Source organism: Pteropus medius, unplaced genomic scaffold (genome assembly GCF_902729225.1).
Source record: "Pteropus medius unplaced genomic scaffold, Ma_sr-lr_union100, whole genome shotgun sequence".
Classification (NCBI taxonomy): Eukaryota; Metazoa; Chordata; class Mammalia; order Chiroptera; family Pteropodidae; genus Pteropus; species Pteropus medius.
This window is the reverse complement of record NW_024352785.1, coordinates 6629820-6770285: the sequence shown is the minus strand read 5'-3', so window position 1 is coordinate 6770285 and position 140466 is coordinate 6629820. Positions and strand designations below refer to the sequence as shown.

The window sequence follows — 140466 nt, the reverse complement described above, 5'->3', positions numbered from 1 at the left end:
GTGCGCATGTGCGCACACGTGCACAAAGCCTCCTGCCCCACCTGGGTTCTGAAGGAGTGATGAGGTACAGGATATTTTTCTCTTAAGGCCAACAGAGTCTGAAAACTAGCTGTGGAAAGGCCTCGAGCATAGATCTGAACCTGGGATTCTTGATGAGATTTTGGCCTCTGGGGGAGCCTCGGTCCCTCTGGAGCAGCTACTGGTGTCCTTAGCCCAGAAATAGCTATTAAGGATACACATATGAGGAATGCTAATGTGGGCAGAACAGCATATCCCCTTGCTATGGACAAGGACTGCCTGGGTTTGTGTCCTGGCTCCATTGCTTCCTAGCAGTAAAGCATGGCAAGTTTATTAACTCCTCTTTCATAAAATGGAAATAATAGTATGCAGGCCAAAGAGTCGTTGTAATAGGAGTCTTTAATTTTGATGAATTGCTTAGAACATGACCTAAAACAATGTGGTCGAAAGAATGTTGACTTTCTGTTTCTTCAGCCTGATAACAATTCTGTAGCTGAGAATGGAGAGGAAGGAGGCTGCCTTAGGAAGGAGCCATGCTGGTCTATCAACTAAGAAGAGTATACATGTTCTCCACCATTTTGTTGGTTAGACTTCTGTTTATAGTACCCAGCTAGGTACCTGAGCCCTGAAGACAGTAAAAGCAGTTTCTTAAAGGATCCCGCTGCCAGATGGAGGAAAAGCAAGCAGAGCCTGTGGCTCCCAGTAAGAAGGCAGCTCCTGGGGATAAGATTGTCTAATGGAGACAGGCCACACATTTAAAATCATAACCGACAACAGAAAATAAGAAGAGCACTTAAAGATATTTAGTCACAGCATTAAAACATACTTTCTGGAAATAAAGTCATGGTTTTTAGTTTTTAAAAAATGCAATGCATTAGATGAAATGAAGAACAGAATGAACAGTGCTGAGAATTGAATTACTGTGACAGAAAAATCAAAGTGAGAACTTTTGTTTTAAAAATGAAGCAAAAATTAAAAGAGAAATACTGAGAGAAGAGAGAAGTGATTTGGAGAACACATGAGTCCAAATAAACAAATGATAGATGCTCTAAGAGAAAGAAAAAAGGGAAACAAGGCGATAACTAAATACTAGGGAAAAATTCCTTGGCTTCAAGAAAGATTTGATTCTGTAGGTTAAAAGTGTTTACTGAATTTGAGAAGGATTGACTTGTAAAAGACAACATCTATGCATTTTTGCTTAGATACCAAAGATAAAAAAAAAAAATTATACGATTCTAGACGGAAAGAATTAGTTATAAAGTAAAAAAGAACAGACTAACATCAGATTTCTTGTCTGTGATCTTAGAAACTAGATGACATTTAAATAACATCCAAAGGCTAGTAAGAAAAAAAAACTGTGAACAAATAAACAAGAAATCACAGAAGGTATTAGCATACACTTTATGTGAGGAGAATACTCAAAAAAGAACTTTAGCCAAATGAGTGATTCAGAACATAAATTTTAAAATACACAAAAATGGAGAAGAAAATGGCTGATGAGAAATGAATTTTTCAGGATATGGGAAAGTGACTCAAAATAATTAAGTGCTTTGAAATAAAATGGCATTCTCTAAAATATTACAGAATAATCGTTTAGAATTAAAACACAAAATAATTTCGCCAAACATTTGTTCTGATAATGAAGAGAAAGGGGGAGAAGTAAGGGAACTCTAATCATGCTTTAGGGAGAGGAGGGAATTAGAGCATTCGTCCAATCTATCTAAGGTTAGGAGAGAAGCTGGGGATTAAATGTGTGGTCAGGGTGACTGTCTCCATTTGGATTGCATTCAGCTACACAAAACAAGAAATCTGACTAAACAGGGGTTTGGGCTTCTCATATAACAGAAGTCGGGAGCAGGCAGTCCAGCACAACACACTGCCGGCAAGAGCTAAATGCCTGTATTTCCACTCAGTCCTCTTTCTTGTGGTTTTTGTCATGATCACAGGATAGCTGCTCCACCCCTGGACATGATATCTGCCTTTTAGGTAGGAAGAAGGGGAAAGGCAAAAATACATGGCAACGACTATATATATTACTGTTCTCCTTAAAGCTCACCCAATAAATTTCTGTTTATATATCCTTACTTAGTCAGAGAGTGGTCCCCTGGTCATTCGTGGCCAAAAGAAAGCATGAGAAATCAAGTTTGTAACACCTCTCTCCCTCAAAGAAATCTGCATTCTTACTAGCACAGAAGAAAGGGAGGATGTTACCCCATAGGTAACTAGCAGTATCCACCATGGGAAGTTAATATTTTACTTTTATATCACAAGAGAGAATTTGTGTTTGAAACAGGAAGGAAACCCCTAGTGCAAAAGAAACATAAAGTTGAACTTTAAATTAACATGAGAACAACAAGAGAATAAAGTGTAGTTTAAGCACTTCAAGGGAAAAAAGAAGTAAAGAAAGAAACAATGAAGTAAAATAGTAAACAATATAACAGGATGTATAGGGTTCTTATTTCAAATATGAAAAGGTCAAATTGTTCCAATTTTGTTTAAAAAACAAAACTTCAACCTTGAGGGCATTATGCTAAGTGGAATAAGTTAGAGAAAGGCGAATACCGTATGACCTTATGTGTGAAATCAAACAATGACAACTCTCTCCCCCGTGCCCAACGGAACTCACAGATACAGTGAACAAATTGATAGCTGCCAGAGGTGTGTGGGAGATGGGCAAAAAAGGGCGAAGTGGGTAGAAAGGTACCAATTTCCAGTTATAAAATAAATAAGTCCTAACAATGTAAGTAAGGTACATCATGTTGACTATAGTTACTAACACAGTATTGCATATTTGAAAGTTGCTAAGAGAGTAGATCTTAAAAGTTCTCATCACGAGAAAAAAAATGTAACTCTGTGTGGTGATGGGTATTAACTAGATTTATTTGGCAATCATTTCGCAATATATACAAATATCGAACCATTGTGTTGTACACCTGAAACTAATATATGTCAATTCTATCTCCATTAAAAACATAACAACAGACAACAAACAAAACAAAACTATATGTCATTTGTAAGAAATATATCCAAAGTGATTGATTTAAAGAATGACAGTAAAAAGATGAGAAATTATTATTAGGCAAATGTAAATAGAAAAGATCAGAGTAAAATACATATACTGAACAAGATACAATTTAAAAACACAATCACTATTCATCCAAAAGGGCCATTATATAATAAGAAAAGGCACAATTTTTGAAGATGATGTGATAGGCATGTTCTTGTATGCATCAAACAACACAGTAACTGAAAACACATAGTGATATAACTGTTATAACTATAAAGTTGAAAAAATTATAAAGGAAGATTTTAATATAACATTAAGAATTAGGACAATCTAGTAGTAAAGAAGCAGAGTTATTGGGGATAACTATAATTGCAGACAGACATTTATAACATAGGGAAATAATTTCTATGATAGAAGTGAATACAGGGTGTCCCTAACCCAATTTCTTTTCTAGTAGATCTCACACACACAAAGTAGGTTAAACAATGATGGTTTCTGCCTTTTAGGAGTTCATGATTAGAGCAGGTAATTGTATTCTTGGAATTTTAAGGTAAATTCTTTATGTTTCTAAAATTTTTCTGGTTTAAAAATGAAAGTTTAACAAGCACATCATCAAAATCGCCTGGATAAACAAATGGCACTTTACCAAATAGAATTTTTTTTTCGAAAAAGAAAATGTGATTTCTTTTTTAGATCATTGATACCATTCCTTAAATATTTTTAATGAAGTATATGTTTCAGAAAATACTCATCTAATTAATCATTATTTTCTCATTTATATATGAGTGTATAAGAGCAGGTGTTCACAGGTCCTTGCAAACAATCACTGTTCTAGGATGAGAGTACCGATAACTTACATTCACTGTTGTAACGATCTGTTTGACTAACAGAAGTTCCGAGGGGCTCCCAAGATCGTGACTTCATCACTTAGGTCACAAACTGCTCCTTTATCCTCTCAAAAAAGTTGACAACTTTTCTACACGTACTCCTAATGCTCCTTTCCTCATCCAATTTTAACTGCTTTAGTTTTTTTCTGAACTTACTCTTGATATGTTTGCTGTTACTGTTCCGAAGTGTATTCAGTTGTGATTCGAATATGTAGCTATTACTGGAGCATATTGAGACCTTGAATTTTACAAAACACACACCTGTGAATTACATAATCAAGTTTTTTTTTTTTAACAGTGACTTGGTAAAATGGCGACATAGAAAAATGCTTATGAAATACATACGTAAAATTGCTTACAAAAACCCTGTGAGTATAGCGATTAGGGACAAACTTTTAAAAATATGATGTTCTGTTACATAAGACTATAATTTCATCTCTGAATTTTAGATTTTGTATTCATTCCCTCCTGGCTGCCTCACTTCTTGCAGCTCAGTGAATGCTGAGCATTAAAAATCATTTAGTCATCTTTCAAATCATTGCTGAAAGTTTTCATTCTTCCAGCGCCCCTGGCAAGCTGATAATTAAGATCTACAACAGTGATTTCAGTGCAGGTTGTACCACATCTAGGGAGAATCTGTAAATCTGTGGGGCCATTTTGGGTTATCACAGTAATTGGAGAGTGTTAACTGCATTTAGTGAGCCAAGCGAGAGATGTTTTAAGGTTCTGCAGTGCAAGGAATAGTCACGCTCATTGAAGGGCAGTTTAATGTGAGCATGATTTTCCAAAACCCCGCCAGATGTTTATGTAATTGAAAGACCAATTTATAATTAGTTGAGTTTAAAGTATTTGACATATAAACACATTTAAAACCTTAAAATACAATCACAAAGCATCTTCTCACGGTTTTAATATTTTTCAAGAAAGCATTTAGAATGTTGACCATTTCATGGAGAATACTGTTTGAACTGACAATGCAATAATACATCACCATTGGTCTGCATTCTTATTCTTAGTTCACATGCAAATATGTAACAGAGGAGACAGAGACTCCTTCTAACAGACTTAGAGTCAAATATTTTAAATTAGCGAAGACGTATGACATGTAGGAATATTATTGAATTTATTAATATAAGTTTTTTAAATTTTCATATTAATTTCTCATGTAATTTATAATTCTAGCACAGGATAAATCTAGATTATAAATTACAAACTAAAATTATTTATTTGAGGGTTACCCATTACTCTTTGTTTTCTCCTGTCCTCAGAGTCTACCACACAGCCTCTCTAAAGCCCCTAGTATTTCTGCTTGTTCCAGCCCATCCTCTATCCCTGGCCTCCCAGTGTCAGAGACTATACATAATTGCCTGTTAATGTCTAATATGTGATCTCCACATCAGCTGAGGTCAGTTCACTTTTACGGTATACAAATAAGTCACATCTATTATTACTTATCCCAGTTCTAAGTTTTATGTTCCCAGTACCTCTGTGATTTTCTTGTGTTCTTGTCCTGAAAATGTCAAATCAACTTAAGTCTAAATGTATTCATGATAATAAAGTGAAAATGTTTGGCTTCTTCATTATGTTTTCTACTGTAGTCTTACTTAAATATTGAGTAAGGCTCAATATTCTTACTTAAGTAAGACTATTGTAGTCTTACTTAAATATTGAGTAAGACTCATAATAAAATATATATATAGTTTTATTAACTATTTTCCATTTTTAATATAGTTAGGACATTATTTTGATTTTTCAAAAGTATATACTTTTAGGTCTTAATATCTCTAAATTTAATTCAAGAACCGTAAATAGGGCATCCACACTGATAAAACTGAGGGCCAGAGATCTACGTGATGTCCCAAAGATTTAGTGGATATGGGTGTGGGTGTGATTATGATTGTGATTAATGGCTATGGTCATGGTTATGGACCACCTCGGAGTTATTTAAGTTGAACCAGAAGAGTACCTAAATAATAATCCATATCACTTGAGCAAAAAATTTTGTGAATTTACTTTTTATTTCAGTTTCTCTATCTTCTTTCTATAACCATCCTTGCCAACATGTTTTCTCCCTTGTACCTTCTAAAATGTTCCCAGTTTCCATTCTCATCCCCAGCCTTTTCTCAAGTGCTATCATCATGCCTGGAATGTGCTTCCCCCATAGTTTTCCAAGATTAATCAAACACCATACTAACAGATGGTCTTCCCTCATTATCTTCATTGAGAGCAAATATATTTGGACTCTGAAACTCCATAGCACTATTTTAAAGCACATATATTTCTCTTCGTCATACCTTTCTATTTTATATTAGGGCTATTTATTTAGGTGACTTAATTTGTCATAGGAGCTCATAGGCTCCTTGAGGGCAGGATGTTTGCTTTATTATTCTTCCATTACGTGCTTTGCTTGACCAAATGAATAATTAATCTGTAATCCACCAAGAACATAAATTCCTGGGACATTAAATAATTCTTATTTTCAATATTACAATTAGCTATTTAGTCTTAAATTTAATTGGGCTTGAACTTGACAAACACAATGTATATAATAAAATCTTCAATGTAAAAATATTTAAATAAAATTGAGAAGGGAAAATATTAGTGTTTCATGTACAAACATTTAGGTCTTCTGATAACATTTTTACTGAAACTTAACTATGGTTCAAATTTCTGATGAATGTTTCCAATAACAAAAAAGGCAATTGTCTTATTAATATTACTGTGAGACGATCACATGATTTAACAGAGAAAATGGATATTTCACGAAGAAAGGTGTTATTTGGATGAATGGGTAGGTGAAAACATCTAGTTTAGTTCTTTCTTTAGCAGAATGATTTAACAAATTGTACTCAAATGCAGAGGCATCTATTAGAGCAAGTTCTCTTTGCAGAATGTCAATAATTTTGTGTGCTTCTAATTCTTCTTTGTCTTGAACTTCTGAACCTCACAAAATTAAAATTACTTATTAGGAGACAAAGCAATTAAAATCAGACTCTTAGGTTATATTTCACAAGTTTATAGTGGACCAGCCTTGGGAGAGTAAAACCAGAGAGCCAGTGAATGGGGACCCTTCAGGGACAGCCACTTCAGTGAAAGCCTGGGGCCTTGCAAAACCCACTCTGAGGTAGACAAACACAGATTCTGTAAGATAAAGCATAATCAGTACTAACAAGAGAATTTTCCCAAAACTTTTAATACAGAACATGTATAAGTCACCAAAAAGAATGAAAAACAAACAGAAAGTTTCAGTAACTAGGTCTTTACATCTTAATAAAAACTTACACTAGAAAAAAGTCATTTCATGTTTTAATTTTTTGTTATGTATACATTATTTAAAATGTAAATTTCTATCCGAATCCCAGAAAATTAGGATTGCAATTCAATACATTTTTTTTTCTGTTTAGATATTTTACTGCTATCTCTATTAATAAACTTATAAAATCTACACACCTTTTTCCTGCCTTATAAAAATAATAACTGTATCAGTCACGGTTCCAGTTGTGAACACAGAAACCACACAGTAATTTTAACAGAGTAAATTTAATTTAGGAAATTGGTTGAAGAGTTATTAGATGATTGAAAGGTAAAATGAAATACAGATATAGGAATTACAGAAAGCAGCTCCTACCTCTAGGGCTGGAGAAACAAAGGGAAAACGTTGAGGTTATTAAAACTGATTCGCTCATGATAGTATCCTAGGAGCTTAAAAGTTGGGACTCAGAAGTCTCAGGAAGGGCCACTGAGGGGGCAGCTGCAGACAGGTTATCTCTGAGGAGGCAAATGAGATGGGTTCTGCAAATGTGAGAAATAAACTGCCGCTGCCAAGTTGAGAAACTATTGCTGTAGTGGCACTGACATGAGCAGGATGCAAAATGGGAAGGAGCAAGTCCCTTTTCTTGCCTCTCGTTTTGCCTTCTGTCTCTGTGCACCGTTTTGGCAGGGAGCCAGATGGCAAAAAAGAAATGCGGTTTGCAAAATTCCAGTCCCGGGATCATAAAGAAGAGCAGAAAAGGATGGGTTTGAAGCCAAGAGATAAAAGCTAATAAACAGAAAGAATTAGTAATTATACTTTCACATTTTAATGGACATGCATACTTCAAAAATTTAATCATTTAATGTTTTAATTCTTCATTATTTTTATAGTGTACCAAATGGAATCTCTTTCAAAAGATTAGAATTGCAATTAACTTTTTCATTCATATCATGTTAATAAATTTCAAAATGTGATGTTTTTTCCTTGCCTTGTAACAAATAATAAATTCCTTATACCATAATTTTATTCAAGTTGCCAATGACACCCTAAACTGTATCAAACTTTTAGTGAATAACACTGTTAAATTTCTTGATTAAATTACAGCCTTACAGTCAGTTTCTACATATCAATCAATCTCCAAGATTTTTCTAATATTATAAATAATATTAGTATTATTTATAAAAAAGATTATAAAAATCATAACATGCAATAACATAATTTTGGACCAGTTAGAAAACAGTCTTTATAAATGGAAATATTTGTTTTTTATTTCAAACTTCAGTTCTAAAATAGATATATATATGTTTTTTGTCAAGCTTTTACACTTTGCAATAAATAAAAATAATAGTATTTATGGAATACTTACTTTATACCAAACACTGCCATGCTCAATACAAAAATAATCCTTATTACAACAGTTTGAGGTAGATATTATATTATCATTTTATAATTAAAGGAACTGAGGCTAAAAGCATATGTAATTTCATTAAGACACATGGTTAATTAATGGTCAACGATAAGCTTTGTTATAGTGCCATTAACATCAATAATATTGTAATTGATTGAGCTACCTATATAGCCCACTGGTAAGAGTCAAACTTGATTTTTTTCTCTAGAATGTCAAAATGCTTCTTTTGAGGAAGAGTGTTATCTACCATCCTCATATTTTCTCTCCATAATTATAACTATGTCCTTAGCTGTGGTTTGTGATGTGTACTGCTGGAAAAGTAGATTATATATCACAAGTATAAGCCTAATCCATAAGTGATGGAATAATAGAATCTCAGAACAGGAAAGGACTTTAATAACTATTACCTAATTAACAAATCTGTTCTCATAACACACTAAAATTTATTGAGAACTGCTCTTCCTAGACACATGCTATATAGTTTACAGGCACTATCTCATTTAATCCTCACCACAATAGAATGAATAAGTCAATGTAGAAAGGTTGCTGCATATAAGATCTATGTACAAAATTAATTCATATTCCTACATATCAGCAATAAAAAAATAAAAATAAAACAGCACCATTTATAAATTATTAAAACTCATTAAATACTTCTAAATTTAACAGATAGTGTGTAAGATTTCTACATTCAAAATTACAAAAGCTTATTGAAAGTAATTAAAGAAGAGATACATTAAAATGAGTGATAAACTTTGTATACGAATTGGGAAACTCCATAATAAAAAAATGTCATTACTGATTCTCCTCAAATTAATGTATAGAATCTTTTTAATCCAAATGAAAAATTCAATTGGTTGTCTTCTTTTGTTTTTGTTTTTTGTTTTTGCAAAAAAGTTAGCAAGCTGACTTTAATATCCATGTAGAAATATGAAGAGCTAGAAATAGTTAAAGTAATTTTAAGGAAAAATGGAGCTGGAGAAATTATAAAAAGAGACATCAATATGTATTAAAATGTATATTACTTAAAACAATATGGTATTGGCACAAAGATAAGCAAATTGACCAGTAATAGTAATAGAAACATAATAGTAAAAGAGCATAATTAATTTATGAAAAAGATTACACTGCAGTCTTTTCAATAAATAACACTCTATTGGATATCCATATGAAAACTAATTGTAATAGGTGAGATAAAGAGCTTCTGAAACAGGAAAAGGCTAAAGGAATTCATCAGCATCAACACAGTATTGCAAGAAGTGTTGAAGAAACTTCTTTAAGAAGAAGAGAGGAAGAAAAAAAAAACATCAATATAAATAATAAAATGGCAATAACTATGTACCTTTCAAATATCACTTTAAATGTAAATAAATTAAATGTTCTAATCAAAAGACATAGGGTAGCTGAATGGATAAAAAATAACAAGAACCATACATAAGATGTCTACAAGAGGCACACTTCAGGTTGAAAGACACACACAGACTGAAAGTAAAGAGATAGAAAAAGATACTTCTTGCAAATGGAAATTTAGAAAAAGCTAGGGTAGCAATACTTACATCAGACAAAATAGACTTTAAAACAATGGCTGTAATAAGAGACAAAGGAAAACATTACATAGTGATGAGGGATCAATCCAGCAAGAGGATATAACCCTAGTAAACATTTATGCATTCAACATATGAGCACCGAAATATATTTTGAGTGACATAAAGGGAATGATCGACAGTAATACAGTCATAGCATGGAAACTTAACACTCTTTTGACACCAACGGACAGATCTTCCAAACAGATAATGAACAAGAAAACAGTGGCCTTAAATGACACACTATACCAGATGGATTTAGTTTTTGGAATGTTTTACCCCAAAGCAGCAGAGTTTACATTCTTCTCAAGTGCACAGGGAACATTTTCCAAGATAAATCACATGTTAGGCCATGAAACAAGCCTCAGTAAACTAAAGAAGATTAAAATTATATCAGACATCTTCTCCACCACAATGATATGAAACTAGAAATCAAGTACAAGAAAAAACTGAAAAATACACAAACACATGGAGGCAAAATAACATGCTACTAAACAATGAATGGATTAATGATGAGATCAAGGAAGAAATCACAAGGTACCTTGAGACAAATGTAAATGAAAACACAATGACTTAAAACCTGTGGGACACAGAGAAAGCAGCCTCAGAGGGAAATTCACAGCATTACAGGCCTACCTCAAGAAACAAGAAAAATCTCAAACCTAACTTTACACTTAAAGGAACTGGAAAGAAGCAACAAACAAAGCCCAAAGTGAGTTTAAAAAAAAAAAAAAAGGAAACGATAAAAATCAGAGAGGAAATAAATGAAATAGTGTCTGAAAAACAATACAAAAGACCAGTGAAACCAAGAGCTGGTTCTCTGAAAAAATAAACAAAATTGATAAAACTTTACCCAGATTCATCAAGAAAAGAAAGAGGGACCCAAATAAATAAAATCAGAAATGAAAGAGGAGAAGTCACAACTGACTTCACAGAAATACAAAAAATTATAAGAAAGTACTATAAGCAATTACATGCCAACAAATTGGACATTCTGGAAGAAATGGGTACATCCTAGAAACACATAATCTTCCAAGACTGAGTCAAGAAGAAACAGAAACTCTGAAAAGACTAATTACTACTAACAAAATAGAATCAGCTATCAAAAAACTTCCAACAATCAAAAGTCCTGGACCAGATAGCTTCACACATAAATTTTACCAAACATTCAAAGAATTAACACCTAGTCTTCTCAAACTATTCCAAAAAATTCCAGAGGATGGAAGGCTCCCAACCTCATTTTATAAGCCCACCATTACCCTGATTCTAAAACCAGACAAAAATATTATTAAACAAACAACAACAACAACAAAACAACAATAGGCTGAAGGTCCTAATAAACATAGATGCAAAAATTTTCAACATTTTAGCAAGCTAAATTCTGCAATATTGTAAAGTGATCATACACCATGATTGAGTGAGATTTATTCCTGGAATGCGAGGTTGGTTTAATATATTCAAATCAACTAACATGATACACCACATAAACAAAATGAGGATAAAAATTATATGATCATATCAATAGATGCAGAAAAAGCATTTTAGAAAATTCAGCATCAATTAACAATAAAAACTCTCAGTAAAGTGGAAATAGAGGGAACATATCTCAATATAATAAAGGCATATATTATAAACCCACAGCTAACATCACAATGAACAGGGAAAAGCTAAAACTGTTTTCTTTAAGATCAGGAAGAAAACAAGTATGTCCACTTTCACCACTTTTATTTAACATAGTATTGGAAGTCCTAGCTACAGCTATCAGACAAGGAAAAGAAAAAAAGACATCCAAATTCAAAAGAAAGTTGTAGAAATGTCATTATTTGCAGATGACATAATACTGTATATAGAGAACCCTAAGGATTCCAGCAAAAAACTTTTAGAACTGATAAATGAATTCAGTAAAGTAGCAGGCTACAAAATTAATATTCAGAAATAAGTTGCATTCTTATACACCAATAATAATTAGGAAGATAACTTTTTAAAAATCCCATTTACAATTGCATGAAAAAAACTAGGAATAAGTTTAACCAAGGGGGTAAAGACTTGTACTTGGAAAATTAGAAGTCATTGAAGAAAGACATTAAAGAAGATACAAATAAATGGAAACATTTATCATCTCATGGATAGGAACAATTAACATGCTTAAAATATTCATATTACCTAAATCAATCTACAGATTTAATGCAATCTAAGACCCCAAATAGCCATGGCAATCTTGAGAAAGAAGATTGTTGGAGGTATCATACTACCTGATATCAACTATACTACAAGGCTATAGTAATCAAAACAGTAAAGTATTGGCATAAAAACTGACACATAGATCAATGGAACAGAATAGAGAGCCTAGAAATAAACCCACACCTATGTGGTCACATAATCTATTACAAAGGAGGCAAGACTATACAATGTGGTAAAGACAGTCTATTCAATAAATGGCATCAAGAAAACTGAGCATTGAAACTAATAAAATAAAATTTAAAAAAACTAGACAGATATATGCAAAAGAAATTAAAATGGACCACCTTCTTATACCATATACAAGAATAAACTGAAAATGGAATAAAGATTGAAATGTAAGACCCAAAACTATATAATTCCTAGAATAAAACATAAACAGTAAATTTTTTGACATTGCTCTTAGTAATATTTTTTTCTGATGTATCTTCTTGGGCAAGAGAAACAAAAGAAAAATAACCAAATGGGATTACATCAAACTAAGAAGTTATTGCACAGCAAAGGAAACTATGAACAAAATGAAAAGACAGCTGACTGAATGGGAGAAGATATTTGCCAATGATACATCTGATAAAGGGTTAATATCCAAAATTCATAAAAAAACTGATACAGCTCAATGAGAAAAAGCAAAGAATCCAATTAAAAAATGGGCAGGGGACCTGAATAGATACTTCTACAAATAAGACATACAGATGGCCAATATAGATACATGAAAAGATGCTCAACATCGTTAACCGTCAGAGAAATGCAAATTAAAATCACAATGAAGTATCACCTCACACCTGTCAGAATGGTTATCATAGATAAATAAAAAGATAGCTGCTGGCAAAGATGTGGAGAAAAAGGATCGCTTGTTAACTATTGGTGGGATTTCAAATCGGTGCAGCCACTATGGAAAACAGTTTGGAGGTTCCTTGAAAAATTAAAAACAGAACTAATTTCATTTCTGGGTATTTATCTGAAGAAATCCAAAACCCTAATTCAAAAAGATACATGCACCCATATTTTCACTGCAGTGCTATTTACAATAGCCAAGATATGAAAGCAACCTAAGTGCCCATCGATAGATAACTAGATAAGGAAGGGTAGTACATAAATGGAATATTAATTTAAAGAAATGAAATTTTACCATTTGCAACAACATGAATGGATCTAGAGAATATTATGTTAAGTGAAATAAGTCAGACACAGAGGGACAAATACTATATGATCTCACTTATATGTGGAATCTAAAGAACAAAGTAAGTGAAAAAATAAAACAGAAACAGATTCATAGATACAGAGAACAAATGGATGGTTAAAAGATGGGAGGAGGTTTGGGGGTTTGGATGAAAAAGGTAAAGCAATTAAAAAGTACAAATTGGTAGTTAGAACATAGTCAACAGAATGTAAAGTACAGCAAGAGAATATAGTTAATAATATTGTAATAACAATGTATAGTGCCAGGTGGGTACTAGACTTATCAGGGAGATCACTCTATAAATTATACAAATGTCTAACCACTATGCTGTACACCTGAAACTAATACAAAATAATATTGAATGTCAACTATAATTGAAAAATAAATAAATAAAATAAATAAAATCATATATATATATAAATGATGATTGTGACAAACTGTTTTATATATATATATATATATAAAATGAGATTTATTTTTCTTGACATAAAATGACAGTAATTTTTTCTGTTGTCATGTTCTATTTTTCTTTTATGTCAGATTTAACCTTATTTCAAATCTCAGCAAGTTGCTTATATTGAGAATAAATGGTTTAAAATAGAAAACGAGAACTGAATAGAAAAACTTGCACCTCTTGTCAGATCCAAACAATTCTATTAGAGCACAACACAGCCTGATAGAACATTCTCTATCAATGCAGTCTTAAAAGAGTTTCTTCTCTCAGTTACGCCTGTATTTTTTTTTGCAATGTACAAATTAATTAAAATAACGATCTTGTGAGAACTTGTGATTGTTTACCATGGGTTAGAGCTCTGACTATACAAAAATGAATAAGTCATGGGTATTCTCTTAGTGGATATTCAAATTAGTCAAAAAGATAGTTGAGTAAAATAACAATTACAAAATATTATAGGAAAGCATCTAGTTGAAGAAGATGTGAGAATATGTGCATTTATCTTCACTCCCAAATGAAACGCTGCTAAAATGGCAGTAAAAATTTAAATTAAATTAAATTTAAAAATTTAAAGGTATAAACCTACATGGAAAAACAGAACAGAAGAAGAAATTATGGCCATAAAATTTATAAAGATGAAACACAGATGGATGAGTAATGAATAACTTCATAAACCCAAAATATCATAAACTTAAGATTACTCCAAAGTTCCCATGTTGTTCAACAGTGTCAGAACATTCTGTTCAATCTGTCAGGACTGCAATGTTGAAAAGCTGACGAGACATAGGCAATTTATATTCCTCATTAGAGACATTTCTTTTGACATTTAGCTTAACTTTTTTTCAAGTGAGAAATATTGATTCCATTAAAATATTTTCATGATTGTCTGTACCTTTTCAGAATGGGTAGGTACATATTTATGTGCAAAGACTAGCATAATAATTGGCAGCAATAGTCATTTCCATGACTTAATACCTAGGTTTGTAATATCTTTGCCTATTAACAGAATCAAGACATATATTTTATAAATTATATTTTAATTGAATACAGTTTAAAAAGATTCAACAGTTTATAAAGATGAACCCTAGAGATTCAACAACACCTCATCTGCCAATAGCACTCAGAAACAATAGGGAAATAGGTCAAAATAGAATTGTGAAAAATGAACCCGCCATGATTTGTGCAGAAACCAGACATGCTATCCATGGCTCATGTGAGTATGAAATTGTCTCCTTCATGAAATATTCATGATAGGCCCATGAGACTTCTGGCTAGTAAAATGATGTGCCTGGTTGGAATTTGCACATGACATGAATAAATGGACAGAAAATGGAACAGAGAAGAAAAAGTTCCTACATTTTAAGTTTGACTGTTTCTTGTCTGTTGTCTGTAGCTGTAAATAAGTAACCACAACACTGGTTTAAAGGAGCTGCAATCAATCAATCAATCAATCAATCAATCAATCAATCTCAGTTCTATTTCAGTACCCCCACTCTGAAAGATAGCCAATCCCCAAACTCCATGATAAATATCAGCCAATCCTTTAAATCTCTCGCTTCTGAAAATCAGGTAATCCCTATCTTTTATGTTTTCCCAAATTCTATGACTGTTTTCTTCAGAATGACTCTGATCTAAAAACATTTCTATCTTCCTTAACAAGTAACAAATTTAACTTAGTTTCAGATCTCTCCCTGCTTGAAGGAAAAGAATAGAAGCTCCAGAAATAAAGTTAAATTCACCCTTAGATTTAATCTCTTATAAAGAGTGTATATGAAAAAGCCAACGAAGTTAGTTTTTTTTTGTGATGTTTGGGCAACTGGTAGCCATACAGAAAAAGATAAAATGAGATATATACTACTAATTAAACATCAGAATAAATTCCAAATGAGTCAAATATAAAAATGTAAAATATAAAAATAAAAGTACATGGAAGAATTCCTTCATAACCTTGAAATCATAAAGGCTGTTCTATGACTAAACATTCAGAAACCATAAGAGAACAACTAAATTAAAAAGAAAGGACCTCCTGACTGGCAAATATATACCATAAGAAAAACTCAAAACAAATGACACACTGGGAATAAATATTTGCAACTCATATCACAAGAGGCAATCTCTCTGATTATAAATATTGCTTAAATTTAAATAAAAAATAAACTAATATAAAGAAAAATAGGTAAAAGACAACAATAGAGTTCATAAAAAATAAATACAAATGATTATTATACATATGAAATTGTAAGACTGACTAATACATAAAGAAATGTAAATTGAAACTAAATTAAAATATTTGTCCTTTATTATATTGTTAAAAATTCAAATTTGACAACATTCTGGTGTCAAAGCTATGGGCAAAGTCACTGTATTACTTAGGAGTAAGAAACTATGCAATCTATCCTGAAAGAAGTCTGATAATATTTGTCAAAATTACAAGTGCATTTACTCTTTGATCTAGTAGTCACACTTCTGGGAATTTATTCTGCAGCTAAACCAGTACCTATACCAAATAAAAGATGTATAAGGTTCTTTATCACAACATTGTTATAATAATGAAAGATAGGAAACAACCAACTATTCATCAGGAGGTAACTAGTTAAATAAACACAATACATTCATATAAAGAAATATTACTCAATAATATGTTAGTGTTCAGGTGAAAAGACCTCAAGGCTATAATATTAGATTTTTAAAAAAGCAAAAACTCAGAGCAGGGAGGGAAGGGTGAAAGTGAATGGAAGCTGAAAAAGGAAGCAATATTTTTCAGTATATATCTATTTGTATTGTTTTGATTTGAGGGCCAGATGAATATTCAAAAAGTATTTAATATTTAAAAAATATAGAAAACTACGAGCTCTTACCTAGAGCTATTACTATACCCCTTTCTATTGGTGCTCCAGACTATAATAAATGTAACAATACATTCTTTGGGCTGCCAAAAATATGCAAAATGCTTACATTTCAAAAGTTGGATCTAATGACATACATCTCAGAACACTGACCTAAGAGCCTCTAGAATACCAGAGCCTCACGCCTGAGAAAATTCTTAAAAAACTTGAAGGGTCTTGCTAAATAAACCTCACATGAGTGATAGTTTTCCTTTTCACATCAGTAAGACAATGTGGATGTATCTGTCTTCTTTTAGCAGCTGACGTACTTGGACTGATGCTCTATGTCAATAATGACACTGTGTTCCTAGATAAGTACTTGTAGCTATCCATACCGTGGCCTATGCTAACATTGTGACCTTTATAGATTCTAACGCCACTTTGACTCTGTGAAAACTTTCAGTTTTAGGAATGAAAATATGACACTCTCAAAGGAACCTATTTTATTTGCAGAACCTATGCTTACCCATAATTTCCACAAGACTGATTGAGACCTATGCTACATAAATGATCTTGCCCTTGCTAAGTGTTACCTTCCCTAAATGAAAGATCTGCCATATTTGTAATCGAAACACATTAATATGGGGGATGTAATGATGAATAGAACTAGGTTCCTAAAAAAGTTACATGGGCATTTCCGGAAAGAGTGTATACTCTTGATACCTAAGATTGCTGCACCTGTATAACTGAAAAATCAGAATTTATCTCTGGTTTATTGAGCAACATACAAAAAAACCACTTAAGCCACTATGAGAGCTGGTACCTATTTACATGGACTAGTAGCCATTCAGAGAATTAAGGAATACAAATTATATTTTACTAATTTGGGGACTAGTGATTTATTTATTTAGGGCGAAAATAAATATAAAATGTTTTATAAGTTATAACCTTAAGGAAGTACACCAGGAGCCTTTTCACATGAATTATAAGCAAGTAGTGCATACTTTGTGTGGTATTTAGGAGAATTCTGAGAAATGAAATATGAAGAATAGAAGTTAGAAATCTTGCACTAGAGAGCATTTCCAGAGTACCAGGCAGAGAAGGAGAATCCAAAGACATCTCTGCAGTTTTGCTGAATTGAAGAGATAGGGTTGGAAATTCAAAGGCGAAGGCAGCTAAAATGAAGGGAGGGGTGTAGAGAAAGGAGCTTCATGGAAAGAGACATCTCAGATCTACAGAGGAGTTCACTTGAGTCTTTGGCTGAATATGATCTATGCACGCATTTGAGGAAAATACCCAAGTCTGGAGAAAGAACCGTTGCAAGAGAGTAGGCAAAACAATTTTCATAGCTAAAAAAGGACTGGATTTAGTGCTTGTTCCCACTAGCCAGGTCATTAGGTAGAATCATCAGAATTTTATTGCTTTAAAGCAAGACTTGAAATAAGCCAATTCTTTCTAAGCAACTTAACTGTGTTCTAGATCAAAGCTCAAAAATTTTTAAAGAAATAACTTTTTAAAAATTCCATCAACCAACAATGTAAAATTGAAAATGTCTGGCCACCAATTTAAAATCATCGGGCATGAGAAGAGGGAGGAAAATAAGGCCCATAACAAGGAATAAGCTTTATCAAGAGAAACAGGCACGGAAATGTTAAAAGTTATAAAATTAGGAGAAAAGTACATTAAAACAGCTATTACATATAATGTATATTTAGAAGATATGTTAAAACGGAAACATGATGAGAAGTAGAAGATATTTTTTAAAAGTTCCAAACTGAACAACTAGAGGTGAAAAATGAAATACCTGAAATGAAAATTGCATTGGATAGAATTAATAAAAGATTAGACACTAAAGAATTAAAGAATAATTAAAATGCATCAATTTGTCGAAAGGCCATAATGGTCCTAAAAGTGTATGTACCTCATAACAGATATTCTAAATACAAGAAGCAAAAACAACTGAAAAAGGAACTAGACAAACTCACAACAGTATTAGAGATTTTAACACTCTCCTCTCATTAACTTAAAAAACAAGAAGAAAACATCAATAAGGATATAAATTATTTGAGAAAAATTATCAAGCAACATCAACTAATAGAAACAATACAACATCTAACATCAAGAGTGGAATAAAGATATTTCAGACTTCCAAAGTCTCACATGTAGATCTCCATACTCACCCTTCCTTAGGAAGCTTCTAAAGGAGATGTTTCACAAAGGGAATCCACAGAATGATGGTGAAACCAGAATGACAGCTGAGCTACTGGCTTACAGAGAAATCATTTCAGATTTTGGTGAGAGCATAGTGGGCTCCAGGAGAAGAGAATAATAAAGAAATTAAGTTCATAGAAATATCTATTATTTTGAATTATTGACAGAAATTTTTATTTAAGGTAAATTGTGTGCAGATGATTTAGTGATAGCTACATAGAAAACTAAGGAGATAAGAAAATAAGACATTTATTCTCTTCAAGGAACACAAAAAGCCATCCAAGAAAAGAAATGTAATCCCAACATATTTATATTGCTTAGCTGTGAGCCACATAGTACCATTGTGTTATATCCATATTAGAAGGATTGCGGAAGGTGTGTGCGTGTATGTGTGCGTGTAATGTGTGTGTGTGTGTGTGTGTGTGTATGTGTGTGTGTGTGTGTGTATTTATTTGGTGGGTTGTGGAGAGAGTAAAAAAAGCATTTAATTCTTATTTTCCTCAGAGAGAAGACTAAAAATTAAGAAACCACAGTATAAGCAATAAAAGCTCATCATTTGGAGATAGGGAGTTAGAACTAAAAGAAGTTGCCAACAGAGTTGAAAGTAGGTGAATTTGGACAGTGGGACATTATTTTTCATAATAAAACTTGTAAAACTGTTTAAGTCATATGCACGTATAACCTTGATGAAATTTTTAAAATTTCCAATAAGAAATAGTTTGTGAAAAGGTCCATGAAAAAGACAAACACAGTATTCTTTAGAAGCACAGTTGCTCAGTAAGGAGTTGCAGTAGAGCTCAAGGAAGTCTTCTCAGAGAAAATTATTCTTTACATCGTTATAAAGATAAATCAGAGTTAATCATGAGGTTAGGGGGCAGGAAGTCATGGGCAGAGGGCATGACCTGAACTAAAGCTAAGTGGCATTCATAAATATGCTTCATTGGGGGATCCCAAGTAGAGTTGGGATCAGTAGAGTTGGAGCCTGGAATGTGGGAGGAGAGGAGGCTGCTGAGAAATGGGGTTGGCTGGGTCTCACGGTGCTCATATCATGAAGGACCTTGTATGCTCAGAAAGGGATTGACAGAACAGATTAGCATTCTGAGGTAAGAATGATCTTTCAAGTGGGAGGTGTACAGGAAAATGAAAGTACTAGGGACAAACGGGTCATTTAGGAAGCTGATAAAATAAATTTGGCAAGAAGTGAAAACAGTAAAAAGGGAGAGTAAATGCATAACATATTTTAAAGAGGCAGAATTGATAAGACCTGAGGAGATGAGGAAGATGAAGAAGTCACAGATGAATTTTAGGTTTCTGGTTTGGCTGCTGTGAAAATTTACTGGAAAAGAAAATAAAAGAGAGGAGCACATTTTCATAGGTAGTGTTATGGAGTGAATGTTTGTGGCCCCCCAAAGTTCATATGTTGAAACCCTAGAACCCCAACGTAATGTTATTAGGAAGTAGGGCCTTGGGACGTAACTAGGGTTAGATGAGGTTGTGAGGGCAGAGCCCTCATAATGCGATTAGTGCTCCTATAAGAATTCGAAGACAACTTGCTTCTCTCTGCTCTTTGCCATGTGAGGACACAACAAAACATAGCCATCTACAAGCCAGAAAGTGGGCTCTCACCAGACACCGGATCTGTTGGCACCATGATCTTGGTCTTCTGACCCTCCACAGCTATGAAAAATAAATATTTGTTGTTTAAGCCTCCCAGTCTGTGGCAATTAGTTATAGCAGCCTGAACTAAGACAGGGAGTGATGAGTGTCGTTTTGTATTTCTGTTTGTAGGATGTTAAGTGTGTAAGTTCAGTTGCTCAATGGACAAAGGGTTCAAGAGGAAGGCTTGGACTGAGACATAGTTATTGGAGCCTGAGCCCAAGCAAGATCTTCTAAGGAGAGTACATAGAGTAATAAGAATTCCTAGCAGAGCATTAAGCGGGGAGAATTTATAGAAGAGACTAAAATGAATAGAGAAGAATTGACCAGAGAGGTCAGAGAAAAACCTAGAAAGAGCAGTGTTTCAGGAATCTGGAGAATATTTCAAGAAAAGGGAAGTAGCGGATTGTGGCAGATGGTATAAAAGAGAAGACAAGGAAAAAAAGTTTTGTTTTTTTTTTTTAATTTCACAATAACAGAATAAAGGATGACTGGCGAACACCACAGCTACCTTGCGGCAGTCGTGGTGGAATGTCTGTGTTACAGTGAATTGGAAGGAGGAAGTGGAGACAGTAAGAGCACTCTTCATCTGACTGAACGTAGGTCAGGGGTGAGCAGGTTATTCTGAATCTTTTGACAATTGATTTTGAACTACGATTAGTTATACAATCATTTTTCTCTTAATACTCAAAGATTAAGATTGGAATAAGGCTTAAGGTTGTCTAAAGTTAAGTGACAGTGCTGAGATTTATTTTTATTTTAATTTATTTATTTATTTTTGGTGACATTGGTTAACAAAATCCAATAAGTTTCAGCTGTACACTTTAATAGTAAGGCATATATATATTTACACTGTGTGTTTACCTCTCATGGTTAGATTTCTTTCTGTCACCACATATTTGATCCCCTTTACCCCTCCCGCCCATCACCCTCTGGCAACTACTAGTCTATTATCCATAACCATAGTCTCTGTTTATTTGTCCTGTTCATTAGTTGCTTTTAGGTTTATATCCCACATATAAGTGATATCATATGATTTTCAACTTTTTCTGTCTGGCTTATTTCACTTAGCATGATTATCTTGAGGTCCATCTATGGTGCAAATGGCAGTATTTCATCTCCTCTTATGGCTGAGTAATATTCCATTGCCTATATGTACCACAGCCTCTTCAGCCAATCATCTATTGTAGGACACTTCAGTTGCTTCCATGTCCTGGCCACTGTGAATAATGCTGCTATGAACATCAGTGTGCAAACATCTTTTCGGATATGGGTTTTCAAGTCTACTGGATAAATACCCAGTAGAAGGATTGCTGGATCATATGGTAGATTAATTCTTAGTTTTTTGAGGAATCTCCATGCTGTTTTCCATAGTTGCTGTACCAATTTACAGTCCCACCAGCAGTGTATAAGGGTTCCTTTTTCTCCACATCTTCTCCAACATTTGTTATTACTTGTTCTGTTGATTATAGCCATTCTAACAGATGGTATCTCATTGTGATTTTGATTTGCATTTTCCTAATAGCTAGTGATGAGCATCTTTTCATATATTTGTTGGCCATTTGTATGTCCTCTAGGGAGAAGAGTCTCTTCAAGTCCTCTGTCCATTTTTTGATTGGATCATTTGTTTTTCTGTTGTCGTTATTGAGTTGTATGAGTTCTTTGTGTATTTTGGACATTAGGCCCTTATTGGAAGTATTGCTTGCAAATATATTTTCCCATTCTGATGGCTGTCTCTTTACTTTTTTGACAGTTTCTTTTGTTGAGCAGAAGCTTTTTAGTTTGATGTAGTCCCATTCATTTATTTAGCTTTTACTTCCCTTGCCTTTGAGGTCAAATTAATAAAATCCTCTTTAAGTCCAAGGTCCTTGAGTTTAGTTCCTATGTTTCCTTCTATGCATTTTATTGTTTCAGGTCTTATATTCAGGTCCTTAATCCATTCTGAGTTAATTTTGGTGTGTGGGATTTAAATTAGGCCTTCTAAAGCCTGTGCTCTTAAACACTACATTTTCACAGACACTGTATGGTTACTGTGTTCATTTGCATATGGCCTATGTCTCCCCAAACCAGACATACAAGGAATCTCAACAAATGTCTTAAATCATTCAATTATGTAATGTTCAAGTTGAAGGGAAAATTCAACTTGATCATATGGTATGGATACTCGGTTGAACCATGGAGGTTAGGTGATTTGCCCAAAATCACAGAGCTGCTAAGCTTAAAGCTTAAGAGTATAAGCCCTATTTCTTGCCTTTTAGTCAGTTCAACATATTTCTCAGAAAACTAAACTCAAAACCACACTCTAATGTGTAGGAGACACAAGATTTTCTCATGTGAATAAGCCTGATAATTTCAATTTATCAGACCTATTACCTAACCCTGTTTTGATACAACATACATACAAAAGTTCAGAAATAAAATTACTTTGATCTGAGATAACCGGACTCTAAGTCTCAAAATCAGGCTTTCCTGTGAGTAATAACAAAGATACTAGAATACTGTGCCAATTTTCCCTTACTTGCTCAAAGCCGAAAAGGCAAGCTGAGGACGAAGTTGGGATTATATAATAAAAGAGGCCAATTCTTTCAGTTCTGGAGGATATGCATGGCAGCCTAGGCTAATGAGAAGATAAACTACATTTAGAACTGTGTAAAAATATAGCTCTCATCTTTTTGAGATTTTCCCTTCTTTCTCTCTGCATTTCCTTCCCTCTGCTTCTGCCTCTTTTCTTATCTCTTTTCTTTCTCCCTAATGTCCCTCCCTTGTCAATGCCTTTCCCCATTTCACCCTCCCTCCCATTTCTTCAACTTTTGATTTCTTTGATTTTTCTTGCTCTTCTCAATTCTTATTTAGAATAATTTTACTGTATCGTGTTTTAATGACATATTAAATGACGTCAGCAATATCATTAGCAATGACTCAATCAAGAATGCACAGAAAAACGATCTTCAGTCTTATCTTGAGGTTCTAGCACTGAGGTAGGAGGAAGGCTTGAAATCTCTGTTGGTATCAACTTATTTCTCTAGCTTATCCACTTGTATATAAATCTTTTTAAAAGTTCACATTAATATAAGATTTTTTTTTTTGCCCGTTGTGTTGGTTTTACAGAATCTATGCTTTGATTTTGCCAGTAAATTTTCTAGATGAACTTAATAAGATCTTTAACATGATGGAAACAAATTGCTGGGAGCCTGCTTCTATTTTCAGAAACCCTTTCCAACTGTCTTTAGATAGTGGAAAGAAACATTAGAAATAACTGAGAAGCCAATGGAGTTGTAAGGATAGTTAAGGATAAGAAATGATTTTTCAGTAAAGCCTCAAGACATGAAATGTTTAGGCAAAGAAAAGAACTGAAATGTGGACTGGAGAGAATAAAAAAAGCAATATAGTTTTAGGTACCATCCACGAAGGCTGCCACATTTTTGACTCTGCTCCAAGGCTTAGAAAACAAAACTAATGCTGTGGGGAGCATCAAAAGCTGTGACAGGTATGCAGCAAGAAGTCTCTTCAAGGTTATTCTGTGAACTGAAGCCCCACCCCCACTTCACTGATAGGACAGGGAGCAGGAATGGGAATGAATTCAGCTCCGTGGGGCAGAACCCCAGCTCTACGCTTCAGCATTATATCATAAAAATAATACTCTCATTTCCACATACGGGAAGCCGTGATTGGGTAAATTCCAGGCCAGAGATTCATAGCCTTCAGGTAAAAATGGCTAAAATTAAAGACTTTTTAAAATTCTCCCTAGTTTGGACCTCAACCATGTGCTACTGTTCATTAGTTCACTCAGTCATTCATTCATTCAAAACCAAAACTCATTAAGGGCCCCTACTGTCACAGCCAAGACTGCCTTCTTAAGTAAATAAGAATATACATAAACCTCCAAAATGATTCTATTTCTTTAAGTGAAAAATGAAGATCTCTGGATAACTTAGAAAGGACCGATGAAGGGAATGAGAAATAGAAAGGTCTATGTCCACTTAGGAAGTTTTTGGTAAAAGGTGGTAGAAGAGAGAGTTAGAAAAAGATAAGAACTTATATTTAGGTCTTTGTTCATTTTGAGTCAATTTTAATGTATGGTGACAGACAGCAGTCTAGTTTCATTCTTTTGCATGTAGCTTTCCAATTTTCCTAGCATCATTTATTAAAGAGAATTTCTTTTCTCCACTTCATATTCCTGGCTCCTTTGTCAAAAATTATTTGCTCATATACAGGTGGATTTATCTCTGGGCTCTCAATTCTGTACCAATGGTCTGTGTGTCTGTTCTTCTGCCAATATCATGCTATTTTGATTATTGTTGTTTTGTAGTATAATTTGAAGTCAGGCAGTGTGATACTTCTGGCCTTGTTCCTTTTTTCCCCTCAGAATTGCTTTGGTTATTTGGTGTCTTTTGTGATTCCAAACAAATTTGATGATTTTTTTGTTTTATTTCTTTTAAAAAATGACATTGGGATTTTGATGGGGATTGCATTAAATCCGTATATTGCTTTGGGTAATATGGCCATTTTAGCTATACTGGTTCTTCCAATCTATGAACACTGATTATCTTTCCATTTCTTTGTGTCTTCTTCAATTTCTTTTAATAATGTTTTATAGTTTTCAGTGCATAAGTCTTTCACAGGCTTTGTTAAGTTTATTCCTATAATGTATTTTATTCTTTTTGTTGCAATTGCAAAAATTGTTTTTCATTTCTTTTTCTGAAATTTCATTGTTAGTATATAGGAATGCAATAGATTTTGTACATCAATTTTGTATCTTGCAACTTTACTGTATTCGCTTGTTGCTTCTAATAGTTTTTTGATGGCGTCTTTGGAGTTTTCTGTATAGAGAATCATGTCATCTGCAAAAAGTGATGATTTGACTTCTTCATTCCCAATTTGGATGCCTTTTATTTCTTTCTCTTGACCGATTGCTCCAGCTAGGATTTCCAGTACCATGTTGAATAGGAGTGGTGAGGGAGGGCAACTGTGTCTTGGTCCTGATCTTCAAGGGAAAGTTTTCAGTTTTTCACCATTGAGTATATTAACTGAGTGTTTGTCACATATGGCCTTTATTATGTTGAGGTACTTTCCTTCTATACCCATTTTATTATTATTTTTTTAATCATAAATGGGTGCTGTATGTTGTCAAATGCTTTTTCTGCATCTATTGATGTTATAATATGATTTCATTATTTATTTTGTTTATCTGATATATCTCATTGATAGATCAAAATGGATCAAAGACCTAAATATTAGACCTGAAACAATTAATTGCATAGAAGAAAACATAGGTACTAAATTCATGGGCCTTGGATTTAGAGAGGATTTTATGAATTCAATCTCAAAAGCAAGGGAAATGAAAGCAAAAATAAGTGAATGGGACTACATCAAATTAAAAATCTTCTGCACAGCAAAAGAAACCATCAGCAAAACAAAGAAGCAACCAACTGAATGAGAGAAGACGTTTGCAAACAATGCCTCTGATAAGGAGCTAATCCAAAATATATAAAAACCTCATACAATTCAACAACCAAAAAAACAAATGATCCAATTAAAAAATGGGCAGAGGACATGAACAAATACTTCTCCAAAAGACACACACAGACGACAAACAGACATATGAAAAGATGCTCAACTTCACTAGATATTAGGGAAATGCAAATCAAAACCACAATGAAATACCACTTCACACCTGTTAGAATAGCTATTATCAACAAGACATGTAATAATAAGTGTTGGAGAGGTTGAGGGGAAAAGGAACCCTCATACACCGCTGTTGGGAATGTAAATTGGTACAGCCACTATAGAAAACAGTATGGAGGTTCCTCAAAAAATTAAGGATAGAATTACCATTTGATCCAGAAATCTCTCTTCTGGGTATCTACCCCCAAAATTTGAAAACATTTATCTGTAAGGATATATGCACCTCAATGTTCATTACAGCATTTTTCACAGTGGCCAGACATGGAAACGACCAAAGTGCCCTTCTATAGATGATGCAATAAATAAGCTGTGGTACATATATACAATGGAATATTACTCAGCCATAAAAGATGAAACACTGCCATTTGCGACATCGATGAATCTTGAGATTATCATGTTAAGTGAAATAAGTCAGACAGAAAAAGTTGAGAACCAGATGATTTCACTTATATGTGGGATATAAAACTAAAAGCAACAAACGAACAAAACAAACAAACAAAAACTCATAAACACAGACAATAGTTTAGTTGTTACCAGAGGAAAAGGGAGGAGAGAGGAGGTAAATAAAGGTAAAGGGGGCCAAATGTATGGTGACAGAAGGAGATTTAACTTTGGGTGGTGAACACACAATGCAATATATATATGACATATTATCTAATTGTACACTTGAAACCTATATACTTTTATCAACCAATGATACCCCAATAAATTTAATGAAAAAAAAGATAAGGAGTAGAGAGCACAAAAAATAAAAGAAAGAATCATAATGCCACAATAGATTTATGGTTTTGATGGAATAAAAAGCTATCTTTTATCCCTTTAAATCTGTGTCCTTATCCAAGGAAGAGTTTATCTTAACAGTTAAGCCCAGAGATAGATCAAGAAATACTAAATTTTGTAATATATTACAAAATATATTAATTATTCCCATGGGACTAGGTTAACTCACAGAACCATCAAGTAATCCAGAAAATAAATTTTAAATCATGTTCAAAATTTACATCATTAGATAATTTGCATTATTAGCAGCTTAATGTTTCTTCTTTACTTCCCATTATTAATCTGCTGAAAGTACATGCCCAGATTTTCTCGTGAGCTAACTCATTGCTCGTGCAGTTTTACAAAAACAGCAGTCTTGTATTACTGAAAACAAAACTTAGACTTTTTCTAAATCATAATGATTTCTGGGTTTGCCTGCATGAATATGGTAAGGGATTTTCTAACCAACCACAACCTACATCTCATGACCTACATTATACACATGCATATTTTTCTAGAGAAATTTAGGTTCCCCAAATTTTCTTAAAAAAAACTTTCCTTCTTAGATAATATTCTAAAACATATTCACCAGAACTTTAAAAAGGAAAGGACAAACCATAAATTTGCATTTTAAGAAAGATGTATGGCCACAGCTCTTAATCGTAAGCAAAAGAAATTCATTTTTTTTTAAATAAGAAAAGGGGGAATTATTGTAATGATGTTGCATTGATCTAAGAATCTCAAAAGGAGGTGTTGAAGGTGGCTCATAAGCTATGCAGATAGGAGGAATATTTCAAATAATCCAGCAGAAGTAATCTGCTTGGGACACCAGTGCCATTATTATTGTCACAAGCACCAAGTACTTCAGCTTGTACTGTCAACATAACCAGCACTGGATGCTGGACACCGATAGCACTGCTGCATGGCTGCCCTGGACACTCCATCCTACTGCAACCACCACTGCTGCCAGAGGGTCCTCCATATCTTACAATTTACAGGTTGGTTGGACGCACCTGATTGGTGGAGGTAGGTCACTTGTTCACACTCTCGATACAAGGAAGGCTGAGAAAGAAGCACCTGGCATCTTCAACCTCTATATTTAGAGATGGTCCTCCTCCTACCAAAATTCACAATGTGAGAAATTCCTCAAACATAGTAAGAGGGCTTAGAATGACAAGCAGGCTACAAGAATGATAAATGTCTACTCAAAAAGATATGTCTATTTCTATATTTGTGTCCAATTCTTCTTGATCTCCTTCAGGAGCCCTCTTCCAAAAGTTAGTGTGTCCTTCTGTGTGTTAGTTTCTGGTTTGCACACATTATCTTTAGATCTCTTTCCTTCTCATAGTTTAATGGCTCCTAAATATACATTTTTAGCTACCTTCACATGTTTACTGTGACAGATGTCATTCACTGTCCATCAAAATCTATAACTCTTTCTTCCTTATAGAATTTTAGCTTGGCACAGAGCTTCCCAGACATACAAAATTTCTTGCTTGAAGTTAGTCGTGACTACATTGCTAACTTTTCTTTAAAGGAATGCAAACAAATGTGATGTGTGCCACTTCCAGCTCTGAGACTTAAGACATCTAGATTTGTTTCCTCCATATTTCACTTTCTTTCCCCTCTGCAACAGCTGGAACTTGTGGCTATCTCACCTCAACCATGCGGTTGAAGACAAGGCTTACAGAAATTGAGAAGCATCCTAGGAACCTGGGTCATTAGGAAGAGCTACCCACCGATTTGAAATGTTGATCTTGGACTGATATATGAGAGAGAAATAGGTTTATCTTTTGCAAGCCATTTTGTAATGGAATTATTATTGGGTGTCTTCTTTTTTTTATAGCTTCTTAGCCTTAAGCTAACTTACACAAACACACACACAGTGTATGTGCACACACACACTCACAAGTTTACCAACTCTTTTAATGAAATCAACATATACTCAAGTAACAATGTTAGAAATCTTGGGGTTGGCCTAGACTCCTTCTCTTATTTCCCAGATTCAACAGATCATTAAATCCTGTTATTTGTACATCACTAATATATCTCTTTCTTTAAACCCAAAGCTACCACCTCAGTCTGGCTTCTCAACTCCTCTTTCATGATGTGAATCCGTTGCTATATTAGTCCACTTGGGCTGCCATAATAAAGCACCACAGACTGGGTGCCTTAAACAAAAAAAATTATTTTCTCACAGTTCTGGAGGCTAGAAGTACTACTCACTCTTTCTCATCAGTTATTTGCCTAAACCTCTGCAGCCAAAGACCACACAAGTTTCAGTAGAAACCATGATTTTAAATCAGATCAACCTCATTTCCTTGAGAGAGTTTTCTGAGTACTGCAGCCTATCCCCTGAGAAAACACTGATGGAAAAGATAATTACAGAGTTCTAAAGCATTAGACTTCCTGTCCTGGTTACAACATAGAGATTTGTGGGCTTACCATGAGACAGTCACTCTTGGAAATAGTCCTGTAGTTGGGGTAAAAAGCAAGAGGAAAATGAAATTCAGGTCCATTCCTTTGGGTTCTCAGTGTTTGCCCTTATTTTAAATTTGTTACATGTCCACATAAGGTAAGATTTTAGTGTGCTATTCTAAGATTCACTGCTTCCTTCCTTTTAGTATATAAGTTTAAACGCCCTGACATAGCACGCAGAAACAATAGAAAATTCTCATACCATGCTTCTGGTTGGGTGAAATCACCCTGTGTAAATACTAAGTAACACAGCTCCCAGGGAATCAAATGACTTCTCTGATCTTGAAGAGTTATTACCATTGATCATAGTGGAACTTTTCTTGGCAATTGTGGTGGTTATCAAATCATAATTACGAAAAACAATAGATTGCAATGTGCCATGTGGTCTAAATGATCCAACAGTCTCATTTTACCTAAATTGTTCTTTTTAATACATTGTTCCTCTGATCTTTTATATATACAAAAATAGCAACTTCATAGGCTCCAAGCTCATATAAATAAAAAAACAGACTTCCCCAAAGTCACCCAATTTAGTTGGACAGTGGCAGGGCTGTTATTAGAATCTAGTCTTCACTTGCCAATGTCTAAGGTGATTCCCTTTAAACTCTGCTTCATCCTACCACTCACCAACATTTTAATGAAGTTAGGTAGAGAGCAGAAAATTTGGAGCTCAGCATAAGTTCAGAATACAGTGTTCCAAGTCATCAAGCTCAGTGAGCCAGTGATTCTTTACCTATAGCATGGTAATGATAAATGCAGACTCAAAAGAAGGCTGTGTGTAAGCATCTGGTTTACAGCAGGTGCCAAATAAACACAAATTACATTTACAAAAAGCAAAAAGCTATGTTTCCTACTTTGCCAACAATGTAATAGCCAATTTTAATCAAATATTTTCAGAGCAATGGATAAGAAGCTTTGAAAATTCTAACCTGTCCTTTCTTACATCCTCCTTGCCAAATGAACACACACACACACACACACACACACACACACACACACACACACACACACACACACAACCAATACATATCTCCTCTCCTGGAAAAACTTCTGAAGCAACTCTGTGGTTACTCTTCTGACACAGCTATGACTATTCGTGCAGAGCCTGTGTGTAGTGGGGTGGGCTGCTTTATGTGTAGATTATTCTTTGGCATCCCAAGAAGAAATCCCCAAAATATATCGTTAACACCCTCTGCCCTACATCCTCTACCTCCCCATCCTGGGAGGCCCTTGTTGGGTTACTTTTGGGGATGTAAAGCATTGTATTTCAAAAAAGATCTCTTATTTGTTAAAACATCCTTTCCTAGGAGGGTGTTGCATTTGACCCTTTATTTAGTTTAGTTTATTGGGCAGCCAGTTATCATCTCACTCAGAAAGTTGATCCGATTCTACTGGAGTCTTGAAGGGAAAATGAGAGATCTATATACTCTCTATATAAATCTCTATATAATGATCTATAACGACTATAAGTGATTAGTGCCTCCAGTCATAGAGTTCAAATAATGAAGGAATTAAGTACATTGGAGATATCAAGGAAGACTTCATGGGAAAAAGTATGTGAACAGAAGTTTACAAAATAGCAACAGGCCACGCAAATATTCAAATAACGAAACAAGGTAAACTGCGATAAGACTGCAGATGTTTATGAGGGGATGCTTCTCAGAATTTCTGGTTCACAAACAACAGAAGACAACTCTGTTCACTTAAGCAAAAAGGGGATATATTAAAGGGATAACAAGTAGCTTATAGAATGAACAAGAAGCTGGAGAACCAAGTTTGGATTCAAGAGAGGAATCAGGTTAAGTGCAAGAGCAGCTCTTGCTGTGTAGACAGCATTTATTTCTTCTATCTGCGTATCTTTTGTAATCCCATAATTAACCGAGAGGATTTCGAAAGATTTCAAACAGAGGAGTGACATGATCCCCCTTACACTTGTGTCCCTTCCACACAAAGAATATTCTTTGAGAACAGCTAACAAAATTGGTGGCAGATTCCTTATTCAATGCCTCAAACTTGAGAGACTTCTCCTCAGGAATCTTCACATGTTAGAAGCTGTTGTCACCTACTGGCAAAAAGTGATATTGCATATTCGTGGCTCAGTCTTGCATCTGGAGGACACTCACTCTTCACACGGAGAACAAGTGCAGAGTAAGGATGCCTCCTCCCAGAAGGGGCTTGTGATTTACTTGAGGGAAAACGTGTCTTTTCTGACCCTAATACACAGATTCAGCCACCTTCTGATTTCTTTTAAGTAGAGCCTAGTACTAGCAAGTACAATCTGATGCTGGACCTGAATATGAAAGTTGGTGGTGGATCAAACTGTGCTTTAATACCGAAAATATATATATATATATATATATATATAATATATATATATATATTTTATATATATATTATATATTTCATATATATAATATATATATTTTTATGGAGAATAATACAGAAAAAACATTTATGGAGAAAACTTTAAAAATTTTCTGTGGATCAAACCAAAACATCAAAGAATTACAGATCCATAATATATTATACTAGAAGCTCCTCCTGGTTTTTTAATTTAGTCATGCTTTGGTGTTATGATCAGCCTAATTGGTGGGACACTATAACAAACACTGAGAGCTGCCTTCTCCATAGCCATTCACTCTTTCTTCTTCACTAACAGAATTCCAGTTTTGCTCCAAGTAAAATTATCCTAAGCTATGAAACTCGATGCCCAGCACTCTACCCCCTCAGTTAGGGGTCACCATACGACACAGTTCCCACCAGTGGGATATGAGGAACAATCTGCTAGAAATCTCCAGGGGAAAAAATTGATTACATATGACCCTTCTTCATCCTTCACGCCAGCAAGTTGAGCCAATATGAAGGAGGTATCTGTGACCGCCGAAACAGAAGCCACATGCTAAAGAAAGCAAGGCAGGGAACGAGCCTGAGAAAGTGGTGATATCATGTCGCTGCTACGCCAGTCTTGGACTCCCTTCTTCCTGAATTTTATATGAAAATTAAAAAACCTAGCTATGGACTGAATCGTGCCTCCCAAATTCATGTGTTTAAGTCCTAACCCCCAACGTGACTGTATTTGGAGATGGTGCCTTTAGGAAGTAATTAAGATTAAATGAAGTAATGAGGGTGGGACCCTAGTCAGATAAGATTAGTGACTTTATAAGAGGAAGAGACCTTTCCCTCTTGTGCATGAAATCAAATATTATCTCCTTCTGTCTCTGTCTCTGTCTTTCCTTCCCTCTCTGTCTCCTTACTCCCTCTATGAGAGCGCACAGGAAGAAGGCAGCCATCTGCAAGCCATTAAGAGAGCTCTCGCTAGAAAGTTAACCAATCAGCACCTGGATCTTGGACTTCTAGCCTCTAGAACTATGAAAAATAAATTTCTGTTGTTAAAGCCACCCAGTCTGTGATATTTTTGTTATGGAAGCCTGAACTGCCTAACACAAATCCTTGTCTGATTAAGCCAGTGCAATAAGATTTTTGTCACTTGCATACGCATTCTTCACTGATGTAAAATGCAGCACCTAGTGTTACATTGCATATTAAAGAACCAAAAATGTCAATTTTCCAGGTAAAAAAGGTTGAGAGATAGGCAACTAGGTCCCACCATTTCAAGCTGGAAATTCGATGATCTTTTTTATGTGGTAATTAAACATTTGATTTTATGAACAGACTTTGAGCTTAGTGCAACTATATAGAATTAGGGGGAAGTGATAAGAAAATTCAAAATGTGTGGGTTACTTATTGCTGATGTTTTCAAAGTCCTACCTGAGAGAGATGAACTCAGACAATTGCTGGTCAGTCTAGAACTAAGAGAGGAGGTCTTTGCCTGAGGCCTGCAATTTAAGTTGTCTGAGAAGCCTGTGATATGAGTCTTTCAGCTTTGAGAGAAAAGCATACCACTTTCCTAGCCCAAAAGGAAGTCTTTCCTACTAGAGCTGAAGCAGAAGCCTTATCAGGGGCTGGTACTGGGTTCCTGGTTCTTTCTTCATGTTCTCTGCTGGTAAAGAAAGATAAAAGGTGTTTTTTTTTCCCTTCAAATTTACTATTTCACATAGCCAATGTGAAACTAAGTTAAAATGATAGGAGGATGTATGGAATATGAAAATCTGTCACTAGGAACCAATATTTCTCAGCTTTAACATTATAAATCCATAAGATCTGTGGCTGTGGTGGTTCACATGCAGAATTGACTAGAAGAGACTGAGAACCTCCTAAATTTTAGAGAAAAATGTATGTCTAAAGAAATATTAAACATTGCACGATTGATTGACTTACAGAGGAATCAAAGTGCCCCTAAAATTATGCCCATCGGGAATGAGTTGTGGGAGCTGCGCAAAAAGAATGTCCTCTCTAAGCCTTCCTTGGATGTTGCCATGGAGAGTAATAAACAAGAGGATCTTCCCAAATTTGCCTAAGCAAGGAATTTAGTTCACTGCTGGAGTATGGAGTCCTCATTGTTCTTGCTCAGCATGAATCGATATGTGGTATGTGGACCAGTGCTTGGGTTTTTCATTCTCCCTTTTCCCAAAAAGGCTTATAACTTCTCTTTAAGATGACTCATCGGCAGACTATGAGGAGACACTCCAAGACCTGATGAAATGGACAGCACATCACACAGAAATCTTGGTCTTTGAATTGAATGAAATAACTGGTAAGAAACTGGTGTGGTTACTTGGAAAGCAGCTGAGAAGGAATTCTATTTATAGAAGGAAGTGTGTGCATGAAGGTTACAAAGCCAAGGGAGTAGAGGTGGTAGCAACTGGAATTTTTCTACCCAACAGCTTTTTATTTCTTACTAACAGAACTGCAAGTTTGTTCAAAACAGCAATGTGCCCAAGGATTTGGAATGCGGTGACTGATCAATTTCCCCTTTTCACATTAACTTCTAGAAGGCTTAGAGCCAAATGCGTGGCTCATCTTTAACAAGGAAGGCTCTGTGGTGGGCAGTGGTGCAATAGCCTCATTTCTAGCATCACTTTCTATCTCCATCGAATATTTTAATTTTTCTTTTTCACCGAATTTTCATAAATCTATTTTGCTGCACTTACTATCCCATTAAACCACCTTAAAACATTCCTAAAATAAACCATATAAAAGAAGCAGCCAAGAGGGTCAAAAGAAATAGTCAAAGACAAGAGGAGAGGAAAATGGAAGGAAGAGAGGGAGGGAGGGAGAGAAGGAAGGAGGGAGGGAGGAAGAGATGGGGTATAGAGGAAGAAAGGAACGAAGGAAAGAAAAGAAGGAAGAAGGAACAGAGGAACAAAGAGACTAAGGAAGAAGAGAAAGGGACATAAAACATATAACCAGCTGAAAGAAAAACTTGCAGGTCCAAACCTATGAAGGGATAATAAATGCTATTAATATCAATAACTCATTATAAAAAAATTAAAAATTAAGCAGGGGTGGCTCCATAATGTAGTGGTTAGCACGTCTGCTTTACACGCAGAAGGGGTTCGCACCCCAGGTGAAGTCAAGGACCATACCCCGCGTGTGCCAGGCCTGCAGCCCACCCCATCCCTCACCCCTCCAGCCCCGCCCCGCCCTCATTGCCAGACTAAAGTGCGCAGCCAGCTTGTCGGAGGGGCCCCTCAAGAGCCAGTTCTTAAGGTAAGGGGTGGAAGCGAGATGGCGGGGAGGAGGCGGGGCAGGGGCAGAATTAAAGGGGGGGAAAAAAATTAAGCAACGTGGTTTACAGAGAAAGACTAATAAAAGATGGGAGAAACTCTAAAGGGATACACACATAACAGTAGTTGCCTGAGGTATATGATTATAGTTCCAAGTTTTTGCAATACGCTTTCTCTCTCAATTCCTGGTGTTGTGTAAGAAATTACCTTAACCCCCTGGTTGCCTTTGAGTTGCTGTCAGGCCAGCTGTTTTAGGGGTGAGTGCCTGTGGCCATTAGCCATTAGTCTGATGAGCTGCTGTGGTTTCTGATGTGGCAAAGAACAGGTGGGGCCAGAATGTGTGTCACTGATGGGTGGCTGACAAGACCTCACAAATATTGTCACCTATAGTTATTTTACTGTGTCTACTTGCTCCTTCCATCACTTTGTATAGTCACACACATATTCTCTACCTCCTTTATTTGTCTAAAATATCTCATGTGTTACCAACTTACTTATCTCTGCTTAACAAAGATAATTTTGTTCCATTCATTTGTGTTTGATCTCACTCTTTATGGCAAAATTTAATATCCTTGTATAAAGAAGAAAACTCTTGTATCATATGTGGCATCTTTCAGTTTAGCAATACACCTTTCCACAGTGTCATGTAAGAAGGGGGAAATGCCTCTCTGTGCACTTAGCTTAATGCATCTCACTAAAATATGTATATAAAACAATTTTAACAAAAGCCTAGCACATAGAATATATATCAGTATCTATCAATACCTTAATTTGGCTTCTCAGACATCTTTTACTATGCAATAATTCTATTTTCAAAAGGGCAACGCTAAATTTCTTTAGATATTTTGTATTCTTATACCAATTTTACATACAATAGGCTGTAGTCCAACTTTCTCAACTGAATATTCTCTCAAAGGTATAAGACCTTGGACAAAATATAATATTATTGAACTTTTACAATTTAGTAGATTATTAAGAATTACTTAAAGACTTCCTTCACTGTTTTGAATTATAATACAACTTCTGATTATATTCCTGCTATCAATTCCTGATGCCATAAAAAGACAAGATAGTTCATCTTTAAATAGATACCAGGCTATTATTGCTCCCTCAGAATCTTTTTCCTAAAAATAATGTGAATCTCAGAGTTACTAGGAATAGGCAGTTGACAGAACAAATTCCATTACAAAATGGCATAAAGAAGTTTTGTGTCCTAGTTCCACTTATCTTTAGTAAAAATGACTAGATACATTTTTAGACGAACTGGCTCCGTGTTTTCCGGCCATGGCTAAGAGGTAGACAAATGTTCTGTTCTATGTTTATTGCATAGAAACTAGGTGTGGTTACAAGAAGAAATGGAAACTTTCAGGTCAACTGTTGTTGGAAGAGATAAATATTAATGATTAACTATAAACCATGGTTTATATAAGATACTCTTAGTATTCAATGGGCAATAAAAGTGGAGGTTAACACCCACATAAAAACATGCAGTAAATAACTCCATTAAGCAATCTGAAGGCACGTTGTGCAGCTTACTTAACTGAAAGGTAAAGATTTCTGTCCAAAATCAATCATTATACAGATGTTGTTTTCATCAATTCTAGTTGCTGTAAAAGAACACCGTAGACTTGGTGGCTTAACCACAGACTTTTATCTCACAGTTCTGGAGGCTGGGAAGTCCAAGATCAAGGTTCCAGCAGGTCCGGTATCTGGTAAAGGCCTTCTTCCTGTCTGGAAGATCACTGTCTTTTCCTTGTATCCTCGCGTGGCAGAAAGCAGAGAGAGAGGAAGCAAGCTCTCTGTGCCTCTTCTCATAATAGCACTGATCCCATCATGAGGGTTCTACTCTCACATCCCAGTTATCTCCCAAAGGCTCTACTTCCAAGGACTATTCCATTGTGTGTGTGTGTGGTGGGGGGAGATAGGATTTCAACATAAGAGTCTTGAGGGAACACAAACATTCAGTCCCCAACAGATGCTATAAATAATGATTAGTTTTAGAAATGCTGCTTGCAGTGGATAAGGTGCCAGTTAGTGATAACTGCCTTAAATTGGCTGTATTCCAGGCCAGGGTGTTTTCTTGTATTCTTTATTGAACAAGTGCTTGTCTTTCAGAATTCGTGGTGTTCTGGTAAAGAACAACTGTTAAGAAAAAGAATCCTGACTTGCAAATAGAGCAAAGATATTGCTTCTTGCCTTTCAAAAGCCATCCTAGAGCACCATCTAAGAAGCAACATTGTCTAACAAGTGTCGTCTGATGTAACAGAAAATGACATTGACTTGTTATCTCCTTTTGATGAAGTCCCCATTTCTGTAAAGTTATTTGCGTGCTTGGAGAAGATCAATAAGTTGCAAATTTGTTTTATCCAGTATAGATGTAAGTGATTTCTGTTGAGAAGAAAAGATATTTCAGAGTTCGAAGTTTATTGCTCCATAGAAACTTAACTAGTTTTATATGCAGCTGAAGAATTGATTTTAGCAGCCTCTCTTTTTACTTTCCTTTCGATCTATTGTATCCTCTTTGAACCAGTTTGATTTTCTTGATGTTTCTGAAATACATCTTTTGTGTGTGCTCAACATACATTTGTATGAGTTATAGTTTCAATATTTTTTACATTAGATTTTATCACACTCTTCTTCCCCACCCTAGTGCAAATTGTATTAGGAAATAGATAAAAACTTAGGGAAAATGATATACTTAAAGATAACATACTCAAAATATCTACTTTCTTTACTGGAAAATTTGACTGGAGTACATGGCATTAGAACTGGACCCAAATGGTCTTGCCAATATTTCACTCTTGAATTTAACTCATTTGCTCACCTGGTTCCTAGCAGAACTGGATAATTTCAGCACTCTCACCGTCTCCACTCTCCAGAGGCAGGCCTCTTTTACCAGGTGGCAGACTGTAGACAATAACACTCACGAAAGACAGAGAAAGGGAAAAGGAATTGAACTGAGCCTGCACAATTCCCTCTCCCAAATCCATCAATTGGATAAGTCATTGATCCTTCCCTAGGGAGGAGTTAATGAATAAGAGGAAAGAGGCCAGGAATGAAGATTAAATGTTAGTACATGCTGCCACCATGATCTGATTATCCAACCCCTGTAGAAATAGTATGACTTTACAGTCTGGAGAAAAGCACAAGCCAAGTTTTGCCATAATAAATGTAATGACTGCTACCTACATGCTTAGCATCTTAAGTACATACCTAGCAATAACACAGAATACTTTTATATTGGGCCCTTACAAGAGACCTCAGTCTGTTCATATAATGTCAAAAGAAGTAATTTTTATTCAACTTTAACAGCTAACACAGTTCAGAGTTGGTACTCAAGTATGTGTTAAATGAACCAATGACTGGATGGACACACAAATGAGGTGTAGAATGTGATTTCAGCATGTTAGGGAAAACTGAAGTTTTTCTATGAGCAAAGTGGAGGGTCAACTCGGACGGTACAGCATATCTCTTTACCACGGCAGCTAATGAAGTGGTTTCTCGAAAGAATGGTGGCTATATTAGATTAGGACCGAAAATAACATATACCGCCTTTGAATTTCATCCAAATCATCCCAGATCAATCAGAATAAATAGCATAAAAGTCCTTCAATAAAGAAGATGCCACGTGTTTCCTTGGAAAAAAATTCCACGTTCCTCAAATCTTATAGTTGAGAATTTGAGGAAGTCCATTTGAAATTCTCTCTGCTCCACAACAAACTCAATCCTATTTTTTCTTCAGAAAAGAAATGAACCTTTGTTAGAGAAACCTCCTCTTTGTAAAACATATGCTCTCCTCTCATGATTTTGCATGAAGTATACTCCAGTTAATATAAATCCTTTTTAAAAGGATTTTTAACAAAGGATTTTTTAATCCTTTTTAACAAACCTAAACTAGAAACAACCCAAATATCTATAAATGGAAAAAATAAATTGTAGTAGATTCAATGTAGTAGATTCATACAAAGGAATACTAAATAGCAACGAAAAGGAAAAACTACTGATATACACAAAAACATGAGTAAATCTCAAGGCATTATGTGGAGTGAAAGAATCTGGACACAAAACCACAAAATATGTACACTGTATTATTCTATGTACGTGAGGTCCAAGAACGGGCAACGTTAATCTATGGTTAGAGAAATCAAGAGTAGTTGTTTCTGGGATGCATGTGTCAAGAAGGACATTGACTGGAAAGGGTCAAGAGGTAACACTCTGGGGTGATGGAAATGTTCTATATCTTATTTTGTTTAACAGTTTCATAAACGTACACAATTGTCAAGTTTTATTGATGTGAGTGCTAAGTATCTATACATTTAAGTATATGTAAATTCAATTCCAAGAAGATATCTTAGAAAAGAAAGGGCTGTCACAGACATTGCCAACAGCCTTGCCAGCACTTTCCATGAATCAAAGAACCTTAAGTTTCAATTGCCTTTTTGAAAGCTGAGAAGATTGTAGATAAACAAACAATCAGTTTCTGGCTGACTGCAGTGTTTTCCCTCTGGAACTAGTGAAGTTTGCCAGAAGAATATGTGAGTCAGGAAGTCAGTTTCCAAATAATTCCTTACTCCTGATGGTGCTGGGATTTGAAAGGAGTTAAAGCTGGGAAGTAATCAGACCTGTCCTCTGTTAGCCAGGTTGTTTTTCTGATGTACTTCTCAAACAGGTCTAGAAGGCAATTGTGTATGCACGTTTTACAGCTATTCTGAGCAAGGCAGTGAAAGGGTTCTTGAAGAGAAAATTATTAGATCATTTTTTTTCATCTGCACAAGTACAGATCTTTTCCCGAAGATTCCTACAGAGGGGTTTACTGGTACTACTTAGTCCCAGCCAGGACAACCCAGAATTTATGAATATACAAAAATACTCTTGTTCAATATGAATGACATTACACCAGTTTCCTTAAGTAAATAGGCTTTGGAGACAGAAAGACTGTCTGCTAATAACCAGAGAGAGATACTGGCCAAACTACTTCAGATACCTTCACTTCCTGGAGGTGGTGGGAAGACTAAATAAGATGATTTACTTTGAATGATCAAGTGAGATCAATAAATGTAAATCCTGAGATGAGATCCTTTCTCAACTTTTCTGAGAAATCTGCATGCCCAACACATATATGGAAGATGACTTTGATTTCCTTTCGTAGAAAACACTTCCTCAGAAACATAACTGAGGCTCAATTCCATCAGGCTCTTTGCTTCTGTACCATAATTACTATAGAACATATCAAAACCTTTGTAAACGTTAGGGAGGAAGAAGGTAGCCAATCATCTGAATGATTCCTAATTATGGAATCAAGTATTAATTCCTAATACTTGGTTCTTCTCCTCTTTAACTTAGATGTTTATAACTCTTGATTGAATGGCAGTGTTGGGATATGATCCTTCTGAAGCACGGGAGGGGAAAAGGACAGGGTCAGAGTAAGGAGGGGTTGCTCACCTAGCAGGTCCTTGGTGCCACAGCAAGGGCAGAGAAATATGTCATCACATTAAGTGACTGTCAGAGGAGAAAGTGGGACATATTAGCAGATTTGAGATAACCTCTAAAATGACAGATTCCTAGACTGCATTATCTACTAGCTCTTGTCAGGGCTTTTATACATGTGAGAGCTTGAGGTCTCTGACAGAATATGATGATTCCAGCTTCCTTCACTCTGATATCAGTTGATATGTGCCATGCACATTTTGTATGCATCACTGTGGATGAGTTAAATAGCTAAAGTAATGCTGAAGGGCCGCTGCATCTACACCCAGACAACTCCCTTGGGCTTAATCCATTCAACTAATTAGTACGCTGGGCATTTTATCCAGACAACATACGTGAATTTGGGTTAGTTGCACACTGAGAGCAATGACTCTCAGAATGAAGGTGAAGGTATTTGTATCCCATGTGAATATCACCAAAGAGCATCCACTGCAGAGGATGCTTTCAATAATCAAGTGGACGTGGATGTCAGTTGGTCTCTTTCCCCAGCCATCCTGGTGCTTGTTTAAAGTGTCCATGTACAAGATGGCACACATGTAGGCAATGCGTAGGCTTAAAAAAACACATAGACCGATCTGGCTGCTGTTCTTGCGGAGTGCTTTGCTTGTGAACAGCAGAGACTAATGCCGAGCCTCCAATATACCAGCACTTCCTGGGAGAACCAGCCAGCCACTAGGTGGCAGGTTGATTACACTGGGTCTCCTCCATCATGGAGCGGACAATTTGTTCTCACTAGAATTAGATTCATATTCTGGAATTTGTGTTCCTGCCAGCACCACCATGTATGAACTTATGAAGTACCTTATTTACCACCATGGTATTCCCATAATACGATTTTGGATCAAGAAGCTCGTATTGTGGCAAAAGAAGTACATCAGTGGGCTCATGCTTATGGAGTTCACTGGTCTTAGTATGACCCTGAAACTACAGAAGAAAGTGGCCTGATGGACTGGTAGAATAGCTTACGGATGGCTCAATTATGAATCTAGTTGAGAGACAATACCCTGAAAGGATGGATATTACCTTACAGAAAGCAGTATAATGTTTTGATTCAACAGCCAATGTATGGTGCTGCTTCTCCCACAACCATGGAATGTTCGAATTTGAAACTGATCTATTACATTTAATAAGCTTCTCTCTGAGTTCTTGCTTCCCTTCCCATCAACTTTGAGCTCTTCTCATGTGGAAGTCTTGGCTCCTAAGGGAGGAATACTTCCACTAGGGAACAAATCAAAGATTCTATTGAATTGAAAGTTGAGATTGACTTACCTTTTAGGCTCATTGTGCCACTGAACAAAAAAGGCAAAAGGAGTTTAGAAAAGAGATGCTCTCTATTGCCTGGGTGATTTCTCCTGATTACCACGGGGAAATCGTGTTGCTGCTACTTCCCTGGGTGTAGGAAAGACTGGGGTTCTTTCCAGCTTCCTGTTAGGCTCCACTGATAAGAGGTTGCTGAGGGAAGCCTGAAAGGCTGGAGCAAGAAAAAGAGACATTCACTTTCTTGTTTGCTTCTGGTTCAAGTCAGCAGCTCCCCAGCAACACCTCTTTGAGCAAAAGCAGTTTATTCCAGAAGCAACAGCTGATTCCAGTTTGCAGTTTTTCCAGACTGCTAGAATCTCACAGCCTCATAGCATTCACTCAGAGGCACTAGCATCGGTTGGCCAATGCGATCTCCTTAGATATTTGGTCCTGTCTCTCTGTGGCACCTCCTCCAAGTTCCCAAGGCACAAGTACCAGCCGTGCAGCACCACTGTCTTCAGAGTTCTGAATTCCAGACCCATGGGGCACAGAAGCATTTGAACGCGATGCTTGCCTCAGAGATCTACTAATCCCTGCTCCTCAGGATAGTATTTTTTCTCCTTCTCCCTTCATAATGTCTTAGCTTACATTCATTTAAATAGATACTAATGTCAAGGTTTAGTACAAAGGCCCATAGGGAGGAAGAAGGAAGGGGAGGTGAAGGAGAAGGCATTGCTTCTGGAGGGAGCCTAATCCTCCGGCAGACCTGGTGGAAGCTCCAAGGTCCTCTCAGCTTTGAAATGAGGGGTCTGATTCGGATGATCCACTTTACTCACTCCTTCATTTATCTCAATTACCTGAATCAGATACTCATCGAGCAGGTACTCAAGCCACCTTGCCATTCATTACTGGGATTCATTGATAAGTAACAGCCTAGATTTCTTTGTCTCCAAGTGACATGGCAGAGACATGCTTCTCACATGCAAGACGGAAGGAAATAGGACATATACAAGGGGCTTATTATGCAATGGTTGTCATATGCTGACAAACAGAAATTGCTGACATACATGCAGCACCCTCATGTATAGTAATTCCCCACCCCATCTGCATTTTCGCTTTCTACAGTTTCAGTTACCTGCAGTCAACCACAGTCTGAAAATATTAAACAAAAAATTCCAGAAAGAAACAACTCATAAGTTTTAAATTGTGTGCTGTTCAGAGTACCTCACTTTATTTCATCATGCAGGCATTGTGTCATCTCACATTATCACAAGAAGGGTGAGTACAGTATAAGATGTTTAGAGACAGAGACCACTTTCGCATAAATTTTATTATAGTATATTGTTAAAAGTATTCTATTTTATTATTAGTTATTGTTGTTAATCTCTTACTGTGCCTAATTTATAAATTCAACTTTATGATAGGTATGTACATATAGGAAAAAACATATTATAGATAGGGTTCTGTACTCTCCATGGTTTCAGGCATCCACCGGGGGTCTTGAACACATCCCCCATGACTGCTGTGCTGTACAGACTTACAGGTCTGCTTAAAGCTGGAGGAGACCAGTCTAGAAGTGTTCCAGATGTCAACACATACCTGGAGGACATTTGCTGAATCACCAGTGGCCCTGGCACACACCAATTGAAAATCTAGGCATTATTTTACAAGAAAACAAAAACATATTATGAAATGTAAAAAAAAAAAAATGCAGTTTCTAAAAAAAGGCCAGATTCATATTATGAAATATTAAAAAAAAAAATGCACAGTTTCTAAAAAAAGGTAGGCCAGATTATTTCAGACTATCATCTATGACCCCCCAGGACATAGATTTACTCTCTTCATCCATGAAGGTATTTCAGCAGGTCACCGTACAGACATACAGCACAAGGAAGTGTCTAAGAGACATGCAAACACATGTAGATGATGAGAACAGACTTTCTTGTGGGTGTGGCATTCTCCATGAGCCCTGGAGAGCTGTGCATTTTTTTTAACCCTCATTTCAAAGCTGAAAGGACTCCAGAGCTTCCATCAAGCCTGCCAGACTGTGAGTCACATTCCAGAAGCAATGCTGTCTCCTTTTATACTTGGAGATTGGCAGGGAGGGCATCCTAGGTGGAGCGAAGAGGATAAGCAAAAGCATAGAAATAGGAAAACTATGGGCACATTTGGAGAATCTCAAGTAAGCATCATAAATAGCTAAAGATTAGCGTGTATTCAAGCAAGGAATAGATTAGGAATGGTTATATTAGGGAATACAAAGGAACAGGCCAAGTACTGTGCTGTATTCTGGGCTCGGGTATTCTGGGGTGTTTATACTTAATCCGTTGGCAGCACAGAGACAGGAATGGGGACCAGAAGGAGACAAGGAGTTACAGACACAGCCAAGCCCAAGCAGCGAGGAAGAGGACCCTCTCAAAATGCGATCTTTGCTCTCACTTCCCTGCCATCCCTTCACTTCATCCCTTTAGGTATATCTTGTTGAATAAATGGTCAAGGAGGTTATAGTTAAGGAGATCAGCTATGAAATGATTTAAAGCCACCTGCACTCATTCCCGTGTAGTGCAAGACCTTGGCCTGGGAGCAGATTATATCCTTAAACTTGAGGAAATTTTGGAACACGAACTACTCTTTACAGGATACGAACTAAAATCAACAGTTTAGTTTTGCACAACTTTCTGGTCACTAAAAAAGTGCCAAGTGGTATGGATTTTTAAAGAGGAAGTCTGGTGGTTACTGTTTTTGAAGGAAGGAGAAGGAAGAGATATATTTTTAAGTTACTATAAATTTAATGAGAAAAACACGGAGTACTCTATGTTCTATGTTATTTACACTTGTTTTCTTCAGAATTCATTTAAAAACGTAGCATTACTTGTTCCTGGAAAGTGATGTAACATGCTTTCTCTCCTTAAAATATATCATTTCCCTTTCTGTTACTTCTTCTTTAATGACAAGCAAAATTTACAGATATGTCTTTATTTTAAAAAGTAAACATTCTTTTTTCTGAATATAACATGTTTGAATGCAGACAACATTGAGATGGCTTTTAGATCAATGTAAACCCCTAGAAAATATGCTAAAACCTTTCCTAGAATCTTCTAATATTGTCATTAAACATTTTTAGATGAGAGAAAGAAAGACACGGGGCCATTTCTGTGTGCTTTCACTTGGTTGAAATGTCCCTTCAATCCTTAATTTTCACAAGGTGTTGCTACTGACAGATGAGGTGCTGAGAAGCTTGACTCATCGGTGCTTTGCCTACATATCTTGGACGAGACCTGAGATTGCCTTTACTTCCTGCTAAATGAGCGCTGGACTCCAAGAATCAGCAGAGGGCACTCTGAGCCAGCCATGGTATGGCAGTGCTGTCATAATATATGCACGCGTCCAAACTCATCAAGACACTTACATTACATGTGTGCAATTTTGGGTAAATCAATTACCACTTCAATAAAATTTATTTGAGTAGCAACTAAGCTGATACTGACTTAATGAACAGAGTGAGGTACTGAGGGGGTTGGGGCAGGTGAGAACAATGAGACTACCTGGTACCAGCCCTTAATTTGGAGGATGCCTGGAATTTACATTGCTATTAAAAAGCAAATTTATGCAGAAGAGCAAGGTCAGACCTTGTCACAGATGTCACTTTAGTCTTTAAATCTTACCTTCTAGATTCTTTTCTAAGAGTCTTATTGGTATCGTTCCTAAAAGTGTTGTGTTCATCACTCACAGAAGTGTTGTGTATCACGCATAGCTACTCAGAGGTGGTGAACCAGCTCACAAGACAGGAAAAGTTGCACTATTTGGACCATTTTTCATTCTTTTAAATCCATACACTTTCATTTCACACTAAAATATTTTACCATTGTTAAATTATACACTAAATTTCTCTCATTTAAATCGTATTCAACCCATAACTCAATAAAAAGCAATCTCTAGTAGACAATGACTAGTGTAGGAGTTTTTGTTTGTTTATTTTTGTTATTATAAGCCAAAAGACAGTGTCCATTGTCAATGTAACAGCAACGTATGCCATTTCTTCTCTTCTAACAGCATCCCAATTTCATGTTTAGATAATGTTCATTACTCTCTTTCCCCAGGCAGGGGGGATAAATAATGTTTGGTCTAAGTTAATCATTTTTCTTTATCAGTGACTGGCCAAATGGTAGTCATGGGAGCCAGTTCTGCCCAGTGATACTTAAGGAGAAGTTTGTTTGGGGGGGAGGGGTAGTTGGCAATCTTTCCAATTAAAACAGAGCCTCAAATGAAGAAACAGTTTTGCCTTTCTCCCTTCTTTCCTGCTTGAGAAGATTTGATGAGGTCTGATGTCTACAGTTATTGGCAGCCATCTTAAGATCACAAAATGATAGACATGAGGAACTTTGTCCCTATCATAAAAACGAAGCAGGGAAATTAGGGGATTAAAAAAACCCTATGACTTTTACAGCATTATCGAATAATGAACCAATGTGAACAACTGCCTACCTCTAGACTCTTTGATGTATAAGAAAAATAAGTCTCGACTATTTGTCGAAATCGCGATTAGTTGGGATTTTCTGTTACTTAATCCTGAAATAATTTTTAACTGATAGAAAATTGTCTCTATCAGGGAAGAAAGAAGAAGGTGCATGTGTTTTTATTTGTATAAAAGATAACATTTTATTATTGTTGCTGCTGCTATTGCTGCCGGGAACTTTGAGTATAAAAGAAAGGTATGTGTTGGACAGCCAAAGGGAGGATTATGGGAATATCAGTCTTACTTTTCCAGTACAAATGCCTTGTGAACACGCTATGTTTGGAGAATTTCCCAGTCAAAGTCTCAGTATCTTAGAACCCAGAACCTTACTCTCTTGGCCTTGCTTGTCACATGGTTCATGCATGAGCCTTAGGTGTTCCAAATGGATGCACCCACATGACAGTATGACTGTGAGGCTTCGCTGTCGGGGAGGTGCTGGGAGGAGTCTGTTCCAGTGAGGTGATGGTCAAGACCCCCCAGCCTTCAGAAGCATCAGGGGCACCTGGCACCAAGGTTAGTATCAGCCCTGCAAGTGACTTGGGATAATGTAGGCATGGTTCTTAGCCACAGAGGCCACGAAAGATTTGGAAAGATCCCTAATGTTCTTTAATAAATTTACTTTCTGCTGAAAATAGCTGAAACTGATTCCAAACACCCAGACCGATACATTTCATTATATCAACAATTTAAACATTCTTGATTTATTACTTTATTGTCTTAGCCTAAAGTTTGCCATCAGGTCCTAACGGAACTCAATAGACCATTGATCCCAACTAAATCTGAGGCTGAATGGGATCTCGAGATCTGAGAGCTGTCCTGGATCCACTGGCACATGGAGGATCTGAGAGTTGTATTGGTTCATATTCCATATCTTGGAACATCAGGTTTTAAGGCATTTTTGGAGATGAGCACTGGAATTGCATAGTATACGCTGGCACTTCTTGATGAGGTCATATGTTTCTTTAACCAATCAATTACGGCAGTAATTCTCAGCATTTTTCATCTCAGGTCTCCTTCACTCTTACAACTGACTAAGGACCCCACCAAGCTTTGGTTACCTAGATGATACCTACTGATATTTCCTGCATTTGAAGTACTGCAGTCGAAGGGTCAAATAGGTTTAGTCTTATTATGAAAATGGTTTCTATAACACCTTGCAGACTCTCCGAAATGATTTCAGGGAGCCCCAGGGAACACTGGCTCTCTCTATGAAAACCGTGGAATTAGGTATTTACTGAACACTTGCTGTGTGCACAACATTGAACTGGGCTCTATGGTAAATTTGGAATTTGGGCAGCAACAGAAGCAGAGGCAGAGCCATGGGAATGAGACTACTATGTTGGCAGAAGAGGAGGAAACCAACCAGGCTGAGCCCTTTGAAGTAGCGAAAAAACAATGATATTCACTTGTAAGATCTAAATTTACCCTAAATGCCTCTGGGCAATGCTCCTTGTTCAGAGGTTTTGCTATAAAGAACTATAAGAGAAAGCCTTTTGTTCAAAAAAAATAATAATTTTGTAAGGATTAATTTTTTTTCTTTTATAGATAAAATTGGTTTCAAGTGATGCAAGGTGGGTATATTTAAGTGATTGTCATTTCCCAGCAGTAAGAGGAAAGGTAATTTCCTTCACAGGATCTAGTAAAGGGCAAAGAGATAAGATAATGTGAGACTATGTCTCTCTTTGCCATTTAGTTCACGTGGAATCAAGTGGAACATTTGTTTATTGTTAAAGGAGAGTGAAACTCTCCGCCCCAGTGTTCCTTGTGCTTTCTGGGAAACCTCAGGCAAATATCTCACCATTTAGGTGAGGGTCTCTTCTGCCAAGAGCCGCCCTTCCCACTACTTCCTGGAGGAGCTCCAGGCTCTGTCAAGTGCCAGGTGACTCACGGCCACTTCTGTGGGGCTCCTCCTTCCCAGGTCATGTCAGCATAGTGCAGAGAGGCAAAAAGGCCTGGAGACCATCCACTTCTCTCAAAGAGCAAATGCTAGTGACTCATATCCAAGCGTGTGTTATCAGTGTTACTCGGAAATTTCTGAGAAGGTTCAGTGATTCAGGAAAAAACACAGCTGTAGCTTCCAGGAGTCACCTTTCCAGAGAAAGTGAAATTCTGGCCAGAGAATATATGTGCAGAATAAGATGTACGTACATATGGATGGTGAAATACATATAAATTTTATTTAAAAAATTAAATGAGTAAAAAATAAAATATGGTAAAAACAACTAACCATAAAAAGCACTGGAATGTATATATATCAATGCCCCAAAGCATCAGTTAACATTTTATCCTATGGTCTCATTTTAAATAAAAATTTGCCATGAAATAATGTAGAAAAATTCAGTTTCCTTTGTACCTAGTTCATGGACCATTGGCCTCCACACATCCCCGGAGGTAACAACTAGCATACATTTAGCTACCCCTGACTTGCCACTGCCTCTTTCACTTCCCCTTGGTTTCTGAATTCTGTTTCTCTACACCACCAACTCCCCTGCCACTCAACTCTCTTTTAAGATCCATGTCAGTTGTCCTCTTCTCCATGCAGCCTTCCCTGGCTCCGCAGAGCAGATGCTGTGCTACCTCTCCTCCTGCATGGTGCATCTCCTTGAGTTGGGGATCGGGCACCTTGTCTCATTTGCATAGGTGTCTCCAACAACTTGCTGAATCCCACACAGGGTTACTGAATGAAGCACTGAGGAAAGGAAATGGGGCGGGTTGTGAGAAGCACCCAGGTTCCCACATGCACCCAGTATTTCCTCACCCGTTACAGTCCCGGCTTGCGAGGTGCTCTTAACACCTTGTCACCACTGCAACAGACATGGACAACCCACTCTGTCCCTCACCTCACCTTCCCATGGGGTTAGACTGTGTCCAGTGTGCCAACAGCTAACACTGGAATCTAGCCCCGTGGGGAGTGGACTTCAGCTCCAAGCCATGTCTAACAAGCTGGACAAGGCTGATCCCTTACCTTGGCTTCCCCAAATCTGGCCACCCAGAACCAACTCATTTCGTCCTGAGAATGGGAGAAGTGGTGTCTTTGGGAAAAAACAGGAAGTTTTTTTTTCTATTAAAAATGCATACATATCTCTTTGTATGCATTGCTTTTCTAGGCTATAATCAAATCCTTTGTTAAAACAAAAATGCCAGCAAAACAGCATGCAGGCATTTTGTCATATTGTATTTTCTTCCATGCAGGTATACACGTACACTTAGAAGGCACTCGAGACCATCTGTCCACACGCAAGGACACATGCACACACGTGTGCACCACCCTTAGAAACAAGGAAACTCCTGGCAATCACTCTCTTCAAAGCATGAAGGCTTAGAAACAATTTCTTTCATCGTTGCTCTAAAAAAGAGCAAAGGCAAAAAGGCCAATGATTGCTAAAATTAAACTCCACAAGGACTAGAGTCCTTATATGTTTTGTTGCCTTAAGTATTTCGAGAGCATGAAATAGCATCTGAGACAGAGTAGGTGCCTAGTGTTTGATGAGACAGAATGAGTAAGTCAACGAATGAATGACAAAGAAGCGCAACACTGTGCCAAATGGGGAGGCTGTCACTTTTTGGCATTTTATACTATCAGAGACTCAATCTACATGGAAAGGTGAGTGCAGGTTGGGCAACCCACTCACCTACCACTCATTTGCCCACTGGGCTTGCATAATATTTACTCTAGAAAGCAGAGTGTGTGACCAGGAGTGAGGAAACGGGGGGAGGCAAAAGGGGGGGCAGAGTTAATGTACAGAAGCCAGACTTGGGAAGTCCAGATGAGAGGAAAGAGCCAAAAAAATAAGTTGTAAAGGACTGGAATTTAGTCAAGAATAGTGGAAAGATTAAAATGGTAGCAAATAATGCTGATTTGAAATATCCATTCCTGGCCATAATAATAAATGATATTGCTAAAAATTATGTCTAGGCCATTCTTACATTTTCAGTGAACATTAAATCATTGTTATCTACATGTCTGTGATGTAGATCCTTTCTTAAAAGAAGGGAGATGAAGCTAAGTAGTGAATATTTATTTTATACTTCTTTGGAGACATTTACTAGAATTCACCTGGAATTGGAAATTAGCATAACTGGAAATTCAACATACAGTAGTACACAGAAGAATCTCAATTCTTAATAAAACTGATCAAATCTTATCACAAGTCCTCATACCACTAGTTTGGGGGAGGGGGGGGCAAAATTACCAAATAAAAAGTTCCTCTGTCTCTTTCACGTTGGTGTAGGCTCTTTTGAATAAACACTTAGTGAAATTTATGTTCCAACTTCTACTAAGGGTGTTTCCTCTCAGTGGTTCAATCCACTCTCTTTTCCTTTCCAAGATATCATGTGGGTAGAGGAAGCCTTCTGTGTTGCCAGATCCTGCCCTCGCCTCCATCACAGAGGCGCTATAGCTGGCCTGTTAGCATTATTCTCTCAGCTCTCTCCCTAGTTCCCCTCAGGAAGCTGGTGGAAACTTCCAGAGCTCTCCAAATATCCAGTCATGGAAAACTTTGTGAACTGTCATGGGCCTCTCTCTCTGCCTAAAAATGTCACCATACAATCACCCCTCCACTATTGTTCAAAGTTTAAGTAGGCTCACTGAGATTCTATTTCAAGATTTTTTTTTTTTTAAGACAATCTCTAATTAGTATACGGGGGAAAATAGCTAAGTTTAGAGCTACTGGCAGTTGAATTTCTTCAAGGTTTGATCATATACATTCCCAGCACAAATAAGATTCTGGCACGCAGTAAATCTTCAATAAGCATCATGAATCAGGGAATGAGGAGACTTTGACTGAACATTTAGCCACTAATGAGAGCAAAGGAAGATGGAGAAACTGATCCTCAAGGAATTCATGGATCTAGCAGTATGCAAAGCCAAATTTTACCCCTGGATTTTACAGACACTGTATTTGAGTTGAGCTTCTGTGGCCTGCAACCCAGTGATAAATAAAAAGGCATAACCATAATATAACTTGCATGAATAAATTTGAAAATCTAAAGTTATTATTTGTAAGGAAAATATAATTTACCAATATTGGCTTGAGACAAGACAGAAAATCCAATTAGTTTAGTAAACACAGAAAAAATTAGATAGGCAAAAATCACCAAATAACAACTTTATGCAAGACCTTTTTTCCCATTTCATTAGGCAAGTTTTAAAAAAATATATCAAGGGTAGATAATTTTATGCAATAGACAAATGCTCCAGTTTCATCTTACTCATAAACCATTCAATCCAGGAATGAAAATGTGATTCGGTATTAGAAATCTTTAAATAAAATTCACTGAATTACTCCAATTAAGATACTGTTCTAATGCATGCTGAAAAATCTCTTCATAAAAATCTATACTTACTACTGTAATTCTCTCCAAATCAAGACTATAAATTTAGTGCAACCAAAAGCAAAACTTAAAAGAAAATTTTGAAAATCATTAGGAAGCCTTTTAGCCTCACCAAATGTGAAAACACACCAGAAAACTATAATCAAAGCAATACATTTTTATTAGGGATATCAAATACTTCAGTGAAAGGATTTAAAACATTTCAAATCAGTGAGAGAATGGACTTCAGTAAACAGTTGTTGGACTTCTGAATGAAAGTAGCTATCTTACACTCTTCACAAAAAATCGAGATGTTACATGATAAATGTCTTAGAATACAGAATATGCTTTATATTTTGAAATAAGTCATAAAAATTGTCATTTTGCCTATACATATAAAACATCTAAAAAAAGACACCATAATAAAGTTAAAGACAAGTGACCCTGGGAGAAAACATTAGCAACAGATATCAAAGACTAATATCTAAACTATATGAAAAAATCCTAACAAATGCATATTAAAAAAAAAATCAATCAATAGAAAAATGAGCAGTGTAAAAGGTAATATAAAAATATAAAAATAGCCTAAAATAAACATTAGAAGATGCCCATCCTCACTAGCATCAGATTTTAAAATTAAAACAATGTTTTAACCCATTAGAGTAATAAAAAATTTAAAAATCTAATATCAAATGTCCTTAATGATATGGGGAACAGGTACCCATTCATTGCTGAAGAGAAACTATAAACTGTTAATAGCCATTTTAGAAACTAAATTAAGTATCTCTTTAAAACTGCCTAACTCGGGCCCAGCAATTCAAAAGCTAAGCATATACTACAGAGAAATCTTTATATGCACATAGTAATACAGGATGACATTCTTCCAGCATTGTTTGTAATTAGAAAAAAAGAAAAAGGAATTTAATTAAGATGTCCATTATAAGCTACACTGACTGTGGAACACTATACAAAAGAGATTAGATATGATTATACTGAAATAAAAAAACAAGTAGAAAAAGTTACAGAATGATACACATATATAAAGAACCATACATTTTATTTCCTGTAGCTATATATGTCTATATATATATTCACAGAAAAAGGTATAGATGGAAAGTTAAATGTCATACTTCTAGAGGGAGTTGAGATTGAAGGTCACTGTCAAAAAATAGACACGTTTCTGATGTTTTTACAAGTAAAATATTGTCATTTACTACATCTGTAATTTAAATTTTAAAGACAAAGCAGTATGCACAGACTGATATATTTTAAGAAAAACTATACATATAAATTATCTTTTGTATTTCTTTCTCTCTCCCTTCCTTGATGGCAAACACAAAGGTTCTAGAAGACCACCTGCCAAAATGAAGCTATAATACTATCTAAATAAAACAATATCTCCAATAAAAGCAATATTCAACTTCTGTGTTCTCATTTGAAAAAGAGAAGAAAATTCAAGATTTATAAAAGCAATACAATTTCAGTTTAGAGCTTATTATTTTGTTTTAGTTACAATCTTCACATGGTACATGATTATATACTGGAATTTTGCCACATCTTTAGAACAGTTTTGGGGCAGGAGGAAATATGATTTTTGAAATTAGAACTTAAGTCCTTGTTAACATTTCAGTCAGTGGCTTTATTAAGTTTACAGACACTTCTAAAAGAAAAACAAGAGTACAAACCAGACTGCTTATTTCTTTAGCAGCTTACTAATTCTACCTTATACATTAAACAAAAACACTTTGATATTCAAAGTTATCCCTGACAATTTCTTGTGAGAAATGTTTTTCTGGAAATTATTCCGTAAAACCTTCTTATCCTAATATTAGCATTAAAATACAACCAGATGAATTTTATGAATGACTTTTGAGTAAAGTAAAAATTGCTTTTAGAACACTATGCTTTTAAGAATTGCTTATTTTTAATTCATGTATTGCTGAAGATTTGAACCATGCAAAGAAATTATTGATGGAAAAGAGGAACAACCAGAGCTATCTGGTTTTTCAATGGTTATGAGAAAAAAGTAATTAGCAGTTTCTTGCCAGAATGGTTATTAGTAAGGAAGAAAAACCTTTGAAGAATATCGTTATAGAATTAAGAATTTCCCTAACCTATCCTAGATATCTGTTCGACTGTCTCTTACAGCAATTTACCTTGTAATAATGCCTCTCACGTTCCTGATAAAAGAACAAATTATTTTAGAGAGGCAGTGTCAGAAAATCTTGATCTGTCACTGAGATCCCGAGCTGACCTTAGCAGCTTCCTCTTTTGCATTATAAGAGGGCTGAACTAATATTTAACACACCTTCCAGCTCTAAGAGTCAATGATTCATGTTTTCATCAAAGGCCACCAAAGAAGGAAACAAGCTTTTTTACTTCATATCACGAAGGCACTTTTATAACTATATTATATATCAGTTTTATCTTCAATATAATTAAGCAATACTTTACAGGAAACATCCAGCAGTTCTTATATGTTACAAATATTTGAAAAACATGAATTGGTAATAACGATTCAAAAAAAGTCATATATGAGTAACTGATGGGAAGAGACTCAAAACAGATCACTTGAGTAGATTAAGTCTTTAAAACAAAAGGCTGGTATTTTATTTCAAGTAAGTATTTAGCATCATTAATGACTGACTAGTCAGTAGTGCTAGCATTTATTTTTTTTTCACAATCAAACTTGGAAAACAAAATATGAGTTAAACTGAACCCACTTAATATAAAGATTTTGATTTAATCACTTAAATTTATTTTTATAGCAAAGCACTTTTTATATAATTTAAAATACACATGCTTTGATTGAAGAGTGATTGTAAATGGATCCAGTTTTCTTCCACCTGTGATGACAACTTTGTCATTTCTTCTAGAAGTATGGGCTCTGAAGAAAGCACTTTTAGGTGTAACTGAAAAGAAAAATATAATAGTTGAACATTTAAGAAAATTAAATTTTTATTTTGGATTCAACTTTTTTTACTAAGGAACATCAGAAGACACTATTCTGAATATTTTTTTTCTTAAATTCTGCTTTGTTACCATCTTCCATTTCCTTTTCCTCTATTATTTTTTTTTAATTATTATGATTTCCTTGATGGTACTGTCACTGTCTTAGTAGAAATGAAGTGGTCGTCACTCTCCTCCACTTAAGGACAGTCTTGATTCAGATCCAGAAACAAAGGTTTAGTTCTAATACTAAATCCACATTTTTGTGCTTCTTTAAGTTTCTCCTCCCACTGTAATTCACTGGTAATAAATGCCAGATAGGCCCTTTGCTTTATTTTCTAAAGATTTAAGTAACCTTATATTCAGAACTAAACTTGGTAAATTTGGGAAAGGATATAGAAACAATGTGTGGCATTTCTATTTTTTCATCCCGCATGCTACTATTTAAACATCTACTTTTTAAATAATTTTAAATAATTAGATGAAGTAAGAACTCATTTTACATAGTAATGGGAGAGGTGAAGAATCACATCTGCTGTCATTGAAAATCAGCATCATCTACCTCCTTCAATACATTATACTACTGAAATAGACATGAGATCTTCATATTAGTCATAAAAGGAACTCTTTTATGGTCCTATCACGTGAAACTCCTTCAACAAACACAGAAGTAAATATTGTGATTTCAGCAGTAAAACAAAACAAAAAATAAATATAAAACCTGCCTTTCTATGATCGTAAAAAAACTGCCAAAATGTAACTACTTTAAAAAAGTTAAAAAGTTAGTATATTAAACAAATAAATGATAGATAAGTCAGGGAGCTGAGTCAAAATTGTACTGAGTATTCAAAAAAAAAAAAAGACTACAAAGCTGATGGTCCAGTTGTCCAACAAGGTAGTCACAAGGTATAGGAGGCTATTTAAATTTAATTAAATTTCAGTAAAATAAAAAATTCAGTTTCTCATTCACTTCAGCCACATTTTGAGGGCTCAGTAGCCATATGTGACAAATGACTGCCATGCTGGACAGTGCAGATATAAAACACTTCTATCTTTGCAGAAAGTTCTATCAGGCAACACTACTCTAGAGGAAGGCAAACTGGGAATACTGTCCTCCATTAGACTTACCTTTAGAAATAATGCAAGGTATGCCTGGGCTAACTCGAAATCACGCTTTCTGTCCAACATCATCCCGATCATTTTTAAGAAACTCTGCATAACTTCTACAGACCCGCCATAATCAGGAGACAAGCTTCGCAGCTCTGTTTCAATTCCTGATGGGCCCAATTCTTTCAGAAGATTAAGAGCAGCTTCATCTGCATTGAGTTTTCAAAAGAATTCAGTTATTACTTATAATTACTTCACTTAGAAACCTAGTTTTCATTTTATACCCCAAGCAACATATATTTATATTGCATAGGAAATTCTGTGGCTTAATTTTTTTCTCTTAAGTAGTAGAATAAACTCCAAATTAAGTAAACATCAGCATAAATGATGAGAGCGAATACAATTAAAAGTACTAAAAGTACTAAACTTTTTTGTATTTTCAGTAATTTAAGTTTTTTTTTTTCCTGCTATTAAGGTTGTTAAAGAAAATCTAGTGTGCGCCTAGCAACCCACTTTAATATGCTTATAAATCAGAACAAATCTAAATATAAGAAGGCTATAAAAAGTACATACTAAATTATTAACAGTAGTTGCTAATGGGAATAGAATGAGGTGGAGAACTTGTTTTTCTTTCTTTTTAATGTTATAAAAAATTACAAAGTACCACATAATCATTAAGAAACACTAACAATGCAAAAATATACGAAGGGAAAGACCTCATCTTATTCTTACCCACCCCACATTACTTCTTTTCTAGAAGTAAAGCACTCTTATTTCATAGTCATCCCACGAATACATGCTCTATACACTTACAACTATTTTTATATGGGGCATCTGATATTATAATGGCAATGAGTATGCTTTCAGCTTTTTGAAAAGGACCACCACCAATAACAAAAGTCTAATAAATTTTATTTTCTGTTCTTCAGTGTATACTAATAATGCTTTTCTTCTTTGTCCCCCTCATAATAGTACAAGTTACTCCTTTTAGGATTATGCTATTCTTCAGTCATCTACAACGGCCCATTAGTACCATTCTTTAACTTAGCCAATGCGTACCCGAGTGATATTGGAACAAAAACAAAAGCCCTTGGATCAGAAAACAAGAAAGTAAGTCAAAAACAGGAGAGTGATTGTGATTTTGTTAATTGCTTATAGCTCTATTTATCATTATTAGCTACTATTAGCTACAAAATTTAAATCTATTATTAACACACTCAATAAAGAAAATTTTAAGTTGTCTTTTTATAGGATAATTTGGGAATACCTGAAATCGCCTACGACAAAAGTCTCTGCTATATTGCAAACTGTTTTTGTAAATAAAAACAAAGCAAAATCTAGAAAAGAGTCTAATTTTCATGACAGAAAGTGTGATTTTCAAAAGATTGTTATAATATCAATATTATCTGAGTTTACGGCATTAATTTAATATAATAATACAAAAGCTAAAATTACTTCAGAGTAAAACAATTTCAATCCTTTTAAGTTTTTACTATCTTCTTTTAGCTAGAGAAATCTGCTAATATTTCATCCAATTTCTCTTTACATAAAGTAAAAAAAGGTAAAGTTATTGGTAAAATATTTATAATTTCACTTACATTTATTATTTACCAGTCCTTCTTCAAGTTTCAAGCAGAAATCTGATTTTTGAGCCAAAATTCCAAGATTTACTACTTTAGACTTAAACAAAAACAAATACACATTATTCAAAGAACACAAGTTTAACCACCAAAATGTATAGTTCATAATTAAAAGCTATCATTAACTTACTCTGCATGTATAAAATTGGGTCTTGGTAAAGAACTACAAGTGTATAACATAAAACACACACCCCTATACTTAGAATGCTCTAATTTGGGTTCTACCTGTTGGGAATCATTATTTTGTTCAGGTGCAGCATATCTGGGTATAAGGCCAGGAACTGTTGGTATAAAAAATGGTGCTGATTTGGGTACTTTCGGTGGTTCCTTTGGTTTATTCTTTTTCTGAAGAGAAAATGAGACAGGGAAAAAGACTAGTAAGTAATTATCTTGCCAACGGTTTCTGATATTTAATTCCAAATCAATTTTAAAACAAAGTCCAAAAAGTAACAGAAAAGATTTTCAGATTAGAATGCTAAAGTAAAATCTCACCAATCAACATCACAGATATCCTTAAACTGGGCTTCCCAATGCAAACCTCTTGTACCCTTGCTGATAAGGCAGAAGGAAAATGACAGGGTTCAGGAGAAGCCCTAAGACACACTTAGAAATTTGGAGCCAGAGGTAGACTCTGCCATTAGAAGTAATTAGGTGAAAATTTTTTTGTGAAGCGTATTTCCAATTCTTCTTTTTTGCTGGAATTTTAATTTATTTTTTCTCAGTACTTGTGTTTTTTAAAAACAAGAGAACACTATTGCTCATTTATAAAATATTTCAAATGTTAATAAAATTCAATCAGGAAAACTTCCATCAGATTTCCCACTGACGGAAGTTAGTTTTGGTGACTACATTGCTACATATCGCTATCTCAGGAGCATTTGACGAAGAGCCTTTCTACGGTAAACTGCCTAATAAAGGAGTCTCACAATTTTACCTTACATTATTCCTCTTCTATTCTTTAGCAGCTCTGTAACCCTAGGGAGATTTGCTTTTAGAGAAAAAGCCAGAGATATCTGCAGCCTCAGGGAGGCACACAATAAAAGAAAATTACTACATGAAAGCAGGATAACGTATTGCTAATTACAGTGTAAGCACAGCCCTTCTTTGGGATGGTAGAGACTAATAAGAGTCACAGTTACCCTTCTAACTCACTGCTCTGTAGTTAGAAGGGATACAGTCACTAAGTTGTAAGTAAAAATAAAAGGCTTTGGAGGAGGTCCATACTGCTCTGAAAGTTATCCAATCTCCTAAAAAAATCAAAAGTAAAAGAGTTACCCATTGGAGAAATACAAAAATTCTAACTTTTTTCATTCAGTAAGAAATAAATATATGGAAGGGATAAGCATATTTCTCTCATAAAGATCATTCACTCAAGTTTCTAGGTAAGTTTTTATGCAGAATAAACTATACCTCAGCAAGAAGCGAAGTAGTCCAAAAACTTAGCTCAGTTAATTGGGCATTATTCTGATTGCTCCCTTCACACTCATCGACTTATACTTTTTAATGTGCTGCTTTTATAGTTATTCCATTAAATAATCCTTTATAGCTGACAGGTTAGATAACATTATAGAGAGTTTTCACAACTATGCTCCTGAACAAAAAGTGAGCAAGTAAAAAGAAGCAACTTAAACTTCTGTGAGGAAAATTAACACGTCAAAACTTCTGTCTCTTCTTACTCAAGACACTCATATCTTTTTTGGTGCTGTTATAAAAATACTTACCATACTTTGTCATAGTTATCTATTTCACTCCTTATATGTTTTTTATGCTACCCCCCCAATGTGACTTAGCCCACACATCTCTAGTGAATGTGTATATCTAACCAAATCAAGTGTCATAAAAAGACACTTGTCATTATCAGAGCATAACCTCTGAAATTTTCTACTGTAGTCTATTCCTTTCAACTGCTTTTACTATTCACAAATGGGGCGGGGGGTCATGAGGCGATGCTTTAACACTAATTAATGCCATAATTGTCCATTTTTCATGTGAAATCGTAATTTCCTCAAGTACTAAGGGGCCAGGTTTTTTTCCACTGCTGTTTCCTTAGGACATTACCTAGAACCTAGTTCATATTAACTTACATGTCTGGACCTGACACAGCAAGCTCTAAACATCCTGTAGTTGGTAGAGAAGGGTATGGAATGATAAAGGGTAACTGAAACTTAATGAGGAAAAATCAGGCAAAGTCTTCTAGTCTCCAAATGACTAGCAACAGAAATATCACACATTATGGTGGCATTTTTTGTTTGTTTTAGAAGTTAAAAAAGTAGTTTATGGCTGGGTTTAAAACATCCAATTTCTAATAGTTCTGTAGTTGCGGGCTGTACTTTTGCTATATACAAAGGTCTGCTGAGTGCTCTCAAAGTCTCTGTCCCTCTATATGTGTACACACACACATACGCAAAGAAAATCTTCTGATAATCACACTGGATAAAACAAGATTAAACTAAATGGCATTCTCTTTACTACTTTAAGTATTAATATTAATTGCTCCTCCTAAAGTGCTCAAAGTAGGGGAAGCTATCTCTACTAAAGAAAACGCTTCTGGAACGTGTCTTTTGGGGCTAATATTAAGTGTACTGTAGTATTACCTTAATAATATCAAGATTAAGAAGGTTCTTCCACCGTGATTCAGGAAGGAGTGACAGAGTCACCAACTGCTCATTCAACTGTTCTGGGGAATCATACTCTATCATTTCATCGCTTGGTTCTATGGTTTCTTCTGATAATTCTACATCTTAAAACAAAAATTTTCAGGTAAAACAAATTAAGATTTTTATTGTATAAAAGCAATTTAATTCATTCCAAATCCATTAGTGTTTCAGGTAAAACAAATTAAGATTTTTATTATATAAAAGCAATAAAATTCATTCCAAATCCATTAGTGTTTCCTAACAGGTTCACTCTAAACTCTGTTAGCCTTCTAAACTCTATTTCGTTTCCTCATTACTAGACTCAAAACAGTTCTCCACTGGTTTACTATTAGATATCTTATCAATGCCATATCAAACATATTTTTGCAAAAATTCATGAAGTCATTCAAAATATTTCACATCAGTTAAAAAATACTTGGATCGAGTGCATTAAACTTTGCCTTCAGAAGTAATATCCCCATGTTAAGTTAATGATATTACACTTTAAAAATTCTTTTACTGTTGTGTGATTACCTTGAGTTTGACAAGTACCAGGAAGCATCACAACTGAAGGAACATAATCTGTGGGAAGTGGCCGTAATGAAACGACTGAATACAGAGAAATATTGGACCTGAGAAATAAAAACATAAATGTTTTAAATAAGTTTAAAACTTATAAAAATAGTTTTTTCAGAGAAACTTCAATTACTGCTAATAATCTCTACAATCTTGAATTTGGCTATAGATTCCAATCACTCACAAGTTAAGAAAAGATCTCAAAGATAGACAGTATTAATTTGAAAATGCCTTGATTCATGTCATAGATGTACATAAACATTCTTAATGGCATCTTTACTTTTAATGAAGTATTTATTTGAGAGATCAATACTGGGTGATACTTTTAAAAGGTAACATAACCTCCATATATTTATATTATTCTGACTTATGTCAACCTTCATTTGAGAAAATGTAAGTAAAGGAAAGATGGACTAATAGAGCTAAGTCAGAGAGAGAATATGCTGATGAAATCCTAAGGATTGCTAACAGTCATGGATTTCCCCTTCTCTAGAATAGTCCTCTAAGTGGCTATGTTTCTGCTACCTGATTATGTACCATGATCTGGATAACTAACCAAGATGTAGCTACTTGTCCCAAAGTGGGCCAATCAGATTCTATTTCCCATACGTTATAAATTTGGAATAGAAAATAAAAATCGGGAATAACAGGTTCTGAGTTATATTAATAGTGGTACTATATACTCCTGCTGTTGAGGTCCCATAGCTACTATTCTTCTCTTGACTGTTCAAGCTTCACAGATTCCAAGAGATACTCCATTTTACTTATTAACGTGGCCAGAGTCTGTTTCTACTATACAGTGAATTTACTTTCAAATCCTAAAAATCTAATTATAAAATTTTATAATTAAAAAAATATATTTTTTTCTCTCCCTCGATAACAACAGTTAAAAGAATTAGACATCTGAACTTAGGAAATAGACAAAAGTTTCTCTAGACCCAGATGCTGAACCATTTATTTTGAACTCTTACACGTTCATCACGTGGAGTTGGAAGATCATCTTAAGTATCTTTACATGGTTATGAAGTTATGCAACTAGAATGAATCTTAGTAAGCACTTTGCCCACACTTGTGCCTTATTTTATAGAAAAAATAGTTTGAAGTTGAGAAGAGCCTGGCCAAGGCCATAAAACAGTATCAAGTAGTGGCAGGAAGGCCAGGGCCTGGCTGGGGACTCCCTTTTCCTAATATTTTTAAATTCACTTATCCTTTCTGCAAATAAAAGCTAAATATGACAACAGAAGTAATCAATCGTGTGGTTTAGAATACACATTTGAACAAAGCTATCTAAATTATCGAGCAGATGTTAAATCAGTCATAGACTTGTAAACTAACTCTCTGTGACATTTCTATTTTACAAATTAAAAAAAAGAAACAAAACACTAAATAGCAATGTTAGCACCTATAATTGTCTGACAATATCCTTCTCTTCCTTACCTAAACAGAATTGTATGAAAGAACTTACCACAGATAAATTCCAAGGTGGTCCACATGGGAGGTAGCCAGAAAATCTCCAGTAGGGGACATAGTCACATTGAGAGGAGCTGAGTCCAACAAAAAGCAGTCTATAAGGCTATAAAAAGAATCAAGATGTTAAAATATTTAAACTCTACCAAAAGGATGTAATTCATGAAATATATTTTGTTAAAATAATATGGGATAAGAGATGTAGGAAAAATGCTTTTTTTAAATTGCCAACACCAGAAAGATCAATATTTACAAAGACTTTTATCATCTAAGTTACTATGTGAAAATAATCTCTTAATGAGAAAGACCCAAAATACTAAATGGACTAATTAACCAGAGAAAGAGAATATAGGAAGAAATACTCCATTTTTCTGAAATGCCATTTTAGTAGACAACCTTGTGGGTAATTCTGAAGATGTCACATTTAAAATAAATCTACTATTAGTATTCTCTCTCTTTTTTATCCCAGTGAAAATAATAAGAGGCTTAGGCAACAGAAGAAATTAATAAAATGGCTGTAAATAAGCATAAAAAATTAGTAAGAGAAAAAACTTGAGCAATTGTTTTTCGAATAGGTAACCATGCTATACACGCAACATATAAAAAAAAATCTGTCTATAGAGCATAACCATAAAGTACTGCATGGAAATTAGTCACATAGCTTTAAAAGCTGGAAGAATAGAAAAGTTGGGGAGGAATGGGGAGCAATCACGCCCAGGTTCCAGGAGACTCAGAATAGGCTTCTCACAGAATATAATGTTGGAGATGAGCCTTTCAAATGGACAGGATTTCAATGGATGTTGATGGTAGAGAAACGTATCCTGGTTGAGAGAAATGTGGAGGGCAAGACAAAGGAAAACACAATTGGGTCTCATGAGGAGTGCAGTTTGGTGCATAGGCATAAGGGTCTTGAATACCGAACATCTGAGTGTTTTTAACTTAATTAATAAAGAGTCACTAAAGGTTTTTGAGCAGATAGTGACATAATCTTCATTTTCATAAAAAAAAAAAAAATCTGCCATCGGAATGTAGAGTATATTTGAACAGGAAGAATAGTGAGACTGTGGTAGTAATCTAACAAGCAATGAAAATCTGAACTAGGATGGTGACAGAAGGAAGTGACACAAGGTAGATTTAATGAGCAGAGCGAAGGCTGGCTAAGGGTGGAATACTTTGTATACTTTAAGAGGAGTATACTGATTTTAATTAAGACTGTTTTAAAAACTACTTTATTCACTGAAGCCAGTACATTATCCATGGGAGGGCACAGCAAAATGACTGAAATTCAGAATCAACATTAAATAAAACATTTCAAGAACAAAATAATAGCAGTTTTCTTTCTTTTTTTTTCCTTTTTCCTTTTTTTTTTTTTAGTATTCCATGCTAGGAAGTACTTTGAGCACTTGAGTCTATTAATTTAATCCTCACGACCCTATGAAGCAGATTCGTCCTTTCTATAAAGATCAGAAAAATGAGGCCCAATAAGATTTAAAAACTCACTCAAGGTAGAAAGCAACTGAGCCAGGACTGTCACTCAAGCAGTCTACACTCTTAATCACTATAAACTCAGTAAAATCACTACTGAAGCTAAAGGTAAAACAAACAGCTTGATAGCACATACACGCCCTGGGGATGTCTACACTGGTGACTCATGGTACACACTCTGAGCAGCTCAAATGTAAATGAAGACTCTCTAGTAGAGTTGCTAAGTGACTTGTCCATGATGAAATCTCTCTCAATTTGTTCAGAGAATGATTAACAATGTAAACCTTAAGTAAAGAATGTAAGATAGGAAGACAAGACAAAACTACGAGCACTGGAAACAAACACATACCAAAGTGTCCTTAGGACAATGACAGCTGTTTAATTCTCAGTTATGGGGGAAACAGTGAGTAATAAACCTGTCTGATTTCTGCTCAAACCTACTCTAGAAGCTCACAAGAATGGCTTCTCTTGGGGATCCAGAGAATCGGAAAAAAGAATATACTGGTAAACACTTATTATAGACCAGAGACTGTTAAATTATTTGTTAATACATTTAATCTAAAAAATCCAATATATAAAGATGCTATCCCAATATGTAAAGATGACAATTAAAATTAATAGAGCAATTTCAGATCTTACCATTTCTTGTCATAATATTTGTTCATTGAAAGTGTAAGCATGTGAGGGGTGAAACTTTCTAACATGTTTACAATTTGTTAAAAAACAGAATCTACTGTTTGAGCAAATTTATTTTATGTGATACTATAATTGTTGTGTCAAATTTATTATGCAACTTGATTCCACAGCTGCTGTGTGGGTAGAATGCTCTTCCATTATGTAAAAGCCTCAAATTGAGGAAGGTGGTTTTCACATACACAGCATATTTTACACACATTAGTTCATAAAGCATAAGTGTGTATGCAGGCCCAACCCCAGACTACCATATAGTGTCCTGCTAATCTCAGAGAATGAAAAATCCCATATAAGTTACATATATTTTGAGAGAAATTCCCATTCTAAGAAATCAGGTTTTCAAACACAAAGCCCTGCACATATCAGTAACACTCAGTAAATCATTTCTGATTATAATCTGAACAAATGTAGACAGTATGTAAAGTGATAGCATCGCTTTATACAGAAATCTAATAAATAGAACATAGGGATGGTTTTACCTCGGTGAGAAATGCAAAACAATGTTCTATTCTAATTATTCTCATGTAATACTTCTCAGAAAGCAGTGGTGAGAGAACAAAATGCAAAATTCTATTAAAACTATTTAATTTTATATTTTTCTCATCCCCAAAGAGTTCAATCTTAACTTCCAATAGACTAAAAAAAATCAGAAATAAAAGGTGGTAGTGGTTAGGAATAATGGATAATTTCAAGGATACAAAATTTCAACTCTGCTTTTCCGAAAACCCTATAAATACAAGAATGTTCTGCAGTTTAAAACAACTTTACAATTTCAGTTCCATTATCCTGCCCAGCAAAGAAGAAATTAGTCAAAATGATGCCTGGAGGTTTAAATGAAGCCAAATCTGCCATTCTGGAAATCTAGGAGATTGCTAATGAGGTTAAACCACAGCTTGAAGGAAAAATAAATGAGAATTATGATGAATTTGAAGCTGTAGAATACAAAACTCAAGTGGCTGCTAGAATAAATTACTATAAGTAATTAAGGTAGGAGTAGGTCATACTTATTATATTCACATGAAAATATTCAAAGCTCTTCCTCAACAAAATCAGTCTTTGACACTTACTGGTTATCAGAATGACAAAAGCAAGACAATGAGCTGAGAAGCTTTTAGTAGCATGTTCCAAAAGTGCTCTGATTCTTTTGCCTGGCTACTGATTAATGATTTCTGCTAATAAATGTAACTATCAAAAAAGAAACTTAAAAAAAATTTTTTTTTTTTTACAGGAAATAGTTTAGTACCTATGCAATTTGTTTTAGGTAGGCACAATTCCAGATGGAGACATCTGTATGTTACCACACCCAAAGGTTTACTCATAAATAGCTTCACTTTTCAGGCTATGTAATGAGTATATTTATTCTCTAAATATTTAACATGTTACATAAATGACAAAGCTGCTTACTGAAGAAAGAACTCGGAATCTCCAAAGGTTGCCTGCCATATTAATTATGGCTTAAAAACCAGGGGAACCAAAAACCCCAACAGTTATACATGGTTGTATGATAAAATACTGATCCTCACTTATCTTCTGCATCAAGAAAATCAGTTCATCCTTATAACATATGACACAACCTGAGCTAGGCTGATACCACAACTGTTGAGAAATCTGTTTCTTTCTCCTATGCTTACTGCAGCAAAATGTCATTTTCAAAACTATGCTACCTTAGGCAAATCACTTAACTTCTCTTTGAGCCTCCATTTCTTCATTTATAAAATAGGACTAATAACGGTAATAATACCTACAGCCATTAGGATATGAGGGAAGATGAAAAATAAAAGCACATAAAGTGCCTAGCAGCTCATGGTGAATGTTAGCTTAGTTGTAATTAGGCAGCAGCAGTTGTATGATATTGCTTTTCAAGCTTTCTCATTCATTCCACTCTAAATCTTAACCAAAGTAGTACTTATTTTTGTCTTTATTAAAAATATACTTTGGTTCAATCGGTGTAGATATTATTGCATTTTCTTTTAACAATCCCTGTGACTCATTTCTTGCTCTTATGTTTCTCCCAGCTTCGTGCCTCTGTATTCACTTAAAATTGCCTCAGTGTTCACCTAAAAATAAGATAGAAGAGTTGAAAATCTACCAAATTTAAATCTGTTCAACTTTTTACTAAAATAAGAAATTCAGCAAAAAGGCTAATGCTGAGTCAGTGACTGGTAGCTTTGAATGCTTTCAGATCCTAATTTTTCTATTCCAAAGATAAACTTGCCACTTTAAAGAAATATTTTGCAACTTAGTACTATTGAACATTAACTTATCTCTCCCATCCTATGTGAACTAAGACTACTAAAAAGGAAAATGAAAAAGGCATTATGTCGACTCTATTACTTGTACAACTTTCCTACTGTAATTAAAGCAATTCAAATTATAATGTTCCTTTTTAGAAAACAGCAAAAGTCTAAGAAGCAACAGACTACCAATATTCTAATGACTTTTAAAAAAGGTTATTTAAAAATTAAGAAAGTACCAACTTTAGGTGAACTTTTAAAGTCGGAGGACACAGCCAACTAAATAGATTTTACTTTACTCAATTTTAAGTGAAAAAGAGTACACCTGTGGAAAAATTCCCAAGTCATGAGAGCTAGAAACATTAGCAACACTTTTGTTTTGCATATTCCAAATCTGGTGTGTATGGTGGATGAATGGCTGTGCCTCATTCCTATATCAAACTTGAAGGGAAATGAGTACATCAGGGTTTTTCCTTTCTAAAGGTCAAATTGCTTTTAGGTATGAGCTTATCCAATTTCTCAGAAGAGTATGTAGAATTGGACAGAGCTTAATTTGGAAATATTTCAGAAGATTAAAAAGTACCATCTTCCTTCTCATTTTTCTCACCAATGTCTTTCCTTATGGTATATTCCTGTTAAATTAGATACTTTGCTATTCCCAATACTCCTTTTACAGTTAATCTAAACAAGTCTATGTTAAGTGATACGATTTTAAATAGTGTCTATTCTTACATAATTTTTAACTACAAGCTCGCTCTTGCTTGCTTGCCTGCGTGCTCTCTCTCCCTACTGCCATGCATGTGCACGTGGTCTCCACTGTTCATATTATTTAACAGAATTAGATAATCTCTTCTCTTCAAGTGCTGTTTTAGTAGCAAGTTTGAATCTATGAAATAGATTTCTGAACACTGCTGGGTTTTACCCAAATCTTAAGTCACACGTTTTCATTACTTGAAAGTATCTAAAATGTTTTCTTTCAAGAATTATGTTAGAGACAAAAAATATATAATATACATAAAATTAGGACTTTTGACCTTTTTAACTAAATTCAATATGAACAAAACGAACAAAAAACCTTCAAAAGTTTGCAGTCCTAAAGTCTGAGCTGTATTTTGAAGTATCAAAAAGGCCAAATGAGTTTTTTTAAGGTTTATGCATCTCACTTCTGTATCTCAATTTTGCAGGAACAGAAAACCTAAGAGAGATTCCATTTTCCTCATTCTTATTTTTTATGGTACTACTCTCTGTCGTTTAAGAGATCAAAAACACTCCAAGGATAAAATACTCTCAAGTTAGAAAAATCCCTGAATACATTCATATTCAAAGAAGCAGGTAAAAGACAATGACTGAGAAATCTTCTGATAGAGATTAGGGATTTAAAAACAAACTCACCACCCAGAAGGAAGGTCCCAAGTTCTAACAGAGCAATCCATTGAAGCACTTATTAACCAACGACCATCTGGACTGAAAGTCTTTAAATTAAAAAAAAAAAAGGACACAAATATAATTTATGTGTACATGTATGTATGCTTGTGTCTATATTTTTAGCAGCTTAGAAAATGCAAGAAATGAAATGATGCAGCTTCATGAAAAATTATGGTTGAATAAAATTTAGTCTGCCTTCTTTCATATAAAAGAAAATACTATTTCTTACATACCACTGATTTGGATACAGATAAGGAATAAGTTTATACATGAATTATAAAAAGTTTTAAAAATTAACTATTTTTAAAATAGTTAATTTTTAAATTAACTATTTTAATAGTTAAATAGTTTTAATATCAACTATTTAAAAATTTTTACTCCAGTATATCTTAAATTTATTTATAGACAATTAAACTGACTAGAAATCATTTTTAACATAAAACTGCTATTCTGAGAATATTCAATTAGAAATACTTTGTCAGCCTAATTTTGGCTATAAAGCATCTGCAAAAGCAACAAAAACCACATTTTCTTGAAAAGAATCTATGTTAAGCTAACTTTCTAAGAATTAATCCAAAATGATTTTGAAGACAAGAATGCAAATTCTCTTAAAATATTCAAGTTACTAAAGAAGTCCTTCTACTTTTACTTGTAGCTTCCTTAATCGTTTTACTTCCAAAATGTAATTTAAAACTACAAGGTTTCAAAATAAATTTAAGCAATAAACTATCCAGGCTACTTTAAAGAAGTTACATTTTTTTCTATCAATAAAAATGAATAAATAATAGCTCTTCTTGCCTGTAGCAAATAGGTGTTGTGAGCTTAAGCAGATCAGATGTGTAAGAATATCTAAAAGAGAAATCTTTAAAGCTTATAATGGCAGTATGATAGTTCATCCAGGAAGCTAAGTATACCACAGGAATCATGACTATCTATATTAGCAAAAGGTACTGGGATAAGTGAACTCTAATTTGTTCATCAGGTTGCAGTAATACTGTAGAAACTCAAAACTTAAGGTATGGAGAGCTCAATTTACAAGACAGTACAGATATTAAAAGATAGGAAAAGTGACTCTAATAGGTAAAGTCATGTTATAAATGTTCACAGATTTAATTAAACAGGAGTGATGTATTACTGAGTCAGAGAAACTCAAAACATACAAATTGAAAATGAAGTTTGAAAAGGAAACAGGAAGAGCAAGATGGCACTGACAGATGTTTTCAAAGATGCCATTTCATTAAATTATCCCACTCCCACCCTCACTTCTCTAGATACTGTCACAACAAATTTTGTTGATGGGTAGTTCTGCCAATCTCCTATCTGCAGCACAACACTATTTCCGGACCATTTTTTCCTCTGTTTTTAAGGAAATGAGTAAACGTTGTAAATTCTGATTTTGGTATGAGAACTAATAAGTTAAAGTAGCTATTGGGATTGCTGCTTAGTAGCCAGAATTTTCTTTTAATTTTTGTTTTCAAATAAATCAAGGATATCTGCAACTGATATGAAATGACAATATATACTTAATACAGTCCTCTACAGGCACTTTTTAAATTAGAGCACCTCTTACTATATCATATATCCCACAAAAAGAACATAATGGAAAGCTAAAACACATTATTAATTAACAATTTTGGAGTTAAGATATATAAACTTTAGAATAACATGAAACTAGAATAAACCAGATACCAGATAGTCCAGGTATCCTAGTAGTAATTCATTATGCATGTAGAAATAGAGAAATGAGTTCTCTTAGCCTAGTTTAGTATTAAGTCAAAAATGATATATTTCAATGAATCATTCATTCCCCAAAGTATATTTCGGTCTTGTTTAGAGGTTAAGAGAAAAAGGTAAATTCTAAGATTTACATTTTAATCTGACAGTATTAACTTTCCTGAGAAACATTAAACTTCTTTTAATTCTACATTTTCTTGTCTATGGCCATGCCACCCTGAACAAGCCCGATCCTGTCTGATCTCGGAAGCTAAGTAGGGTTGGGCCTGGTTAGTACTTGGATGGGAGACCACATAGGAAGACCAAGTCCTGTAGGCGTAAAAAATAAAAAATAAGGGATTATAAGCTGACAATGTCCTTGCAATCTGTGAGGTCAACTAAGGCTTGCTTCGCTTAAAAAAATAATAATAATAATAATAATTCTACATTTTCTTTAAAATTCTCTTCGAAAATTAGTCTCCAAATTATTTATTTTAAACATTTCCTCATATGATGAGTAGTTTAATGCTATTAAAAAACAACAGTGTACATTATTTGAGCATTTTTAACCTAAACAGAAGTAGAAATGACTCAAGTTTTGCTTTAAACATCTAATGTTTGTTTTACCATGTCATTTATTTGGCCTTGGTGTCCAGAAAACTCTCTGACAATCTTCCTGGTTTCTATGTCCAGAACACTAATGGAGAAGTCATCCAAGGCGAGTCCCAGAATGCCACTAGCAAGATAAATGCACCAGTTTAATAAACAAACAAAACCTTGAACAAAAATCTCATAGTCATTTTAATTTTTAAAATCAAATAATACCTTTGGGGAAATTAAACAAAATGCTGTTCCTTTATATTCAAATTCTGAGTTTTCCCCACTTGGTAAATTATATACTTTACTTAAATTAAGTAAAGTATCATTAAAAAAAAAACTTTACCTGTCTCTATGTAGCAGCATCATATTTGGAGTTGAACTGAGGCTTATAGAATGGATTAAAATTTTGTTTTTAAAGTTCCAGAACTTGAGTAATCCTTCACTACCAGTTGTAACTGTCAACTGGTTTAATCCATCCACTGCAACACCTCTAACAGACCCTTTATGAGCTTTAAAACATATGTTAAAAGAAAAAAAGAAATAATAATTGACATTGCTTCTCTGAATATTAGAGTGATTCCTTCATTTAAATATATAAGTTCCCACTATTTACCTTCCCTAAAATCTTGAAATTTATCTGGATTTTAGGGAGCAGGGAGATTATACTGCTTGAATAAAACCAAAGTCTAACAGGTTAATGCCACAAAGACTTCAAAAACTACTTATGATTTCCTGCTTAAAGCACAAATTTTAATTTGTATAATGACTTTATCCTAACATATCCATGACTTCATTCTCTTTGAGTATTTCAACATGCTGTTTATAATAAATGTAACGGCAGTATCTGTCATATAGGGTTGATGATAACCCATCTACAACTTTTGCAAAATGGCTGGAGCTCAAGAATTTAATAAATGTGAGTGACAGTTATTAGCCTTGTATCTATCTATATTGCTTTTTCCCAAATAAGAAAAAAAAATTCAATACCTTGATCCTTGCCAAAACTTCCTCGATGTATACCAGACTGCATGTTATACACATCTACAGTTCCTGATGAGAGACCAATTATAGCAAAATTTCCACAAGAAGTTATGTCCACTGCCTTAGAAAAAAAAAATTTAAACAAAAATGACATTATAAAATAACTAACATTTTATTGCACTTTATAGTTTCCAAAGTATTTTTTAATTTACTAATTATCTTACTTTTAAAAAAAGCATGATAAATGAATTGCTTCATCAATTTTCTTAAATTTGAGTATATAAGAAATATCTACTTGATTCTATCTCCATTCTCTAGGAGGAATGAAGAAATTATTATGAGACAATAAAACATAAGTGAAGTTAACTGAAATTTACAAAGTCAGGCCTTCAAATTTTAATTTATTCAGAACAGTGCTAAAGTCAAAGCATTCCACTGCCTAATTACTTTACTTTTGAAATTGCTTCTACAGCTGATATAAAACTGAAAACACAGAATGTCCAATGAAAAAGCCCAAAACATTTTAATTATGACATATTAGAAAGGAAGCCCATAAAATATTACATGGAAAACATTTAGTTTATAAACAGTTTCTATAAAATAAACTCATAATTTAATACTTAGAGTGTCAACATTGTATTAATGAGATGTCTTTTTTCCTATGTTAAAAACATGAGACTGGGTATGTATTGGGTCATGGCCAGAGATATCCCTGATTACCACTGTGTCAGTCAGATGTCATCCACCCAAGAGAAAATTCAAACAACTATTGAATTTATGCCTAAAGAAATCGATAACTTCTAAGATCTAAAAGAAAATATTTAATAGAGGATATTTAACTGCAAAGCAGCATAAAACTGATATACCACCACCTGAATCAAGACATATTTACATAGTATTCACATAAGTATGTTCCACTTACATATATTTTTCTAGGTAATTATTACAGTTTATTCCTCAAAAAAAATTTTACATAGGAAATTATGGACTAATCTTAAAAAGCATTCTATCTTCCTAAATAGAACATAAACATAATCTTACCTATTTTGAATAACGTATAAATGTTTATGCTATGTTGTATAGTTATGCTATCAGGAACTAATGGAGATACTAAGCTATAACCTACAAGTAATAAAGACTCCTGATGGCCTTGCTATACTTTTTGTAACTTGCATTTATTTTAATAAGATTTATTAGTGTGCCTGCTTCTGGCAATCTTCTTTTCTAATTGATTCACTCTAATCTCTTATCAAAGATGGGACAGGCAAAGCAAAAATGAATAAGCTGAGGGCATTACCATTGAATAACAAATTGTACTTTGGTCCATGGGCTCTCTGATAAAGACTTTTGTTTATTACTTTCTGGTCACTGGCTTTGTTCTAGGTAGTTGAGTTTGCCAGACAAATGACTCAGCACCAGTTAAGTACCACTGTATATACATATACTAAATATCTATGAGTGATCACTATAGGCTGTGAATTAAGAAATAGATCTTAAATTGAATGGTCCTGGTTCAAATCCCAACTCTGCTATTCACTAGCTTTATTGACCTCAGGCATATTATTCATTACATTAAACCTCAGTTTTGTCACCTATAAAAAGAGGCTAACAATAAACCATACTGTAAGATTATTGTGAGGATAAAATAATACATGCTAGACAGAAAGCCTGGAACAAAGTAAGCATACAAAAAACAGTTAGCTATAATTATCATTACTACTACTGCCACTACTACAGCTACTCAAAACTGTGCAGGTAAACTTAAGATGCTCAAGATAAAATCTCTATGGTTTAGAAAATAGTATAAAAGTTTAAGGCTGGATTTTTGTACTAGAGAATAGAACATATATAATTACAAAGAAATCTGTAAAATGTAAAGTTATACTTTTAATAAGCATTTTCAAAATTCTAGCTGCCTCCTTTTGCAGAAATTGATGAACTGATCCTAAAATTAATAAGGAAATGCAAGGGACCAGAATAGCCAAAACAATTTTGGAAAAAGAAGAAAAAAAATCTTCTTGAATTCAAACCTTACTACCAAGTAAAAGGTACCCTAATAAAGACACTGTGGTACTAGCATAAAGACAGACACATAGAAAAATAAAAGAGAACTGAGAGTACAGAAATAAACCTTCATATTTATGTCAAATAATTTTTGGCAAGCATGCCATGACCATTCGATGAGGAAAGAAAAATCTTTTCAACAAATGATGCTGAACAGCTACATATCAAATGCAAAATAATGAACTTTGGACCCCTACATCACACCATACACAAAAACTAGCTCAGAAAGAATTATAGACCAAAATTTAAGAGCTAAAGCTATGAACTTGTTAGAAAAAACACAAGAGTAAATCTTCTTGGCCTTGGGTTAGGCAGTGATTTTTCAAAACCACAAGCAATTAAATAAAAAAAAATAGGTTGGATTTCATCAAAATTAAAAACTATTTGGCAGAAAATGATATCAACAAGAAAATGAAATGATGGTCCACAGAATGGAAGAAAATATATGCAAATCACATTTCTGATAAGGAACTTGTATCTATATTATACAAAAAGCTATTACAACTCATTAATAAAAAAATAATCCCACTAAATAAATAAGGGGCAAAGGATTTAGATAAACATTTCTCTAAGGAAGATAAAAAACAGCCAATAAGCACATAAAAAGATGCTCATCAAGTCATTGATACAAATCAAAACTATAATGAGATTACCACTTCATACACACTAGAATGGCACTAATCAAAAAAACAGAAGAGCCCAACTGGAGGAGTAAAGGAGAGAGAAGAGCTGAGAGAGAGACAGAGAGTCAGAGAGTCAGAGAGTCAGATAGACAGAGAGACAGAGAGAAAGGGACGATGCAAAAATAGATTACAAATGTAGGAGAAAATATAGCTCAAGGAACAGAAGAAATTGCTCACAATATGGCATTAGATGATTTTTTGTTATTGTAAATTGTGTATTTTCATATATTTCATAATTGTTTGTTGCTACTATATAACAATACAAAGTTGAACATTAAAAAAAAAAAAACCCAGAAGATCACAGGTACTGGCTTGGATATACAGAAATTGGAACTCTCATGTATTCATGGTGGGAATGTAAAATGGTGCAGCCACTTTGGAAAACAGTTGGCAGTTCCTCAAAAATGTTAAACACAGAGCTACGTTATGACCTAACAATTCCACTCCTAGCTAATGATGCAGACAAACAAAAACATGTCCACATAAAGACCTGTGCCCTAATGTTCACAGTAGCATTGTTTATAATAGCCCAAAAGCAGAAACAATACAAATGTCCATCAACTGATCAACGGCTAACCAAAATGTGATTTACACACAAAATGGAATATTATTCAAAATAGAAGATATGAAGTATAAATACATGGTTGCCTAGGCTAGGGAGATGGGAAAGGGGGAAAGTGAGAGAATAGGGGCAGCTGCTAATAGGTAGAGTTCCTTTTTGGAGTGACGAGAATGTTCTAAAATTAAATTGATAAGATTTTGGTGATGACTGTACAATTAATTCTTTGAATATACTAAAAACCACTGACTTATACACTTTAAATGAGTGAATTATATCTCAATAAAACTTTAAGAAAAAGCAAGGCAACACTTCTGTAAACCAAATTTGAAATCTTTCTTTGTATCTTAAAACCTGAACCTAATACAAGGAAACTTAAATATTAACAAAAGAAAACAAAAATAAAATTTCAAAAGATGAGTAAGAACTTATAAGTAAACACTGGCATTTAAAAGCTACATTTAAAAAAGGCTTAGACAGAATTCAATCAGAATTTCTCTAAAAGGCACTTTTCACAAAAGACAAATATAAAAAAATGAGAAAAAAAGAGCTAATACTACTCATTAACTCATTAAATATTTAGCTAAATCTTATTCCTGTAGTAAAAAAATCAAGGAAGAAAGGAAATAAAGGAAGAATCCTTCAGATTCACATTCATTGACTATAGTACTGTATACTCAACATAATTCAGGTGAGAATGTATACTGATAAATACTGAAATTATCTTCAAAAGGTGTTCTGAGTAATCCTATATTAATTAGAAAATTGAAATGACCAATATACTACATCTGATTAAGCAAAGCTTAATTCAAATAATTACTTGCACATAGGAAAACGTAACAATATTTCAAAATTTTAAACTATGTGCTTTCAATCAATATTATCATTAATAAACATGAGTATAATGAGATTACCACAGAACAGTTTTAAGGGAGAAAATACTCTTATAAATAAGCTCACTTACTGTTGCAGTTATGTCATCTTTCTTCAGCTCTTTTGGCTTGAGAAAGTAAGTGCCTATTGTAGATCTCTGATAGTTCCAAGTTGAACAAGACAGTTTACCTTGATGGCAGGCAATGATACCATCCCAGTCACTCTCACGAGCTTCCTCTAAAACATAATTAAAATCATATATTGAATTGCTTTTCATTCTCTCATTAATTCATCTATTATTTATTAAGCATCTAATATTCCATGTTATCATCAAGCACTAAGGAAACAATTATAAACAAGTAATTCTTGATAGCAATGAGCTTCCGATCAAACAAGATTCTAATAAGAAATTATGATAAAGTATGATAGTGTCTTATAAGAGCACTCAGGAAGAGTTTGCTAAGAAATGTGTAGAGAGTAATAAATGGCTCCCTGAAAGAAGAGTAAAACAGCAGTAATCAGCTAGGGGGTGGGGTACACATGGCCCTAGAGTGACTTGAACAAAATTACAAAATTAAGCATAGCAAGTAAGTGAAGCATTTTCATGAGAAGGGACAACTGGGGCAATGTTACAAAGTGTCTTGAAAGCTATGTTAAGGAGAGTTCACCCTGGAGGTAATAAAGGGCCACTGAAAGATTTTTAAGACGATGAGTAATATGCTTTACATGTTTTAAAAAGACCAATCAGTTTCTAAGATAAAAAACAGACAGGAAGGTGGTTAAAGTTAAAAAAAAAAAAGTCATCAGGTTGTTATAACCACCCTGAAGTATAAAAATGGTGTCTATACAGTTATTTCTATGACAGTTTTCATTCAACAATCCCATCACTTATGTTTTTCTTAAAATCACTTCTTTGAATGAAACACTGCTCAAATGACATGATATATACTAAGACCTCAATGTATTTAGATCTTTATTAGTCAGAACTCAATGTTCTCTGATCTTGCTTTTTAACATAAGTGACTTTAATTATACTGCATATGACAATAAACATAAGTGCTATAAAATGAAATATCAAATATTGTTTATTAGTATCTCTTACAGAGAAGAGCAAAGCCTGAAATTAATAGATAACAAGTTCAAATTATAAATAACTCACTTTTAGTCTTCACAAAAGATTAACATGCACTTGGGGTTAACCACTAGATGCTTAATATTTGCAAAAATAGTTATCAAAATGGAGAAAATAAAGAAATACATAGTTAGAAATAAATGACACAGCAGAACTTCTCCAAACACAGTATGAAGTTACTTACCAGCTGCAAACTTTGTGATGGGTGGAAGTCTCACTGACATGGCATTCTGAAGTCCTTTACGTTTGACTCTCTTTCTATTTATTAGTCCTGAGGTTGGGGGAGAGGGGAACATAGCTATGAATATTCTTAATGAACATGTATATAAAAGAAAATTTATTCATTGTCACATAAGTGTAAAGTTCAAGATATTGCCATTTAAGTCAGGAGCAAAATAAAGATGATGTTATTACCACTACTGTTAACAGTTTGTGAAGTTTAGCCTATGTAATTATACCACAAGAAAATAAACTATGAGATATAAATAACTGAAAAAAGATAAAAATATCCTTTTTTGCAGATGATATGATGGTCATACAGTGATGTCAATCAGGAGAAAGTCAAATAATTATTAAAATAATAGTTTCATTAGACCAGACACAGAACAATACAAAAAAATCAGCAAGTTCCCTACAACGCAGCAACATTTACTTTAGAAAATTATGTCAAAGTATGTAAAATACTACTGAATAATCTTAAATATGTAGAATCTACAGGAGGAAAACTAAAAAAAACTTCACTGAGTAAATTAAAAGACAACTTGAATAAGGATATAGCATATTCCTAGATGTGAAAATTCTTAAAGATATCAAATTTCTCCGATTTAATCCTAAGAGAAATTATTCTGGATACTGATTTAAAAATGATCCTGAAATTCACCTGGAAGTATATATCTGCATGAATAACCAGGTCATTAGCTTTAAAAGTAATTGTGAATAAAACTGAAAAACACTTTTTTAGTAAACAAAATATTTCAAATGTTGGAAACCACGGAAAGGGATAAATAAAATGTGCCCTTTTTACAAAAAGATAGGACACTGCTTACTTTGATGTTTTCTCTAAGCTTCCCTCCATCTTTAAAATTCTGCACCCTACAGATGGCTCAGGTTAGACCATCAATGTCTTCTGGGTGGTAGCAGTATATTTTTACCACCCCAGATGTCTAACTCTTTCCAATGACCTCATAGCAGCACCTCAACCACTTCTAGAGCAATACTGATCTTGGTAATCTTACTACCTTTCCATACAAGGGTTTTTTATTTCTTCCAAGAAAGGAGGAGATTTATCAATGAAACCTCTATGTTGTCTCACAGAATCTTGAAACGTTTTTGTGATCAGCAGCTTTTTTTCATCTTGCAAATAACCTACCATGTCCCAAGCTCTTGTTAAATTTTTCATGTATCGTGGAAAATGACTGAAGAGTTCCATCTTGACCTGTTGATATATATAAAAAATGCCTAATCAGGCTTCATCAAAACAATGTACCATCTGCATCAGATCTTTAAACTAGATGCTGTAAAAAGCTTGAAGTTATTGTTTGGGACACTTTAAAAGAAGAGCCGTATTGCAACTACAGTCTTCATTACAGTATTCAATTGTGCACAGAATTCTGTTTATTAAGAACAAAGAATGAGGTACTAATAATTCTCAGCATATCATTAGAATAGGCAAGGGCTACATTTTCAGAATCTGACCATTCTGTCTCTAAGGATTATTAGTAAACAGGATGACACTCCAAATAAAGATAACATCTATAGTATTCAAAAAGAATTGCCTGTTTTCTTTGACTCATTTTATCCAGATTTCCAAATCAAAAAGACATTTGAATCTAAAAATGTGTAAACACCAAACGTATTAAATATTAAGCACTCTGTTCTCAATACTTGCTGAAAAAAACTAACAGAACAAAGGAGAAACTCACTTGCACTAAGAATTTGTTGTCCATTTTGTCCATAATATCTAATTTTGGTAAGAGGAGCACTGTGTCCCATTCTGAATCTCAAAAGCCGGCCTTCACCTGTGGGACCATCAAATATCCATATCTGCCAAGAAATAAAAAGGTAAGGTTCTTCCACAATGTATAAATTGGTCTGAAAGCAGTCAAATCACTTTTAACATAAAATGACTGGCACTGGGAAGTGCTTGAAACTGTAACTCTGTCTCACTTTACCGCAATAATGTAATGTAACCTCCTGTGATTTTTGTTTCAACTGCACCAGTATCTTATCCCACATTCCTTCTATCTTCTAGGTTCCAAAATGATACATTAAAGCAGGCTTGTAATAGTCCAAAGGGTAGGACAGATGAGCCAGAAAGATGATAACAATAGTCATAATACCCTGAGAGCATTGTCAGCACCGTTTGTGACAAGAAGTGGTTCTCTATGGAGAAATGTCAGTCCAGCGATTGCTGTAGAATGTGCATTTCTCATTTGATTGATTAATTTTTTGTCTTCAAGATCCCAGAGTCCAATATGACCACAAGGGCTTCCAGCTGCCATTATTGGATGACCATCTATTATTAAAATAAAATACATTAGCAAAAACATGCAGCATAGAGTAACTAAACAATTCTCTGCTCCATCCTTTTAATCCATAAATACAAAGTTAAAACAGACTATACATCAAGAATCTATCCTTATTCCTTTGGTTCTTCATACTACAGTATTTTGTTCATTTCAGTTAGGTTAAATTACAAGAAAACGTCTATTAAGAAAATTTCTATGAGCTTTAAAGTAATATATTTTAAGTATTAATTAACTCTTATCAAAAATTAAGACTTACCTGTACGAAATGAAATTGAAGTAATAGGGCCCCAGTCTTGACGAAACTTCATTAACGTTTCATCAAACTTAATGTTGTGAATGATAATCTGACCAGACATAAGACCAACAGCAATAACATCCACGGCTGGTGCCTGAAAATTAAATTACTCAACTTTTTAAATATTCTCAAATAGCTTTAATAATCCTGATTATATGCATCATTACTTAATTGTGTTAGCAAAAGAAATTATGGATTATCTTCCTGAAGGTGGCAAAAAATCAACAAGTATTCCGGCATACTTTAATTGCTATTTCGCTTGGAAGTATCTAGGAATGATTTTTCCAAGTTACTTCCCAGCTTTAAATCTGGTTGTCACCATCACCTCCCTACTCCCAAAACACAGCCAACTTGGTAAGAAAGCAGCTATAATAGCAAAGGAAGCTCATGGGTGAAATCATTACAGATCATTCACCAGATGGAAACAGAAAAAAGATAGCAACTCTTAGAAAACATATAATGGCTTGCCATATGCATGGCAACATAAAAAGCCAACTATGAAAAAAGTGAAGAATTGTTTACTCAAGGAAAACAGAAAAAAATCTATAAAACAAAGCAAAAAAATTTTACAATTAGTCTGTTTCAGATTTAATAGCCCAAAATTATAATCTTCATTTTATACAATGGTCTTACATATAGGCTCTATGATAAGTTCCTCTATTATACAGAAAATCAATGTCCAATACCACTGTAGAATGGAATTAGGCTAAACATTTTATTAACTGGCCATCATGTAATTACTATGCATAAGACCCTGTGTTGAAGCTGTGGATAGTAAAACAAGTATCCCTTGCCCTTAAGGGCCCTAATCATCTGATACCTTTGGGATCTGTCTTTTGGGTAGGCTAAAGCAGAGCAAGGTTGATGGTAATGAGAAAGGATGAAGGAACGTATATAAACTGGGCAGGTATAAGCAATGGTTATTTAGAAAGACAAAAGTACACTGGCTGTGTACGTGTCCATTATATGTGTAAGATTTTCTCCATACTTTCATTCATTCATACAGGTCCTGCAGACTCATAAAACAAAAAGCAGTTATTTCTGGAAGAGTCCAGCATTTAGTGAAATATTAGAATTTAGGCTCCACTTATTTCAAGCTATAAATCTCAACAATCCTGTCCTCTGTATGACCTACGATCCCTCTTGCTTCACTGAAAAACTCATCTTCACTCTGCAGAAGGTACTGGACTATATGCTTGCAAAATGACTGGTAAACATCATTCCACAGCAACCACAGGTTAACAGCCTAATTCCAGGCAAAACAATTTTCAGAAAGGTTATAGGCAAAGGTTTTATTACTTATTTTCAAATACATCCCTAAAATATTACTTTTTTAGGGGAAGATTTACAAAGATAAACTAGTCTATGTATTATTTTGTCTTTAGATGTAGAAATATGATTGACTCCTGAAACTGAAAGATTCTAGTACTAACTTAATTTCCTCTTTGACTTACTTAAAAGAAAAATACTACCTGCTGAAGAGCTGTCACTCCAACTTTCCATCCTGGAAATGTATACAGAAGTTTACTACAAGAAGAAAAATAGTTGAAAGATATATTTTGGAGGAAAACAAAATTAACTACATATTAAAAAGTTAAATAATAACAAGTAATATTTACTAAATTCTTAATTCTGTTCCACACTATTCTAAATATATATTAACTTATTTAATACTTGAAATAATTCTATGAGGTAGACATTATCACCACTTTCCAAATAAACTAAGAAACTTAAAAATGTGAAATAATTAAGCTAAGGTCACATGACTAATAATTGATAGAGCCCAGAGAGAACAATTCCTATCCCGAGCTGCTAGTAAACACTATACATACTATGCCACCTCTTTAAGAAATTAAATAGAGGAAAAAAACACATGAGTAAAAATCATTTTATAGTATACACTACAATAGAAAACAATATTAGCATACAAGTAGATCTCATTTTTCACTGTAATATTTCTAGAAACTTATCACAAAAGGGAATATATTATAATTACAATACTACTCATGTGTTATATAACATATGATAGTGATACCGCTAAATTCTGGAATCAAACCAGGAATGACAAATAGATCCATGGAACAAACAGAGATTTCTGAAATTGTTATAATGATAATAAAGTACTAAATCATATATTAAATTCTGTAAGTGGGCACAGATTAGTTCACTCAATGATTATCCACAAGATATTTAACATACAATAAAGAGTGTAAATGTCACATAAAGAGCCTAAAGAGGTAACAATAGGGGCAGAGACAATATCTCAGTCATTATCCCTGACCTAGTACAGGAGATACTCAATATTTGTTAAATTGAACAGAAACGCTGATAAAACTAAAATCCAGGATTAACATTAAACTTTTGATAATCTTATCTTTTCTCTTAAATTTATAAGACATGTGGAAAGGACAATTTGGATGGCCAAATATTTTTGCTTGTCTTTTTAATGTTATACAATAAGAAGCCTCGGCTGCCACTTTTTTCTCTGGATAAACGTTCAAATAACAGGTAGTTATTCTAAAAACATTTAGCCTTCCAGTTACACCAATAATATTATAATAGATGTCTATCATGTTTGTGGTTGATGATCAAAGTACTGTTATCCTGAAAAATCATTCCTAGATGCTAGCACTAAATTAAAACTGATATTCCTTGCTTTCTCCTACCTTTTCGGTTTACTGAAAACTAGAAGCTGCCCAGTGACAATCTCATAATTATTTTCTGATCTATTACTTTACTAGAGCTTTCTCTACAGCTACATGGATTTTCTACAGTGACTAGGGCCTTTAATATATACATTTCAATGGGCATTTGTGAAGCTGAGTAACTACTCCAAAAACATGTTTATTTATTGAGTCTTCCAAGTAAACATAAAGGCAGGGAGAATTGAGAGACTTAAGTACACATTAGGGAGTAATTGATGAGGATAAGGTAGGAGACACCCATGTAATGTTCTAAAGTGCTTACTTAGACTTTACATTCCACAACTGAAGGCTTCCTTGTTCACTTCCAAGAAGTATTTTATTCAAGTAGGTACTGGGATGCAAAATTGCCGAAATTTTAAATACTGATTTATCGAAAGTCAGTTGCAGGTATTCTTCTACAAAAGTAAAAGTTATAAAAAAAATAAATTTTTTTATAAAATATTTCAAAATATTTTTCATATACCCATTTATTTAGCACATAAAGTCTACCACATCAAAGATTTATGTGGCAGACTAACTTACTAGCCTATAAATTTTCCTTGAGAATTAAAAAAATATGATGAGGGACAACTTGTAAAAGTAATTTAGACTCAAAATTTTCTACAAGTTCTAATATCAACTATTTAAAATTTCACTCACTGCTGAATTGATTTACAGAAATGAAAAAATAAGAACTTAAAAAAAATGACACTAGGGATTGGCCTTAATATCATTATAATTGTATCAAGAGGCAGAGTGAATATTCCAAATTAAGTGCTTCCTCTGAGCTCTTCCAGAGAGTGAAAGGCCAAATATCTAGAGAGCCTAATTGGCCACTTGAATATGTAAAAAGTAGGAGGCAAACTTTAATGAAACTAAGTGGCTTCTCACACATTTCCATAGAACCCCTAATAGAAGAGATGAAAAGAACTTATAGCCCTTTGGAGTGGAAAATGGCATAGCCTACTGCAAGATTAAAACATTTTTTGAAATCTTATATATGCTTAAAATCCTACGTACTTCACATACAGTTCATCCATGACAAAAACAATTTTTTCGCTGTTTTCCAATAAATCTAAATATCAAAGAAGGTACATTTCATTTAATCTTTAGTTTCACATACTATCTGGCACACTGCTGCACACTCCCAGGGGTAATGTGTATCCCAGTTTAAGAAACATAGATATAGATGAAAATTATACAAAGTCTATTTCAATACTATTTTAAGAGAGCCTTCATTTGTAATTAGCAGTTTTACTTAAAATCATTACAAACAGCTTCCTGAAAACACTGGTTCAATGTGTTGCTGTAACAACAAAAAGCTGGGCATCAGCATCAATAGAAAGCCTACTAAACTCTAAGATTCAGATTCTTTAATTTTATAAAAGGACTTTTAACATCCTTCTACATAGGGACTACTTTTAGAATTCTGTTCCCTCTACTTGAGAAAAGACAAAGCAAAGAATAATAATATGAAGACTAAGAATAAAAAGAATAATTAATAAGAATTCTTATTATTAAGAATAAGACTAATAATTAGACCAATAACATGGATAACTCCCAGGACAGCAACCTCTAGAATTTCTACTAAAAGAAAACATACTGCATCAAACATGAATTAATCAAGAGATAATGTAAGATAAAAATGTAAACAGATTAACAACTTATAAGCTTTAATTCACGATAGATCGTCTTTTACTGAGGAAAGCTAAGGATTAATTCCTAAATAACAGTCCCATAAACACAGTTCAGTGCCACTGTATATTACTGTTAAAGGACACTGACTCATCCTTAGAAGATAGATGTATATTTTCCTTCAGATTACAGATCTTTGAATTTACTATTATAATCTCCTTTACTGAAAATTGAAAACACAAACCAGGAATTAACAGGTATAAACATATACCAAAATCCACTCCACAGAGAAAATAATATAACACGTCACTAAACTTTGAGAACTGTAATGGAAAATGTATTAGTTGAGATAAACTAAACAGGGTATAAATAGCTCAACAGCTGACTAAAACAGTTTATTCATTTTTTACTTAGAACTTTTTTCTTCATACATGTTAATGATTCTTCCTTAAAATTGTTTTACTGCTTATATGTGAAACCTCTGGTATATAGAAGTTATGTTTATACAGGTTTTTAATTTTAACTACAAACATACTATCCCAAGATAAAGTAATAAATTGGTTAATTCTTACCTTCTGAATATATGTGCCAAATAATAAGAATGCTGTCAGTATCAACAGAGATAACGTGATCCCCAAAGGGTTGCAAAAGATGGATTTCTGCCTTATGACCCTTAAAGGTATGTACTACCTACAATGTCAAAGTTCAAAACAATTTCATATTACTCATTGATCATGTAATATTATTCATATTAACAACAACGACAAAAAGCTAATCCTTTAGATGCTCATGTTAAGAAATGTGGTCCAACTTTTGATTATCCAAGGTTAGATTAACAAATAGCAAGGAACCAGACATTATCACCTTCTCCCCGAACCAGTCCAATAATAAGGAAGCATGGATTAGGAACACAGAGATGGACCTCAGACTCAGCCATCCAACCGAGCTTAGAGAGAAGGCACATAGTGGGGTCCCTAACTCAATTCAACCAGCTCAACTCCATGCACGCTAGAAAAGTGGTATGTTCTAGAAAGCTGACCTCTACAGACTCCATCACCAGTTGGCTTCCAGGTGAGATGAGGGAGGGAAATATAGGGTACTTCTTCCCTATAGCTTTCTATTTTAGGAAAGAAGTACTACATTTCTCAATAACGGTTTCGGTTCTCAGTAGGCTCCAGTAACTCTTATTTCTTCTCCTTGTCCCCTTGGCCCTAGCGTGGTAACAGCTTCCTACAACTGACAGTCTCTGATGCCTTCCCACACCTACCTTCTCTCTCTATCTCCCAGGAAAAACTACAAACTGCAATATTTTGCAAAAAAAAAAACCAGACATTTTTCTGACTATAAAAATCCAAACTCCCACTAAAGAACTCCACAGGTCAGTTGCTATACTCTGCCACAGACAGTGATGATGAAGACTTTAGGAACAAACGTCAGTCCAAGTCGAACCTTGACAAGTACACTGATTCTACCATGTGGCTATCTAGGCATCCTCACTGCCACTTTCCCTTTCATTCTGGACCACTAAAAGCCAGGTCACCAATTTAGCTGTCCCAGGAAAAACTTAGAAACTATTGGTATTTAAGACAAGAAAAGATTCTTCCTTAGCAGTGGAGAAAACAGAGAACCTAGATTTCCTTATACAGGGAATAAGTACTTGGTTCTTGGAAAAGGAGTCATGGGCTAAGTTGTTCATAATAAAAAAGCTGATTCACATAAAGCAGTAGTGCGAACATGAATCTCCCATGAAAGCATTTTCAAAATATACGTAACAAATCCTATCCAAACCAAATATACAAAGTAGAAAGCTCCATAGATGGTACCCGACTGCGTGTGAAAATTTTGAAGAAGCTGCCCAAATAATTCTGACATTAATCCCTGGGAAAGGAAATGGTATTAAAGCATCAGTTTTAACTGATTTTGAGGATTTGATGAAATCAGCTTTATCTTCCTCCAGAAAACGGAATACACATTAAAAAAAAAAAACATTCAGAGTGTCCCAGATGAAGAATGGCAACATTAAAGTCCCCTCCACTACCTCCAGTGTCATGACAACTACCTACTAACTCCAAAAGACAAACAAATTCAGACAGTTCAGTGATACAAACCTCTTTATTACGGGCAAATGCAGAGAAAACATTCCCATAAGCAGCAAAGACTAGCTTCCCATCAGCTGCCATACAGCAGATATCCTGTGGAAGAGAGTTACCTAAGAAAAAAATGTATATATGAAAGAAATAAGAATTTTTAAGATTTTGGAACAGAGACCTCAAATATACGTATAACATTTTTCATGGTTATAATTTTTAAAAATTATATATAATGAAAGCTGAGAATTAGGTATAAAATTTTTACTTCAACATTATTTTAGACATCTAATATTAACTATCAGATTAATGTCTAGTAATTGCTGACATAAAAACATAATTCTAAAGGAATGAAAAGAAGCTTTTTGAGGTTATTTGGAAAAAATCTTCACTTTAATACATAAAACTCTGGCAGATGGTGGTCATCCACTCTGAATGTGAATGCCTTCACGAACAACAAGTTCACAAATAACTCCAGGAAAATTTCATAAGTAAATCAAAACCTAGAACTCCGTCTAACTCTACACTATGGAGTATCCCAAAGAAAACTTCATATGATATTCTTTGCTGACCCTTAAAATGAACACTATGGTTTCCACCCAGTCTTCTCCAAGGTAAATATAACTATCACCTCTAACCATTTCTCATATGATATGACTTTTTGAGTCTTCTCTATCTTGGTCATACTGGCCTGTTTTTTTTTTGTTGGTTTTTTTTTTTGCTTGTTTGTTTTGTTTTTCTGTTTTGAGGGCAGGAAGATTAGAAGATAAAAGCTTGTTTTAAGTATTTTTCATACTGCATATTACCCTTTGGGATTTTCTTTCCAAAATATTATTTTTATAGTTTATTATTCATTTCTGTATTCACCTTAGGTTACACTGTCTTTCTTCTGCTTTCTATAATCTTTTTTAAAAATGTAAGTTTATCAGACATATACACTGAATTCCTTACAGTTCTCCTCTGTTTCTCTTACAGATGTCATATTTGATGGTGAAACTAGAATCTCTCAGCCCTGGCAAGTCTTTTATTCTATTAGTTTCCAAAAAAATAAATATTCCTTCCATTGGAAAAAACATCAAAACATGGGAAAAGAAAAAACTCTTCCTTACAGTAAAAGTAATGATACAATCATAAAATCACTATTTGGTAATCATAATACTAATAATTTATTCAAGAAAGAACCATCACTAAATGATAAAGCAGTGGATGAAACTTTGAAGAGTAATAGGATACTTATATAATCACAATGTATCTTATCACAAGATACTTATTAAGCGTAAAACTTTAAAATGGAGCCTCCTGACAAATGTCACCTTAACCAAATAATTGAAGTTATCACTGCCAGGAAAAGGACTAAACAACAGCATGTGCCTCCTGATATGATTCACTGAGAATTCAGCATCATTTCTTTGTTATTTTTGACATAGTGCATAACCTGAATCTAATCGTGAGGGAATATTTTTTAAAAAATCAAATTGAAGGATATTCTAAAAAAGAACTAGCCTATATAGTCTTTAAAAATGTCAATATTGTGAAACACAAAGAAAGTCTGACAAACTATTCCACATTAAAAACTAAAAAGACATGACAACTGAATATAACATGTGATCCTGTTGTAGACTTTTTGTTGTTGTTGTTGTTATGTAAGAATTCAGAAATACGCACTGGATTCTTTTTATTTTCTGTAAGTCTTAAATTTACGTCAAAAATTTAAAAAGATATTAAACATGCATAAATTCAGGTTAAAGTTCACACTTACTTACTGCGACCAGACTAAGTTTCTGAACCTGTTTAAAAAAAGAAAAAAAAAATGATTAAATAAATTTTCATTAACAAAAACAATTATAATAATCTAACACTTGAAGATTAAGATATAACCTCATACATATGTTTGCTATGCTGTCCCTCCTTAAAAAACAAAAACAAACAAAAAAAACATTTACTGACCCTAATTTTCATTATTAGGAAATCTATAGTTTCAACTATTTCATCAGGAGTGGTGATGGAAGGGGTAGGGAAACATTTTCTATAATGGGCTAAATAGTAAATATTTTAGAGTTTTACAAGCTTTGTGGTCTTTGTTGCAAATGCAAATGCTAATGTACAAGAGGAGCCATATAGTACATAAACAAATGTTCAAGGCTGTATTTGAATTAACCTAATCTATGAATACAGAAATTTAATTTTCATATAATTTTCATATGCCAGGAAGTATTAATCTTCTTTTGGTATTTTCTCCAATCATTAAAAAATTTCAAAACCACCCATTTCAGAAGCACAGAGCTCAGAGGGGTATAAGTTAGAATTCAAACCCCAGAGATGCAAGAGTGCTAAGACAGAATGTGCCCTTAGGGATCAATTAAATGTCCCATATTTCTTAAATGAGAGTAGACCCATGTCTGCATCCCATGCCAAAATTTGATTATACTACATCCTATTACTGTGCAAATTTTACTTGGAGGTTATGTTCTATTAGAATAAACACAAACATAGAAAAAATAAAATAAAATGTCATGGGTCATATAAAAACAAATGGTGGGCAGGACTGGCTTGCAGGCTGTAGTCTGCTGACCCCAATCTATGGTTACTGATCCAGTTGTGTAACTGAGAAAGTTACTTGACCTCCCTGTGCCTCAAATCCTCATCTATAAAATAAGAATTAAAATAGATAACTACTTCATAGGATTTATTATGACTCGATGAGTAAAATTTGTGTAAAAGTTAGACTACAGTAACTGCTCAATAAATGTTAGCTACTATCACCACTATCAACTCCACCTTGGACATGGCTCTCACTTTTCCTCTTCCACTAACTCAACAGGCTACTAACAACCAGCTCTTCTTTTAATAACCCACTTGATTTTCACAATCCTTCAAGGAATATAACTCTACAGCCCGGTTTTCAGAAAAAGTGCATAATTAACACTTGCTATTATCATCCTCCTAATCAAGAAAAGGCCCCTTCTTTCACAGAGCATACATTCTTCGGAGAAGACAAAAAACAAAAACAAGACAAAATATATCAAACAGCAACAAAAGATTATTTCAATGACTGATGAGAAATTAAAGGAGAAAAGCCCATCACTAGCAAGCAAGAAGGCCTTAGGCAAGTAATGTATTATTTCTGAGATTTAGTTTCCTAGTTTACATGGGGCACTATGGAATAATGATGTATACCTTGCAAAGAAATAGCTGCAAGGCTTAGAGTTAAGTGGCACCGTGCCAGACCCTCAACGTTGGTAGAAAATAAATGCTCAGGGGAAGTTTAGGGCAATTAGTTCGCTATCAACATGGACAGTCCCCTAAATCATAATTAATCTCATCCCTTTCAGTTTTCTCAATATATGTTATTCTGAATTTCTAACCCAGTTTGTGTCACCAATTGCACAAAAAAATCCCTTTGCAGCTCTTTTTCATTAAGAACGTGGGGGCTAGAGACTCTGTTAATCACATTTACATCTTCAAGGGAATCTCAATAAATATTTACTGAATAAAAATATTGCCATAGAACTGAAATATTCTCTAGTACTGTCCCCCAGCCAGACTGCCTCCTAAACTAGCCCCCAAGAGGACTGCAAGTTGCTAATCAGCACGTGGATGTGATATGGCGGTGAAATAGGTAGGGCAAGAAGGGGTTACGAGAGAGAAAGGTAGAAAGCGAAGCCCTTTGAAGGTGGTGGAAGTGCGGGGGGAATGGAATCGCCCCAGGGCCCAGCTGGGGGCCTGGGAGGGTGGTTCCCGGGAAGCGGGCGAAGGAAGAAGTCACTCACGTCATAGGTGTGGAAGCTCTTGCCCACGCAGGTCGTCACATAGAATCGGCGCTTTAGCGCACTGAACCGCACCACGTGTGGAATGTCGTTGCTGAAAAGCCCCAAAGCCCGGAACCCCGCGAATAGCGCGCTGGCCGTGCGGCCCCCCGCGTCCTGCTCCATGGATGAAGCGGTACAACTACTCTAGACTCCAGCCGTTATGCCAATCGCGAACCCCGTTCTTGAGTGCGTCTCGTGGGGCAAAATTTGCCAGGGCTGCAGACTCACAAGCGTTTCCGGTGCCCGCTGCCAATCGCGTCAGCGGAGCCTGTCCTCAGTGCAATTGAAAAAGAGCTCCCTCCGGAGCTCGCAAGGGAGGTCGGATTTGCGTTCCGCTGGCCAGTCTCTAGCACTTCAGCGGTGATCGCGAGCTCTGATCGGGCAGGAAGAAGCTGGTCACTTTTCTGCAGAACGTTGGGGGAGGAGAGCGACAAGGGAAGCGCGAAGTCCGGGAGCGTGAAGGAAGGACCAAAATCTTGACCCAAAAGGAGTCAAGTTAAACGTGTGAATATAAAAACGTATAAAACCACGAGACTAAGAGAAAATTTGAACATCAACTGGATATTTGATGATATTGAAAATATTTTTTTTTATGTGACAATAGTATTGTGACTATGTTTTTAAAAGTCCTTATCGTTTGGAGATGCATATCGACATAATAACGCATAAAATGATATATCTGGGAGTTTACTTTCAAAATAATTGGGGATAAAGTGCTGGGTTTAGATGAAACAAGACTGATAATTGTTGAACCTAGGGACTGGGTATGCAACAGTTCATAATACTGTCCCGATGCTTCCAATAAAATTGAAATTTTCATAATAAAAATATTTTTGTTAGCTTTTTACTGAGTTTGTTTACTGAAGGAGTTAAGAGAGTTGGGTCCTTGTTCCCTGGCACGCAGGACGACATCGGCTGGGAAGAGTGAGCTGCAAACGGCCGCTCCCACGGACCTTGTTTATGCTTACCCCAGGTATTTGCCTTAGGCGTTGCACGCAAGCCAAGGCGCCCCACCCTGCACACAGGAAGGGGCCGAGGAGTCAGATGCCACACACTGACCTTCCTCGGGGACAAGCGGAACAAGAACAATCGGTGCAGGGAGAAGGAACTCAAAGAATGAGGTTAAGATTAGGACTCGGAAGTAAGATAGGGACAGAAGCCAAGTTCCAGCCTTTAAAAATAAAACGCTGACAGCTCTCAGAGCTGCAGTCTTTTACCCTGTCTGTGTCTGTGTGTCTTTTGTGTTCATTCTCTCCTACTCAATTCACAGGAACCGTAACATTTACAGTAAAAAAAGGTTGGAATATTAACGGATTATTAATATGCATTACAGAAATATGTACAAACTAAATAAAACATTTTTAAGAATTTTCTAAATTGTGTATAATGTAGATGTTGCTTTTATAATTAGAAGCAAAGACTTCAGCATCTACTGGCAATTTGGGGAGAAAATTGAAACGTTTCCTGACCAGGACTTTACAGTTCACGAATGGGTGCCTTGACACTCATTAGCATAATATAATTCTCAAATTAAGTCAGTGAGGTGTTTAGGGCAAAAATTATAGTGCTATTTTACAAACGAGGATGTTAGCTCATTGAGGTTAAGCGATTTGTCCAAAGTTCCAAGGTTATTTAGTGCCAAAATCCAGACTAGCACTAGATTTAGAAAAAGAGGAGAAGGGGAGATCACTGAAGGGCAGCTGGAGGATGGGAGAAACATGCATTCAGCCTTGGGCCTCATGATGGTGTGGATTCACATTAGATAAGAAACGTGAGTTTTCTGGATATTTCCTATTAGGCCTCTAAATTGAGGGGTAATTGGTTACACATCAATACATAACCAATATTTATGATTATCTTACCAATCAAATTTAGAAATGCTTACGCTTCATTTCATTGTATTGACAAAATCATGTCAGAAACCCGAGGAAATTTTAAGATCTTTCTTGTCCACCTGCTTAATTCATAGATGAGTGAACTACTATGGACTACAACTGTGTAATTCAGTGGTGGAGGAGCAAATACTACACGTCAGTTCTCCTTATTCTCAATCCAAGACTCTTCACTTTGGGGAGTTGTTCATTGTGGCTCCCCCATTTTTGCTCTGGTGGTGGTAGGTATATGAGAGCTTATCTGTCACAGGTTCAATAGTACCACTAGACCTCACATTGCACCAAGATATTGTTACCAGGGTAAAAATAAAAGATTTGCTGAATAAGTCAGATGTATCTTGTCCACAGATAAGCATAAACATTTCACTAAAATGTTATTATGGCGATTTTGATCTGGACTTTGAAGACTGCAGAAAATGCTTGTTTTAGTTAGCCTCCTTGAGAAATGTCACTTAAATGCTGCAGCATAGAGAAACCTCTTTAACATTAACAGAAAACAATTTATTTAAACTCTTTTCATGTAAATCCTCTTTTTCACATATCAAACACTACTCTCTTCTTTCTAAGTAATAAGGAATTTAAGTTAATCTGCTTCACAGTTTTGCTGTGGCCAGATCTGGATTGGCTGTTTCTCTAATCCTCTATTTTGATAACACTGCACGAGCCACAGAGTTCTGAGAATTACCAAAGTTCCTGCCTTTATTAAAGTTTAACATGAAAATGAATGGTGGATGCCTTTCTCAAAACTCTGAACAAACTTTTACCTAATTAAGTAGCAGCAAATGAAACAGTTCTTCAATGGTACTTATGTTTGCAGTTACCCTGAAAGAAGAGTCAGCTCCCTGGAAAGAGTATCCTTAGGTTTGCTATCACTATAGGCATCCACGTAACATGAAGCTCCCCTATAGTCAGCCTGGGGAAATTCTCTTTGTTTTAAAGATCCTTTTATTTCCTTTTTCGGTTACACTGGGAACTCAAAGCTGAAGTACTCCACTGTACTGAGCTGGGGTAATAGGACATGGGGGCTAGCAGTGTCAGGTGATGATATTATAAAAATACCATTCAATGTTCTGCTGTTCTCTTCAGGATTTTTTTTCTTCATTTTAGTGCCAGAAATGCAGGCTTCCCAATGATCTATAAAATGTAGCTTCCAAGGGACATTGCCTTTCATGTAACAGCTTTTCCTTAGTATTCCATGTAGTCTTTTCCTTGAATAGAATATCTGGTGCGAGACTAAACCCATGTAGGCCTACTTATAGTAAGGTTATCACTTTTCTTTCATCCTCATTTAAAAAAAATATCCTATGCTACATTAATCATGATAAAATATTATTCTCCATTCATAGCCAGACTTTCTTGACTCTAAAGGACTAAGAATAGAAAAAAAGGGGTGGGGGTGGGGAATGAATGGAAAAAATTAATCTGTAAATCACCATGAAGGTTCTTACTTTATAATAGAATTATCTAGAGGGAAGGTGTTGGCATGCTGTGTTATCGGTATAATCTGAACCCATTTTAGGTGCATAATAAATGCAAAATGAAAAAGTTATGATTAGAGATGTCCACCAACCTGGAGAATTGTTAGGAAGAGTTGTGAGGGCATAATTTCCCACACTTATTTCATTGGTACAGAATCAGCATCCACTGTTGCTAAAAGGTTCGCTCTAAGAGCAATACCCTGACCATCAGAGTTCTTTCCAAAACTAGAAATTTAGAAGGAACAATGAGTTATTTTAGTTCTCTTCTTTACCTCCTTTTTATTTGTTTTGCTATAAACCTCAAAAGACCATATAAAACTATGTCTATGGGTCAGTTTAGAATTCTAGATAACTGAATACGTGGTTGGATGTATGACTAAATTATTGTCCCTGGTGGTGGTCAGTATCCAAAAGAATCACTGAAGCCCTATAAATCAATATGCTGATTCAGAAGAAGATGGGTAGAAAAACAGGAATCTTCATTTAAACAAGCTTCCCAGGTGATTCTGATGCCATTGGTCTGCAAATCAATTTGTGACCTATTGACCATTAAGGAAATGGCTGGCACAGTGATGCTGTTCGATACTTGACATGGATGAGATCATGGAATGTGTGCTGCCACTACATGTTATCAGAGCTTTAAACTGTCTGGCACCAGTTGAAAAATGGCACCACTGAAATGACACAGTCTTGCAGGATGGAAAACCTCAGTCACATATGGTCCTGAACTCATTACATTCACTGCTAAATCTTCAGGCAGGTTCCAGGGAAAGGAATAACTGAATCTTTTTAAAGAATTATTTACAGTCCTTTAAAATAAAAACATTGAGGCTATTCTACTTTTCTGGAGACTAGGATTTATTTTCTAGAGGAATGAACCCTAAATAATCCAGATTTGGACAGCATGCACAGAGGAGTATTGCAGCTGAGACTGAAAGATGAAGTGAACATCCTGCACTGATCAGTGGGTCTTCTAATTCCTTCCATACCATGTTCCCAGAAAGACAACCCTCAAGTGTATATACACCTCCAAACAGAATACTGCAGGAACAATAAGAAAAACTGAACAGTCCCACAGAAAAGACCTACAGATGCTGCCATTTGGTGACCTTGCACTGAAAATGTCACTGAGTGACCTACATTTGATTCAAGAAGTATTTAATTTAATATCTAATGAATATCAGATACATCTAGATGCTTCTGATATTGTCAAAATCAAAACAGATATATAAGACTTACTTCAGACATAAAGATAATTAAAACAGATATACAAAAACTTCCTCTCATGGAGTTTGTGTTCTGTAAAAGAGAGACAGACAAGAAAAAAGAAGTAAACGATAACTTTTAAAAATGTTGATAAATGTTCTGAGGGTGGGAGAAAAAACATAGTGAGGAATAGAAAGTGTCAGAGTTGCAATTTTAAATAATTCAGGGAAATTCTAACTGAGAAGGTGACTTTTGAGCAACAGATTGGGGTCACGAAATATATTTTTGTATCCTACATATATCATATCATGAGTATATTCTCATATAACTAAATATTGACAATATTTTTAATACTCATATGACATAGGTACATTTCAAATAATGTTAATAAAACACATGTCCAGGTAACCACTGTTCACATAAAGAAATTAAACATTAACAGTAATTTAGAAATTTCCCAAGTGAGCTTCCAATATTACATACTCACTTCTCCTATTCATAACTAATTGTTAAGTTTTGTGATAATTATTCTTTTGCTTTTTTATTTAAGATAGCTATCATGTTACACAGAGAATATGTATTTGTTAAATGCCCTTGAACATTTGCAAAAATTGATTAAATAGAAGATGATAAAAAAATCTTAATACATTTCAGAAAGTTTGGGGAAGTCATAACCTCCTCCCCGCCCCAAAAAAAACCTATATAAGTTTCATGATCAAGATGAGAGTAAGATCTTTTGAAAGAGGGATTTTAAAAATTGACATTTTCTAAGTCTTCTCCTATGATAAGCACTGAGGCTCATACTCGGTGCTATTATTTTTCTTCTTTCCACATCTAATTAGGTATTTGGCTGGATCTCTTGAACGTTGAAAAGAACCCAATTGCTCCAACATCTGTTATTAATCTTCCAAATAGGCCATCTGACTACATGATTGGGTAGCATAAATGGCTTCATACAGTCATGTATAAATATTGGTGGAGGGCGGAGGGGTTGGTAAGAAAGTTCTGTTGGCAGTTTTGCCCAGAAGTATTCTTAATTATAAAAGGAAAAGAACAAACATAGTACCAGTTTATTTACAATGTTACTCTGACTTATTCCAGGAAATTTTAAAGGAGATTTTAAAATAGCGGACCCCATCCTTTTTGGCACCAGGGACCAGTGCTCCAATGAGAATCAAACGCCTGATGCTCTGAGGTAGAGATGAGGCGTTGATGCTAGCGCTGGGGAGAGGCTGCAAATACAGATGAAGGTTTGCTTGCTCCCTGCCGCTCACCTCCTGCTGTGCCACCCAGTTCCTAACAGGCCATGGACTGCCCAGGGATTGTGGACCCCTGTTTTAAAAGATACATGCAATATAACATGATAGCAAAAATTAAAAGTAGAGTTAGATCGGAGAAAGACAAAAAACAAGATGTTAGGGGGAATAAAATGGAGACAGGATTGAGAGTAAACAAGAATACAGGCTTCTTTCTTTATCAAAAACAAAGAAACATCGATTAAAACTGAATTTTGAGAGACAGCTTTGGTTCTATGACTTATTTTATATAAGTTGGCTATCTTTACAAGACATAAACTTGAATATAGAGTTAAATCTATGTGTTTGATTCTGTCTGGAAATCAATTTCCAGGTTCTACACAGAGTGCCTCAGGAAAAACAGGAGAAAAATCACAAAAAACAATGTCCCAACAACATAACGCTCTATTGTGAAATGTTTGGCTCCTTAAAACACTTATCTAGAAGAAAGATTAATATATTTCTCAGACATTTCTTAGGAATATATAATATATTTAAAAATTCAATGTCAACTTTCTTCTATCAAATTGTTTCTTTCCTTCCATTTTCAGAAATGTGCTTCTATGTAAAAGCTAATTATTTTTGCTCTATAAATTGTATACTTTAAAGATGCAAAATTACCACACGTTTTCTGTTTCACTTTACTACATAAATATTCTTGCTTTTTGTTAAAATTTGTTTCTGAATTATGAAATAAGTGATGTAGTATTATGATAATTTAAGTATCTTTCTACCTTGGCCTAGAATATACCATTGATGGTCAAATTTCTCTGAGGTGAATTAGTATGTGGACATAGAAAATAATTAGAAGCAAACTAAAAGGAGTCCCAGATACTTTAGTCCTATTCGTAGGAAAGAGAGTATGTGAGAGGTGCAAATAATCTGCTTGCATTTGAAGACAGTCCCATTCATAGAAATGTAGGCAAATAGGTCATGTTGTGATTCTCACAAACCATCTTATGAATGTATGGCATATGCAAAAAATTTATTCTATATTGAGTAAAGATCATTGCATTAGGATGAGATTTCTGAGAGGGCAGAAAATTAGGTAGAGAAATGATCTTCCCGGCAGACAATCTGCCAGCCACTGAACAAAGTAAATAAATGCACAGCGGCAACATAACTGACTGCGCCTAGTGGCATGTCACTCCAGCGTATCGGTAAGGCTCAAGTATGTGCCAGTGGTGTTGATATGGTGGTGATTCTTCATGAGGAAGCCAGAGAGAACTCCACGGACCTGCTTTGCCTTATCCTAAACTATGTGGGAGGGCCTCAGAAATACAGATATGGTTATAAGAAGATGGACATCTGAGTCAAACAAGAAAGGCAGAGTATTTTAATAGAACACTGAATTAGGAGTTGCCTTTTATCTACCATTTGATCCATAATTTCTCTTGGGCTGGGTTTCCTCTTTAACTAGTAAGCATGGCTGGGCTCTCTATAGGAGACAAATATACTTGGAGCAGGTTTTCATCATTATGATAAAAATAGCCTGAATAGATTGTTCAGTAATGTAATGGGGAGGCCAGTATATTGGATTACCCTAGGTAAAGCTGCAATGGGACATTTCAGACTCAAAGGGGAGCCCTCATAGACTCCCTGATAAGTAGAACTGATGACTTGTGGGAGAGAACTGGTTACTTGGGCAACTTGAGTGGATTCAGATGTCCCCTGGGGTTTGCAGGATCAAGGTTAAATGTTATCAGGAGCCTTGGACCAAAATAGTACTCAGGTCTGTTGTCAAAAGCAGACAGTAAGGGCTCTAGAAAGGAACTCATCATAATGGGAGTGAGAGTCTAGGCATATAATTAGAGCTAAGAAGTACCTTAGAATGCTGGAGATGGCTGATTCTGCTACAGTGGGTAGCAGAGGCTTCACTTTTCAGGAGCCAGTTGCCCTAGCAAGATGTAAGTTTGGGGAACAATCTCTGTGCATGAGAAAATGAACTAAAACGGCAGTAACCATAGTATCCAAGACAAAAACCCAACACACAGAATACCCTCTTATTCTTACTGTTTTATTTCCACATGCTTTTCATTTATGGAAAAATTAGCACCCTGATAAAATTTAGATCAAGTGACTAATATAAGTAAAAATGTACATGACCATACTTGTACTTGACAGAGATGAGAGGTCTTACCAGTTATATCTAATGAACAGAAGTCTGAGTAAATCTCTTAAGTTTCTTCCAGTTCTAAAATGTTATTATTTTATTATGAAGATGAAAAACACATGTCAGCTAATTTGAACATCTGACTCATCCATTCTAGAACAAGAAAGAGCATCATGACTTACTTTATAAAATTTGGCACCAAAGACTCTTGAACACTTGGGATATCTGGGTAATTAAAGAATAGATGCTAAAAGAATGATTGCTTGTTATTTGGTTCTTGACATCTTGTACTTGAACTTTCATTTTCACCCGGGATTTCTCAATAGCAGTGCACATTTCTACGCATGCTTGGGACATGCCTTGACAGTGACCAAGATGCTAATTATCTATAAATAGTTATTCAAAATCAAAAAAGAAAAGAAGAGCTTCTTAATACACATGCATGTTTATTAGGTTTATTTTATTTTAATATTTTAGTGGATAAGTTTCATAATGGAAAAGTTTCCTTTGTTTCGTTTCGTTTGTTGATACATAACAAGCACCCAGAACAGAGCCTGGAACAAAAGAGGTGCTCAACAAACATTCAACAGAAAAAAAGCCCTACATTTAAGTATATAAAATGCTAAAAATGTAAAATGTTCTTTCTTATATCAGTTATGTGCCTTTCTAGAGTCACGAGTTGTGTATATTACTTTAGCATTTCTAGTATTTATGCTCCCACTCTGCAAGAAGATTTATCTCCCTGCCCTTTGCCCATGACTTATAGCACATCCTTTGTGGGCAGAGTAGGGAGTATTTGATTTGCTTTGGTCATCACACACAAACAAACATGATGCACACCATGTCCCAGCCTGAAGAGTCACTGTATATTCCTTCCAACTCTCTTGCCCTTTTCCTTTGTCATGAGAGAAAAGCATGTCCCAGATAGGGCCTGCTCTTTCAGTATGCATCCTGGAAGAGAAGAAATGCAGAGAAGACCTGAAATTGACTTGCAGTTGCCAATTGTAATGTGAGTAAGAATTAACTATTGTTGTTGTAAGCCTTTGGAATTTGGTAGTGGTTTATTATCTCACTGTAACCTGGTGATTTCTGGGGAAATGTGTGAAAGTTAGCATATAAAAGCAAATTGTTAAAAAAGGGATGGTTTGTTTTTCTTTAGAGAAGTATTAAAGCTGCATTACAGAAGGGGAGAGACATAAGATTCACAAATGATAAATATTCTCTAGTATGATTCTAAAATATTCAAATATTCCATGTTCTCAGCTATGTGCTCGGGATGAAACAGAATAAAGGCTCAGAGGATGTTTGATCCTTGAACTGCAAGTTTAATTTTTATTTTGCATTTTGTTAGGGAGATGTTAAGAGGAGGGCTGTTGGAAAAGAAGCCTGTTGGGAAAAGACGCTGTTGGAAAAGATCCCCTTTACATGCTTGTAGAAGTAATGGGGGCAGGAAAGTAGGTGGAAAACATCTGATAGCTCATCTAATAGTTGCTGTTGCCAATTCAGTTTCTGACTCATAATGGCTTTTAAGGAACAGTTTCTTCCTGGGAAACAGGTATCTAACTTTTAATTTTATTTTAATTCATTTATTCATTTACTCAGCATATTTATTGAGAATTCACTATGTATTAGGTATTGCACCAGAATAAAGTATGAGTATTACTCGTAGTTTCACCAACTCTTACTCAAACTCCACATCCATGTGATTTATTTATCCCAAATTATTCTGCAAATTTTCATATCCAAGATATCTACTCCAGACACAGTCTAAATTTATTCTCAATACAATTTGAATTCCTTGCCAATCCTCTCTCCATGAGAATAATAGCTATTGGAAGGGAAAGTAGAAAGAGAGGGAGCAGGGTCATAAAAACAGTACATCCATGAGCACATTCTAGAAAAGTAGCATCTTAACTATAATATCCAAGGCCATAATTCATAGACATGAAAATTTGCTGATTTCTTCTGCAATGTCTAATCTCCAATTAATGCCATCCTCTGTATTTTTTTTTTTTTAATCTCACACATTGTAGTTTTCACCTCTAGAAGTTGGAGTTGAGCCTTCTTTATATCTTTCATGTCTCTAACTTTTTGGACATATAGAAACATTTATAAAAATTTCTTTACTGTCCTTGACTGCTCGTTTTAACTCTTATTTGTGAATGAGTTTCATTTTTTTCTCCCCATCAAGGATTGTATTTCCCAGTTTCCTCATGTTTGTTAATCTTTAATTGCATGTCAAACATTGTGAATTTTGCCTTGTTGGATATTTTTTATTCCTATACATATTCTTGAGGTTTGTTAGGGAATGCAGCTAAGTTACTTGACAACAGTTTGATCCTTTCAAATCTCCCTTCGAAGATTTGCAGTAGTAAGGCTTGGCCCAACTATTCTCTATCTCTATTGAGATAAGACTCCTCTGAGTACCCTTCTCAATACCTAATGAATTGAGAATTTTTGCACCTAGCTGATAGGAACAATCTTCCTGGCCCTGAGTGAGCACTGAGAAGTCTTCTGTCTAATCTTTCAGATGGTTCTTTTCCCAATCTTGGGCAGTTTTTCTCAAAGGCCTGTGTTGGTCAGTACTCTACCGAATACTCTAGGGTGCCCATTGCAGATCTCAGGGTTTCTCTATGTACCTCTTTTTCCTTAGGTACTGTCCTATGAACCCTACTGCCTTGGTCTTGCTGGACTCTTAGCCTATCTTCTCTGCTGGCTCTGCCAGAGTCCCCTCCCTGTGGTATGGTCAGGAAATACTCTCAAGCCGGTAAGCTGAGTTCACCTCATTTGTTTCCCTTCTTTTAGGATTACTGTCCTTCATTACTTGGTGTCCAATGTTCTTAAAACCACTGTTCTAGGTATTTTGTGTGGGTTTTTTCCCCTTGGTGTGTGGTGGGGGAGCAAAGTCATTTCAGGTAGAAATCCAGATCCTGTTACTCTACCTTGACCAGAAGTAAACGTCCTCAATCAAAAGTTTCAAGTACAAAATTGCCAAGCTGTCAACAATTGTGTGATTAAACTTTTCAGCCTTCTTTCCATTGCTACAAAGCAGTTCTAGACAGAAAGTTAAAAACTAAAAGATTTACCAAACTCTAACAGCCCTTATTTCTCTTTATAATGAAATAGGCATTTGAATAGCTGAATTTAAAACATTTTCTCCTTCTTCCTTCCTTCCTTCCTTCCTTCCTTCCTTCCTTCCCTTCTTCCTCCCTCCTCCCTCTCTCCCTTCTTTCCTTCCTTCCTATTTATGCCTACAGCATCTGGTCTTCCTAGGTGATCTCCCATCCAAGTACTAACCAGGCCCACCCTTGCTTCACTTCCAAGATCAGACATCGGGCTTGTTCAGGGTGGCATGGCTGTAGACCATGAGCTGTGTGGCTCCACTGGGGCATGAACCCAGAACCTTCTCCATGTAAAGCAGATGTGCTAACCGCTACACTGTGGAACCATGTCCATATTATGTACTTTAATTCTCATAACAACCTTTAATGTAGTCAGCATTGTCCTTATTTCAGAGGTGTAGAATCTGAGACTCAAGAAAGTTAATTTGCTATTTTCCTCATGTATAAACAATTATCCTTATGTTTAGGCACAAATAACTTTTATTAATAGTAATCAGTGAAACTTTATTAGTTGGTGTTCTATAAACACTGGTTGTCAAAAAAACATAGCTGTATTTAAACATAGCTGTATTTAAAAAGTACTATGCCAGTTAGGAGATATTCTCAAAGCTACAGCTAGAACAAAAACATTTGAGAAAAGTTAAAACTTTTGAAAAATGGAAAGGAAGAAACACTAAAAAACCCAAGTCAGCTTGACATTATTCTCTGGTATAATTCTTGTTGGTTTGTAAGATTTAGAAAGGAATACCATTGAGATATAAAAATATCACATTAATTTTTTCGATAAGTTTATTTAATTTGTAGATTTGAGGGCTGATATAGGCTTAGTATTTTTTTTTTGTGGGGGTTCCTTTCTTTCTTTAGGCTTGATATGTTTTGACTTTAGTAAAGCATGTGACACATTTCCCCTGACATTTACTGCATTTTGATATGGCTATCATGAAGAAATAAACATTTCATTTTAAAAGGTTAAACTTCCTTTCCATTGATAATGGGACACTTATTAAACTGACCATATATTAGTCCACTTAGAAAACCTCAGTACATTTCAGAAAGTAGAAATGTATGATTCAGAAAATTAATGAATACTGGTCAGAGAATTTTTCTCATGATGTCATTTAAGGCCCTGTGCTACAACTTAAAGGAAGGTTTTTGGAAAGTGGATATGTATGTCCTGATTTCCATCATGGCAAAGGAAACTGCCTTTTCAGCTACACTCTGAGTTTCCCTGGGTAAGAGCTTTGCCTTATTTACTTCTGTATCTCCAGTATTTGGCTGAAGCCTTGACACATAGTAGGTGCTCCGTAAATGCTTATTGGATACATAATATAAGCTTCCTCTTACCTGTTGGCAGGTAAAATGGATTTAAGGACATTGAACCTCTTCTCTTCTACCATTGCTCAGCACCATCCCTTGGGGCACCGATCAAGGTAAACTTTCCACTCATATATTAATTGATGTATTTATATCTGCTCTATACAGGCCTGGGTGCTATGGCTAAGGTGGTCCCTTCCACTATTGTTTAGAGTATTCTGAATGATGGGTGAATGACAGGGTGCCTGTGTCTCTGGCTTACAGCAGGCCTTCAAGAATTAGAGAATGAATTTAAGATATTTTGTTTACCTTTGTCTCTTTTGTCTCTTCCAGGTGTGGGGATGTCTAACAGGGCAAAGAAAGAAGGACTAGAGACATGATTTAAAAAAAAGAATGCTTCTGAAGCCACCTATCCCCAAATAGTTTCTCTAGAGCAAGCACAATGTAGGAGGAGAGTGGTCAGTGGGCTCTAAGGACCGGGGGAGATAAAAAAGTAAAGTGAAGACGCTCAGAAAAGTGTATAGGTGAAAACCATCTAGTAACTACATTAAAAAGTTTTTAAATTTGAGAATTATTTTATTAAGAAATGTATAGTGTCAATTACAAAGCAATATGTACATTATTAAAAGTGCTTATAAAATAAATTAAAAATAATTTCATAAATTTAAAAAATATATTATATTAGCTTTAACAAAGGCATTTCTTCAGGATCTGCTTGTATACATCATTCTCGTCTGTTACATAATTTTTAAAACTTGGCTTAAAACACTCTCACAATATTTGCACGGACATTCTTTCAAATTGCTTCATTGTATGTACAACTTTTTGTTCACACCTTTTTGATTTTATTTTCTTCTTTTGTAAGGGACACATGAAGTGTCAATACTTGTGGAAGAATATTTAAACAGAGGTTTACACGCCATTAAGTTCAACTTTTTTTCTTTTTCCAAGGGAAAAAGTTCTCCTTCCACTACACTTCTAGATTTTTCCCTTGCATAAGGCTTATGTAATTCCAGCTGAGAATTACTGTCACAAAGCCAGTGGCCCAGACATCAATACTACAGAAGTCTCCCCTGATATCTGAGGGATAATATTATCCCCCACCTTATAGACCAACATTAAACAGTAAAAGTTTACAAAAATAAGTTAAGACCCTTCCATAACTAAAAAATAACAATTGGTGACCTCTTAAATGTCACAGTTAGAGTTAACATTCCATCTCCTTAATGAAGGTGATTTATTTTGTTGCTGTGAAATATGACTTCAATGAAGGTTTATTTTGTTTCTGTTAAATGCGAGTGAAACGAGCCCACAATCTTATTAAGTTTGAGACGACGTCCCGACATTCATTTGTTGTGTCTTCTCTTTTCTTCATTGCCTGGGTATTATTTATCTGTGAAATAGGAAAATCAATAATCAGACTTAATTGTCACTATTGTTACCAACTGTTGAGTGGCAGGTTATATTGTCTTCTCTAGGCAAATCCATCTCTCAATGTGTCCCTAAAACACCTGCTTACTGTCTGCTCCTATGTGCTTTCCCCAGAGGAACGCCCTCCCATCTTTCCAACCACCTACTTTTGCTTCAAGGTCAAACACCACCTCCTTCACAAGGCCTCTGCTAATTGCTCAGACTTTTCCTTTGGAAACTCTTATAGTGTTTCCCAGTGTGTTTCATTTAACTTGGCTCTCACTTACATGCTGTTTTTATTATTACATCATGGGTATTCCCCACAGTGCTGAGCACAATCTTTTTTTTTACACATAGGAAACACTGAATATTTACTGAATGAATAAGTAAATGAATAAGTTGATGATGTCATGATCTCCCTGGCAAGACCATAAGTTCCTCAAGAACAGGAAAAATCCAATGGCTCTTAATGGATATGATTCAGTAAACCTATTATTTGGACCCAAAGTACTCCCATCTTCTGGCCCTTCAACTACCTGGATGTGCCACAGACACTGAAGGCTTTTCTGAAGACCCTAAACTTAAAAAAAAGATTACAACAATCTTTCGGTGTATGCTTCTACCTAAATTACTGTTGAGTAGTTAGTGACAGACTGGACCTCCTAGATATGCAATATTTGGATCAGTAAGGTTACTAAGCAAAAATCTTAAAATCTGCTAAATCATAACTCAATATTATTGGTCTTAGGCTCTCCCTTTGGGCTTGGAAGGGAGATGAAAGAAATTACTCGAGACTTTCCCTTTTTTACTGTCCAGAACCTGATCTAGCCTGTCCTCTATGCTCTTCTTACATGGATGAACTTCACTGTGGCCATCTGTAGATTTGTTAGAGTGTCCTTGATAAAAGGCATAGAACTGAACAGGTTTTTCACAGGGCTGCCTGGTATTGAGTACCCAACTTAAGCTCAACCCAGTTCCATTCTATGGCTTCAATCTTCAATCTCCAAAAAAGTGACAGCCTTGGCCACCCAGACACTTGGTGTGCAGACTGATAAAGTCCATTGGTTAACAGATAGCAACCACACATATCTGCATTGTTTCTCTTTGTCTTTTTAAAATTAGCTATCAGGAAGAGAAATTCCCTGCTTTACTTGCATGTTGAAATAAATAACTTAGTGAGTATTAGTTATATGCCAGGCACCATTCCTAGTGTTTCTACAAATATTGACTCATTTTTATACTCACAAACATTCTATGTGGGACTTGCTAACATGATCCTCATTTTGCAGATAAAACTAAGCACACAGAGGCTAAGTAATTTGTCCAAGTTTTCAGTTAGACATTATGGGGCTAGGATTCAAAATCAGGTAAGACAGTCTCCAGACTTTCTGCTTCTAACTCTGCCCTACTGTTTCCATATTTAAAGTTACACATTCATTCAAATACATGTAACTGAATACACAAAAATTTTATTATATAGACAGCAATATCACCCATACAAGCAATTAAGCAAACATAGGTAAAGATTTAATGTATAATTTAACATTTTAAAAAAGAACACACAATTATTAAATGATAAGCTGAACTAATGCTGCTCAAATTAATGGATAAAAATCTCATAAGAAGCCCATACACGGGGATTGTGATTTCGAAGGTCTAGGTTGGGTCCCTGGGAATCAGTATTTTGGCGGATCACCTTCCCACGCTCAAGCAGCCAGGACATTCTGATATAGGAGGCTCACTGATCATACCATGAAACACTGACCTAAGGTTTAGAACCATAATTCTGCGTAAAGAATCAGAACCCTCGAAATAGTTGGATCTGGGTGGAGACGTCAATGTGGGTCTACAGCTTTTACCCAGTTCATTTGCTCGTCGAAAGATAGAAACTGAATAAAAATCACAACGACTTTTGCATTGCACGGAAACCCCGCTTTGATACAAGGTTAGCTCTAAGATATTAAAAAGTAAAAGTGCGCGGCATCCGCTTACCCGAATTCCGGAGTAGCCTGGGCACTGGAGAGTGAGCGTAGCATTAGTTTTCATTGCGAAGATTTCCTTGGCGAGTGACGTGCAGCCGTGGGTGGGATAGAACGTAAGGCGCACGATTTTAGAGAGGCAATCCGGCTGCTCATAGGCGGCAAAGTTTACGAGAAAAGAAGAAAATGCGGGGGTGGTGGAGAAAAAAAAAAGCGTTGATAAGACATGAGCGAAAGTGAGGCGGGGGTGCGGTGGGGGAGGAGTGAGGGACACAAATGAGAGTGAGAGGAAGGAGGTCTCGGAGGAGAGGGAGAAAAATCCCACGCAAGGAGAGGAAGGAGGACGTCGTGCGCGTAGCGGCGGGCGCTTCAGGAGAAAGCACGGCGCCGCCTTGCTCCGCCCAAGACTCGGGGCCGCGCTACTGCCAAGAGGGGGCGCGACGCGCGGAGGCACCGCACCCCTGGGATGTGGGGTGTGTACCCCTAACGTCGGGCCCTGATCCTAGTTCCCCTTTTGTCATCATCCCCAGGGCCAGCCTCTTTCGGAACCCCGCTAGTTAGTGAGAGAGACTTCCTCGCCTTAAATTGGAACAGAAGTGGCGTTCCAAGGTGGACACCCGCCCAGAGGTTCCGGCATCAAGTCGTCCCTATTCAGTCGGCGTCACCTGGGAGCCCAGCCACCGCCTGGGGTTCTACACACTACAGGGGACCCTGTTCCTGGAATGCCTGCTGTCTCTGGAGAAAACCAGAAGCACTGACCACTTACTCACCCGGTCTTTACAGTAAACATAGTTGTTGCACAGGGTACATTTGGTCTGGAAGAAAGAAAAAAAGCTTACGATGAGAAAGGTAAAGACTTACGTTCACCAGAATAATCACCGTCCCCACTCCCCCGCCCCCCGCCCTCCTTTGCTCCCAGATTTTAAAGATGCTCCGAAAACTCCGAAAGTTTCCATTCAGGCACTCATTTTCTATGCATCTATTCTTGTCATTGACAAGGCAGTGAAACATTTAGTATCGTCAGCTAATGCTTCTAGTGTTTGAAACTGAATATCAAAGGATCCTGGTCTTAGTCTTGGAGGGAGACTCCCCATCCCCATCAAAGTGGGCACACCTGTACACATGTGAGCACTATGCTATTTTCGAATGTCCACATCTTCCCTGTAGTCATTCATGCATTTCATATATGCATACTCTATCTAGAAATTAGAATAATCGAGAATGATTCCCACTATATATTAAACGATTACCACTATATATTAAACAATCTGAAGCGCATCTTATCCCATAGCATCCTAAGGCATCAAGAACATTAGAAAGACCTGAAGTGTACCTCCTGGTGAGGGAAGGTATCCTCACTGCTTAGGGCATAGCTCACAAGAATTCCCTCTCTTTTACTCCTGTTTTTTTTTTCCCCCTCAAGCCTGTCTTTTTAGCTGTATTGGTGGAGCAGCACTTTAGCAGAGGATAGACACCCTTGGTGGATAATGTGTTAGCTATCAGTATTTGCTCCTCATCAGCATCTGCACACTTAATGTGTGCTGGCTTCTAGGTAGTCATTTTAGTAGCCGATATATTTCAATATCACTTTAAAAATTTGTGACAAAATTCTGGGCCATGATTTTTCCCCTCAATTATTTTTCTTTCTTTGAAAGCAAAATTGTGCTTTGGGTGAGCATGTCTACTCTTCAGATGAAAACATTTTAAAACAATGTTTCTTCACTTACCCCATTCATATATGAGTTCAGCTTTCCGAAAATTACTTCCCGATAAGTTGTTCTAATCTTCTCAAAGTCACAGTCAGTGAAATTGTGGGTTAGCACCAGCCCTACCAGTTGCAAAATGAAGATCTTCCTGAAAAAAACTGAAAGAACAAATAATAAGGCATCAGGCAATGTACTCGGAGACCCCATTCCACCCAAGTTTCACACTAAACTCTTTCCACCCACACTGAATTGCCTCTAGATCTGCAAGGCCTGCCTTAGGAGCAAGTGCCCAGGCACTACTCTTTCCCTCTCATTCCCAGTGCATAGAAGCCCACATTTCACACCCATGCTGTTGCCTTAAGTTGGAGTCTCCCTGATGCTCCAGAGCTTTCTGGCTCCACATATATAACACCTAAACGCCTACGGGCTCTTTTCTCCTAGGCCAATGATTTTCCTTGATGTCATTTGCTTCCTTTATAGAATTCTGAATTGATGACATGAATGAAAAAAAAAAAATAAGACTAGCCAAATCTATGGAATTTTAACATTAGCAAAATTATCAGGAATTTCCCTCACCTTCCTTGTTTGATCTTTGCCCAAAACTCTTGATATATGCCTTAATGTGCTTTAAGAAAGAGATACCCACATCTTTCTCCTACAGGGCCATTTTCATGACCAAGCCCCTTTCTTGTTGGAAAAAAAACACCCCCAAACGGCAGCCACTGTAAGGACTAGGTACCGCTGCTAGTGCATATTGTACACACTGAGCATTTCCTTCAGCCATTTGCAACGAGTGGTTTCCCTCCTTTGTGGCTACTAAGAAAACTCATGTGTTTACTTAATGAGATACTTTGGACAGTGGGTACAGCCTGAGGCTTCGACCGAATTTCCATGTGAAGGCAATAAATGAGCAATTGTGACAGAAATCTTAGGCGCAGGGACGACGAGAAGCTGAAATGAATGGGAAAAGATTCGATGGGCCTGCCCGCCCTCCCTTCCCCCAATTACTTTTCAAAGCACTCTTGTCAATTTCAGGAAAGATGCACTTACACTTCGGCTGACTGGGAGCGCCTAGTGGGGCTGCAGTCTTCTCTAGTACATTCTATACATGTCTAGAACTTTTAAAACCACAAAGTCCTGCGCTCAGCCACCTTCACAGCCCCACTCTTTGGGCCAGCATAAGAGCGAGGACGCCAGATTCAAGCTGGGGGGCCAGTCATTGCAGCGCGGTGCGCAGAGGTGCGCGCCCAGAGAAGGTGCTGTCCAGCGCGCAACGAACCTGGTGGCGCGCATGATTCAAGCGCCCTGCGCCGGGTGCTGAGCGGCCAAAACAACTTTGGATGCTTTAAGCCCATTTTGAGGCCTGAGTACAGGCACAGGCGAGGGGCAGGTGGGGCAACGAGATGGCGGGCTCAGATTTTTACGCGCAAACCCTTGTAAATCCAGGAAAGAGATTTTAAGCGCCGCGAAGTGAGTCAAGGAGAGTGCCTGAGAGGATGCCTTAACACCTCTGGGCTCTGGCAACGCCAACGGAGGGTTGAAGAGACATACAAGGCCGACACCAACCAAGCTGTTGGGGGGATGAACCCTGCTCCGCCGGAGCTTGGCCCGCGCTGCCCGGGCTAGCCTGACGTCCAGCTCCCCTCTCCCTCCCCCCGCCCCCCTCGCGTGTAAGAACTTGCAGAGCCCTGGTCCTTGGGAAGTTCCTAGGAGTCATCACCGGAGCCGCCAAGGCAGAGCGCCCCACGTGAGTCCTAACAAATGTCACATAGCGCCTAGGAACAACAGGAGGGGGTGGCAGGGAAGAAGGAGGGGGACAGACTCGGGGGTGGGGGTGAGGGTGGGATGGGGACTCCAGCCAGAAGTGAACTTTTTTCATAGAAAACCCTCAACAGCTGTACCGGTACAGATGAACCCAGTTCGCTGATTAAGTCTTGAGGATAAAAGTTGTGGCGCCGAGTGTGGGAAAGCCGTTGATTCACCACTGACTTCAAAATTGTTCTGGAACCTTCAAGTCTAGGGTTTCATGTCTTGTCAACATCCTTTGGAAAAGAAGTCCCTCTCCCTTCTTGCTTCCCTATCACCAACTTTTCAGGGTATTTTGGATGGTGCCAAAACCTGATTCTTTTGCTGTGACATCAGAGGTGTTGCTGGACTACAGCTGGACATTGGATAAAAAAGCAGTCTGGAGCTAGAGACACAGATCTCTTGACTGAGTTGAGATATACTGATGGAGGCAGAAACGGAAGAAAGTAGCCCTTTCTGAAGTTCTCCTTTCCTTTGCTTCTTCTTTTAAACATTACACCTATGTCGGTCTTTGTAGACGATGGCTCTTTGCCTGTTAAACAACTGGGTCCCTGGGGCCCCAATTTCCTTATCTGTAATTGTGTGATCTCTGAGATCATTAAGATCACATCACTTTTCCACTCAAAAACTCTTGGTAGACTCCCCTCTTGGCTCCGAGTTGTCTTTCCAGCCTTATCTCCAATCTCCTAGGCTTCTGCAAAGGTGCCCTAAGCTTTCTTCTTCCCAGCCTCACACTCTCAGGTGTTGGCATTTTCCTGTCATTCAGTGCTCACTTGACTGGCCATCTCCTCCAAAAGTGGTCTCCTACCTGGATGTGCCCTCATTTTACTTTAAGCTATATTTATTTTGGACTTCCTTCTTGTGACCTCCATTCGTTTTGTAATATTTCAAGAATATTTTTCAACCTTATTTATTAGACCTTGAGTTTTCTTGGACGCAGGAATGTTTTATAATTGATTTGTTCGATATCAATTCACTTTTCCCCAAAACATTTGAAGTGACTTGCAATAATTTAATTGGTGCCAGAAGGCAAAAACAAAAACAAAAATCAAAACAACAAAAAACAGTCAAGATAAGGCAAAATAAAGGACAAGGAATAAAGGAGACAAGGGTCAGTTTCAAGGAATGCCGCAGAAAAACATTATTAAAACTGGAAAATTAAGACAAGCTCAAAAGTGAGTTCTGATCTTCCAAACACTAATTGCAAAGGATAGCATGTGATGGGCTCTATAAGTTCATTAGGGTAAGCCAATTTTTCATACAATTGTGGTCATCATCATATTCACCATAGAGCTGTCTTGTGTGCTACACGTAATAGATACTCAATAAATCTTCAGTAGATTGAAGTATATTAACTTTCTTTTACGATCATTGTCAGGTAGCAAACTATTTTTTTATTAAAAGAATCTCTCTATAAAGATCTCTTTTTCTAGCTTTTTTTGCTGCCCTCCTTCTGGAATCCATTTATGCCTTGCCTGGCCATGAATCAAGTAAGGGCATCTCTGAAAATTCCTGGTGAGCTGAAGAGCTTGTGTTTCTGCTCTTTTCAAATGCTGAAGGTGTGAACTGTACCTACATGTGAACCTAGTCTGGGAAATCCTAGGTTGAGTCAAGAATGGTGCCCTCCTTATAGTAGGAAACAGAAGTGAGATCATTTGAATCACTGTGATTACTCAGAGAGCTTAGGCAATCCTCTCACCTATGAGAAGGGCCAGAAAATGACCCACCACAGCTCTCCTTTCTCTTGGTCTAAATGGAAAGATCTGTCATTCATTTATTTCTTTAAATATTTTTATTTCTTTTTAAATAATAGTTCCTTTTTTTAATTTCCTTATTCTTTCTCTCCCTCCTTTTAGATTTACTCCTTTCCTCCTCTTCTTTTAACTGTCCTGAATATTTTAAGAGCCTAGTCTTCATGCAAAACTATGTTTGAAGAAGTAGATCCACGTTGTCAGGAAAAAAGGATTCTTATTTTTTTAAACTTATTAAATCACAGAGTCATTGGATTAAAAAAAAAATGGAAGGGCTATCAGATAGGTTATTGATGAAAAGGGAGAGATCTCTTTCTATGGGGTAAGAAAAGTGGATGACACCAGTCTTCTCTTGGTAATATTTTAGGAAGTGTAACAGTGGACTTTCCCCAGCAGATGGGTGGTTTCTTTGAGGGCCTGGAAGTAAAGTGATTGCTCTAGGTTCTTCAGGATGCTGGTTATATAATCACTACCTTTTGACTTTCATACACACATCCAGAAAGGAAGGGCCACACTTTGCAGAGATGAATAGTCTTTCTTTCTTATTCTACCTTCATGTTCATAGTCAGGTATAGTATTTATATAATGTGAAGTGATTAGTGTGTGGTTTGTCATGACTGCAGCATTAATTTGCATTATACATTTATACTCAAGCAGCTTTGCTGTTGGTCCGAATAACTGATTGGTTTCACCAAACACTATACTTCCTCTAAGATCTTTTAAGGACATTAGTGAACTGGAAAGTGAAGTGAGGGAGTTTCCTATGACAAATGCTAAAAACATCTCTTTTATTTTATTGTATTCTCAGACTGTTGATACCTGCATAATCGGCTTATGGCCAGATACTTTTGAATTAGGAAGTGAAGAAGGCTTAATATATGTATGAAAACCTAGAGCTTGTGCTCATTCTTCTGTAAGGAAACAGCCTTACCTTCAGCCATTGGAGGTAAAAGATCTTGCGTACTTTACTGTTTTTCTACAATGTATAGGACATGAACAGGAAGAAGATGGTTCAAGAAGAAAGTAGGAATTGAACTTTCTTAGACTGCTTCAGAAGAGATCAGAGCTGAAAGATAGTTCCAACTTTGGATACCTTTGCAAAGATATTTATTATGCTGGATATCTTCTATTTTTCCCTCCCGATATACCCTCCTCGCTTCCCTATCCTGCTGTATTGTTCCCCCCACTCCCCCGCTTCCCCACCCGCCTCCCCCCAGGCTGACCCATAAGGATTGACCTCTAGCTTCTGGCAAGATTCAGAAAGTAAGAGGCCAGAGAAGTTGGGATTTAAATTCACCCACTCCTTTTGTGTTAGTTCCTTATAGATTGGTTGCTTTACTTTCCTGAGGGCCCCAGCCCCTGTTAGTTGACCTTTTTCATCTTGCTGCTTGCTAGGTTCTGGTAACCATTTCCTCTCTTTGTCTCTTTAGTTCTAAGGGTGTTAACAGCTCCTTAGTATTGCTAGCCTGGGGAAAATAATCTATTTAGTCTATTCTAAATGTTATACTTGTCTGCTCAGACCCAGTTTATAATCATTGTCCTGGAAAAATGTATTAATAAAGCTTCTTTTTACCCTCAAAAGTGGCACAATTTAAACAATAAAAATTATATAATTATTGTTGATTTTTCTACTTATATTCTTTGTAAATAGTTCCTTTGTTGAGCCCTCCTACAATTAGCTAGTTTGAGTGTGCCATTTGTTTCTGTGGGCCACTTGACTGATATAGTTACCTATAGTCATCACCAGTAAGTCATCACTTGAAGCCATCAGCTAACATTCCTCTTTCCTTACCTTTTGTATCTACTTTATGTCATCAAACTAGTTCTATAACTTTTATAGAGGAAATGGTGGCTCTTGAAATATAATTAAATTGTAATTTTTAGAAAAATTTTCTGCTCTTAACTGTGAAAGATATTATAAGAAATTCTGCAGTTTTCCTTTTCTTTTTTTTTTTTTTTGGTGAAATGACATCTCTTCCTAGTAATATTGTCAGCCTAGATTTGGAAGAAAGTTACACACCTACTTAACACAGTTGTGTAATTTGCTTCCGAACTTAACCATCATTTTTTACAAATAAAAACATCACAAGAAAAGTGACTATTATGTGAGTCAGGTGGTAGCCATTAGCTTATTTCTCATCTGGTATGTTTGAGGTCCTCCAAGTATCTCCCCTATGGTGAATCTCACTCTTATTAGTAACGATATCTGGGTTAAGCAATGGCCCTAAGTATTTTCTCATTGAGGTCTACTTTATTCCCAAAGAGCCAGTCAGTGTTTTTAAGAATGGGCTGCCTGAGAATTCCAGACTCATGGTGAAGGTGGAGGGAGAAAGAAACTGAAAAGGAGGAGACTGTAGAAAGCTGAGGAAGGTAAATGGACAGCAAAAAACTATGGGGTCAAAGAGTTTGATCTGGGGCCTGTCCTCATGTAGGACTATCGCCTAGAAAAAACGTTGGGAGTTTAGAGCATGTGGTCAGCAAACAATGGCCTATTTGCTGAATCTTGTACACCTATTTTTGTAAATAAAACTTATTGGAACATAGTCATAACCATTTGTTTGCAGTATTGTCTCTGGTTCCTTTTGCACTGCAAAGACAACTTTGAATAGTGTAGACAGAGACCATCTGGCCTGAAATGCTTAAAATATTTAGTATCTGGTATTTTACAGAAAAAGTTTACAGGTCTCTGGGTTAGAGAATGATACCACTTGGCCTTATTTTGGGTTTGGTCATTGACAATCTATATCATTTACAATTATTTTTGTCAAAAAGGTGTGTAAGGGTCTTGTGGCCCCAAACCAGTAATTTCTCCCTGAATATAGTCTTTCAGTCAAGGGGATTCCCCCTCCCGCCGTTTGTTCTGACTTCTACACTTATGATATAAAAATTTGTAATATAAACTCCCAATTTACATTAAGTACTTAGGAATATTGATTAATTACACTCCAGAGTTTCCAAGTTTTCTCATTTTCTCGTTTGTCATTTACTTTCTCATTTTAAAGGTTTGAGTCTCTTTTAGACAACATTTGTTGTAAAATGCATTTGAAAATAAAGGAATCTAAAAAACCAGAAGAGGATCTCAACAACTTTATCTTAGAGAATACAGTCTACTCTCACCTTTTTGAAAGATGAGATTTATAGAATTGTGTGGTTGTTATTCCTGTTAGAAGAATGTGCCCACTTATAACTTCATCGTAATTTAATTTAATGAATACTTGTTTTTTTTCTCTCTAAATCACCAAGCTTCTCTGATACGAGTTGAATTGCTTTTTCTATCTATATTCATATTTTTGTAAAATTGGAGCTTTTCTATTAGTGACAATTCTTTAAGGAATTTCTTCTAGACGATAATAGTTTTGGAGTAATCTTGATAACTTCAGACCTATACGTTTAAATTCGTATTATAATGCTTATATCCCCATTCTGTTTAGGACCTAGAGCATTGTCTCATTATGTCTTAACGTAACTCAATTATATTTAATATTTATTAAGCAACTATTAGTTGCACTGAAGAAAATCCAAAGATTTAGATAATATCCTTTGGTATTTTGTTTTATAAATAAATGATTTTTAAAAAGAAACAATTAATCATTAAAATTATTATTTGATTTATAATAATTAAAATTATTAATTTAAAAATAATTAAAATTACAATATAGTGGGTCAATTAGTAGTCAGTATGAAAATCTGGAGATGAGGGTCCTGACTTTGGCAATTTGTTTACACAATTCTGTTTTCTCTTCATGCTTCACTGGCTGATTTAAAAAGAAGTTAATATATACAAAAGTCCTTGAGTATATGGGGAAAGTCTCAGTAGTGCATTTTATACAGTTCTCCTTTCATCTTCAGATAAACTGCCCACCACTAGGTGTCTCAATGGGAATGTGGAGCATCACATATACCTGAGAAACAGTGTTTCTGAGCAAGTATGTAAAGAGCAGCCGTGGGCATTTTTATCTCAAAGGGCTTGGGAGTGACAGTCTTCATGAGTCATTATTTTTTAGTTGCAGAGTGAGGCTATGTATCTGTCCTGTCTTCCTCTGCTCAGGCTGCTATAACGTAATATCATAAAATTGGGCAATTTACAACAGATGTTTATTGCTCACAGTTTTGAAGGCTGGGAAGTCAGTGATCAAGGTGTTGGCCAATTTGGTTTCTGGTGAAAGTTCTCTTCATGGGTTGCAGATGGCTGTAGCCTCACATGATGGAGAGAGGGGTCACCTCTCTGGTGTCTTTTCTTAGGACACTAATTAGGATTATGACGCTAATGCCATCATGAGGGCAACACACTCATGACCTAATTACCTTCCATCTGTGAATTTGGAGAGGACACAAACATTCAGTACATAGCATGAATATCTATCTGACAAGTTGTAGAAAAGAAGCATTTCCTTAAGTAGAAACTATTTTACCATTTTTTCTTTGTTTTCTTTTTCTTTGTCTCTTCTTTCTTTTGAATTAGTTCAGTATTTTGTTAAGATTTCTTTTTATTACTTTGTTTGCTTATTAGCTATAGTTCTTTTGTGTGTGGGCCTGCTTTAAAGCTTGCAGTGAATATCTGTAGATTATCACAGTCTACTTTCAAGTAATATACCATTTCATGTATAGTATGCGATTTATAAAAGTGTATTTCTATCCAACTGCTGCCATATACTTTATTTCTATGTATTTTTTTAAAACTCTACAACACATTATTATTTTAACAGTCAATTATCTTTTAAAGAGATTTTTTAAATAAGAAAATTTACCTTACATATTTACCCGTATAGTTGTTTCCTGTGCCCTTCTTTATGTTGTATAGATCCATGTTTTCCTCTAATAAGGGACTTTTTCAAAGCATTTTTTTGTAGTTCATATCTGCAGTAATGCATGTTTCCCAACACTTTCTGTGCTTCATTTTTTGTATTGTTATATTCACAAGTTAACTATTTTTTTTAATGCCATCCAGTGTATTTTAAATTTAAGATGTTGCATCTTTCATTTCTAGAAATTTGATTTGAGATTTTAAAAATATCTTCTATGTTTCTATTTAACAAACAATCTTTTATCTTTTTAAATATATGGAATACAGTTTTATTAACTATTTAATGTCCTTTCAATCAATTCTTTTATCGCTGTCATTTTGGATTTGTTCTTATGGATTGATTTGTTTCTATGCATTATGGGTAGCATTTTTCTTCTTTCTTGTAGTTCTAGTAATTTTGGGATGAGCAATATTGTGGATTTTACCTTTTTAGAAACTGGATTTTTTTTGTATTAATATTTTTGTGCCTTGTTTTGGGACAGAGTTAATAGGAAAGTTTATTCTTTTGAGTCCTGCATTTAAGCTTTGTTAGGAAGAATCAGAGTAGCTTAGGGCTAATTTTTCCCCAAGACAAAAGCTACAACTTTCTGAGTATCTGCTGACCTGTGAATTATGAGCTTTTTCACTTTGGGCACATATTATTCCTTGCCCTGTGTAAACATTGGAGATTATTTCAATTGCTTATGATTATTATCTTTATCATCACCAATGATAAAACTCTAAGCAGCATTGCATTAGTATATTCTGTGGCATATGAGTCTCTCAAAGTTCTCTTTAATTTTTCTCCCCTTGCGATCAATGAAGTTTGCAAAGCTAGTCAAGGACCTCCTCTGTGGACATCGTTAGTGATGACACACGCTAACATTTTAAATGTTTGAGAAATTTTGCAATTAAAAAAAAAACCTCTTTGATTTGTGTTTGAACTATTATCTCCAAACATATTTGACCACAGAGTCATTCTCACCCACCCATCTCTCCAATACAGATCATGACCTCCTGTGGCAGTGTAGAGGGGGAGCAGTATAAATTGTAACAACCAAAAGAAGGAGACAAATGTTGAAGCAGTGGATAAAAAAATTGCCAATCTGAATTTGTGTAAAGCTAGATTTTTAGAAGGCTATTTTGAAATTTTGATATAATAAATAGGGCTGGATTATAAATAATTCAGTAAATGAAAATATTGCTAATATATGGGTGCTTTTGAAATTTGAAATAACCCTCTTCTGAAGAACACCAATAATCATGTTATTACACACAGTCTGTCTATTATGGCCAAAGTGTCATCAGTTCAGATCCTTTCTGAATTAGCACAGATATGAATTAGACAAGTCTAAATCAGTGATATCTGATTCCAGTGTATAAGTTCTGGAATAGGGATAACTAACTCTATTTTCTGATTTTGTTTCCCTAGAATGTCTAAAACAGCAGTAAGAAATGTTAGAGCTAAAGGTTAAGCTGGGAAAGTGGGAAAAGCAGGCAATAGAAAGGAAGGTTTCTATGGTCAGAACATAGAAAATAAAAAGTGGGGAAAATAGATGTCTGTGGCAGAGATTGCTAATGACTATGCCTCAAGAATCACTTCAAGTGTTGTCTGTCTTGAGAATATAAGGGTTTAATATTTTCAGTTCTCAGGCCTGGCACTTTTGGATCTTGGTAGAGGTCTTGTGTTAATTAAATTAACACAAGGGGATTTTGTGTCTGCTCCGACATTAAGGGCTGGTGAGAATGTTCACAATTCTCATCTCGTGTCAATACAAAGGAATGCTCTAAAATATGGTTCTCAACTTACGCATATATTAGAATCACTCAAGGGACCTTAAAAACGTACCAAGGCCCATGCCCCACCCCAGGCCAATTAAACTGGAATCTTTAACATTAGGCTATAGATATGAGTGTTTTTTTTAAAGCACCCCAAATAACTTTAACATACTAACAAGACTGAGCCACTGCTGTTCTGATCCAGAAGTTAGTTGCCTGTTGAGAATCTGGTTGCCCCAGCCAGCACAATAACTCCCTTCCTTGCCTGTTGATTCAGAAGCATGAGGAGGCCAAAGTGGTTAGGTGACAGCCTTACTCTCCAGTTCAATGGAATCATTGTTGTGTCTCCTGTATCCCTCTCTCTAGAATTAAGACCTCTAGGCCAGTAGAGCACAAGATTGCAGGAACAGGAAGGAAAAAATTTGCTAGTGGTCTCTAGGGGAGATCGTGAGTGGTGCCACTCCCATTTCCACCTCTGGATTCCTGGACCCATGAATCCTGGTTATGGGAAGAATAGCACCATTATATTGAACTCTGATTCAGAGTATATATAGTCTTCTAGAGAAGCTTACCTCTGTCCTTCAAGGTATTACCTTGAGCCATTATACTGTTCTGTCAAGTCAGCCATTTCAGAGTAGTGGAGAACATGGGAAGACCAGTGAACTCTGATAGCATGGGCTCATTGCCACACTTCTTTTTCAGAGAAGTGAGTTCGTTGATCAGAAGCAGTGCCGTGTGAAATACCATGACAATGGATAAGGCAAAGGCATTCTGTAAGTTCACCGACGATGGTTTGCACAGAAACATTTTAAAATAAAATAAACACTGTTCTCACACTATCTAGGAAAGCATTTAAAAAGATTTAGAGAGCATGAATTTGTCAATGATTATTTATCACTGGACAAAGGTCATAGAGGACTGGGCCTGGCAGAAATGAGTAATTTGATCAATAAAAATCTGTGAGGTAGACTAGGCTCCATTGTAGCCTACATGAACTCTGAGGCAAGACTAATGACTCTTTCACATGTAATTTCTCTCTGGCTTGACAGGACTTTTGATCCCAAGAAAGGGATAGCTTACAAATAGAGCAAGAGTAGTCTGTCACTGGTATTTTTCTCATTTCAAATTAATTATTGGCAAGTATATAAGGAAGTTTTGAAGAGTAGGAACAAGTTTTACAGAGTCCAAACATCATTGGGAAAAAAATTGTTCAATTCATACATTATCACTGAAGCAAAATTAGGAATACAATTTTGTAAGAGGAAAATATATCAAATCAAAGTCCTACTAACTAGAAATGACCATTGTTAACATATTAGTTTCAAGTGGGATAGCTCTTAATTGACTTCTTACCTGAAGGTCGTTGGATGAGATTATTGGTGCTTCCTATTTCTTCTATCCAGCATAACATTGGTTGCCACTTTGTCCTGAATGAGGGTGGCTAGCACACTGCTGACACTTCCTCTCCTGCCATCTGAGTTCTGTACTCACTAAGAATCAATTGTGTTCAAACCTAATTCTTAATTTATGTAACTATGTAATTAAATGTTCTGTGAAATATGAGTAAAAAAGAATGTCATCAATTCTATGACAACTGGATTGAACACTGAAAAAATTCGATTAATAGTGATACACAAAAATTGAGTCGGTATGAACAAGATAGCTATCAAAGATAAAAGAATAAAATAAAAATCTAAAAAGATTTTTTGTTCATATTTCTTTACAATTATATAGGTTTTTTTGCATTTGATTTTTGTAAAAACGAAATCACATCCTGTATAATCTTCAGACTTTTTTTTAGCTTGGCAGTTTGTGGGAATCTGTAGTTATAGTTGATTCTGTCATTATGGCTCATTCATTTTCACTGCTAAATAGTGTTCAATACCATGTTTGTAAATGCAAAAAAATTTATTAAGTTATTTTTCTGTTGCTAGACATCTTAGTTTGCTTTAATGTTTACTTCTGTAAACAGCTACAATGAACATTCATGCGATGGATTCCCATATTCTGTGGGCAATAAACTCTCTTAGACAAGATACCTAAAAGTGTGTTTATTTTTCAATGACTGAAAATAATAGTGTTTTTAGATAAAGAACTTAGGTTAACAGTTTTTTTTAACTCATCATTTTAAATAAAAATGACTAATATCCTTCTATATTTTTTTTGTTCCTGATGACATGTCTGCTCTGAGTATAAGTCATTTCTTTATAAGCTTTCATTTTGCTTTGATAGTCTTTATGATTTTCTAGTATACATTTTCAGCGTAAATGTTTACATTCTGGAACATTCTCAGTACTATATTTTTGAATATTGTTACTTTGTCATTCCCTCTATTCTCTTCTTTTGGAATGCTTATTAAAATATATACTCAAAATATTTTTTATTCAAATATTTTAAGTGATTTTCATAACTTATAATCTCTTTATCCCCCTGTGACGTTTCCTTTTTTTTCTCTCTCTTATCACATGGATTTTTTAAATTAAATTTATTGGGATGACATTGGTTAAGAAAATTTTATAGGTTTCAAGTGTTCAATACTATGATACATCATTTGTATATCACATTGTTGTGTTCACCACCCGAAGTCAAATCTCCTTCTGTCACCATAATTTTGACCCCCTTTACCCTTTTCTACCTCTCCCACCTTCCCTCTTTTCCCTCTGGTAACCACTAAACTGTTGTCAGTGTTTATGAGTTTTTGCTTGTTTGTTTGCATTGTTTGTTTGCTGCTTTCAGTTTTATATCCTACATTTTAGTGAAGTCATACGGTTTTCAACTTTTTCTGACTTAATTTTGCTCAGCATAATAATCTCAAGATCTATCCATGTTGTCGCAAATGGCAGTATTTTATCTTTTGTTATGGCTGGGTAGCATTTCATTGTATGTATGTACCACATTTTCTTTATCCAATCATCTATCGAAGGACACGTCAGTTGTTTCCATGTCTTGTCTGTGATGTTTTCTTGCTAAATTCATTATTACTATATTCTAGTTTAATGATTCTCTCTGTGATTTTTTATTTAGCATTTGTCTCATACATTTTTTAATTGAATGAAAAAATTAATATAGATTATTAATTAACTTTAAGTTTTAATTTTTTAGGTTTCATATTCATTTTGTATAGTCTCCTTCCTTCTCTTTTCTCTTTTCTCACCAAAGACCAAAACTATTTATTTAAAAGTCATTTTCGGATTTCTCTTTTTTTTTGACCATTTTAGAATCTGTTTATTATCGTCTTCCTTATGTCCTCGCACATTCATTTCCTCTTCCCAGGGTCCCCAGAGTCTCATCCAGCTGAAGCATCAGCTCACAGTTCCATCACTTGTCATCTAGATGAGGCTTTCCAGGTGTAATTTCTTAAGTTCAACTCTCGTAGTTCCTTTCAATCTGTAAAACTCCTCCCCACTCATTCCCAGTAATGGGACATACAAAAGTGGGACAGGCATAGGATAATCACTACAAATGTTTTAGTTCGGAAAGGAGTGAGATGGGGGGTATAGGAGGCACAAAAGAGTCCTGTCTGACTTATTTCAGTTAGTATAATGCCCCCAAGATTCATTCATGTTGAGAGTGGCAGGATTTCCTCCCTTTTCTGACTAAATATTCGTGTGTGTGTGTGTGTGTGTGTGTGTGTGTGTGTGTGTGTGACATTTTCTTTATCCATTCATCTGTCAGTGGACACATGTCATTTTCATGTCTTTGTTATTGTAAATAATGCTGCAATGAACATGGACATATACGTATCTCTTGGAGATAGTTATTTCATTTTTTTTCAGATGAATACCCAGAAGTGGAATTGCTGGCCTATTTTTTTAACTAGGATATATTGATATACTAATTTATTTTCTTGTGCGTCTTTATGAATTTTATTCTTGGGAAATGGAAGTATAATATGCAGGCTCGTCTTGATTACAAAATTTTTCTTTTATTTTTCCTTCGTATTTGAATATTTCCATGACACTTTCATTCCCAAACTAGGTCCTGTTCAAGGCTTGAGGGTCCTGCCCGCTTTTAGAGTAAGACTAGTTTTATTGAGTTCCTGTCTGGAAGGGAGTCTCTGCTTTTTCCTATCACGCTCATTAAAAAGCTTTATGAAAGCAATAGCCTACATGATGGTAATAGCTTTTTGCATGTTTTATTTTTTCTTAAAGTCTCTTTTTGCACACAGGAGAACACTAATTTGTTTCCTGTTACCAAGCACTGGGTAATGCTGTCCCTTAGCCTCTGTGGGTGACTTTGAGTTTTCTATTCCCACAGGAATGTCATTTCAACTGTCTCCTCCTGATTCTAGAGGCCAGCAGACTTTAGCCCTACTTACCGTTTTGTTATTTGGTCTGTTTCTGAACTACGGTGACATTTTACCTGTTTTTAAAATCATTAAGGCTATATCTTTTTATTATATTTACAAGTATTTTATCAATTATTGTTGTGTGTTTGGAGCAGGAAGAGTGTGTGTGTGTGTGTTTATGTGTAAAAAGTGCCCCACAGCTTCGTTTTACCTGCGAGTTGCTTCTTAATAATTTCATAGATTTTCTCATATATAAAGAGAGCAACACTTTTGCTACCAATTTGCTACAAATGTTTTACTCAGGTTGTCACTTTCGTCTGTGTATTGTATTTTCAGTTACCAATGTTATAAACTTCACAATTAATCTCTTTGATATCCCACTTAGAAATTATCAACCTATACTTTGTTCTAGTGCTTTTATAGTTCTTAATATTCTATAGTATTTATATGTTCAATTCTCCTAAAATATATTTTTATTTTAGATAGTAATAGTACTATTTTTCCCCTCAATAATCAGTATATTGTTTACTATATATCCTATAGATGTTATATAACTCATCATATCAACAGACTTGAAATAGCTGATAATGTTATAGATTCTAGTTCATACTAGAGAATTCTTTATGTTGTGTTCTGTTTAACTCTGCTGATTCTAGCAGCATTTACTAGTTTGTAATTAATTTTTCTAATTTGCAGACTAAACCTTGGACCCTGGCGAAGCTTCCCAAGGTGTAGCCTCCTGAGACCCAACCTGAATAACCAGTTGTGCCCATCTTTTACTACACACACTTCCAAAAATTTTCACTTCACACTGCTGAAATGAATTGTGAGAACTAGTTTATATGAAAACAGTAAATTATAGCAGAAAGACTGATAGGTAGACCTCTTGCTAGCCAGGTGACCTCCATGATTCTGTCTTTCTTCATCTGTGAAATAGGGATAAGAGGCTTACGACATCTCTATTAAGCTGAGAAATCCTGGAAAAAGAGTTGTTGGTAAGAAAAATTCAGGTCACAATGTCTTTTGGCAGCTTCCTTTTCCATGGTCAATTGTGACAAGCTTCATTATGTCATTCCAATGGGTCAGTTTAAAGTAATGTAATGACTATCTAGGGACATACAAGCATTGCTGTGAGACTAAAGAGAGTTCATTCCCCTTCTGGGAATGGTAGCTCCTTTTCCTATAATTTACACATCATGTGAAAGCCCCTGACTCCTTGAAGTTCCTATCAGGTATTCCTGATATAAAATCTTATTCGCTGTTCTTGATACAAATTCATAGTACCAAAGAAATGTACGGGGCATTGGGGCTTTTTTTTTCCCCCCTTCTGTTCAGTGCAGAAATCTACTCCACAATATCTCTTATTCGATCTGAACCCTTCTGGTGACCGTTTCTCTCTTCATAAGTTAGGGTTCTAGTTTTGAACGCTTAGCCTAATAGGACATTTAAAATAGTTTTTAACTTACTCTTTCAACTTATAGGGATAGTTTCCCTATAATTTCTCTATTAAAATTTCTTAACACACAGTGTATATATATATATATATATATATATATATATATATATATATATATATATGCCTTACTGTTAAAATGTACAGTTGAAACTTATTGGATTTTGTTAACCAATGTCACCATGAGAGAGAAAGAAAGAAAGAAAGAAAGAAAGAAAAGAGAAAGAAAGAAAGAAAGAAAGGAAGGAAGGAAGGAAGGAAGGAAGGAAGGAAGAAGAAGGAAGGAAAAGAAGGAAGGAAGGAAGGAAGGAAGGAATTATTGATAGAAAAAAAAATTTCTTACGATGGTAGAGAGTCTCAACAAGGTGTGCAGAAATTTGTCATTTTCTCGCATTTTCCAGCTTTCCATAACTTTGTCATCTTCACTTCATTTGGTCTCTCCTGCTTTCCTGATAAGGTTATATCCACTGACTCTGAATTTCATTATGGACTTTATGCTCCACTTCAGTGTACCATTTTGTCTATTAATATACTTTTATTTTTTCAAAGGAAAGATTGACTTCCTTAAGATAAACCACTCTGTGTCCTGGATCTTTTTTGACTTCTGTGAAAATCTTAGGCTCAGATTCATCTCATTCTTATCCTTGCTTCTTCCTCCTTACTAACTCGTCTCCCGTGCCTTCCAAATAATGTGGTCTCTGCCTTCTCTTTATAAAATATTTTCTCTTACTTTCATTTCACTGCCACACTTTTGAATAAAAAGCCTACATCTTCTACGTTTTCACTGTTCATTCTCTTTTTAAACTGTTATAATCTCACTTCTATCTCAAAATTGTTAACAATTAACTAATAGCTAAATTCAGGAAATGTTCTTGGCTTGAACTTCTTAGAGACTTGAGCTGAAAGTCTCTCCTTGAAATTGCAGATCTGTATCATTCATTAATGTAGTCCAAATATTTTTAAGTGTATTACATATAATAATAACTCATCTTGTCATCACCACACTCTATGAGGTGGTACCGTGATTACCCTGATTCTATAGACGAGGACAGAGAGGACCAGAGAAGTAAAGGATTTGTCTTAAAGTCCAGTTCAAATGTCTTTGGTTCTTTGCTCCCTCATTTCTGTTTGTTTGTTTGTTTTTTAGCTTCTCCTTCTGTGTTGGCTTCTCCTTTTACCATCTTCCTGTGAGCATTCCATTCTTCGCAACAGCTGTTTGTCCTCATTTGCTCTCTTTCCTCACTTGCCTTCAATAAAGTGGTCCTGTCTTAAAGTTACTAATAAATGAGCTATATATTTGTTTCTTACATGCATGTCTTGCCTTTCTTGCTGGACAGCAAATTCTTGGAAGAATGGGGCTCTTGCTTTTTAATTATTTTATAATCTCTATTGTTTGCATTTAGTATCTAATAGTGGTGAATATGTGACAGGTAGTTTATGAGCTAAGTTCTTTGTTCCAAACAAGAGAAAATAACTATGGCTAATATAAGCAAAAACAAAACTGTGGTAAGGATTTAGGGAGCTCTTGGAGCTGATGGCAGATAGAGTACTGGGGGTCATCTGGCCAATGATCAGAAAGCTGCTGGTGATCAGGATGGGACTCCAACCACTTTGTCTCTTAGACTCTTAAGATGCAAATGAGAGGAAAGAGCATCCCGAGGGAGGAAAAGTTACTAATTAGAGTATAACCAGGTTGTATTAGATAGGCAAGAAGTAATTCCTCCAAAAAAAAGTCACATTGCTATTAGGAAAGGAAAAAGGATTTTGGGAAACAAACCTCCAAAATGTTTATAATAGGTGCTGAATAAACATTTATTGAATAAATGAGTTAATTACCTTGCGACCTCAATCACCACCTTCAGGTTTTCTTTTGTAAGATTAACATGGCAGTGTTGCATTTATTCTTTCTGATTAGAGCCAAATCAACATGCAGATGATAATTGAAGACTGCAGAAATTCAAGGGCAGAGAGCGGTGTGGGTCAAGCATGTTCTAAGAATAAATTTAGAAACTCCGAAGAAAGCAGGGTCTCATTTGAATGTTTAGATTCAAGACTGTTTACTAAGAGATAAATGAGAGCATTTGGTCATATGTCGTCTGAACTACACTTAAGCCTGCATCTAAAATTTTAGGAAGAAGAGGCTGAATAATTGCTGGGGACGGTCATGAAGAAGGTGCTTTTGATCCTCCAACTGGACCTGGGCAATTGGAGGCTCCCGCTCCCTTACCTGTGCTTGAAATGTGCCCTCAGCTTGCCTTCCCTGAGCTAGAAGCTTCCCAAGGCCACAGCCTTGAGATAGTAATGTAGTAATGTGACTGTATGAACTGGGTCTGTGACTGAACCCTATTATGGCCCCCTGTGTGCTCTAACCAGACTCAGTTAAGACTCTATATAAACTTTTAAGATTTGGTGGGCAGGTGTAAAAAACCACTCATTTTGTGGCTGCCCAGGACAATCATCTTACGTAAGTTCTATCTTTAGTATTTAGCACCTAACGTGATGACTAATACGTGAAAGGTAGTTTATGAGCTAAGTCCTTTGGTTCCAAACAAGAGAAAACAACTACAGCTAATTAAACCTGTCACTTTCTGGTCTGGAGTGGCCTGCCCTTTTCTTTGGTTTTCCCCTGACTTTTGGGGATAGAGGCTGGCAAAACCTGGGAATCTCCCATGAGGATTGCAAAGCAACACTAATATAGACATTGGTTTTAAGGTCAGCATGGTAAATTGAGCAGTTCTAACTCTGCTCTTCCTCCAACTTTCTTTGCTGCTAGGCAGACTATTTTAGCCCTTTGCTTCTCTGATTCCTTATAAGTAAAAGAGGGGATTGAAACAGATGAAATTTAATATACCACCAGTTAAAAATTCTACCTTTTCAGAGAGAATATCTTTTTCATATTTTATGTAGTTGAAGATGGTCCATGGTTAATTATCCCTTACAGGAGCCATGATGGAATACCTTTATTGGTTGCTTATCTAGCAGCACCAAATGACTCCTCAAATAAACTCCTCATAGACTTGCCCAGATCAGTCTAAGATGTTCATTTGAAATTATGCCCCTCTCCGTATTTGGCCAGACTGTCCCTTGGCCCCCAATCATGTTGGTCTTTTTAAAATAGTATAATTCCAGTCTTTTTGCTTGTCAACAGGGATCCTTAGCAGTGACAAAATCCAAAGCTCTGTCTTTCACTTTCGTTTCCTCCAGATTTGTGCTGAAGCCTTCATGGCCTCATCTAGGATAGATTTCTGCCCCTACTCTGGCCTGCCTTTTATTAAAATGGCTATTTTCCAACTCACTGGGCCCAAATCTTTAGTCCTGGTTTTCAGACAGTTCATGTTACGTAAAATACAGTAAAACAATACATAAATATATGTTGTGCTAGAATTAGTGCCCACCTGCACACCCTTTGTATGACACTTACTTTTGTGGAATAAGCTTAGAGTACTTGGCTCTGACTAAGCATTTACATCAAGAATTTTAAAGTTCAAAAACTCTCCAGTAGTTTACAGCTTCACCCAGATTAGATGATGAAATATAATCAAAGTCATGTGCTTTGTCCTATGGACAAAGCCAGGCAATGCTGATAAAATTTCACTAATTTGCATAATGTTACAAAGAATGAAGTATTATAATGAAGTGATTTTAGTGTCCTTGTAGTGAGTAGCAAGGCTTTATAGATGTCATACTTCCTCCTATCCCATCCCCCATCCACTACCATCACATATAGTTATGTAGGTTTTGCACTGCACCTCCCTAGGGACCACCATTCACATTGTAATCTAAGTAAATGGTGCTACTTGGTTCTGAGCTTCCCTCCAACAAAACGAAGAGAGGAACAAGCTCAGTAGCTAAATCATAGTGTTCATGGGCTAAACATAAACCATGTCCTGAGGAGAAGGCTAATTTTTATTTGTTCCTTAATTAGGCTTTTGGACATTATCATAACTGAAAGTGTTTCTACCACGAGTCATTCCCAGTAAAGGGCCAAGTGATGTGGAGGGCAAATTCTCAACTAAATACTATGATAAATGGAATAAATTCTGTTGTTTTCATTATTCCTCAGTATAACTAGATAACATGATGTGGCTTTATAATATAGAAAGAATTATTTTTAAGTAGCCAAATCAATGTGTTATAGGTATGGTTTGCTGATGCTATGGCCGCAAGACAAAATCTAGTATACCTGGAAGTGCATAAATTACACATTATTTTATCTGAGAATATTATGTCTCACAATTAAGCAGGTAGTAAATCTGTCCATTAAGATTTATCATTATCAATGATAATTGATATTATTATCAATGGAAAAGAATGTAAAGTTGATATGTTTTTATCAAAAATCAGGGGTATATTTATTTAATTTATTCTAAGATATATATCTGAGTGGACTGTTATCCGTCACCACAGGGAGACTGGCAAAGGCTTACACTAGATTCTGGGTCTGCTCTAGCATGTTGGAGCATGATTTTTATCCTCAAAACAAGTAAAATCATTTTGAGTGTTAAATTTTCAAAAGAGAACTTAGAAAACACTTCACATGGTCATAAGTAATTGAAAACGAAGTAGCTAACTTTAGTTATTATAATTTATGAGTAATCCTTTCAAATCGATTTCAATTTAAAATGCACCTTTTCATTCTTAATTAAGTTGACCTGCCATATTAGGTTGTTGGACATATACCTATTATTTGTTGGAAGATATCCACCCAAAATACTGATTTTTAATTTTGCTGTAGCTAGTTTAAGGCTGTTTTGTTGTTGTTGTTGCAGCAGAAGTTCAGTGGTAGAAACTGAATTGAGGTTTTACAATAAATCCATGTCATCAGCATCTGGGATCCTATTCTATTCTTTATGACAGGTGACAGGGACAGAACATAGACAAGTCTTCAGAAAGTAGTTTCAAGCCTACAAGGTACCAGTTAAAAATAAAGGCGATTCCAGTATAATATTGCAGATGGAGACCAGACATTTGTCTCCCCTGTCAGGATCTTTACAACAAGAAATACAAATAGGCAAAAAAAAAAATTTTTTTAAACCTCATGATAACTGTTCCAGGAAATATTTGGAATTATGACCAATTTTTCTTCCAACGAAAATGTTTGGGAATGAAATACCAATCCTTATAATGAAATGCATGGGGGCTGGTGGCAGACTTCTAGGGAAAAATTACTTTTAAATTTCCAGCTCAGGACTTCCCTAAATACTTAGATGGTTGGAATTTATTGGAGCTATTTTAAAATAAACTATTTCTTCTTATTTACGAAAGCTACTTGCAAAAGTTCAGGTGTATCAACAAGTTAGCTAGATAAGTTTTCTTTATTTATTTAAATGAAGAAGGTGATCTATATTGCAAAACACCTGTAACTGCACGGGACATGTAAATTCATTGGATATGAAACCTGCACTTACTTATCTGACTCTCTACAACTAAGCATTGCTCATTCCAAAAGAGAAGGCTTGTTTTAAGTTTTAATTTGGTGACTAATGTCCCCCAAAAGTTTACAGCAATAAAGTCATTGCTCACAAGGATCAGCTTTTTTTTGATAAATATGAGACCAGAGGACATTAACAAATAAGAAATTTGAACAAATCTGCAAGAAAGTATTTGGAGACAAGTTGATGGGTAAAACATAACGAATTGCTCCACACCACAGAACATATTCTGGAAGTTGTATTAGGGCGGTAAGAGCTGATCGTACTGGTGAAAGTAACACAGAATCCATATTGAGAGTTAGCAAGGGTTAAGGGTACAGTAGATGGAGGGTAGACCTAAAACTAGGGGAATTAATTCCAAGTCTTTCTATGAAACAGAGGAAAGCCACATCAGCTATACAGAATATCTGTATTCTTCATTAAAAAAATATTTTTAATTGTGGCAAAATACATATAACATAAAATTTAGCATCCTAACCATTTTTTAAGTGTACAATTCAGTGATAGTAAGTACATTCACCCTGTTGTGCAACCTTCACTGCCACCCACCTCCAGAACTCTTTAACCTACAAAACTGAAACTCTGTACCCATTAAACAATATCTCCCCATTCTCCCCTCCCCTAACCCGTCAACCTCCATTCTACTTTCTGTATCTATGAATTTGACTACTCTAGGTACCTCATATGAGTGCAATCATGCCGTACTTTTCTTATTTCACTTAGCATAATGTTCTCAGAGCTCATCCATGTTGTAGAATGTGTCATCATTTCCTTTTTTTAATGACTGAATAACATTCCATTGTATGTATATACCACTTTTTGTTTATATATTCATCTGTTGATGGACACTTGGGTTGCTTCCACCTTTTGGCTTTTGTGAATAATGCTGCTATAAAGATGGGTGTACAATTATCTGTTTGAGACCCTGCTTCTATTTCTGTTGGGTATATACCCAGAAGTGGAAGTGATGAATAATATGATAATTCTATTTTAAATTTTTGAGGAACCATCACACTGTTTTCCACAGCAGCTGCTTCATTTTATATACATACCACAAAGGTTCCAATTTCTCTACATCCTTACTTGTTATTTTCTGGTTTTTTTTTTTTGGATAGTAGCCATCCTAATGGGTGTGAGGTAGTATCTCATTATGGTTTTGATTTGCTTTTCTCTAACGATTAGGGATGTTGAAAACCTTTTCATGGGCTTATTGGCCATTTATATATTTTATTTGAAGAAATGTCTATTCAAGTCCTTTGTTCATTTTTTAGCCAAGTTATCTGTTTTTTTTTTTAATTATAGGTGTTCTTTACATATTCTGAATATATGACTTGCAAACATTTTCTCTCATTCTATTGGTTCTTTTACTTTGCTAATTGTGTCCTTCGATGCAAAAAAATTTTCAATTTCGATATAGTCCAATTTTTCTATTTTTCTTTTGCTGCTTGTTCTTTTGGTATCATAGCTAAGAAATCTTTTCCAATTGTATGTTTATTTTTAATATGAGTAAACATAGAACATATGATCCCAATTATGCAAACTCTTCTAGACAATAGCAAAGAAGAACTACTTCCAAGTTGCTTCTATGAAGCTGGAATAATACTGATACCAAAATAAGATAAGGACATTATGAAAACATAAAATTACAGGCCTGTATTATTTATTAATATCAATACAAAGAACACATTTGCAAATAAAATATAATAGTGTCTGAAAGAGTTAATACGCTACAGCCAATCTGGGTTTATCCCAGAACATAAAGAAGGTTTAATATGAGAAAAAAATCCATAGATATAGTTAACCCTTTAATATACTAAAAAAAGAAATTTTCTGTAATCAACTGAAAAAATCTAGAGGAAACATTTGATAATATACTCATTTATTATTCAAAGCTTTTTGTAAATTAGAAATAGAAGAGAACTTCTTTAACCTGATAAACAATGAATGCAATATTGCACTCAAATGAATCATAGTGATGTTTAAAAAAATAGGTAAACCTTACATTCAGCAACACTAAAGCAGAAGGACTTTTGCATTGTTCCAGATTTTTTTTTTTTCAGAGAGATATGACAGAAAAAGAAAATGGGCCAAAACAGCTGACAGTATTGCCAAGATTAAGGATGAAGAGATGGGTGGATGATATAATTAAAGATGTATATGAAAAGAGGTAAGGAGAGGAGAGGGGACTGGAAGAAAACAGGGTAAAATAAAAGTTTATTGGGAAAATATATGTGATGGAGTTGAAATGGTCAGAGGTCATGGTCAGGGATTGGAAGACTTAATGTTTCAAGAATGAATAATTATATAGGATAGTAAGTTTTAGCATCTGACCATGGAAGTAGTTACTAACATGGAATAAATACAATAGAAATGGGAGTTTAAAAAACAAATGCTAAGCTTTGAGTGGATCATTCATGTAGACACAGGTGTCTGCCAGGTTACTGGCAGATCTGGGTTTAGAGGACGACATTCAACCGGATGCTAAAGGCTTCAGTGAATGAGAGGGTGTATATTTCTTTGCACTTATTAAATTTAGCAGGGATAATCAGAAACAATTTTATCCCTATGGTGTTTCACCCTGGGAATATAATTTCTTGCCACATATTTATCTTAACATTACATCATAACACTGGATATAGAGGTTTTTAAGAAGGAATTTTACTGGAAGAAAGAATGAGTTAATGAATAATTAATGGGTTAATGAATAAATAGAATATAAATATTAATATTTATTATAAAATAGATGTGTTACTATAATAAATAATACAATCATTATTATATTAATTATATTAATAAATTATATTATTTAATATAATAATACTAAATACAATAATCATATTATTTATTATTATTATGTAGCTAGTATTAGAACCATGAGAATTATAAAAGTTACATTCTCTGACCTTAAAGATTTTGTCATTTGTTATGGAAATTCAGCTTACACATACAAGACAATGAGATAATAACAGACTAGTATAGGGCACAAGTTGCAAAGGAGAATAAATGTGTACAACATTTATTTGGAGAAAGGATAGGCCAATTTTACTAGGCTCTTATATGAACTCTGAAGAGAAGAAATGATGTAAACTGCTTCATGAATTCCTCTATTTGTATGGCTTAGAAATTGTATATATACATATATACATACTGTATATATACACATATATTTTTTTTTCATCTAAGATGTCCAAAAACAGGGTACCCTTTTATTATTTATTCTCTATTGAGGTGGTCATGAATTTTCTGTAATGTTTTTAGTTCTTTGACTCTGGCGAAATTCCTAATATCATTGTCTTTATGCTTTTCTTTCTCCAAAGTATATGCCCTCTAACTCTGAAGTTTCAAAAAGATATTACTCATTTTAAAACAATTCAGAAAAAAGTCGAATTTAATGGAATGCTTTTTCCTTTGGTTTATTCTCAAAGTTTTTAAAATTTTTATTTATCCATGCATGGTTAAAAGAATAATTTTTTCCTGATGATTTGTGTGCAAGGCTATAGTCTCTACTTAGCGTGAAGAAAATTGAATGAATTTTCACTGGGATTAGAAAAAATTAAACTATTATAATTTATCAAAATTGTGGCCTTTGGCTATTTGGGAGTTTCCATGATATGCCTTGGCCAAAATGTCTTTTCAGCCATTTTCAGTCACTACATTGCTTTAAAAGTTCTATTGCTAGGAGACACGGCCTAACTCTTGCTTGCATACTGAATTGAAAATTCTTAATTCATAAAAAAAGACAGAGATCTTTCTTATTGCAATAAGGCCACAGTAGTAAAAGAGATATCTGTCATCACAATAACTCCATACTCAGCAAGTCTTATAGGGGGAAAGTTGAGAAAACTTTAAACTAATAATTTCCTTAAATCTTCCAAGAAAGCCAGAGAAGAGAATGAGTTTTACTATTCCTGTTATAGTCCTATCACAGTAGTGTGGCCTAAAAATATTGGCCTAACATTGAGAGTAGATAAAAGTTTAGAGAAAAATATATAAGAAGAAATGACCACCTTAAGTGAAATAATACTTCAAAAAATAACATTACCTGGGAACAAATAATTATGGATGGCTCTATCAATAGTTTTGCTTTTGAAAATAAATTGTTCCCTATATATGGTGCTTGGGAAAATTCTGTAATTTAGAATTGTATTCCAACTCCCTTCTGCTATTTTCACTTTAAAAAGCATGTTCGATCTATCATGCTTATGAATGCTAGCACTTCCATAGAAAAGTAAACTGTCATTTAAGTACTACTTTCAAATGAAATATAATCAGCAGAGGGAAAACTCTTTTTCCTCTAGGCTAGAGGAGTGGTGGGGTGAATAAGCATGTGCCTCCCAGAGGCCCTCTCTTGTTTGCACAAGAGAAGAGAACAAAGGTAAGATACCCAGAAACTTTAAGGCTCTGAGGATGTCTTCTTTGCTCTCCACAGCCAGAAATACCCAAACAACAGCCATTTACTCCTGTTGGCTCTTCACCAGATACACCTGGGTTGAGGATTCAGGTGAGTGAAGATGAGTGACTACTGCTAGTTATGGATTTTGCTGCTTTCAGGCAGCAGGTGTTTACATCAGGTTCACAGGGAGCTGAACATAGTGGCCCAGCCACTCTGCCCAGGAGTGAGTGAGAGGTGAAGAGTGAGAAAGTTAGTACAGGCATACCGACAGCAGGTTTCTTTTCCTATTTCTGTGCTTCAGAGCCCAGAGGTGAGTTGGCTTCAGGCAGATGGTGCTGTCCCTCAGGTCAGAGCCTAACTGCAGAGCTCTGATGCAGGGCTAGACAATGTGAGTGCATTTTCAGTAAATCACTGTCAACCAAACACTCAATTTCCATGCCGACCAAGTGCCCAGTGATGAGCTATGACCATTGATGGAACTGGACTTAGCTGAAATATATCGGTTTCCCAACGAGGCTAATTATTTGACACTTTGTCAGACTGGTAATGTGAAATCATTCTTCCAATATTTCTGTAGAGGGAAGGCTGAAGGCTCAGTTGGGAGAGGGATAAAAAAGAAGATTATGGGTGGCAGCCCTTAGCCTCTCCCAGAATTCAGGTGTCTCTTGCAATCTAGCCTAAACTTGCAAACTCCACTCACCAAAACAAAATTAACTAAAATGAACAGAAATCATCCTTTTCGGAAAGCACATTAGCAATTAGCTCTTATGCCTTAATTAAACCACTTAGTGGGGATTATGATAAAGGATTTTCTTCCCTACTTTCATAGATATCGCAAGTGAGAAATCAGTCAACAATTTCAAATTCAATTCTATCAAAATTTGTTTTGGACCTGTAAATTTGTTTTTGGATCTGGAAATATCTTTACTAGTCCTAGTTTTTAACATGAGGCAGTGTTGCTATATCATGATCTTGTGACCAGACTATCTGGGAAGGGATACTAGCTCCGCCACTGAGTGAACTGGGGAAAATTATTTAGCCTTTCTGTTCCCCAGTTTCCCGAATAGTAAGAGCAATAATAATAGTACTGTAAGTGCATTATGAAACTGAAGGAGCTAATATATTCATAATTCTCTGAATCCTGCCTACCACATAGTTATAGTTAGCTGTCATTCTTTTCCTTCGATATTTAGTAAAATATTGGCATAGCTGCATCAGAAGCAGGTAGTAAAATGATCCTTCAAGCTAAATATTCGTGGTACAGAATCAAAGATCTAACCTCAAATAATCCTTCCAACAGGCTGCCTGGAATCATATCTATAAATTTTCTCCTTAAGGTCCTCATGCAGATATTTAAACTTTACAGATACAAACTGCTGTCCTTCAAATTTTTTCATCTTTTTGTCCCCACTAAAGTACCTTTCTGTTTAGTCTTCTCTAGGTAGATAAAGAACTCTCTACTTTGATCCTAACTTATACTCCAAACATATTTTCATCCTGACAATAAATTATATGTTTATTTCTCCTACTGGACTGTAAATCTCTAGAAGGATTCTGTTTTCTCCCAGCATATAGATCAGGATGTAGCAAATGAATAATAGATAAATTTTGAATGAAATTGATTGGCCTCTTGAGTTCTTAAAATCTCCAAGCCTCACAATACATTCCTCCTTTATGACTTGATATCATTTTTACCTTAAGCTAAACACTTGTCCACCATGATGAATTACTTCAGTAAGACTCATTAGCACTCTTAATTTCTTGCCTCTCCAGTGTTCTGCCACACACAATGCTGACTCCCAGTAACTATTTACTTTTCTGTTTCTTGCTCCAAAACCTTAGGATTTTGCAAGGAAAAGAAAAACCCCACTGTGACTAAGTGACATGTTATGTTTTTGAATTTCAACTTCACTCCTTTTTGGAATTTCTGTTCCTGCTCCTAGTCACTTCCCTTTTCCCCCTCCTAAATGGACATTCCAAAACATCTCAGAAATCCCATATTTTCATCTATCTCATTCTTCACAGCTAATATTTTTTTTCCTTTGCTTAACTGAGAAAATAGAGGCCACAGGAATTGATTAACCTTAACTTGTTCCTAATTTACTATTTTGTTGCCTTGTCTCCTCATACCTTCTTCCCTCCCACCAAACTCTTGAACCTATTTTCTAGTTCTTCCAAGATCCTAGTCAATTGTATTTCCTTTCTTTGATTTAAATCCCCTCCTTTCCATTGCCCTCTTTTCCTTACATCAGAAAACGTCAGTCTTAATATTGTAAAAGGTTTCCCTGTGATCCTACCTCCACTAAATATCTTAAACTGGTAATTCACATTTCCCTTTTCAACTTCTGTAGCTGGTTGTCACCTCTTAACCATTGTTTTCTGACTTCTATTAATATCTTTTTAAAAAACAGCTCTCATCAAAAATTTTATTTTTAATTTCTAATTTAAGTTTGCTAGATCTAAAGACTTTGTTTCTCATCATACTTGATCTGTCTTTGGTCATTATAGCCTGCTGACCATTCTCTTCTTGGTGTCCTCTTCTCTCTGAAACTCCAAAGACACATACTCCTAGATTACCTTGTGTCTTTCTGGTTTAGCCTTGATATATTTCATGAATTCCCCCTTTTCCTTCCACTCTTACATACTAGTGTTTCTCATAATTCTTTCTTGGACTTCTCAATTTCTTTCCTTTGATGATTCCATCCTCTTCCATTGTTCCAGTTATTGCCTAATTATCAACTCTCAAAGGAATATGTTCTTTTTTAACTTCTCTCTTAAGTTACAGACCTACATTAAGTATCTCGAAATCAGCATGATCCAAGCCAAACTCATCCTTCTAAATCTGTTCTTTTTTTTTTATGGATTTTTTTACACGATAAATGACAATTTTACTCAATTGCTCAAGACAGAGACTGAAGATATTTAATTCTCATTGCATCTTCACCCACTATATATATTATTAGTCACCATTTCTCTTGAATTCAAGTTCTAAACATTTTGAATCTACTTTTCTGTGCCCACTGCACTACCTCATTTCAGGCTTCCATCATCTCTTATTTAGATTATCGCATCAGCCTCTTACATTTTCTCTCTTCCTTGGCACTGCCACCTCCAATTCATTCTCCACAATGCATTCGATATCTACATTTCTTCACTTACTAAATAAATTAAAAATATATCCTTTAATATCATTCTCCTGTTAGTAAACCCTTGTAGTGTCCCACTGGATACTATTGGCTCTAACCTACTTTGCCATACATCCCTCTTCAGATTTTCATTCATACCCTCAGGCCACACAGAAGTACCCGTAATGAACTGATTATGCAATGCTATTTCATGTTTATGTGCTAGTTTCTCTTTCTTAAATATTCTTGTCCATTTTATTCTTTCTTCAGAATTTAATTAACATATAATTATTTTCTTCATGAAGCCTTTAAAATACCTGCAAAAAGGCATAACCAGTCCCTGTTTTTTTTCATAAATCTTTATCATTATTCATCTCTTAATATTACTTTAATGGCATTATGATTATGTTGGCCTGCCAGGCTTGTTCAACTCTGTGTCTTCTTCATTCCTAAACATGGAAAATAGTTGGGATTTTAACATTGGTTGAATATACAAGGATGTAAGTGAAGAGTTAAAGAATTCCTCTTACTCATCACAGGTGTGAGTTTATTTTTACCTCTGGATATCACCGAGTAAAAGACCTTAAGGAAACTGACATATAACAACTAATGCTTGTTAGAGGTGATAGGAAAGAAGAATCAGGCTGATCCTCAATCAGGGCAGGCAGATTAAGAAAATGCAGTGCAGTCTCTAAGTGTGCAGCATATGGTCACTGGGCTATGGGATCATAGAAGGAAGGACCACGGGGGAAAAGTACAGTCAAAGAAGTTGAGGAGGTGCATATTGAAACAAACTTTCTTAGTTACTCATTTCTGCCCGCAATCGGCCTGAGCCTTGCATGTTGGTTCTGAATAGGGCCATCATCTGGAATAAACCTCAAGGAATTGGCATACTTCTTTGACGTTGGGACATTCACAATGTGTAATATTTGCTGGGTGTTTGCCTAAGCATTTATGTTTAACGCTCTGTTCCTTCTCTCCACCAGAAATGTTGGTCTTCAGAAACGCAAATTTGGAAGAAATTAGAGCAGAAAACCTAGTTAATTATATACGAATACCTGCTATTTCTGTTTCTTCAAATTTTTATATATTTTTTAGCTCCTTTTGTCTCCATTGTCCTTATTACTTCTTTTCTCTATTTCTCTTAAGATATATTAAAGTTATGTCACCGCTTGAAGTTTTCTATGTACCTTGAAACTTTAGGACACCACTCTGTTCCCGGCCAGGATTGAATGCATAATTGTTGTCTAAATAATTAATTGAATAAGATTATTTTTAAGGGGTTAAATGTTAAGTAGAAGCTCCACAGTAAAAACAAAGAAGCAGAGGCTTACTAAGCAATTTAGTGTTCAGTGAAAACTTTTACCTCTTTTTTTTATGTATAAAACATCATTTTCCAGGAAAGAATGTCTCCCTAGTGCTGCACAAAAGAAGGTTATTTGTGTATTACTTCTACATTGCACTCTGGCGTATATTTGCTAGAATTACAGAAAAACTACCGAAAAAGCAAAATAAATGGATTTGCCATTTGAGTCCTCTACCCACATATAAAGTATATGCACATATACTTTAGTGCATAACCTTGAGCTTATATTTAGTGTACTAGCTATTTGTTCATGCAAATATACATAGCAAAGTGATTAACATGTATACGTTTGTAACATTTTTACTCATGGTCTATAAAGATTTTTTTAAAAGGTGGTGAGTATAGATCATGTAGATGTTTTAAATCATATTTTTAGTTTTGTTGATAGTCCCATCACATCCAAAGTTGGAGTTTAATTCTCCTCCTCCTTGAATGTGATTTGATTCTAAGGAATAGAACATGGCAGACTGATACTATGTTTACTCTGAGAGTAGGTTGTAAAAGGCGACATTTTGGAAAATGCAGCTACCTTGGGATCCCTGACAGGTAAGAAATGTGGCTATTGTTAAGCAGCCATGCTGGAGGGGTCATGTGGAATAAGAGACAGAGAGATGGGAGGGAGAGAGGGAGGGAGGAAGGAGGGAGGGAGTGGCAGGGGGAGAGAGAGAGAGGAATCATCCCAGCACAAATCACCAAACATGTGATAATTTTAGTCCCCAGTCTTTGAGCTACTCCAGGTGACTCTGAGTAGAGCAAAGTGGTCCTTGCCAAATCCTGAACAAATTGTAAATTTGTGAGGAAATTAAATAGCTCTCTTGACCTATTAAGTTTGGGGATGTTTTGTTATGTATCAACAGAAAACTGGAACACATCTACTAAATCTAATAACTACATAGTGTTTTAATATTATTGGTATGTCATATTTAACCATTTTCCTATTGTTAGACATTTTTTTTTCTTGAGGTTTTAGTTGTTATAAAACAGTTGAACAAATTGAACACACTTGTCAGTGCATTTGTCCAATAATTATTTTAAGTTGAATTCTTAGAAATTCTAGGTAGTACACAGAAGTGTATCGTGGTAGTTATTTTGTCACAAGGATTCTAAAATCTGGCAAATAAAAATGATATAATGATATTATAATTATATAGCGGTGATGGCAGTTATCCCTGTCACATTTTTAACTTTAGAGCATTCCTTTATTTCAGTTTGAGGGCAGAGTGCATTCTAGAATCTCTGATGGGATTTTCTTAAAGTACATACAGCTGCAATTTTCTGACCTCTCTGCACAGACTTCTTCTCATAGTCACTTTTGTGGGACTGCCTCCCATGTTTGCCTGAGATAAACTAGAGGGAGTTTAGGGTTGTCGATATGGAATATGAATTATAAAAAAAATTGTAAGAAAAATAAAATATAATGCATTGGGGAAGATTTTAACCATCGGATTTGAATAAAACTTTTGACTCAAAATGAATATTTTTAAAATTTTTAGGAGAAAGTTTACCTTGCTTCAATGGACATACTTTTCTTTTTGTAAATATGTATCAGGATTTATGCTTGAAATGGTTCCACACAACTTCTTGAGGAAGGTTTGGCGACGTTGTCTTTAAATTCTTATAGATTATCATCATCAAGAAGCTTTATTCCTATTGGGCGATATTTAAATTCTAAGACACTTAATAAGCATTAAAATTTTTATATTTCAACGGTTCAGATTATATTTCAAGCTAAAGATGTATCTTTTATTTCATTGACAAATGCAGTGTTTGTCAATGAACTAGGTTGGCAATGAACTAGGTTGGATCCCTCTGAAGGGAACATGAGCGGCAAGCACACTGGGTCCACAGCTATCCCTGAGCACGCATCTGACTGCTGAAGTCACTGTCTTGGTGGGAGCAACTCCTTTGCGATGCTTAGTAGATCATAGCAGAACAGCAAAGGCCAGGCATTGATCATCCCTCATCTCATTTTCTGTCTATGGCAGCAGCTCTGTTGCTGTTCCCTCCCACACCGTTTGTTTTCTAATTTACTAACAATTTAAAATTTATTACCTGTATTTTTTCCCACCAGGAAAACCCCCTATGCCTTACCCTCACCCCCATCCCCCACCTAGCTCAAATTTCCTTACCCACCACCAAGATTGTCACTGAGGCAAAAGTTATTAAGCTAAAAGGGTCCCAGACTTGTGTTGCTGTCCCATGGGCTGAGAGAAACCATTACCCCCCAGCACACCTGTATCCAATTTACAGCACACCTATAAATAATTTTCTGGACATTTCCTAGTTGGAAAGCTTTGCGCTCATGGATTCAATTTGTTAATGTTTTATTTGTTAATTTTGTGTTGATATTCACAATTAAGTTTTAACTTTATTTTCCTTTTTGTGGTACTCATGTTTGGTCTATGACATCAGCTAATCATGTTGGTTTCATATAAACTTAGTAGTTTTTCATCTTTTTCTCCATTCTGGAAAATAAGTAGGATAAGAGTGATCTACCTGTTGAAGGTATTCTAAAATTTATTTTAAAAAAAATACCTGAATTCAGAGCATTTGGAGGTATAGGTTTTTAAATTGATTTTTAAATTCAGATGATCACTTTACGTAATTTTTCATACATTTTAATAATTTACATTATATTACAAATGAATGTATACTTTTCATTGAAGTCTTTAATTTTTAAGTAGTGGGGCACATAGTATTCTCTCACAATTTAAATAATTTTCTCTAAGTTCATGTTTGTCCCCAGAATGGCTGAGATTGCAAGCTATAGAGTGCAGGATTTCAGTATTGGAACACCATTTGCTTGCTTTGTGGCTTGAAAAGTTTATTAAGGCTCTGAGGCTTGTTTACTCATCTGAAAATTGGAATAAAAATGATAATCTACCTGATATGTTTGATTAAATTGCTAATGATTATAAATCACTTAACAAAGTTTCTGGCACATAGCCACAAGTAAATGGTAAGTTTTTAAAAATCATTATTTTATTTCTTATTCTAATTGTTACATATCTGTGCTTTTTTCCTGCTTTTGGATTACTCTTGCCATTTTATATTGTGTATTTTTTTCAAAAGAACCAGTCCTTGAGTACAGCTTGC

At 35.3% G+C, this 140466-nt stretch overlaps 2 protein-coding genes and 3 pseudogenes across 2 annotated transcripts; 2 read left to right on the top strand and 3 right to left on the bottom strand.

The window, feature by feature from the left end:
* Positions 1-51987: 51987 nt before the first annotated feature.
* Positions 51988-89930, bottom strand: WDR36 (WD repeat domain 36). The gene is made up of 23 exons (XM_039848422.1): positions 89641-89930; positions 87630-87657; positions 85892-85992; positions 84356-84473; positions 82432-82564; positions 80937-80991; positions 79426-79558; positions 78981-79156; positions 78564-78684; positions 78011-78076; positions 76826-76912; positions 75601-75746; positions 71337-71451; positions 70693-70858; positions 70377-70485; positions 68004-68083; positions 62198-62305; positions 60691-60788; positions 60115-60260; positions 57746-57865; positions 57479-57560; positions 55902-56089; positions 51988-54736 (listed from the first exon to the last, which is right to left on the bottom strand). The coding sequence occupies exons 1-23, from the start codon at positions 89800-89802 to the stop codon at positions 54587-54589; spliced, it is 2688 nt and encodes an 895-aa protein (XP_039704356.1). The 5' UTR covers positions 89803-89930; the 3' UTR covers positions 51988-54586.
* On the top strand, positions 65046-65481 carry LOC120590745 (cystatin-A-like; annotated as a pseudogene).
* LOC120591091 (uncharacterized) lies at positions 69970-70088 on the top strand (annotated as a pseudogene).
* Positions 89931-100911: 10981 nt separating the features above from the next.
* LOC120591045 (uncharacterized) lies at positions 100912-101027 on the bottom strand (annotated as a pseudogene).
* A 1671-nt stretch (positions 101028-102698) lies between these two features.
* TSLP (thymic stromal lymphopoietin) lies at positions 102699-107492 on the bottom strand. Its single transcript, XM_039848348.1, has 4 exons — positions 107216-107492; positions 106259-106303; positions 105502-105636; positions 102699-103492 (listed from the first exon to the last, which is right to left on the bottom strand). Exons 1-4 carry the CDS (start codon positions 107399-107401, stop codon positions 103388-103390), a joined length of 471 nt encoding a protein of 156 aa, XP_039704282.1. The 5' UTR covers positions 107402-107492; the 3' UTR covers positions 102699-103387.
* Between the last annotated feature and the right edge of the window lie 32974 nt (positions 107493-140466).

Excerpts from the sequence above, each read along its gene's own strand:
- WDR36 (XM_039848422.1), bottom strand. The coding sequence starts at position 89,802 with ATGGAGCAGGACGCGGGGGGCCGCACGGCCAGCGCGCTATTCGCGGGG. Across the intron at positions 87,658-89,640 it reads AGAGCTTCCACACCTATGAC|GTTCAGAAACTTAGTCTGGT; the intron begins GTGAGTGACTTC and ends TTTTTTAAACAG. Across the intron at positions 79,157-79,425 it reads TTCAATTTCATTTCGTACAG|ATGGTCATCCAATAATGGCA; the intron begins GTAAGTCTTAAT and ends TTTTAATAATAG.
- TSLP (XM_039848348.1), bottom strand. The coding sequence starts at position 107,401 with ATGGGGTCTCCGAGTACATTGCCTGATGCCTTATTATTTGTTCTTTCA. Across the intron at positions 106,304-107,215 it reads TGAACTCATATATGAATGGG|ACCAAATGTACCCTGTGCAA; the intron begins GTAAGTGAAGAA and ends TCTTTCTTCCAG. Across the intron at positions 105,637-106,258 it reads ATGTTTACTGTAAAGACCGG|CCGGATTGCCTCTCTAAAAT; the intron begins GTGAGTAAGTGG and ends GCCTATGAGCAG.